Source organism: Epinephelus fuscoguttatus, linkage group LG3 (genome assembly GCF_011397635.1).
Source record: "Epinephelus fuscoguttatus linkage group LG3, E.fuscoguttatus.final_Chr_v1".
Taxonomy (NCBI): Eukaryota; Metazoa; Chordata; class Actinopteri; order Perciformes; family Serranidae; genus Epinephelus; species Epinephelus fuscoguttatus.
This window is the reverse complement of record NC_064754.1, coordinates 7,527,448-7,671,626: the sequence shown is the minus strand read 5'-3', so window position 1 is coordinate 7,671,626 and position 144,179 is coordinate 7,527,448. Positions and strand designations below refer to the sequence as shown.

Here is a 144,179-nt window from a genome sequence, read left to right as displayed (position 1 = left end):
TGGATTATTTGGTACTTTACCTTTGCAGCATTGCCGATGAAAGCAAACAAGTTTGTCCACACACTATGACATTCTTTATTTTCCCCTGAGACTTTTCCCTTTTTGGATTTGGAATCCACAACTAGCCTATCTGGGAAGACTTGAGACTACTATAGTCATTGCTAATGATGTTTTAGATGAAAAGGCTTCAGGTTGTAGACGTATGATGCACATTTTAGTAGACAAAATGTTAAAGCATTTTTTAAAATCAGTGTATAGGCTACGCATTTTTCAGTTAAAGAATGTAAGAATCACTTTATCACTTCTACAACAATAAATGAAAATTGAAATGTTAAAAGAAATAAGGATTATTCATTTCCATATCATTTTCTGTAAAAGCCACAGGGAGCCACTGGAGAGGAGCTAAAGCGCCGCATGTGGCCCTGGAGCCACAGGTTCCCCGCCCCTAGTCTACGGGGATTGATTTGCTTCTGGAGCCAGCCTCAAGTGGCCATTTAAGAAGCTGTAGTCTCTGGCACTTCCGCATTGGCTCCATTTATAAGCCCTGGAGGTTGCCACTGTGCGTTAGCTAACGTTTTATAAAGTCATGACCTCACTGGCATGCTGTTACAAGCTTGGGGTCACACAGCGATGACAAAAATAAGAGGAAAATAAGAAAATACAGACAAATTTCCAGGAAAAATCCTCCATTGTATACATTCAAGGTAACCCTCACTCAAATTATACAACAGTTAGTTCCGGCCAAGCAATTTGAAGAAATGTGATTGGCCAGGAGACATTCAAAATGTGATGATACTGGAGTACAACATCATGGTTTGTTTACTCTCTGAATGTATTACTCCGCATCAAACAGCTGATCAATGCTGACGCGTTGCCATGGCAACATTCTAACTACCACTGGTAGTGACATTAACGAGTCTGGCCTACTTCAGAGAAAACATGGATTTCTTAAAAATATCAGTTTTGAACTGAATTACGAGTAGTCATAAGATGAGGATGAGGGAGAAGGGAAGCTGAATCCGGCTGGGGCTGTGTCAACATCCGGGTTTGTGAATACGAAGTAGCATATAGACTTGCCTGCTGTGTTTGCTGTGTTGCCATGGCTACAGTGAGTGTTGAATGCAGGGGGGGGGACACACGACTGTTTTTTTTGGCGGAAGAAAATAAAATACTTAAATAATCTATTTTGTTACCTTTCTTCAACATTTTCTTACTCAGCATCGCTATTTTAACTGTTGTTGAACTGTTGTATAAAAGCAAAAGCAAAAGTACCTACGACCGAATCACAGCCGTGACGATATCACAGTACAACATCACTCCCTCTTGTGTGATATTGCTTAATTATCTAACACTAAAAGATGCTAGGTGTCATTTTGTTGATCAAATTTCAATTTCTTAGCACAACTTTCAGTTAAGTTTGACACTTTTGAAAAAAATCTGTGTATGCCAGTTTATTTGATGGGTCAATCAGCATAAATTGCCGCTCACCATGGCAACAGTTCCCATGTGTGTCCTGCTATCGCAAACAGTACTGAAATGACTTTCATTTCAATACCATGCATATTCATCTGGAAGACACAGACAGAGGCTGGGTCAGAGTGGGTGGAGGTGGAGATGAAGAAAGAAGATGACGGGATGAAGAAATAAGGGTACTGCACAGAGGAGGACTTGTGTAGGAGCAAATGCCCATGCACACGCACACACACACACACACACACACACACACGATCCCCTGCCAGGCCTGAGAGTTAAATAATTCAGCAGAACGGGGATGTTGCTGAGGGCAGTGCTATGTGGAGTGGGGACTGTCAGTCTCAAGCGCACATATACTAGAATATTCCATTCATCAGTGAACATCAGTTTAATAAATAATTTTGCAGACATTTACCATTTTGTGAAAAATCACGATATCAGACAAAACCAACAAACAAAAACCTGAGACTTGATCAACAAGTAACCAGCTGACAGCAGAGTGACAGACAGAGATATCACTTTTGCCGTACATGTCGGCTGATAAGTAACAAGGAATTGCAGCGCAGCAATGTTAAACTCTAGGGTGATTCAGAAACAGTGTCACCATGACATAATTTGTCCACCACAGAGAAGTGACAACTTGACTTTTTTCCTGTCAAACATTCCATTTAATATGTATCTGGATTTATATTCTAAAAAATTTTTTCAAAGACATATGTAACAAGATTGTTTATGTGTTAAGTCACATAGTAAAAAAGAAAATGAAGTGCCAAGTATTTGAACTTTACTTATTGCGTTATATGCATAGCAACTGCCCTCTACTGGTTGAAACCCTGCTAAAGCTCCATACTGGTGACAAGTGACGTCTTTAATGTACAAGAGGCATTTATTTTTTATTTCAAGGGTGGAAGTACTTAAGCCAGAACTCATCTACTCATAACTATGTTAAACTTGTCATTGATTTATTTAAAGGGACAGTTCACCCCAAAATCAAAATACATTGCTGTTTTGGTATAAGTTGCCAAGTGTTGGAGATGTCTGCCTTCTCTCGAATGTAATGAAACTAGACAGCATTCTGCTCAGGGTATTCAAAGCACCCAACAAATACGTTTGAAAAAAACTCAACATCTACTACTCACCTAGCACTTCTGACCTATCTAACATTACAGCTCAGCCAGAGAGGACAAAATTAATGTTAACATCTGGTGCTTCCACAAGCATGAGCTTCTCTTACTTGAGTAGATGCACGCTTCCTTCTGTGCCGTGATCCGGTTGGCAGGTGTTGTTCAGTAGAAAGAAAATAGTTCCTACATGAAACTGCTTACAACAAGATCGGTGAATTATCCTGAGAGACACTGCTGTCAACTGTATTTTTTCTAGTTCCATTATATTTAAAAGGCGGCCGATATCTCCAACACTGGCCAACTCACATCAAAACAATCTAAACTGTCCATTTAAAGAATATGGCTGGCACCATTCCATATTTTTCTCATTGTCAACAAATCCCATGAAAAGACCAAAACCAGGAATGCTCTAGTCTATCTGTTAATACTGTCTGACTTCTCTGGTCTGCGGCACTCAGTCCCAGGCCCCACTGGTTCCTGCTTAAGAAGACTTATCCTAAAAAACATTACATATGTCTTTATCGCTCTCTTTTGAAAAAATAAAAATAAAAAAGTAGATATAAATTCCAGGATCATCTGCAAACATCTTACAGCAAATCTTACTCACTCTGGAGTAAATAGTGCACTTGTTGGGGACTATTTTCACCTGTGCATTATTATTCTTTTGTAGAACAAGTGAGCATTTATGGCAGCAGAACAGCGTGTGTGGGTTTTATTAAAAAAACTTCAGAGCTTTTTTTCTTGGTAATGGAGGGACATGTAAATCAGTGCATTCATCTGTTTTTAATACTGTTTGGAACAATGGGAGCTTGATGACACAGAGGAGTAAGCTACAGCAGGCTTTAAGCACGCAGACGATACTTATTAGGATCATTCATTGTTGGTTGTGGTCTTATAATTGGATCTGTCGACGATAAGAAAAAAATCAAGAATATCACCATTCTTATCCTTTAAATGTTTCTTTCATTTGCATTTGAATGAACTTCCAGAATAATAGTTTATTTGTGTAAGTTTAATTTGCTCTCTGCTGTCTCTCTGTTCCTCTTTAGCATTTTCACTCCTTGTTTTGCTCCTGAAATCAACACGGTCAGTTTCTCATCTCTCTGCTGTCCGTTTTTTCATTTTGTATGAACAAAGAGTGAAAAACTGCACCTTTTTGTAAGAGGAAAGCATTTTGCCCTGTGAGCAAAACCAATGAGCCTGCATAACTCACTGTCTGTATGACTAGACTGAGTGCTGATGATTTGTTTGGGTGATTTGAACACTTGTTGGAGTAGCTGTTGATTTTTACTTTGACAGATGGAAAGAGAGAATGACAAGGAACACAGAGAGATCGGGAGGAGAAAATAACAGAAAATGGAAGCAGAAAATTGGAGTGACAGGAGGAGGACGGGGGGAAATAAAGAGGATGAGAGAGGAGGAAGGCTAATGAGTTTCTGGCTCTCAAGTGCAGACACAAAATTTGTGAAATCGATGATATAATTTTTTTCACAAAGTGGGTGTAAACATGTCACTGAGCTATCTACCAATACAGCAACACATACTTGACAGATGAGGGCTTATTAAGAGTCAGTGTGCGCCGCTCATATCATTCAGCATTTACTTCCAGACCATCAGCCGGACCAAGCTCAAACAAACTGGCCTTCACTGTCAAATATAGTTACACATGTATTTCTATTCAGGTGGGAACACAGGAAACACTTGAAGAGTGTGATCAAAGGGAATGGGAGACAGCAGCTCCACTACCAACACAAGAAAATGTCTACTGTGGGTCAAACCAACTTTTCTAAAGACTATAATGAATATTAACACACATCCAATTTCTTCAATCTCTAATATACAATGATACAGATCTTTTTTTCATATAGCACCACTACTGTTTAGGTTTGGTTTAGGAAAACAATCATGTCTGGCCGTTGTCACATTATGTACTTCTCATGTGACATTAAACACATAACTTAAAATAACTCAACACTGACTTCTGATTTCACACAGGACACAAAGCCCGGTCCTCTGGGTCAAAGTCCTGTGTTTGTTTGACCGATGGCGGATGGGCATACGTCACCTAAATTCCTTCTTTGCTCCTGTTATGATAACTACGGCCACAAGAGGTCGCCACCTAAACTAAGCATAAGTATGGGTCTTAATAAGCTGGTTGTACAAATGATGTGTGTGGTCGTTTTTTTAGGGGGGACAGTCTTTTTATGTTATATAATTTACACTGGGTATCAGCTGATTAAGGATTCCTTTTTCTGTTGTGTTCACACCGGGCGTGAATAAAACAATTTGTGCAAGTTAATTACATGTTAAGTCAATGTAAAGACCTGATTAGACGCAAATTCCTGGCAGGTGGTACGATGAAGGAAGTAGCGCAATTTTGTGTAATATGCTTATTTGCGAGAGTTGAAAAATCTGAACTTCAGCGACCAATTCATGTGGAAATAGCCAATCAGCATTGAGATCCTCCAGGGTGATATGACACCAAGGACATACTGGCAGAAGTTCATACTTCAATTCAACAATTTCACACGGGTTATGCACGTATGAAGCGATTCAACGCAAAATATTGTAAACTAAACTAAACTTGCATGAGTAACACGATGCAAAAATTTACATCACGTTTGGGGTGAACACAACATTACAGGGACCAGGCTGTTCTCATGCACTGTTGGTGCGTACACCTACAAAAGGTAATGCACTAGTAATTCGTATGTATACCCAACATAATCAGGAAGGCTGTGATCTTGTGACAAATGCACTAACAAAAAAGAAGGAACTAGTATAATGAGCAAAAGTCTGCATAAGTAGGCAGCTGAGGGCGGTGGATGGGTCAAACAAACACACAACTTTCCCCAGGAGACCGCTGTTCATGTTCTGTTTAAACCATGTGACTTTGAGTTATTTTAAGGGACATCGGTTTCTTTTCCTGAACCTAGTGTACACATCTTTATTCTCCTGAACCTCACATAACTTTATTTTCCTATACATAACTTTAATTTCCCATATCTAATCAACGTAACTGTACTGTCGTAAACCTACCTACATAACTTTACATTAAGTACATAACTTTACTTTAGTAAAGTTACTTTACAGAAGTAAGTAGTACTTAACTTTACTTTAGTACTCTAGTAAGGTTATGTACTTAACATACGTACTTAACCTCTGGGTTGACAGAGAGTTATTGCCTCAAGTGAGGGGGTTCAAGTATGGGGTATGGGGTGAGGGTAGAATGCAGCGTTCTGCAGTAATGCGGGTGCCGTTGTGGTGAAGAGGGAGCTGAGCTGAGCCGGAAGGCAATGCTTTTGATCTCCATCTGTGTCCCAACCCTCACCTATGGTCATGAGCTCTGGGTAGTGACTGAAAGAATGAGATCGCGGACACAAGCGGCCAAAATGAGTTTCCTCCATGGGGTGGCTGGGCTCAGCCTTAGAGACAGGGTAAGGAGCTTGGACATCTGAAGGGAGCTCGGGGTAGAGCTGCTGCTCCTTCACGTTGAAAAGGGTCAGTTGAAGTGGTTCAGGCATCTGATCAGGATGTGCTGGGCACCTCCCATTAGAGGTGTTCTGGGCACATCAACAGGTAGGAGGTCCTGGGGCAGACCCAGAACACGGTAGACTGATTACATATCTCATCTGGCCTGGAAACGCCTTGGGGTCCCCCAGGAGCAGCTGGAAAGTGTTGCTGGGGAGAGGGACGTCTGGGATGCTTTGCTTGGCCTGCTGCTCCCGAGACCTGGCATCGGATAGGCAGGTGAAAATGGCTGGATGGATGGCTGGCTGGATGGATGGATGGATGGATGGATGGATGGATGGATGTGCACATAAAGCTGTGGAAAACTGAATTTGTAAGACTCATAAGAGGTTTTTCCTCACCAATACTAAGTCACTATGTAAAAAGAAATATTTATACATACGTATTTAAGATACACTGTGAGCATTGGATGTGAAAACGCACATTTTCAGTCTAAATTTTATCAGAACAGGGCTGCAGAGGTGAAGAGCTCCCATTTTCCATCATTTTCAACTCCTACTTTCACTCTGTTTTTTAAATGTAACTGCTCAAACAATGAATAACAGCAGGAGAGCACATCACACAGAAAAAGCATGATGGTGGTCACACCATTTCACCACCTCCACCCCTATCAGATACTGAGACGAAGAGATGAAGGTCGATGAAGTGTCTGGAGAATTCTCTCAGGACACAATATTACGCAATTTTGAGGCAATGAAATCCTTCAAGTCTTAAAAAATTCTGTTTTCAGTTCCAAAGTCAAGGTTAAAATTGATCAGTTCAGCTTTAACTAAGTTGTGTGTCTTAGTTTGGGTGTAGCAGGGTGATGACAGATGAAACACGGAAAAAAAACCATAAAAAACCACAATCATATTCTTCAGTATGTAACATGAAATAAATGGGTGAAGATTTCCACTGGGTCCCACTGAAATCAAAATGTTTGTGCCTATGACGTCATTTGGCGGAAAGTACACATAAACTCAAAGCACAACAAAACAGGGACTCACTCTGTTTGTGAAATACACTGAAGAGGTGAATCAAGATAAAACACTCTATTGATTCCCCTCATTAACTCTCTGCCAATCATAAAAGAGAACATTAGATAAAAAGAAGCTGATGATAGACAGAGATAATTTACAAATCTGATATAATTAGGATGTGGATTCTACAAAATGGGGTTCAATATGAGGAAGATTAATATCAAATACGTTGTACATGTTATGAATACTAAGGAGCTTTGTGACAGTACTGACGCTGATCAGCAGGGGTCAGTAGAGCGCTGCACTCTGATTACATATGCAACCGATGAAGCTGAGAGGGAGGGATGTGAGAGAGCTAACAGACTCTCAGTCAAAACTGGGGTAGAAGGTAGACACACACACACACACACACGCCAGCCTGTCCATCAGACACATCCTTGACAGAGTAATGATGTCACACCATGGGGACACTGCTCAGCACTTGACAGCCACCAGCTGTAATCGTGTGCACCTTTGTCACACACACACACACACACACACACACACACACACAGAACAGGCCTTTGATCCTCTCTCTTACACTCTACCGCTCCCTCTCTCGCACTTAAACACACACACATTTTTCAATCACTGACTCACTCTGTCACACAGTTTGGTCACTCATGACGTGGCTTGTGATGGATGCTTTAAGTGCCCCATGTAGGCTTAGCAGCAGCCCAGGTTTTAGTCTGCAACCCTTTGCTGCATGTCCTTCCCTCTCTTGCGTCCCTACCACAATATCTATTCCTTAAAAAATCTATTCCTAACCTAGACCTAACCAACCGCTGCTCATCATGTGAAAACCAAGAGTCTACTTTTTCTTTGCAGCATAATTTATTCATCATCACTGTGGTCTTCAGTGGAAACATGCAAGCATCTATGAATCTGGGTTTATAAACCATTCAAAGGTACAAATTTCACCAGTGCATTGAGCAGTGCACACCTGACTTGACATAGCACGGCATTGTGGTCAAAAAACTATGTGTGCTCCCATCTAGCAACACCTGTCTCTTCATGAATGGTCCCTACCTATACTGGCAGACACCCATGACAATACAGTGACCCCTAGAGGACAAATTAGCAACCTACACACATTTTACACCATGGATGGCTCCTATAGTTAGAATCTTAGGAAAACTCTGTCGGTGTCTGTTCCACATTTTTCTCCTCACTGACTTGGTCAATCCATGTGAAACTTGGCACAGTGGTAGAGGGTCATGGGAGGATGCTAATGAAGCAATATTACATCAATTGGCCAAAGGGGGGTGCTATAGCAACCGATTGAAATTGCAAACTTTGAATGGGCATATCTCATGCCCCGTATATCGTAGAGACATGAAACTTTGCACAGAGATGCCTCTCCTCATGAGGAACACATTTGCTTCAAGAACCCATAACTTCCGGTTCTACAGATTTTCCGCCATTTTGAATTTTTTGAAAAACACTTAAAATCGATCTCTTCCAAGGAAGTTTGAGCGATCTGCATAAATCTCAAAAACATAATCTAGGGACCAATATCTAAAGTTCCCTCTTGGCAAAAGTTGGAAAACTTACTAAAACTGAGCTTCTATAAGGCAATGAATATTGCGGAGGGCGTGGCTCATCACATAAAGGTGTATAACATCTCAAGGGTTTCACCCATCACCACGCAACTTTGTAGGCATATGACCACACATAATCTGAGGGGACCCCTCCATTATTGACCCCATCAAACAAAATGGGGGCGCTAGAGAGCTCATTTCTTATCTAGGCCTAACCGCCATATGGATTTTTACTAAACTTGGTAGATATGTAGAACAGGACGCCTCAAGGTGACTGGAGAAATTTAACTCTAATTGGCAACTGGGTGGCGCTATAACAACAGAAAAATGCTTAAAAATGGCTAAAATGCAACCGATCGCTGTGGCTCCCCCTGTGGACCAATGTTGTTGTTTTTTTTCTAAGTTTTGGTATGACTAAGTCATGGTATGGTATGCTGTACTCAATGGGTATGGACTAGTATAACATCATCTCAGAGCCTGAGCGGGCAAAGCCTCTCTTCCTCCAGGCAGCTGCCTCCATCTCACCCTGGGTCTGGGTCTGCAGCTGCCTGTACCAGAGAGCAGTGTGAAAACCAGAAGTGCTCACTCAACGCTACATCTGGGGACCAAATTTACCCCAGACATATACTGCACACTAAATGAAAAACAGACTAACAACAAGAACAAAACAAGGCTGACAAAAACAGATTGCTTGACTTGAGGAATCTTAGTTGAATGAGGGGTCTCCAATCACTGATTCAAATCTTTCAGGCAGCAGCCCTATGGGGAATTACTTAAAGCAAAGGTTTGCCCAATTGAAGAGGGCTGCAGAGACTTTGTAAGCAAGTCAACTACTAGGCTGCTGAAAGAAATGGGAATTCAAGGCCAAGCCCAGCGTCAGGCCATCAAAGCCCTCTCTGACGCAGCTGACCATGCAAGCCAGTGGCTGTAGATCAAGAGGAAAGGCGCCACTTGGGCACCAAAATACCACAACAGCAGGGTACCGGGGAGAAAAAGCAGAGGGGGCACACCTGGGACATCCGGTTAGCCCTCTGGAGGTGTCCTGGTCCTATCATCGAAACACTAATGAAGGAAGGTACCCACCTGATGACCCCAAATGAAGCTTTTACCCTCCCTAAATCCCTACCCCACCTCCCCCAGCATGACTTTAACCCACAATTGCAAGTATGTGCAACAACAATTGACCAAAAATCCACCTTGACAGAAGTTAGCTCAGTTTTCTCCTGTTAGTGTCTTATCTCTTATCTCCTCTCTTCCCTATGATGTTTCTTACTTTTCTATCTACCCTTGTTCTTTCCTACTTTTCTATCAATCTAACATTATGGCTCCCACTTGGACCCCCAGATGGCACTACTGCTCGCACTCATAGTCTCAAGTATGTGCATCAGGGATTGTAACATCTAGTCCTAAACTGAACTGATAGAACTAAATACGTCTTTACTTTCTTCTCCTTAATGATCTCATTTAAAGCACTTCATCTTTATCAACATCATCGTCACTGTCAAATTATCTTGTCCTAGAGGTCCTTCACCTCAAAATAATTTTTAATATCCTCTGTGCTCCCATGTCTTTTATTTGTGTCATTATTCTCAGTCACTGTGTGATTTTAAAGATCAGATAAGCATCATTGCCATTATCACACTCACCCCTCTTTAGATCCTCACACTCCTGTTGCCATTACCCTCCTCTCTACAGCTAGCCATGTTTTGTATGTTGGTCTGTACAGTCCAGGTCATACCATTGCCCTTGTTTGCCAGGGGCACCAGATGGCACATCCACAGGAGTTGGCTTGCCCACGGGGCCTCCATCCCCCCATCATGCAGCACCGATACCCACCCCAAGACCCACCCTGCTCCACTACTGCTCATCTTACAAATAACAGCAAAAGAGCTGCCATCAGCCATTTCATTCCGAACATCACAGCAGAGCGATTCTCAAGTTTTTATCTCTTTGCCTTTGTTTAGACTGTTTTAATTAAAGAAGTTCTAGATGTCCAGTGCACTGTGTGAAACAGCATTGAAAAAGCCTCTCGACTGCTTATTAAAATGTGCAACATTTTAGTATGACGCTGTAAATATAATTTTTGACGCAGGCTTTCAGTCATGCAAATATTTCACACATATTGTTTTACATCTCTAATATGATTTGAGTGTTATATCCTAAGAGGTATGTTAATAAAGGCAAAGGTGCCCCAAAACACACCTCTCTTTAAACCTTAATATCTCTATATGGACAAATCACAGCAAAATAATTGCTGCCAAGACACACATTAGACTTCATAAAATTAGATGCATTTTGTGGGGGGAATAAATATTTACTTTAGATGTTTAAAAGAGGATTTGGAGATTTTTGGATTGACTTAAGTATATTCTGACACTTGCAAACATGCACCTTTAATTCCATGTTAATCTTGCAATCTATGAATTAGCATTTTTGAATTGAATTATGTCTTTTCTCATTCTTTCTATATTCAAATCTGCTTTTCTTCACCCTTTTTAAAAGATTATTTTAGGGCTTTTTGCCTTTATTACATTTCAATCAGGAGAGACAGTGGAATGAAATAAAGATGAAGCTTAATGCCGAATATCAGTGTACAGATTAACAGATGATTTGTGCTGATAAGATTTAACAAAAGTCTCTGGTGCTTAGACACTAGAGGGAGATTAATTGTGAGACATCCGAGCAGCAGCAAGATAGATCCCCATGGAGTCTAGATACTGGTGGAGGTGGAGGTGGTGGTTGAAGGCTTTGGTTGATGACTGCTGAGGCAAGTATAGACTGCATCCAAGAAGACTAGGTGGTGATGGGAAGGTACGCACAACAGCAGCATGAAAGGACTGCGGGCAGAAAAAGAACCATATTTAAAATGAGAATCAGTGAGATGATGGGCTGACAGGGAAGGTGTGTCACTGTACTATTGGTTTATTGTGGATCAGCTGTAGAACACCTGCAGACTCGATTGACAGCCTTGATCACTGACAGCCAGAGAGAGCGTGAGCATTTGTGCAAGGAGTTAAAGGCAGGGTGAGGAAGACAGTTACAGCCTAAGCATTGTACATATTGTCTTCCTGACAGAACTTTCTCTAGCCCTGTCAAGCGTCGTGGTCACTACAGTGGAAAGCTATTTAAAAATCATTTTCTTGTACATGCATGGGTTCTGATTCTATAGTTGCATATAAGTCACTATAGTGGACCCTAGTGTGTCATGCCACATACTGCCACACACTGGCCAGGTGTTGTCAGTGCAACATAAATCTCTCAAAACCAAGATGGCCGACAGAGTGCAGGAAATGTTGAGTAAATGAGTAAATGAAGTGATTCATTTTATAATATAATTTACAGTTTTTGTAACTGAAACAATATTTTGACAATATTTTTGTTGTTTGTGCAGGACATGTTTATTGAAAAAATGTTATAGTTCAACGAGGAGAAGGTGGGTGTGGGGGGCTGAGGAGGGAAGATGAAGGAGCCGAATGAGGGAGGGGGGGCAGGTACAGGAGGGAGTAGTAGAAAGAGAGAGGGGAGAAGCTGAGGAGTCAGGAGCGGGGTTCAACACCACTGCATGGCATTGAACAGTATTAGAACATGTTAAGATATGTGAACACACTCGTCTAACAGCATTAAAAATATGTTTTTAAAGTTCCACATGATATATGAACCAATTTTTGAATTGGTTCATATTTCTTCAGTTGAACGCGTGCTGTCCACCCGTGCAGACATGTAAAACTGCATTATTTTTTTCCATGCCTAAAGAGAAATGAAAACACTTAAAGGAGAAGTCCAGTATGTTGCACTTTGAGCCCTATTACTGGGTTGTTTATGATGAAATAAAGCGGCTAAGACCAAAATAGTGACGACTGCTCATTTTCGGAGAATTTGGCTTTCCCCTGCCTGGCTTAACACGGCTGCCTATGGCCATGTGTGAACCTGTCCTAAAACCACCCAAAACGTTTGTTTTCAAAGCCATGAAACTCATCGAGTGGTCAGTGGTGTTTGTTGATGTTCTGACATAAAAATCGTAGCAAACTGTGGTTTCCATGATGATTTATTTGACATTTTGTCTAATCCATTGGATTTCTGTAGGAAGCCTCATTGTCCGTTGGTAGTAATCCGCCACTGGAAATGGAAAGGGGGTTGTTTACGACGAGTGCTGTGCTAGTTACTGAAAAATAGTAACTAGTTACTGTTACTTCAATAAAAAGTAACTCAGTTACTTAAACCAGAAAGTAACGTGTTACTGAGAAAAGTAGCTCTTTAGTTACTCCTGGCTGTAGATGACTAAGTGGGGACGCTAGAGGGCGCTAGGTGCTTTTCTTTTTTGCAGTGTAGTTTTTCTAAGCCACAAAGAAGACAACGGTCCTAAGAAGGATCATGTTTTGGGAAACTCAGCCCTGCAGCCCAAAACATTTCCTAACTGTACTGGCTCGTAGCTACATTGCCTGGATGGAGTTCAACCAACAGACTGTTAGACTACAACTTGACAAAACAATTGAATGGTATAGGAAGCTTCCTCAGGATAACAATGGATATCACGTCACTGGATACAACGTTAGCTACTGGGACTAAAAATCTACAGAAGCGCTACCGCTCAATGTACAGCACTGTGGTGAGGCCAGCAGGTCGACAGTGACTTAAGAGATGGTGCGAGACGTGTTTCATTAAGATGCTCTGGTAAGAATTGTTCATATACCTCTATCTGACTAGACTATCTTTTATTGTTTATGGAACTTCAGTTTGAAGGAATACTGCACGCCGTTTTAAAACCTGGCCAAAAATAACGGAGTAACGCATTGTTTGGTAACGGTAACTGAGTTACTGAATTTAAAAACTAACACATTAGAGTATCAGTTACTGCCAAAACTAATGGTGTTACTGTAACACGTTACTAATAACGCATTACTGCCCAGCACTGTTTATGACAAGGTTGCAGTCATTGTAGTCTTTTAGCTCTGCAAAAGTGCCAGCTCGACAGTGCTGTGTGTGCTCCTGGAGGAAGAACGAGAACAACTGAAAAAGTTAATAAATACGTTTAAACAGCTGCACAATGGATTACTCGTTTGTAAACGACCTTCGCAGTACGATGCCTTTGAACACAACGCCAGCCTTTTTCTGCTTCTTCTCTGTGTCCCATTACATTGCAGTGGTTTCCTGCCGGTTGGCGACACCCATGTAAGGGTTTGAAAACAAATGTTGAGGGTGGTTTTAGGACAGGTTCACACATGGCCATAGGCAGCAGTGTTAAGCCAGGCAGGGGAAAGCCAAATTCCCCGAAAATGAGCAATCAGCACAATTTTGGTATTAACCACTCTATGTCATCATAAACAACCCAGAAAGAAAACCTTGACTGAGGCAATAATGATTCATCCATGAAAGGGTTAGAGTTTCCTTTTTATTTAAGAAAACAGTGTTTCTACTAAGAGATAAATGCAGAGGTTTTCAGGTGTAGTTTTCAGTTCAGATCAAAGATCAAAATATGTGCGAATGCTTCATCAGATTTAAAAGCTTGTTTTCTAATTATTGTATCATGATGTAATCTCTGGTTTAAATGTGACCAATTTTCAAAGTTTTATTCTGCCAAAGTTCTTGCAGAGCTGCTTTTAACATTTGTGAACTTGGCTGTCTTATTTTGTGAGAAAAGGAAAAATACAGGTATCAAGGAAAAAGTTAGGTATCAAGTAGTACCCAAACACAGGTATCATATTGGCACTGGTATCAAAAAAGGCATGACGAACACTGCCCAGCTCTTTTCATGAACGTGATGAGCAAAACAGGTCACACAGGGATTTTTTGTGGTTTTAACAGTTGAAGCATTGTTAGCAATAATGAGCTACAGTTCAACAGTAAGAGGTTTCTTGTGTAATTTAGTTTTAGTGACAGTCCGTCTGTGACAGCATCGCGCAGAGGGGATGTGCTCACTGCTGTCTTGGCTTTAAAGTACAATCCCATAATAACTGCTCAGCTCCATCAAATGATGGGCTCCATTTATGACCACTGCAGCCGCTGTGAACACGCCAGCAAACGTCACTGTCACTTGTTTCAACCCCGTCCTGTCTTTTTTAACTCCCGTCCTTAACCTCCCCTCAGATCGCTAAATTGCCAGAATTGACAAGAAATTACAGAGCAGATAAGTGCGGACTGTTAAATGTCAAGAGAGAGAAGAGGAGGGGTGAGTAGGGAAAGGATGAAGAGAGTGGGGGAGGACAGGGGATGAGAGAATAGAGAGAACTGTCGAGAAAGGTAGAAGAACGGAGGGGGAGAGTTGGAAGTTTTTGTGTGTTAGTTTGTGTGTGTGTGTGTTAGAGTGGCTGACATTTGAATTGGGACCAGATTGGTGTTTGGAGCTTAGTCCCTTCGCTTCAGGCTCCCTGTCAGCTCATTTACAGTGCTGAGAGACCAGAGAAAGAGAGGGCGAGGAAACTGAAAGAAAGAGAGTAAAAGGTTAGGAGAGATAAGAGGAGAGCATTTCTGTGGAACGAGGGAGACAGCCAGAAAGTTTAGTTTGATGCAGTTACTTTTTAAAAAACAGAAGTGAGAAAGGAGATGTAGAAATAGTACAAAGGGGCACATCTGATAAAAACAAACTGAGTTATACCTGTATTTTCCTCAGTAAAACAACAACACCAAACACAACAGATTTTGGATAAAGCTAACAGACTGCCTTTGAACTACAGTCTCACTGAGACAAAATGAAGCACTGGCCTTTTCAGTATGAAAATGAGCAAGCTGCATGGACAACGCTCCACATGTTGGCCACTGGTCCCACATGGCAAAGAGAGGTAACTGCTTGAATTCTGTGACTTCAGTGCCCAGAATCTTCTAATGTGCAGTCAGTAAACTGGCCACAGCATGCTAATGCCTGCTGCAGCTGTTCTGTGATCACTACACTAAATGCTACCCAAGTGTTTGGAGAGGCAAAAGATTTAACACTGGCCAGTCCATTTCCATTCATCGCTATTTGGAAGACAGATTAAATCTGATGTGCAGTGAGAAAATGCCAAAAAAAGACCTGACATTGTTTGGAGAACAAGGTACTGGTGTGCTCAAGGACTAAGTTGCCATATGAACCTCAAGAAAACACACAGGTGCTCTTAAAGAAAACAGTCAGCACATGGGAAGAAAAAATGAACTTCAGGCACTGATGTGTGGAGCAGGAACAAATGCACTTGAATTAAGTTAAAAAGACTCTATTCAAAGAACATGGCTGCTTACATTAAAGCTACTCTTACCTTTCTTGCATTTCACACAGCACTTGGAAAAAATTGAACATCCACAACTCCAGCCTCCCTCCAAAGTCAGACAGACATAGGCGTTGGCAAGGTCACGTTAGATACACGGAAGAGGAGAGCGAGTGTAACGTTACAACCAAGACAGTCAAACGCAACCCTGAAGTTTTAAAACTAAACCGGAGTCAGTGATGACTGATGAGTTTTAGAATAAGGTTACAGTGCTAATGTTAGATAGTAGCGCTAACGTTACTAGTAAGTGGAAACGCACAGGGAAGATAACGTTAATGTTTCAGAGGCTACGCTACAGTAGGCTAACGTTAGCCATTAGCAACTGGATGCTGTGTTGTCATATAATGTTATATGTTATATTAGAAGCAAACTAAACATAACGTTACCTGTCCTGCACAGTCAAACGCAACCCTGAAGTTTTGAAACTTATCCGGGGTCAGTGACTGATGAGTTTCATAATATAACGTAAACGCTAACATTAGATAGTACTGGTGACTGGCAACAAACAAGGAAGATAATCCAGAGGCTCGGGCAACGTTATGGCTACAGCAGGCTAATCGTTAGCAGCTGGATGTTGTGTTGTCATATATAACGTAAGAGCCTATGTTACAATAGAGGCAAACTAAAAATACCTGTCCATCAGAAACTCTGCGACCATCTCGTCCTTTTTTAGCTCAGGATGAAGCTGCATCAGACAGACCTGTGAGTAACAACAACCCCGCCCACATTTGACAGTACTGTTTGCAGTGGAAATGCTAGATGCCATGTCTGAAGGGTTACTTTTGGTTCCAGAGGTACCATACTGAAAGTGTGTGGTGGAAACGGGTCTTCTGAATCTTGTGGGGGAATGGCCAACCCCATAACTAACAATGAAAACTACTTTATAGAGAAATACATTGACTGAATGTGCTGTAAATAAATGGCTATTGTTGAAAAAAGGCAAGCATACCGTAGGTTGCGTCAAAATTGGGCTAAGTTTTACGACAATGTTTGTAATTCTAATTTTAAAAGGTAATTCAGTTTATTTTTTTTTTATCTTTTGAGGTTTTCCTAGTTTTTGCCAACAATCCTAGCTGTTACTAAATTCAGATTTTGTTATCAGCCCAGAAAAGAATTGAGAAGTTTGAACCTTGACTTTGTGGAAGGCTTATTTATAAGTAAAATCAAAGTTTCAGCCAAAAGAGAAGCTGCTGCCAATATCCTGCCATGTACGCTGATGCAGCCTGAGCACAGGGCCATCACACCAAATTCTGGCTTTACAGCAGAGCAGAAAGACAGGAAGATAACCGCAGTGAAGACGAGGCTCAGTGGCCTTGTTTTGCGCACACTGTCAGCTGTCAAGATGTCTCGGCTTATCAGGCCAAAGCCCCATGCACTCATTATAATTGGCCATTAAAGTATCATCAAAAGCACAAAAAAGCATAAGTCTCCTCGCTTGCTGATAGAGAGATAGACACTTGACGCTATACGATGCAAGTTTTTTTAGGGGAGCTCAGAGGCCTGTAGAGTCCCTGGAGCTCCTGGATGATGAGGCAGCTCTCTCTGCCATCACAGCCCAGTCAGGGGCCACTAATCTGGGCTACGCAGCCAGGGAGCAGGCCTTGGAGTAGGTCCAGTTCCTCCAAATTGGACAAAGAGAGGCATTATGTTTGCATACTAATGCAGCTACTCACATACGTGTGTGTTTTTTAACATACTGCACATGTGGCACGATGAATAATGTATGTGCCGATGTTTAGCTGTCAACTCACGTGTTCTGTATAATCTGTGTTGTTGACAGATGTTCAATGACATATGCGAGCACACACACACACACACACACACACACACACAGAAGTGCTGAGCTATTGGCTGGCAGTCAGTAAAAATGCAGTGCTGCTGAGTGCAGAGCAACCTCACCACTTGGCCCGCCAGCATTACTGCAAAGCACCATTTAACCGTGTGTGTTTGAGTGTGTGTGAGTGTCTGTGTCTGTGTGTGTTTGTGCACGTGCACATTGCGTGTGCATGTGTCCAGGTAGGCCAAGTCTGTAGGTGTTGATGAGTCTGCAGTTGGAAGGACTTTTTGAAGCTACATGTGGTGTATCTGTGTGGGCAAAAATTTGTACAAGTGTCCATTTAAGCATCACAGTGTGTTGAGTATGTCTTGTTTATCTATCTATCTATCTATCTATGAAAAACAACAATAATGATATGATTCCACATGGAAACAAGCGAGCTACGCACAACAATAAACACATAAGATATAAATACATAAAGGGACCACTGCATCAGAGAAATGATTATCTGCCTCGCTGATACATTATCACATTATCATAACCGCTAAGCAGCAACAACTGAGCTCTGAAGCAGCAAAGCACTCTCATATCAGACCTCTTGCTTTGAATGGCTGTGCAGTTTCCCCCAAGGAATCTGCCACAAATCACTGACAGAAACGAGTATCTTGTATCTTAAGGCTCAAAACTCATAAATTTGTGATGTATTCTCAGTCGATTTTTAAACCTCTATTTTCCAACCCACATGTACTCTATCTGAACCTTTTCTGCCTCACACACCCCCACATCAACAGGCCAGCACGCCAGCAATCATCCACCGAGCTCCTCCGCTGCAGCAGATGGAGGTTTTGGTGCTTTGCTCAAGAGCACCCTGACAGTTTTCAGACAGGAAGGGGAAATGTCAACGAGTCAGATTTTCTTAGGACTACCTGTGCGAATTTCAGTCAATCAATCAATCATGATTTATTTCTCACATGGCGTTATCCAAGCACAACTCCAGTGAAATGTGATCTCATCAGCTCCTGTTGTCCATGTTTCTGGATGGTTCTGGTAATAAATGGTGTCTGGTTGTGGAATGATTTAACTGTCCGCACATCCCGACCTCAACAAGATGGACCTGTGGTTGCTTCCCTGGAACAGCACCGCACTGCAGCCGCCTCTGAACAGTGTAAACTGTAGTAGGGATCCACAGCAGGAACAGGAGAGCATCTCACCTTTCCACAGTCATACCAGTCCTTATTCACCATAAAGCACATGCGTCCTCGCCTTCTCTTGCAAGACTCCAACGCTCTGTTGGCAGTGTTGGGTAAGGGTTACTTTGAAAGTAATCAAAGTACGTTACTGTGTTACGTTCTTAAAAAAGTAACCAGTTACTTTACTGCGTTACTCCCTGAGTAAAGTAACTCAATTACTTTAAAGTACTTCCAACGTTACTCCCTGAGAAAAGTAACTCAAGCACTTTTAAAGTACTTTTGAGTATTCTACATTTCCTATTGGGCAATGGACCACAGGGCGCTGAGCCTACATTATTTTGTCTCCAAAATTAAAGTTATGGACCACTTGCCCTTCACTGAGATCCAATTCTCCCATCACAGCCGTCACTTTGACCAGTAGAAACACACAACGATCTGCTGCCGTAGACAACTGTATGACAACAACACCCCAGCGTTTTTAATATTTCCTCTAGGGATGTTACCACACAGAGTAAAAGGGGGAAATGATGGTGTGAAACAGCAGAGGCACTTTGTCAACCCGCTGAGTTAACCTTACTGTCATTAGCATCAAGCTAGCAAACAATGGTACATCCTCACGGTCGGACATAAAGTAATAACATTAACAAATAGCGGCGGGGCTTTTACTCACCACAACTGCAGAGGCTCCCAGCTTCATTTGAAACAGACTATATTATAGACGCTCCGTTATTTATTAATCCCTCTGTGTGTTTATATATTTACTTTTTATCCGCTCCGTTGTCTTTATAAAGTTAACATATTGCACCGTCATTTCAAACTCAACACTTGTTTCAAATTAAAAGCCCCTTATAACCTCAGCTGAGAGAATCCCTCCATTTTCTAAATAGGCTTTTATTCTGAAACATTTGTCAGAACTTCCTGTGGAAGATACAGTAGCTTGACAGTTTACGTGTGGCGCTTCAAATGTAGCTCCTGCCATCTGCTGACGCTTTTAGGTGACTACAACAACATGTCGGCCGGCACATGAACACACACAGTGACTCAAATAATAGTGAAAGTAATAAAAATAGGACAAGAATAACCCGATGACATCACACACGCCGTGAAAGACGACCGGGGATAATTGGTGAGTACCAGCGTGTAGCGTGTACCAGGCATAATGCAAGTCCTGAGTCTGAAATATGTCTGTCAGCGAGTCCTACTCCACCTGTTTAGACTCCACTGCAGACATCGTCAGCATTTCTCCGACCACGTAGCGAGCCACAAGCTCCGTGGCTTCTTTCAGACTGATAGGTTTAACGTTATCTCCGTTATTAGAACCAAACGACAGCCGTTGCTGTTTCGGAGCTGAAGGACCAGCGTTCTAAAAGTAACGGAAGTAACTGATGTCTTGTTTGAAAATGTACTTGAGTATTTGATTATTCAAACAGCAAACTAACGCGTTAGGTTACTCATTACTGCAAACGACTTTGCTACTCAAAGTACTCTAACCCAACTGTGTCTGTCAGGTTGGCATATAGAGAAAGAATCACCTGGTTGAATGGCGCTGTCAGGGACTGAGCCAAGTTCCTGTGAATCAAAGGATATTAAAGTTTCTGATATCCTGTTGGAAACTGTTGTAGCAAAGAGGTCGTCCAGTTTACCTCAACTTGGCTAGCTTGCAGCTAGCTAGCTAGAAGTTGGCAGGAGGAGAGTTTACAGACTGGAGAATTGATTTCCACATTATGTTGAGTCACTCGCAGCCATACATGACCACCGTCTAAAGCCCACCACAAAAAGCCCAGATCAAGACTTGCAAAATAGACATAAAAGCCTAAATGTAGCTCAAATGTAGCGGTGCTAATGTCGTCTGCGCTTAGAATGTCCATTTCAAAAACCTGAAGATTTTGAAAGTTTGTTATACCATGTTACACTATAGGCTTTTAGCTGATAGGCTTTTGACTATGCATTGTAAATTCTCAACATAATGACAGGGAGGTGGAACATTTTTCGTTTTTTGTAGTTTGGGTGAAAAGACTCTTGACAGCCCAGTCACCAGAAGAAAGTTTTGGCATTGTGTGTTTCTGCAAATCATGGACACATTACATTTGTAAGTTCCATGTATATCGTATCAATATTTCTGAAGTGATGTAATATATGAGCTGACTTTGTCATCAGGAGATGGAGGGCATGGTGGATGACATGGCACCTAATCCAGCTGCAGACCACTCTCTGAGACCAAGAAAACAACGAAAACAGTTGTCATCGCTGTGTTTCCAGCGGCTTTTTAGACACCAAATTTGGGTGTGTTTTTTTAACACGGTGAGAAGAAAAGGAATACTAGGAAAAAAGATAATAACACACACATCCCAAAAATTGAGAGGGTGCTGGATCCTAAACTTCTAACATGCATCAAAAAAGGAAAATGATCTGCACACCGATAGAGCTCCCATTAATCCATTTATTGTCAAGTGACGTTTCGAGCAACGCAGGCTCTTCCTCAGACTTATAATAAGATACATTACTACAAGTCTGAGGAAGAGCCTGCGTCTGCAATGGATAAATAGCACTGGAGTGGAGAATTAAAGCCATTGACTGCTAATCGACTCTTAACATTTGTGTAACAGTGGTGGATGAAAATGCACATTAATTCGCTTTTTCTTTTGTCAGTATTCTGGAAAGTTGGTTAAAGCCTGCACTACAGTGGGATGGAAACTTGGCCCATGTCCCTTTAGTATTTTTAATATGATTTTACCAGTTCTATTATTCATTAAATTACAAAAAATCCTTAATTAATGCAATTGAGTCATCATTTTCAGATGGTCCAAAGTTACTCAGGAACCCCATGTGGTGATTATGCAGAGGACAGGAAAACTGCATCATCTCTCTTTTCATTTTTATGGGAGGACGGCTTGAAGCTGCCAGTGTGCCGTCTCTTTTGCAGCAGCAAATCCTCCCCTGTTGCAAGAAAGAGCAACTGGGCTCAGGAGGAACACACTGATAGACAGATGGACAACCAACAGACACATACACAGACACACACATAGACAAACATGTACCATCAGGGCCTGGAGAGCACCAGGGAGCTGCATGAGTCTCACATTTAATTATCTACCTAATGGTCTCACTGTAGTGTCATTAGACAGAGGGGGAGGGAGAGAGGGAGCGAGAGGGAGGAAAGAAGGGATGGAGGGACATTGGTCCTCAGAGAATGAATGGGGTCGGATTTTCAGGCTTTGTCTCTTTTATTATGGAGACTACGACGCCAACAGCTGGGCAGAGGTAAGGGAAGCAGTAAAGAGAAACCCATCTCAGTTTTCTGGTGGATTCTCTACACTGTCAGACAGAGTTGAAGCGTTTGTGTGGATATATTTATGCATTTGATGTTAGCACTCAGCGCCAGACATGAATATCTCGAGTGTTCTACAAACATGTACCTAATAAATGCTATGGGTAAATCAGGGCTGATGATTAGGGACTGAATCAGACAGTGTACCAACAGCCATGTTACATCAGAAATCAAAGTAATGGAAACTAATGATACTACTTTAAATACATAGATGTCTGCTTTAAGCATAGGCCCAAATACTAAACACCAGATTTAAAGATTTATGAAATTGCAAATATATAACCAAAACTAATAAAATACACAGTGGCTGAATTCTATAAAATTAAAATGATTCTTTAAAATAGATCCACACCAATAATAAAGATGATTAACACATGTAGTATGATGGATAAACAAAGACTTGACTGCTACTTGCAAAAAAAGCCCTACATTTACCAGCTTCTACATTAAAGTGATAAACACATTAATGCATCAGCAACTTTTTACCTCCGCTAAGGAGGTTATGTTTTCGCCGGCGTTGGTCTGTTTGTCTGTTTGTTTGTCTGTTTGTTTGTCTGTCTGCAACATAACTCCAAAGTTATGAACGGATTTTGATGAAATCTTGGTGGTGGTCGGTTGAAGCAAAGTCGATAAAATAATACAAAAGTCTATCGTCTGACAGCCTCAGTAGCAATTCCAATTTCTAAAGACGGTGAAAATAGCGCCATCTGGTGGCCGGAAAGCACATCTTGCTCTACTTGCTAAATATTGGTGTAATTCTAAAGTTGAAATTAATGTTCTGTGTTGGAAAAAAAAGTGAAAAATACAAAAAAAACATTATACTGTGTTGGTACAAAATAAAAACTAAACTAGAGCACTCTGGGAGTGCAGACCTCCGCTAAACAGCTTGGATTTCCCGCCATTTTATTATTTTATCCACTTTGCTTCAACTGAACACCACCAAAATTTTATCATCTGTTCCTTGTCCCATTATCAACCGTTCCTTCATCAACATCTGTTCAGAACTTTTCAAGTTATTCTGCAGACAAACAGACCAACGCCGGCGAAAACATGACGACCTCGGCGGAGGTAATAAATACACCAGTGTCTCCATGGTGAAGCCATATATAACCTAATAATGGTAGTGATGCAAATAACCTAATTTTGATGCAGGCTGCAAAATCTGATGCAGAGGGGGAGGGAATATCACCTACTTGGCGGAGGTCTGCAATCTCTGAGTGCTTTTCTAGTTATCAGAAATGGACTGTTCTGCATAATGAGTACATTACTTTTTGTCTTTTTCTTTAGTAAAAGATCTGAGTACTTCTTCCACCACTGCAACCCTATATCAAATTGATCCATTAGCCTGATGCTAACACATAATGGGAATTACCATTTTGCGCTACCAAAAATTAGCATCGCAATGGCGATAATGTTATCCTTACAAACAATCCATTGTTATTTCACATGCTTAACATCAAACAAAATATGTGCTCATACTTAAATTCCCAATGCTCTGGAAATTAACTAATAGCAGCTATCTTCTGTCTTTGTGTCCACTCGTTGTTGTTATTAAGGTACAAGATGCAAATGCAGTTGCTAGATAAGCTTATTGTTTTTGCCTACTTGGTACAGTAATCTCATGTGAGAATGTTGCCACCTGCTGATATGGCGAGTAACTGCAGCTCACAAAGATTTTACACAAACAAATGGGAAGGAAGTCACAAATTTACCCCACGAACTTGCAGGAAGCGATCCAAAAAATGTGTAAATATGACTTCACATGTGTTTGCTGTGGTGAAATTCTTTCCATTTGTTAAACCTTTAACATTTTTATGTGAAACTAAAGTACAGTTTAGAGTTCACAGTGGCTAAATGAGACTAGGGAACTTCATCATGCTAAGCCTCGCCAAACATGTCTTTACAGTCTTGTAAAGGCCGTAGTGTAGTTCATTCATAGCCTAACGTTAGATTTTTACTTTTGGCGATTGCATTTAGACTTCAGTGATGATAAACATGGTGTTCATTTGTGAAGAAAACAAAACGTGTAAGTATTTTTGTCCGTTATCCAAAATCCAGTGGAATAGGCTTTTTGGGGAGGGAACCAGTGCAATGCTAACTTCCACGTTGGCCAACAGAAAAACGTCATCCCTGGAGCACTTTGTTGAATGCTCCTAAAGGAAGCATATATAGAGTAAATAGGATTGGTCCGAGCACAGAACCTTGCGGAACTCCAAAACAAACTTTAGTACGTAAGAATGATTCATTATGAACGTGAACAAACTGAAAACGATCAGATAAATAAGATTTAAACCAGCTTAGTGCAGAACCTTTTAGGCCAATTAAGTGTTCAGGTCTCTGTAGCAGAATTTGACGGTCAATAGTGTCAAACGCCGCACTAAGATATAATAAAACAAATACAGAGGCGAGTCCTTTGTCTGAAGCAATCAGAAGGTCATTTGTAATTTTAGTGCTGTCTCGGTGCTATGATGCACTCTAAATCCTGACTGAAATTCCTCAAATAAATTATTATCATGGAGAAAATCACACAGCTGGTCTGTGACTACTTTCTCAAGGAGTTGTGGTGCTCAAAGTGCCAAAAAGTACATTTGGAAAAACTCAACAGCAATGTCTTACCAGAAATCATGACCTGGTTACTCAGGATAATCCACAGATCTTGTTGTGGACAGTTTCATGTAGTAACTTTTTTCTCTCTACTAAACTGCACCCACCAAATGTATCACAGCACAGAAGGAAGTGTGCATCTACTGCTAGCCTACCTAGCACTGCTGAGCTGAGCCACGGACGCCATTAATGTTTACATCACACGCTGTGACGAGCCTCTTCTCCATGAGTAGATGCACACCTCCTTCTGTGTGATTAATACAGTTGGTGGGTGTGGTAGAATGCCAATGGTTACTACATGAGACTGCTCACAACAAGGTCTGTGGATTATTTTGAGTAACCAGGTCATGATTTCAACAAAGACATTTTGAGATTTTCTCTTTTTTTGGCTCTTTGAGCACCACAAGCCAAGTGACTTACACTGGAGAGAAAGCAAACCTCTCTAATGTCTTCAACAACTCACAACAATCTAGACTGATAAATAGCACTATAGGTAAGAGGGAAAAAAATTTTTGATTGTGGGGTCAACTGTCCCTTTAATATGGTTGCGCTGACATTAAAATGAGACATTATCTTTTGGCCACAACCTCTTTTTCACAGAAGTGTTTTGGAATCTTGTTTCCTTTACTTGCACAAATGGTTGTTTTTGTGTCTTTGCTTTTATGCAATGTCTGTCATCTCCATGGTCCTCCAAAACCAAAAATCCTGTTTTACTGTCTCTCTAGATCTGGGTGTCTCAGTGTGTCTTTTTCAAAGAACTATAATTTCTTCCTCCCTCTGCATATTGATGAGGGGATTAGAGATTAGAGAGATGTAGGGCTGTGATGATGGGAAAAGAAGGAGGGAATGATGAAAAGGAGGAGATATATTACAGCTAAGGGCATGAAGGGAGGGTGTGGCCTGAGCATTTCTTCTTTCAGTCTTTAGATAATCAATAAGCATACTAAGTGATCACTCTGAAAAGGGACATTTCCATCTGATCAATTTCGGTTAATTCCAATAGGATTATTTCTTACCTAAAACTGCACTTCTAAGGTGCAAATTATTTCTAATTATTTAAGGAAGTTTAAGAACAGAGAAACTCTTATACACATACTCACTTATATTAGCTGTTTTTGGGGGGTGGATATAGAACTCAGTCTCAATTATCTCTTCTCTCTGATTCCATTTCTTCTCTCATCTCTCACTGCCTTCAATCTTCCACAGCTGAAATACAACAGACAGAGAAAAATGAAGTCTGGATGTCTACTCAAACTACTTTACATTATAATCTCACATAGCTTTTGGTGGCTTTCATATTCAAACTCCTTAGCCACTACAAGAGACATTTTAGACTGAATAGCTGTATTGCTTCTGTGTCAGGAGTAGTGCATACTGGCTGGGGCTCCACTGTGGTTTGAGTGTGATATTTGAGGGTGAAAGCTGACCTTTTAAAGCACCTGTGTGTATGTGTGTATACACTTGTAGGGGTGGCTTAATTGTCTTTGTTGGGGTCATTGATTTTCAGTCAGAAGTACATGGGTAAAAGTGTATTTTCTGAGTGATCACTTCATGTGAAGCAAATCTCATATGTACTGTGTCAAGCAAAAAGTTCTCAATGTGGTTTGAACCTTCGTTAAGTCCCGCCCCCGGACACAGACTGGCCAATCTTAACGTAGCATCAGGCCGGCTCAGACCAGGGTCCAACAACAACACAGCTGTGCTCCATTGACTCTAATGGAGTCGTTTCAGATTTCCTTCATTTTCAGGCAGGTTTTGTGGATTTGGAGCTAAATGTTGTGCCTGGGGCACGTCGTGTATTAATGATACTCGTTACCTGGAGAGGTTGGAAAAACATGTTTCTTCCCTGTTCCAGATATAGCCTACTGAATGTATACACATGCTGCTTTTTGCTTTTTAGTGATTATAACAGTGAAACAAAGACCGACCCTGCTGTACAGGAACCAGTGAAGGGAAGCAGGGAAATTTTGCTAATATTCAACTAGCTGTGTGTCATCGCAGTGTGTGCAGATGTTTATTAATTGGCTTCCACCGGAGTCACACATTCTCACTCCAACCTCATCACATTCTGAGTGAGACCGGGCGCCCCATAGATCCCTGCCCATCCAGCAGCGGAGGTCCAGGTGCTGGCAGCAGCACGGGGGCGATGCCAAACACCGTTAATCTGCACACACTGCGATGCCACACAGCTGGTTCAATATCAGCAAAGTTTCCCTTTATATTCATTGTCTTGTGTGGCGATCAGCAGTGATGTGGTGGTTCACTTTTACACTGTGATCTGTAGCCTATAGTTCAGCTTTAGCTTCTAACTATCTTTGTCTTTTTAACCTGTTGTTGCTGCTGAGTCAGTTTGACATCCTGGATATATCCTTCAAACACAGACTGTAGACCCCTCTGTCTGCTGCTCTCTGGAATCACTTTAATTTTTTCCAAAAAATGATATATCTTCAGGGAGTGCAGTTAGTTACAGTGTGGGCTTGTGCTTACTCCGACAGCTTGTTGGACCATCACAAAGGGGCGGGGCTTTACGAAAGGTCAAATATTAAATAGCTGTGGGGTGATATGTTAAATGCCAGAAAGGTCACATTATTAGGAAGCCACTTTCAATTTTTTTTTTAACTCTAGCCTGTGTGAATTGTTGAATTGTTGCCATAAACCCCTCCCAGGTGCAGTCTTTGACCCACGTCTGTGTGTGACCTCATTCAAGTTTCTCTTTCTTTTGTTATGACATGAATAGGCCCATTTGTTGAGGACACTTCACTTCCACAAGGTCACGCCAGCTGAAGCAGAACCACAAGAGAGTTAAAATGGAGGAGGAACAGGCTCATCTGCAAAGGTCCCCCTGCTGAGGGTGCTCAATGGCCCATCAGGCTCACCACATCCAACATCTGTCAACATGGCCTGTGCTGCAGCATTCCAGGTAAAAAAAAAAAAAAAAAAAGTTCTGTTTTACGGGCTGCTGTTGTTTCAGTTTTTTAATGGAGAATTCTAGCTGAGCAGTTCCTCTACACTAACAACATATTGAGTCACTTAACAACAACAGATGACTCTTGTAAAGCCTTGCATTCAGTGAGCGCTCGGTTGCGTCAAGGTGACGTTCTGAAGTGGCCTCTGTGATAAAAGCCTTGTCTAGTTGAGGTCTCTGAGTGACGGAGTCTAACAGCCTCATCATCACAGGGTGAAAGGGTGACCTAGTGGAGGACAGACTGTCTGTGGTGAGTCCTTACTTTGATGAAGACTTCTCCTCAGGGGGCCTTTCTTTATGTGTGATCAGCACTTGACTGTTCGTACTTATGCGTGCAAAGCAAAGTTGAGTGATAGCCAGTTTTCAGATCGTGTAATCATCTCTGCGTATGACTGGAATTACAATTTTATCACGGCACTGCAAAAGTAATGTAGACATGAGTGTTTTCTGTCATTGTGGCTTATGCCAAGTGTCTTTCTTTTGATTTTTTAAATATGAAACTTGATTAATATTAAGCACATTATTTTAAGCTTGCGTATATCTTGCTCCAAATTAACTGGCTGGCTGTCATCACCCCCCCCCTAAATTAAACAAACTGCCAATGTCATCCTCTTTTTATTCACCTCACTTTTGTCAGGAGCAGCTTCCAGCAGCACTACAAGAGCTAGTAAATGTCAGTGTGAAATAGAAACAGAGAGTGGAACTTGACTTATATGATACTGAGTATGATAAATGACTCTATGTACCTTGTTAAGACACCATACCTAAGATTTACTACCTGCATATGTTGACATGTAAGCCATATGTTCACATCAGCGTCTTTTACACCTGCGTCGTTTTATGTTTAAGGCAAAGGAATTGTGATTTATCGTAGGCTACATTTAAAGAAGTTGTGAGCATTTCTTCATACAAGGCTTAGCCTGAATCACTGCCCATATCTCAGATTTTAGTTTTGTGCTAAGGGTAGGCGATATATACATTATACTTATGTATCGCAGTCTGTTCCATGTGTATGTATAAAATGACTTTATCCTGAACATATAGTGTTAGTTCAGGCAGGACACGATGTCAAGCTCAGCTGACATCTCAGCTGCACCAGCTGATCTCAAACAGCCCAATCAACTGATGGAGCAGCTGATTGATGGAAGGGAGTCAGCTGATAGATCACATGATTCCTTTCTATGCCACCAATTGGCACATCTCATTCAGGGAGCCCTATTTAAACTGCTCTGGCCTCTACTGTTGCTGCTTCCTCTGCAAGCCGCTTTGCAACCTGCCTCCACCCCAGCTCCTCCTTTTCATGTTGTGTGTGACTTATCAATGTCATTTCTGTTTGTCACTGATGCTGCTCTGTTCTGTTCCTGGGGGTCTTTGCTGCTGCTCTCCCTGCCTTAGGCTTTCCATGTAGGCGCAGGGAGGTTTGCTCTCTCTGTGATAAGGCTTTCCACAGGTGCGTGGAAGAGGCTTTCTGTGTAAACCTAAGAAAGGCGGAGAGGCCCCAAAACAGAGCCATACCGCCAAATATAATACTGCAAATGAAGATAAAGTTTTCTTTGACTAAAGTGGTTCTGAATGAACTGGTATAAATTGCGACCTCATTTTTTTTTTTTTTTTTTTTAAGCCACCAACATGAGCCATCCAGACCACTTTCTATTCTGTGCTTTTGTACCTTCAGGACTCCTCCACAGCGATTATTTAATCACATTTGCAACCATGGAGCACCAGTGTGACTTGAGAATATTATTAATATATGAACTAAGAAGCTGTTAGTTTGTGTCCCACTCACAGTGAATACATCATTACATTTAACTGTGCTACGGTAACAGATTAACTTCCTGCTAACTGCTCAACGTTAACCTCAAGCTTCAAGTTCACAGCAGAAACATTAATACTTTGGTCCGAAATGAGCTGGGAACTTCAGAATAAAAACACCAGTGCTTCCGCTTTGATTTATTTCATTACAAGACTTTATTATTTTTAATTTAACAGTACTTTAATTTTATCATTACAGTATTTTACTTAACTTTATTATATAACAATACGTATAACGGTCCTTAAAACAGTACTTACTTTATTTACAATGACTGCAACAAGATATATTGAATATAAAAAGAACTGAGCCCATGCTACCTGTAAAAATAAAGGAAAATAATGAAAATGTGGATGAGATCAATGCAGCCTCACAGGTTGTTGTACAATTACCAATTTTTAAATGGCATACTTTCAAACTAACATGAAAATAATTAAGGTAACTTCTCCTAGCAAACAATACCACAGCTTCCATGTTGACTTAAAAATGACTTTGTCAGGCAGGATACCACTTTCTGCTCTCTTTATATGACTAATCAAACATCAAACCTTTTTCCTCAACTACAGAGCCTCTACATCATTATTCATGTGGAACTGAGATGTTTTTGTCACATCTTCTTTCTGCATGTTGTAACTCAGACCTTCACAGCCCCTGCTGCCGATTGCTTTGGGCTTATTCTACTGTTGCTGTCCTTGTAAGTTTGCCTGGGACAAGCATGTGTGCAGAATGCTTAGAATAAAAATCAATCATGGGTGTGTTCTACCGTGTCATGCTGCTTGCCATATTTCTACCTTCTCCTATTCCCTGTGGTCCATCAGTGGTATGTATGAGGACCTGATGTGAAGAGAGACAAGTGGGCATTGAGCGGCGACGGGAACGTGACAGTGGTGCTCAATGACCGCTCTGCCTCCTGGGTGGGATTGCTCACTAGAGTCTCGGAGGCTGCTTGACCTTCCTTGTTCTGTTTGCAGTAGCAGGGGACAAGGTGAAACCCAGTACGATTTTGATAAACCACGCTGTCACCTCCGCTATGCTTCTCTGTGTGTTTCTGTTAGCGGCTGTGTGTGAGATAAAGAGGTGGAGAGAGCCTTAATGTGCCTGGGTGTGCTGGCACTATACTGTAAGTCCCTCAAATGCAATTGTGGTCTTGTGGCTCCTTGTTTGGCAAAAATGCAACCTGGAATTGAAGTCCCAGATGAATCCTGGGTTTCTGAATATTGTCTAAATGTGAACTTAAACAATCCACTTCTCTATCATGAAAAAGACAGTGTATTGGCTGCTATAATATTGAAATAACAAAGAGCTGCTTTTATCTAACAGCGTCTAGAGTGCAAAATGTAATGTGTTGTGATTTAATCTAATCTGCCTGATACCACAAGTAAAAGGTGTCTTTTATTACCCCAAAACTGACCAAGGCCCACCATATTTATTTGAAATGGATGCTTTTTATGTGTCATGTCAGATAAAAGCATGTATATTTCACTTTTATTGTATGCAGTACTGATAAGGAGATGATTTGTGGCTCACTGTGAGTTAAAGGGAGTAGTTGAATGCAAATTTTGCAGTCCAATTCTTTTAGACTGATTTAGATTAAAGTGGTTCCACAGTGATTGGAGTGTTTTTTAACTGACCACAATTGCTGGGCTTCCTGTGATATGTCATACATGTTTATTAGATGCCTGATCATGTTGATATTGCTCAGTAAAAAGAGTGTCGGTTCGTATTCACTTTGTGTTGACACAATCTGATTAAATCCCCACATAAATTTGCAGTGAGTGGTCCATCTCCCTTCTATCAACCTCTGTTGGCAAACCGTATACTGAATAGTGATGGCCAGATTTCTGGCACAATCCCCAAATGTGTCATTTGCTTTACTGGCTGTGGAGCGTAATATGTTTCGACTGCCTGTGTTTGCTCATAACTCACTGCCATTCATTGTTGAGTGGCTTGAAATGTGAGTAGGCAGGGGAGAAGATGCAGAGTGTGTTGAAATGCCAAGGCTTCGGAGAAAATTGGTTTTGAAAGACAAAAAACTCAGCACCTGGTGGATTAACTTTTGGGTTATTGGTACGTATCATCAAACCCTTCAACTCCTCTCCGGAGATGTAAGATGGGAATTTGTGCAATGGGACAATGCAATCTCCTTTACCTTTTTAGAGTTGAAGCTTTTCAATACCAAACTAGTTACAGTGACTTAAGAAAGAGGGACTGAAGGCCTCAGAGTCAACATTCTTTGTCAAATAAAAGAGTTTAACTACAGTTATTTTCAGGGGTGGTTTTGCCATTAGACAGAGATCCATAACTGCCGGCATAAAAAGAGCCCAAAAAGAGAAGAAAAGAAATGTTGAATAGAATTTTTCTTTATCTTTTCAGCTCAATTACAGGCTATTTTTGCTGCCATTGCTGTAAGGGAAGGGAATAAATGTACCAAAAGGACCCAGGTCACAGAAAAGTATAAGAGGGAAGAAGACTTTTTAGAGTAAGCATTTTCATCAAAGTGTGCCATTGCTTGCTGCGAGCACTATTCCCACTGCCTCCAAGCTCAAAAAGATCTAGTGAAGCAAACACTTGCTTCACAGGCAACAACAACAACAGCAGTGATGATGGGGCTGCTGAGCCAACTGATGCGCAAAGCTGAGGGGAAGTAAATATAACAAATAGTTCAAATGATGATGGAGATTAAGAAGGTAGAAGAAAATGAGTATCCAAACACTAAAGGACTGTTGTGCAGGTAAGAGTTCAGCTCTGTGTTGCCATATGTGATCTCTTGTTGTTGTCGATGTCATAAATGCTCAGTTTGCCAAATCTCAAAGTCGGACCTTGTTAACATGAATATGTACCCTGATTCCAGGACAGTCAGAGTCAGGGGCGTAAATATAGACAGTGCGGGCAGTGTGGTGGCATTATGGCCCGTGAGATGGGTGGACCCTCCAACAGTGTGTCGGAGAATGTGCCCTCATGAGTAATTGCCAACTTGGAAATATGCCTGTGTTCAAAGAAGAACTTTAATTTAATTAAAACGGTGCCATTTGCTTTATATGCTCTTGAAAAAGGCAAAGCCATCTGTCATTTTTTTTTCTAAAAGATTCAATAGCATCTATAACAAAATTATACCCTTATTCTACATTCTAAATATTCTTATTTTCTTTGGTATTTTTTTTCATATCTCTCCGAGACCCTGTGTCCCCATATGAAGATGTCACATTTTGGGTTTACTTGACCCTATACTTCATTCCACAATAAATTAATCCATGTAAAAACAAGATGGCCGCCATCTCTTCCAAGTCAGTCTGCAGCTGATCCCGACACAAGTGGACAGTTTAGTTTAGTTTTTTTCTACTTATTGGGCCCTAGTGATCCCAAATAGCTATAAGAGAAATTAAAATGCAAGGAGGACATACAGATATACAGTAATGATTGCTGGGTAATATGTACGTTGATGTTATCCAAGGTCAGGTCTCTGATCATGTGACGAGATGGGGCCGTTGCGACTACCTTACACCACTTGTCAGAGTGAATAGTCTACATACACATTGCCCACCAATACTTCAACAACGAAATGGGTCTTTTTTATTTTTTTTTTATTTTTTTATTTTTTTTTCTCACAAATTTACATCTTGGCCTTTGGGAAGAGTGTTATGCTACGCTGACACTGCAAGCCAATGAGATTCAGTGCTCAAATCAGATATTAAACGGACACTGTTTAGGAATTTCTCCCATCTAGTGTTGAGATCGTATATTGCATTCAAACAGATATTGCACTCTAGCGCCTCACTATTTCAAACGCGTATTGCAACAGCATTAGTCGCTGTGTACCAAAAAGCTATGATAACATTGATGAAACCATGTCATCCAATACTTCATGGAGTATTCATTCAGGCTCCTACACAGACACATGCGACACGAGTTGACAAACCCCCTCCTCACCATGCTGGCTGTGTGTACAACGTAGGACTGTTGGGGCGAGTGTAAATCGAAACGAACCAATCACGTCTTGTCTTTTGACAACTGACAAGTGGCTCAACCTCACACACCTCATCCCTCTCCTCGCAACACTGCGTCGCTAATAGCTGTTAGCAACCAGCGCCGCTAACAGCACTAACAGCGCTAAAGGTGGCTAGCAGTGGTTAGCGGCGCTGGTAGCGGTGCTGGTTGCTAAAAGCTGTTAGCCGCTGTTAACTGTGATTCTCCTTCAGCAGCTCTCTCCACCTGGGAAAGGCTACCCCGATTTTGACCCTCGTTTTTTGAAATCACCGGTCACGTTGCCTTTTTGCCTTTTTTCAAATGCATCGGCACTTGTGACTAGCCTGCTTGCTCTGCCTGCAGGCGGAAACCGGAAACCGACAAGTGAAAACGCGAAAGGCGATTCCATATTTCTCAAGTATGTCCCTGTACGTACCTGTATTTTCAAGATGGCGCATGTACATGATGAGACACAGGTCGCAATGTATATGTAAATGAGAATTTCGGAGCTTACGGACTTACTTAGATACACTGATGGAGGTAAACACACGTGCTAGGACATACTTTTGACTGCAAAATTTGTTTGTCTCAAAGAACACCTGAAATTGTTACACATAGTGCCTTTAAAGACAGACTGTCCACACAAGGTTATTTGCAAGTGATCAGCTTGACTTTGGGTTGCTGTGGTAATGGCGTACGCTTCAGTAGCTATGTAGCTACGCTTTCCAAGGCAAAGGGGAGGCTTTTGGCTCAGGGGTAGAGTGGGTCGTCCATTAATTGGAAGATTGGCAGTTTGATCCCTGGCTCCTCCAGGCTGCATGTCGAAGTGTCCTTGGGCAAGATACTGAACTCCATATTGCTTCCGATGGCAGCTCCATTGGTGTGTGAATGCTTACTGAGTAGCAGGTGGCAACTTGTATGGTAGCCTCGGCCACCAGTGTGTCAATGGGTGAATGTGATGTAGTGTAAAAAGTGCTTTGAGTAGTCAGAAGGCTAGAAAGGCACTATACAAGTACAGTCCAAAAGCATGAGGAACTGAGGTTCATCATTTAACCTTCCACACAATGCACTGTCAAGTCGTGGTGCAGAACTCCTTTGTTGCACCAGAGAAAGCTCTACTAGATGCAGCATGGACATCACTTGGGATTTGAAGTCGTTGCAAAAGACACTTTGTAATCTGATTTGAATGGTCGGAGTGTCCGGATTGAGAATCTGTAGAAATCTATTGTAATTGTATTTCAGTTTACCTTCCACTGTGGTTTGGAATTCTGTTTTTGGGTGCAAACTGCACTGTACTGCAAGGTTATTTAAATTCAGGAGTATTTAATTTTGATCTGCCAAATCAAAACCCCAAGGAGTCTAGGATCTGATGAAGATGTATATCAATATAGTCAATTAGCATGACTGAATTGGGCAGCAGTAGAACAATACAGTAGCAGGTGTTTAGTCATATGGTAAATGGACTGATTTGAACTCAGCTTGCAGGCATGTGTCATTGCAGACACACTCCTCAGAGCTCACCTCTGACATGGAAAATCAAATAGTCTATTTGTTTCATTGTCGTTTTTCGAAATCATTTATTCAATTCTTGTTTTGCCCTGAAGACTTTATTCTCATATTAGCCCATACTAAATTAGTTTGTCAAAGACCTATTTTGTAAAAGCCAGTAGTTTATCCTGAAGTGTGCCACAGTATCACATTTTAATACTTTGTGATTTCAGCATTAATGGAACCCAGCAGTGGGAGTGCCTTTTTATACCCACTGTCTGAATCACAAAATAAAGATATATTCTGATCGAAGAAATCAGCCGCTCAGTATTTCATTCTGTAGTTCTTTATAGGTCATTTTATTACCAAACGTTTTTGATTATCAAATTATCCACTGTGGAAGCACTGTGAGGTGATGGATTAGTTGTTTGTCCATCCCATATTAATCAGCTATAACACAGCAAGCCAGCAGTGTCTGGGGGGCTGCTGGTTTTGTTTGGAGTGCCACATTTTGGTGAACCTCCTGTTGGTACAGTTTGGCACACAGCGGGCAAAGCCACATTAATATTGGTATGTTTTTACCTGACTGGGCAGCTCGTCTGATGGAAGCAAATGGGTTTTTACTTTTATAGCTGAACTTTTTCTCAGATCTTAAATTTAATAATTGCTTATATTTGTATGATTGCAAAATGGTATCAGATGTCTGTAGGCGAAGCATTTTCGATGGCTTTGGCTGTTTGTGATGCTGTTAGATGGACAGTGTGAAGGCTCAGGACCAAATAAACTGAGCAGGGTTTTGGGAGGGGAGTGGCTGAAGCTGAAATACAGAGTAAGTATTTATATGATGTCGTCTTAAAGTGCACAGAATCTTGTAATGATGCGTAGTGAGATAATTAAAAGTGTGTATTTGTCTTTGTAGGAGCCAAAAGAGGGCAACTTCAGGTTCACTGTAAGCTCACTAAACCACTAAATTTGTTTTTGAAACAGCTTGCACTCAAAACTTTTAGTTTGGTAAAACACAGTCACAAAAGTTTTGAGTTCACCAGACACAAAATGAATGTGTCACATGATCCTTGTCTGACAGGAATTTTAGGTTAGTTTAACAACTTTTTTTGTTTTAAGCATTTAATTCTGTGTCACATGAACAAAACTGGAATAATGTATTGTGGCAAATTAATTTTTTTTCAATTACTAGAAAAGGGGGAAAAGATTCTGGACTAAGAAACAGTCTTTATTTCACTTCAGCCTAACTTTATGCTAAACACTTTCTCATCCACACAGGCGGGAGGTCACCAACTGTGCAAAGTTTTTATGTCATTTTGACAATCTGGGGCATTTGAGTAAACTTTACATTAAATGTTTGTCTTGGATGGACTGGGGTAACGCTTTACACGGTGGTGCAGTGGTTAGCACTGTCGCCTCACAGCAAGAGGGTTCACGGTTCAATCCCGGGTGTGGGAGCCCTTCTGTGTGGAGTTTGCATGTTCTCCCCGTGTCACCGTGGGTTTTCTCCAGGTACTCCGGCTTCCTCCCACAGTCCAAAGACATGCAGGTTAATTGATAACTCTAAATTGTCCGTAGGTGTGAATGTGAGTGTGAATGGTTGTCTGTCTCTACATGTCAGCCCTGTGATAGTCTGGTGACCTGTCCAGGGTGTATCCAGCCTCTCACCCAATGTCAGCTGGGATAGGCTCCAGCCCCCTGCGACCCTAAGAGGATGAAGCAGTTATGGTGATGGATTCTGACAGTTTTTAGTCGGATGGAATTAAAATAAATAATTTCAACCACTAAATATCAACACAACTTTTGGATAAATATCAAGTTTAAATTATTATAATAAGTGACTTTTTTTTTTGGGTCAAAGCAAATCATATTAGTTTTACTAAACTAATAAAGTTTGTCAGAATATAAAAGACTGATAGGATAGACTCAATGATGCCAGTGTTGAAACAACTTAAAAAGATACAAGCAAATTATACCTTTAATTATTTTCAAGTTGAACCAGTGGATTCTTTTAGTGTACAGGACCTTCCTGGAGGCTGAACTAAGATCAGTCCGAGCACTCAATACAAATGTCTATCACCTCACTACTTCATCACTGAACACCTCCATCTCTGCAGGCGTTCACCTGTCCTCTTGTTCTGCCTGATGACATTGTGTGCTAATAGACACTGCCACTCATGTCGGAATGAGAGAAACTTTAATATTACAGTTCTACAAATGAGATACTTCCCCCAAGCGTGAAAAGAACTCTGTTTGGACTACTATTGCACGATGCTACGTTATGATTGGTCTCCGTCCGGGGGGCGGGACTTGGCGAATGGTCAATTAAACATAGAACACTCAGTGTTTTTAAAAATCTGAGCAGCCTGATTATTTCAAACTAATTTATTCAAGTATTCAGGAGCTCAGTGAGGGGAGCTCTGGGGGAGGTGGTGTGAATCACAATATTTGCAATAACAAAGCAGCTGAGGTTGAAAGGATTCAACTTCATTCCTTGCATCATGTCGACATGGGACAGACCCGGAACCGGTAACGATCCGCCACAGGCTACTGTGCACTCTGCCGAATGAGGATGTGGGCCAGGAACTCAGCCTGACCCGAGTATTTCTCGAAGGTTAATAAAAACATAGAAAACTGTGAACCGGTGCGACCCGAGCGCTGCGAGCCTGCCCGGTCTCTGTCCGTGGTGCTGATCTCAGTGTCTGTCTCTTCCTCTGTTTTGCTCCACTCTTTCTCTCCATCATGCACTCGCTGTGTTTCCTTTCTTTTTAAGAGTGTTTTATCTCGCTGACTTTTCCTCTCTCATCCACTCACTTTCCTTTGCGCACACTCACACACGCACTGCTCACCATTGATTTAGATTCCCACATCTCTGTCTCTCTTTCTCCCTCTCTCTCTGGCACGCACGCGCGCACACGCCTCCTGTTAAAATATTCATTCCTGACACCTCAAAGGCCCTTTTGCCTCCCACCTGTATCCTCCGGCGGAGACACGCAGCCCGTGGCTTGTGGAAATCAACGCAAAGACATATCAATAATGAGATTTATTAAATCTAAAACTAGTGATTGATTACTTTAAATCATCTTGTCGGGTTTTAAATGTATATATTAATCATGCAGGAATCCCTGGAGACCGATCCGTGACTCACAGGCTGCCAGTCCCGTTTCAGAGCTTATATTTCGGCGCTGAGATGAATCCCCCACACACACACACACACACCCCTAACCTCACCCACACCCCACCGATTGGAAATGCACCGGGGACCCGCCAAGCAACCGCAACAGGCAGGTGTAGTCTCCACTGCATTTATTTACCCAGTCCCCCTTGGTTAACCAGCTTCACAGTTTTTGATCCAGTAAGTCGCGTGTGCGCCTCAGTTGAGGAATTCCCCGAGTTTGGAGAGACGAGCCGCGCAACGGGAGCGTAGTTTAAAACCCGCTGTCGGCGGGGGCGGTGGGCGACAACCTTCAGTTTATCTGCTTTACCTGGGATTCATCAGAGGACATCATTTTGGAGAACCTTGCGGGGGTCGTGGGGGGGCATTGATTGGAAGTAGAGAGACGGAGAGGCTTGGGGCTGGGCAGGAGACACCCCTGCGTGTCTTCTTCGATTATTCCCCCTGTCAATGTTCCTGATATTCTCCGGTGCAACGACACCGACCTGCCATCTCGAGCCGCCGGTAACCTCTCCAGTCTCCGGGGCGCAGCGCGTCAGTCTACCCTGATGGGGCGATTACTCCTGTGGTCAACTTGGATGCCACCTCTGGGCCCCTTATCAACATTTGCCCCACTGTTGAGGTGAACAGACGGGAATAGAAAAGACGGGAAAGAAGGAAGGACAGGAAAGACACGTGGGTTCCCGAGGCGCACCGTCGGATCCGGCTTTGATGCGCGCAGGTGTCCAGTTCATCAGCTCATTTTCTCCCCCTCTCTCTCAGCGATCTTACAGAGTTCTGCGCAAGACTGAAAAAAAATGTTCAAGAGGAAGACGTTCAGCCGAAGTGCTTTGAACACAGGAATGCTCCTGGTCGGATATTTGCTTTGGGTTTAAGGGGAAATCGCTCGGATATCAAACCTCTCCAGCGGAGACGCAGCAGAGGCTCTGGAGTTACAGAGAGCACGGGAGAAGAATTTGGAAAGTAGATCTTATATTTACGGATTACCAGGCTTTTTTCTTCTTCTCCTGAGACATATCTCCGCGCTCTTCTTTGATGTCTGAAAAGGTAAAAGCAACATTTTTTCCACCTCACCTCTCTGTTGCTTTTCTCATGAGCATAAATACAGTCACAGCGTTGGTTTAAGGTGATGAAGTCGGTGATAAAGAATACAACCCTCGATATAAACAAGAACCAACAAGGTTTCTGCTCACACAGGCTTTAATTTATTGTTGATATGCAGTGAAGTCTCACTTTTCAAATACCAGTTTAACACCTTGTTTTCTACCAGCTATGAGGAAAATCATAATCCGTCTTTAGGTGTAAAAATTAGAAGACGACTTCACGAGAAAACCCCCCCCAAAAAAACATAGGCCTACATTACGCACTGCAAAAACAAGACAAATAATGTCCAAAGACACAAAACAACATGCAGTTTCAGTTTACCATGACATCATATAATAAAGATAATTCTTCAGGATGTATAGTGCGTGTCATGTGATTTTTTTATTTATTTATTTTTTTTTTTTTACGAGGTTTCATGCGTCTGTTGATTATTGAAGAGAGGCGCAAATTCATCAGGAAAAAAAACCACAGGTGCTTTTTCAATTACGTGACGCCCTGCAGGTCGCTGCAAACGCGCAGCACATAATGAATTTCTGTTTTCTTCATATAGCTGTGGGTCAACAGGTCCGGGAGCGTCTCTCTGTCTCTCCTCCTCTTTCTCCTCCTTTCTGCACGTGCGGACTCTTCTAGAGAAAATATGAAAACTGAAGAAAGTATTGATCTTTTTAAAAATGTATTTATTTCCTGACTTGTGCAGCACTGACATTTTTGCTTTATTCAGATCTTGGCACTCCTGTCTTTATTGATTTTTTTCCAGAGTAAAGCGACCAAACGGGCAACAGGGGACGCTCTTTCAACTGATTTCGAGTAACCGGCTGCCTTTTCTAAATCCATCAGGTTTCTTGCTGCATGTTACAGATGAGATCACTTTCCTCTAGGTATTTCCATATGGAGCCTTGACTAATGCACAGTGAATGGATATAATTGATGCACTAATGATGAACAGGCAGTCTTGTATTACTGCTTCATCTTTATTATATATCCAATTTTCTTATGGATTAAAATTAACTTAATATGATGCATTAATTTATGCAGTGATGGATGGATAGATAGATAGATAGATAGATAGACAGATAGATAGATACTGCAGTTTGCTTCCTAATAAACAAAAGACTTTGTGTTTCTTTACCGCTGGAGAATACTGGTTCAAGATCCAAGAGGAGTGAGGCAATTAAAATCCCAGAGGATGACATTTCATCTCATCATCAGGAATGATCAGGAGGGCTGTAATTGGCTCATTACTTGTTCCCCTGTGCATGCTTGGCCTATCAAACAAGGACAGAATTTGTGACAGCAACATGACATCTCCATCAGAACCTTGACAGCACATGATACCTTTTTATTTGCTTGTATTTTACCTTCCAAACTGGGGGCTTTGCTGAGACCTCATGGTCTTGCTTGATGTTCACACGTACCGTGCAGGTCAGAGGAGCGAGCTTGTGACCACAAGGCTGCTGGTGCAAACCACCAGAGGGATTTGTGACTAGTGGGAAAAGGACTAAGGTTTTTATCTTACCGCTGTTGTGGTGCGTTTAAGCAAGGCACTGAATTCCCCAACTGCCCCTGTGGTGGTGCTCAGGCTGTAACCACACTGTCCTGGGTGTCTCCCACTTGTGAATATGTTAAACCATATGTTTTCATAGGAAACTCTACTAACTCTAACTTTCTCTGGATAAAAACACATCGTATAAACATTCACATGTGGGAGTTTCCCTGTGTTAGTGCTGTTTAGCCACTGAGCATTTGATGCTTGGATGCATCAATCAACTCCACTCACCCTATTTAATTATTTAATGGGTGTTTCCCATTTGTCTTGATTCTCCCAAGAATCAAGACAAATTATGGTTGATGACAAAGAGCTGTGAGGCCCAATCAGTGCCTAAATGTTTTTTGTAGAAATGGATGTTACAACTCTTAACAGCTACAGTGTACTCAATTTGAATTTAATTTGTTGATCAATCTTGAAGGACGTCAAATACAGCTCCAGGTGCTACTGCCAGCACACTCACTGTGACTGAAATCCAGGGACCGGTTGCACAAAACACCTTAAGTAAAGATTTTCCTTAAAGTCCTAATTAAGGTTTCCTCATAATAAAATCGGTTGTGCAAAACATCCTTAAGTCTTAAAGGTCTTAAAGGAAAAGTCTTAAAGGACACCTTTTTTTGTTGGTTTCTGATGTCACAAGTCACTGCCCGAGCGCTGGATTTCGACGACTTCGGAGTGAGACCAGGCTCAAAAAGGAAGAAGAAGAAGGTCTCCTTAAAATGTGCACTTAAGTATTTACATTTTTCTCCTTGTGTTGGTCTTATACTGAAGAAATCCCCAGGCAGAACACAGAAGATCTTAGCAACCAAATTAGGGTGGAAAAAAAAACTTCTGTCACTGTCTTAACTGCAACATGACCGGTTAAATAAAAAAAAAAAAACTAACACAACCTAAGAAGAGTGTTCTGCAACCAGGAGAACCCAATGGATACGCTTCTGATTTGACTGAAATAATTTTTGTTGCATTTTTTTCCTACAATCATTTTCTGTTTTCTGGTATTTGGGGATCAGATTTCTTTTACAGTTTGTGCTTTTATGATTGTATTCCTCCAGAGGTATAATCTTCTCCTCCTCTGACCAATATGGTTTTCTCGTTTTCCCCCTTCTTTCTTTTTGAGCCCGGTCTCACTCCGAAGTCGTCGAAATCCAGCGCTCGGGTGGTGACTTGCGGCATCAGAAACCAACGAAAAAAGGTGTCGTTTAAAGTCTGCATGATACGCGACTGGTTGCTGTAATAGTTTCACGACGCCCAGTGGCGTCAGGGGGAACTGCGGCAGGACAAGGACGAAAGTTAAGGCAGCAAAAGTCAGAGTGGGGCGGGCAGAAGGGGTGGTGGATGGGTCCAGCACACATCGACTTTCACCAGAGAGAGTGGTGTTTGTGTCCTGTTGGATTTAAAGCCAAACCCTGGTCTTTTTTTTCCTAAACCTAACCATGCGCTTTTGTTGCCTAAACCCAACCATGTGTGTTGTCAAAGGGGAAAAAAAACATCAATTTGTGGTGTTGTACTGACGTAGTGTGTTTATTTTGAAAGAGACTGTATGTAAACGTTAAATTTCCTGTGAAAATGGAACTGTATTTTGAAAAAAGACAATGCATGTCTCAGAATGTCAACAACCAACGCACCCACCTTGCACGTTGTATGAGGATGTGGAGAGTCCACGACCAAACGTCAATACGTGACGAGGTCGCAGTGAGAATGTGTTGTTTTTTTCACTGTCTAAATTTAAGCCAACTTTGTGAGACGATAACAGGCATCATAAGTGTGAGTCCAGGCAAACAAACAATCTCCATGGAAACTTTACTGCTGTAATATCTCTTTCAACACAGTAAGTGAGTTAACATTTTTTCCTAACAAAGGAAACCTTTAGGGATTCTGTGCAACTGTGTTCATCCCTCAGCTGAGGAGAAATTAAGCCTTAAGTGTCATACTTAAAGGGATAGTGCACCCAAAAATGAAAATTCAGCCATTATCTACTCAGCCATATGCCGAGGGAGGCTCAGGTGAAGTTTTAGAGTCCTCACATCACTTGCGGAGATCCAAGGGGAGAGGGGGTAGCAACACAACTCCACCTAATGGAGGGTTTCGGCGCCCCAGATTCAACCGTCCAAAAACACATAATTGGAACCACAAAATATCTCCATACTGCTCGTCCATAGTAATCCAAGTGTCCTGAAACCCCGACATAAAAAGTTGTTTGGACACTTGGATCACTACGGACAAGCAGTATGGAGATATTTTGTGGTTCCAATTATGTGTTTTTGGACGGTTGAATCTGGGGCGCCGTGAGCCTCCATTAGGTGGAGTTGTATTGCTACCCCCTCTCCCCTTGGATCTCCGCAAGGGATGTGAGGACTCTTAAACTTCACCTGAGCCTCCCTCGGCATATGGGTGAGTAGATAATGGCTGAATTTTCATTTTTGGGTGCACTATCCCTTTAAGGAGTAAAAGTGTTTCGTGCAACTGGTTCCTGGCCCTCCATTTGGGGGTGGAATATATGACTTGCGGTTAAAGAGATGATGTAGGAAATGAGACCAAATGTGACATTAAAGAACAAAGATGTGTTCAAGAGCAATTCACAAGCTTTCATACTTTAGACTCGTGTGGATTTGCTCATACTACAAACACTTAATGTGCAGCAGGAATGAACGACCACAACTCTCTGGATGTGTGTTCTGGAAATCATCAACTTTTGGCTTTGAGGAAAAAAAAAAAAGTGGCTTAGCGCACTGATGTGAAGCAACACGCGTCCGACACAACTACAGCTGCATCCAGTGGCTCGTGGGGCTTGTGTGGTTTCAGTGTGGCTTAACGCTGGCTGTAGTCCCTTTAACTGGATGATCTTTGGATGACTGGATGACACGGCTGCTGAGGGAGAGATAGAGTGGGTAAAGGTCGGTGTGTGAGGGGGGGCGACACAATCTGTGAACACATAATAAAGTTGTTGCGTTGCTTGCTCTGCCTTTTGTGTCCAGTATACGCACAACTGTTTGATGGGTGTAAACCAGTGTGCAACTTACTGGGCAGTACAAACTTTCTGCACTGTTTCACTGGTTACGCAGGGAATGTTGTTGCCAGGAGACAACGGAGCACTCTGGATGTTGTTGTAGTCCTTGTTGCTATAAACATTGCCTCGCTACATTGTTAAACACATAAAAATGTGTGTTTATTATGACCGTTGTCGCTGGCTGCAGTGTCTTAAACAAGCTGACATTGAGAGAGTAAATGTGTGAGAGACAGTGGAGTGTTGTGCATGAGCAGAATGTGATGGATATGGTTGGTGGTGGTGTTGTGGAGACCAGAAAGCATTGCATTTTGACACTGGGACTGGCCATATGCTGCTAATGGAAGAGTTAAACCCATACAGAGAACACAGACAGCGGGCTATAAAATCACTCTACACATATAGAATGAGTAACAGAGAGAAAATGAGCACCAGAACAAACTGACATTCCCTCAAGGTCGGCCGCCCCCATCCTCCTCCCCATCTAAACCCCTTATCCACTGAATCTACTTGGTCAGACACCATCTCTCTGGACAAGGTGGTGGTGGTGGTCGAGGGGCTGGGAGTCCCAGGCCAATGACCACGAGCCAATCAGGGTTAGTGGCTGAGGAGGTGTGTGTGACCTCCAGTGCAGAGCTTGATATTATCTTGGAGGAAGGGGAAACAGGGTCGACTGTATGTGTTTGTGTGTACCTTTCTGGTGCTGGTGGCGTCTTTACCACAGCACACATGCTTGTTGATTAAATTTGCTGTGTGGGTTTTTCGTGTGTGTGCGTGTTCTTCAGTATTTGTACAACAATTGCTTGCTTTGTACGAAATGGACACGGATAGGCGGTGGAGTGGTGCTTTGATGAGTGGGTCCCCATTTTGTTTGTGTCTTAGGCTATTTATACTTGAATGGATATGTACTCACAAGCACGCGGATGACAAATGCAGCACAGTGGTATTGCAAAAACAACAGTGCATGGAAGCCATAAAACAGAACAAGTCACCTAATGTACCAGGATATTAAACAGGAATTTAAGCAATCAAAGAAAAGGGGAGTATTTAATGTTCCTTACTTTTACACAGTTCAAGTGATCAACACATTCTAACTCTGACTTTGTCACATATCGACGTTTGGTCATGGACTTTCCATGTCTAGATATGAAGGGTACCCTGGGTGCCTTGGTTGTTGAGGTTCTGGGATGCTGTGTCAAGTAATGCCTGTTACATGCATTGTCCTTTTTCAAAATACACCTTCATCTTCACAGGAAATTTACCGTTGAAATTAATGCACTACACAAATTGACGGCTTTTTTCCTAAAGACATGCACGTGGTTGGTTTTAGGAAAAAAGAACAGGGTTTACCTTAATAATCTTACGGGATGTGGACACCGCTCTCTTGGGTGGAAGTCGGTGTTTGTTGGACCCATCCAACACCCCTCCCGCCTCCCTACTCAGATTTTTGCCACATTTACTTTCATTCTTGTCCCGCTGTGTTTCCCCGAGACACCGCCAAGTGCCGTTAAATTATATTGGTGACCAGCCCTGTATCATGCTAACGTTAAAGGACAGCTAGTCACTGCCCAAGTGCCAGATTTCAATGACTTTACCCCCAAATTCCACCAGATGCGTGTTGGTTGCATCTGCGCTCCGGAACAGCAGCGGAGCCGATATGTTTCAGTTCTAGTCAATGTGTGCACTTCCACCAGCTGCGGCTGTGCTGCGTTCCGGCTCCGTCACGGCTGTGCCGCTCCGGAGCCTCCACAACGGATACGCAGGACTTCTATTTGAAGAATCGCTGCATCGGAGCACAACGCAGCGATTCAGCACGGAGCAGATCATGCGGGGCAGGAAGTTGTGCACAGAAACAAAAAAAACCCATCCGGTTAATTTTCAAAATAAAATGCAGTGTTCACGGCGGATCATATTTCCCTGCACTACACCTTGAAAACGTCGTAATGGGCGGAGGCAGGCCTAAAGTCAACAGGTCAGAGGTTTTCAGACGTCATTTCACCCCGTTGACACCATGGTTGAGGAGATGTTAATCATGGAGGTGCACCGAGATGTCTTCCTACTACTCCTCTGGTTTTGTGGTTCTGTTTATAGAAACTACATCTTGTTATATCACGTGTGAATTCACGAGATCTCGTGGGTCCTCTTGCTCCGCACAGCAAACACAGCCAGTGGGTGTTGACGGACGGTGGAGCACGCAGCGGACACGCATCCAGTGGAATTCTAGCGTTAGACTGAGACCTGGTTGGATTGATCGACACTTTGTGGCCCTATACTGCCAAGAAATTCAGCAATGTTGCCACAGAAGGCAGGGGAGAAGAAGACGGCTGACGATAACATGAATATAAACAAAGCAGGTGTTTTAATATCTAAAAAAAGATCATGTTTACTTATGTTTCATGAGGAAATAACTGCATTCAGGATGCCTCAAGGATATACACTGTGCGTTTTTGTTAGAAATACTGAATTGGAAGAAATCTCCTCAGGGTACCCTTTTTTAGATTTTTTTTTTTTTCCCAGTAAGTCACCATCTAAAAGACTGACTGACTATCTTCATTGAAATTCACAGCTTTTTATAGTACATGCAGGCATTTGACTCGGGGTCAATACTGTAGGAGCTTCTTGGCAACTTAAATGCTTGCATTTAGTTACTAAATGCTGACAAGTGGAAAAACACAAAACACATAATGGAGAGGAAATCTCTCCACCGTCAGCATTCAGCATCAATGTGCAGCAGTTGTTGTTTTTTTTTTCTTCCACGGACACACAATGCATTAGATAAACATGCCATTATCTCGCTGTAGCATGTTGGATAGAAATAAACTCTCAGGAGATGGAGCACTCTCTTCAGAGGAGTGTCAGTCCTCCTTGGAAGGCTGTCATACCTGTCCTGAGCAGTGTCAGAACAGATCAGATCATCCCTTACGGTCTGGAGGCATGCTTTCAGCTCACTGGGAGACTGAAGGAGATGGAAATCTACTTAGCTTTATTGGCCTGAGAACTTGCCATCAAGATTTAATGATGTTTAGAGCTGGTGATCAGGGAGGCCAAGTAAGGTGTTTAACCACATTGTGGTGGTCATGAAAGCAGTGTTGTATTTGTTTATCGCTGATTGCAGGAGGCATTGTCTTGGAATATGGCATCAGGGAACAGCGTTGACCCTTTGTCTTATATTTTATATGACCCAGAGGAGTGTTCTGACCGAATGACTCCCCCGAGATAGCTGGCTGTACCTTTACAGATAAACCACATTGTTACACATACAGCAACAGTTCACTGTGGGTTGATAACACCCTCTGGCTTTTTCTAAATGTAGACCTGTCCAGATGTATGGAAAAGGATGGGGGAGAATTATATTACTTTTCCTTTGCTGAAGGCTCCAGCTTTTGTGCTCCTGATTCCAGGTTATGTGTCACTTCGCACTGGCCTTGGATTCTGAATGACAGCCCTGCTGTGAGCGCTAGTATTGGAAATCTCTTGATGTAGAGTTTTTGACGAGACCGTGTCACAGAGGTGTTGATTTAGTTCAGCTCTTGAGTCTGTAATTTCGTGCTTTCAGCAACTTTTCTCTGAAATCTACATCTGTCCATGTCAGTGAGCTTTGACTTGCAACTCCCTTTTCCTCTCTACCAAAGGCTGTTTACTTCTGTGCCTCGTTAAATAATTTAGCAGTTTTTGTGACAGATGCACCTTCAGTTTGAGTGCCAACCGTTTGGCTTTTTTGGACCAGAGTTGCTTCAAGGGGTTTTGAAAATTCACCTGCAGAAAGATGGGGATTGTCAGACCTTATCAAAGGTTGACACATACTACTTGTTGGTATTTTATTTAATCACTTGCGTATGTAGCAAATCTTCATTCTCACAATTTAATAACTGTCAAGCTCTTAAGCTGAAATTACGCTTCTGCAAAAATGCATTTCACATCTGTGCAAGTCTGTGCAGGGAAAGGGGTGAAGGATAACCATGGAGTCGCACAGGCTTGCAGAGGAGCCAGTTTATCACTGTATATTCCATTCCTTTAGATTTTCCAATGTTGGTTTGAAAAACCAAGCGATTTGAAGACATCACCTTGGCCTCAAAGAAATAGAGTGCTGCAGGGATGATGTATTTTTCCTAGGAAAACATGGAAGTTAACATTGCCCTGGTTCCCTCCATAGAAAGCCAGTGGGATTTTTCCACTGAATTTTGGATTATTGCAGAAAATTAGCTTTGCGGCAAACAAAAGTTTATGATACTAACATGTTTTGTTTAGCAAGATAATTACAAATAACACCACTTTTATGATTTTTGAAGCACAAATGCAAAAGGTAAAGGAAAGTGAAGCGGGACTGTAAACCCAACGAGGCTGTAAAGGCAGACAAGATGAATTTTCGTGTTTGGTGTAATGACGTTTAATGTCTCTGTCAACCTTTGTTGTCTCATGTAGCCACTTGTTTGTAATTGCTGTTTTTTAAGCTATAAAAGCTGCAAAATTCACTTTCGGGGTATTGAATGATGTGTTCTATGTTGTAAATCAAAACTTTAACTTTACACAGAAACAGTGTGTTAGATTTAGGGGGATTTAGTGGCATCTAGTGGTGAGGATTAAAGATTGCAACCAGCTGAAACTTCTGCAGGTGAGCATTCCTTCAGTGTTTGCTGTTCAGGAGGTTTTTACCGGGAGCTGGATTATCTGTAAAGATCTCATCCTCACCAAAGCTAAACAGGTGACTGACACTGGTAAAAACGCCAAATCAAGCAGTTTCACATTACAGATAAATGTTTCTCCGTTGCTATTTGGCATGCCGGAGATGGGCCGCTAATCCGTCGTCTGCTTATTTGTGCAAGCCATTTTTCTCTGATGACTTAAGATCCAGACATCCAGGAGGTGTTTACCAGGAGCCAAATTATCCCCTGAGGTCTCTTCCTGTCCAAAACAAAAGGACCCGTTGATTTAAGCTGTTGAAAACACTGAATAAAGCAGTTTCTTGTAGTAAAAAAAACAAACATCTGTTTTTCAGGTGTTTTCAGATACTCTCATCACAGAAGGGCTGCTACCCACAGTGGCGGATGCAACCAATGTTAAGTTTGTTTGTTCTTGGCTACTGTAGAAACATGTTGATCTCTGTGGGAAAGGACCTGCTTCCAATCTAGATATAAGTGTCTCATTCTAAGGTACAAACACACAAAGATTCTTAATTTCATCTGATTAGCAATTCAAGCTAACATAAATATTATAATATATTTCATTTCTGGCAATATCGTCCCCTAAATTTATTCAGTTAACAAAATTGTTGTTATGTATCTGTTCTTTACAGCAGACCTTATTCTTGTTATTAAAATTTTCCATATTTTTACTGTTCATTGCTGTTTATAGTTCTTGATAGACATTGCTGCTATTTGTGTTCATGGACTTTTTTCATCATTGTATTGTAATTGCTATTATACATTTGTATTCGTCTAACTCAGGGCATTGCTGTAAAAGAGCTTAAAGCTCAGGCACTTTTCCTTGAATAAACAATGATTGATTGACAAATTCTACACACTGGACCTTTAAGCTTGTGTTAACCACAGACCTTATTTCAGACAACCAAAAACCCACTCAAAATACCCACTGACCCAGATGAGTGAACCTGAAATGCAGAAAAACCAAAAAGCAAAAGACTGCAACTAATTTGTGGGTTTTAGGACTTATTCCTTCAGCACTGTATTACAAAGGGTTTTCTCCCCTATGTTCTGATATTTGATAGACGAAACGATGAATCAATTTATGGAAAAAAAAACCTTTGATAATTAATTCAGATACACGGTTTCCTGCAGTGTTTTGTGGTTAAGACGCCCTGTCTTGTGAAATAAAGAGCCCCTCTGCTAACATCATTTTTATGAAATATAACATCAGGCTCATCAGGCTTCAGGGAAAACGAGCAGTGGTGTTACATTTCACAGCAAAGTGTATGCATTTAATAAGTGAGGTGATTGTTTAAATCATTATCTGGTAACTAAGTTGAGATGTGTCTTATTCATCTCAGCAGGTGAGTGATGGATCAATCAAACTGTCTATTTGCTTTTCAGTAATTATTTAGAGCGGCACATTGCTTCTCGCCTCTGCTAACCGATATCCTGCGGGGAACCTTGATGAAACACACGGCGTACTTGTGAAGTGGTGTTGTGTCCTTATGGATAATCCAGATTGTTTACGAAGGCCATGTGCTACTACTACACACTACAGTGGATGCACTTAGAGATGGTAGTGTGGCCCACATCACCTATATGGAAGACAGACTGCGAGGGTTTGTCCACTCGTCCACCATGCAGCACTTACAGCTCAGTGAAGGGAACCACTGTCCGCACAAATGACCCTCAATCACTGCATGGCTTGCTGGGATCAATATGTCCTCATAACTCACTGCCCCTGACCCTGACTGCAGATCACTATTGTCCTCTGGGGACGAGGCTGACACACACACAAACACATACTCACACACATAGGTGTTGTCTCTGCTATCTTGCCAACCATCCCAACAGGCTTTAAATATCCTCACAGGGAAGATTGGGGCCACCTGCGCACACACGCTCTCACACACTCACTCAGTGCAGCCCAGTGGTGCAAAGAGAATTGAGTGCCAGGGGGTTGACAGGTAGAGGAGGTGCAGTCAGGGAATACAGCTGACGAACAGAGCAAATAACAAGTAGACAAGGGACTCCTTCACTGTGAATATTATTTCTTTGTGTTTCTTTGTTTTTATTATCACCATTATGAGACATTTTATGAGTAAAACATTGTTGAAGCATGCAACATCTAGAAATTCATTGAACACATAAATCAAGAGGCCACACAACCCAGTTCCCAGAAGAAAACGTTATATGTTTGTACCAACCACTAATACTTTACATTAGTAGGTTTCATTAGTATCATATTAACATTTCTAATGTGATGTTGCAACACTACTAGTGGAGATGGTGGCACCAAAACTGGATGTTTTTAGTGACACACCATTGCATTTCTAGTGGCAATTGTTGCACCTAAACAGGGTGTTTATAGCAATACAGCACGGCAATTTCAATGGTGATTGTGGCACCAAAATGAGGTGTTTTTTTAGCGACACATTGCAGCATTTCCAGTGGTGATTTCTGCACCTAAACCTGGGTGGTTTTCAGCAACACATCATGGCATTTCTAGCAGCATTTGTGACACCCAAATTGGATGTTTTTTTAAGTGACACATCATGGCATTTGTGGCAGTCTATGTGGCACCTAATTTAGGTGTATTTTTAGTGACACATCATGGCATTTGTGGCACTAAAAGTGTGTGTTTTTGTTAGTGACACATGATGGCATTTCTAGCGGCTTTTGTGGCACCCAAATTGGATGTATTTTTAATGACACATCGTGGAATTTTGAGCGGCTTTTGTGGCACCCAAATTGGATGTATTTTAGCAACACATCATAGCATTTCTAGCAGACTTTGTGGCACCTGAATTGGGTATAATTTTAATGACACATCATGGCATTTCAAGCTGCACTTGTGGCACCTAATTTAGGTGTATTTTTAGTGACACATCATGGCATTTGTGGTGGGGATTATGGCACTAAAAGTGGGTGTTTTTAGTGACACATCATGGCATTTGTGGTGGGGATTATGGCACTAAAAGTGGGTGTTTTTAGCGACACATCATGGCATTTGTGGTGGGGATTATGGCACCTAATTTAGGTGTATTTTTAGTGACACATCATGGCACTTGTGGTGGGGATTATGGCACTAAAAGTGGGTGTTTTTAGCGACATATGGCATTTGTAGCGGCTATTGTGGCACCTAATTTAGGTGTATTTTTAGTGACACATCATGGCACTTGTGGTGGGGATTATGGCACTAAAAGTGGGTGTTTTTAGCGACATATCATGGCATTTGTAGCGGCTATTGTGGCACCTAATTTAGGTGTATTTTTAGTGACACATCATGGCATTTGTGGTGGGGATTATGGCACTAAAAGTGGGTGTTTTTGGTGACACATCATGGCATTTCTAGCAGACTATGTGGCACCTAAATTGGATGTATTTTTAGTGACACATCATGGCACTTGTGGGACTAAAAGTGGGTGTTTTTTTAGTGAAACATGATGGCATTTCTAGTGGCAACTGTGGCAATAAATGCAGGGTGTTTATACCAATACATTGTGGCATTACCGGTTGTGATTGTTGGACCAAAATTGGGTGGTTTTAAGCAACACATTGTGCCATTTCTAGTGGAAAGTGTTGCTTAAAAAGTGGATGTTTCTTAGTGAAACAGAATTTTCAGTGGTGATTAACGCAAGAACTCTGCTCATTAAAGCAGAGCAAAAGAAATACCCCAGACATACAAAGAGGTTCATGATAAATTGTCTTTTATGTACACAAAGCTATTAGGTCTAAAATTCTCCAGTCAAATGTTAGTTGAAAAGATCATCAAGTGACTTCAGGTATAGGTTAATGTGTGTGCCCACCAAAACAGGAATAAAAGCTCAGTAAGTTGGGTTAGGTTTATGGTTAAAATCATTTTTGGTCCAGTAAATGCTGTTAGCCACACACACCCGTGGCCCTAGGGACGAAAATATTGGTGGGTCATTTATCCTGTCTGTGTATTCGAGTGTGTGTGGATATGTGTGAGTGTGTGTCTTGCTATTCCTGTCCTGTCTCTGACCCAGCCTTAATAGTGTTTGTCGTGGGGTGTTTGTGCTTCTCCCTCCACCATATCTATATTTAGGCTTCTGTCTCCCTCATTTATGGAGGCTGTGCTCCACAGACACACAAATCGTTATGACGAGTTGACACCAGCAGAGCACTTCCTCAACTCCCAAACGGCTCAGAGGTGTTGGTTGGTCATTTGGAGTCAAAATGCAGAGGCAGCAGAGCGGGGGATTAACTTTTTTTTTTCTTTCCTCCATGACTGGATTTTACAGCTTCTCGACTGCTTGATAATACCCAAGTGGATGGACAAATTTGTATTAAAGGGGAACACTACCTGAATTAAGAATTCCAATATGTCATTTCCATGGCTAGGGAAAGTTCAGTCAGAATTGAACATGGGCTCTTCTCTTTCAAAGCCAGAAACTAAGTCTCAAAGTTTCAATGTTGAGATGTCTTGGGTATAAAGTCTGGAGCTGCTCCATGGACCATAAATGAAACTGAATTTGTGAACCCACAGAACGTTTGTTTTCATTTTAATGCCCAGATTAACTTAATTCTATCAAAGTTTTCTGAGTTTCTGAGAAATTTTCCCAGGATTTGGTATACATTTGCCACTCTGCTTTTTAAATGAGAGTTTAACAGCCCCTTTCCTCTACTCCGTCAACAGCTGAGCCAGCACTTCCTCCATCTCTGAAATGACTAAGTACGGACAAAACGTGGCCATTTCAATGAATTATCAATCTTACTACACATTAGAACACTTTTAATCACATTAATTGGCACAAAGTGATGGGTGAAATTACTGCGCAACATGAGATGACTAATTTGTTTCTGATTTTGATTGGTGTGTGTGTGCGTGTGCGTGCGTGTGTGTTTAGGAGAAGAATTGAGACAGAATTTGATTTAACTCTTCCACTAATGGCATTTCCCCCCAGTCATTTTTTTATACAGGCACAACAATGGCAATGATGCAAGTATGAAACAAAGCTATTTGCTTATCAGCACTTTCACTCCATTTCTCTCTCTTTTTTTCTTTTACCCAAGAGGACTTGATTGATTACTGCAGACTGTGCCAGTGTCTCGATGCAGCAGAAAAAAAATATTTTGGATATACTGGAGTATAATTTCAGAGTTGAGCTAAATTGCTTTAAAAAAAAAAAAAAAAAAAAAAAAATCAGGTTAAAACTAAACGGTAACCTCTGGGCCATAAAAATGAAGCCAACTCAGAAATGCGAAAAATGCAGTTCCTCAAATGGCCACTTGAGGCTGGCTCCAAAAGTGAGTTGATCCCCATAGACACCCATGTTAAAACGCCCAACTTCACAGAGGAAAATGTTTACAGCCTGCTACAAAAAACAATTTTGGTTCCTATAGCTAATTTCCCTGTTCATGACAACTGTACGGAGCGTGACCTTTTATATAACTCACCCATTTAAATGTTATTAAGGCTTGAAGTTATGCATACGTGAGGGCGTGGTAGCCTTGACTGACAGGTGGTTGCTGTCCATTGACAACGTGGGTATGGTAATGTCATTTCAGTATATTAACTGTTCATGAAAGTTAATTGTAATGTTTTAATCACCTAAAAAAAATCTTGTTCAGCATTTGGTTGTACTAAAAAAAAGCCTCTGAGGAGGCGGATATTCAGTTTTTGTGAAAAGTGCATTGTGCTTTGTTTTAAGGCTATTTTTGATAGCAAAAGTTAGCATAAGTATTTGTATTAATACAGTTACCATAGAGGTAAATGCACTGTGCATACCAAGCCAGCAGCTAACATTAGGGTTAGTGCTTCAAAAATCAGAGATGGAGATGGTCAAAGTGCCAAACATCAGAATGGCTATTAGTGAGTTGTGGATCAAAGTTTTTTTAAACCTTATCAACCAGGCCTGTTATGATCTGCCCAGCCTGACCCATAAAGTTATGTGTTAATCAATGACCCAAACCTGACCTGTCAAGTACAAACATAGTATGACAGTAACTGCTCACCAATTTTTTAAGTGGTCACCTCTCAAGAATAATCTTGAGCGCACAGCTGATAGGTATGTGTACCGTCTACATGAGTATAAGGAGGAGCATATTTAACAGATTCAGCGTGGTGAAAGAAAGCTTGCACATAATCTAACAGGGAAATATTTCTTCCTGACATTGTGACTGGAGAGTCTTAAATCTGTGGGACTTCAACAGATTTTCGTGATCAAAAACCAAATATGGAAACCCTGTATGCAGCAGCGCTGATGATAAAGCTGTTTGCTGTGTGTGTATGAGAGGGGAAGAGGGACAGACAAAGACAGAGAGAGACAGAGAGAAAGTGGAAGGTGGATTATTGCGTAACGTTTCTGTAAGTTATTAATAACTTACTCAGAGCGCTACTTTGTCACTTAATGACCTGCCTGCCCAATTTTTTAATAAGCCTGCTTGAATTGACACAACCACGGGTTGTGGGTCCACCTGTGCCACTAGTTGCTATGTCCATTATTTCATACAACACCAAGTGATCATACTGAATAGTGCATAACTAGTGGGGAAATAAAACATTACAGTCTTTGAAGTGCTGCTGGGAAAATCTACATCTGCCCTACTGCGCCATAGAAAGTGAAGCTTATTACTCAATGTGGGAGTAATACAGTTTTTTTTTCTCCTTTTTTTGTGGTTAATGTCATTAAATAAACCTTAGAAGAGGAAGGTGACTTGTCCTCTCTCAGGTTTCCCTTTGAAGAGTTTCCCATGCTGCTTAGTAATTGTGATTTCAGACTTTGGATAATAATGCAGCAGCAGCAGCAGCAGCAGCAGGGGCGAGCTGTGTTCCTCTGTGGGGTGGATCACACACTGCTGCATGCAGCTGTGTGTGTGTGTGTGTGTGTGTGTGTGTGTGTGTGTGTGTGTGTGTGTGTGTGTGTGTGTGTGGAGGTGAATATTATATCGTGTGCATGGCATGAGATAAAAAAGACTGCAATGCAAGAGTGATTAAAGTATGAGAAAGCCTGACATTTATGGTCCTAGCACACAGCAATAATCACACACACACAAATAATTGACTTGTTGTCTCTGAACAGCACCTTAATCAACTGGATTGATTAGACCTGCGTATTGTGTGTATGTGTGTCTGTGTGTGTGTGTGACTCGGGAGTATTCCTGTTGGCTAATTGGCAGAGAATACCAGAGCGATGAGGGATAATGGGAAACATGAGACTTTTGAGCACAGACCACAAATATATCTTCTTAATAACATCTACATCTCCTCATCTACACTTCCTACATCACCTCTACATTCTCGTTCTCTCCTTCATTATACATTTTACCATCTGCCATTTTGACAGTAAGTTTGGCAAGAGGGAACTTGGACTACATTGTCTCATATCACAGCGCTCTTGAATGTGGAGCAGAGGGGAAAAGCATCTGTTCATCAGTATGCATAAAGCTAAGGTATTTGTGCCAAACTGTAAACAAAACCTGAGCTGAGACAACCTACAATACACCCACAAATAGCAGCCAGATACAAGCATGAAAGTTTACAGATATATGCTGTTTTGATTCCTATTTGTCCCAGTGAAAGATACTGTTGGAACATCATTGTATATCTGGATTGCAGATCATTTTCTAATTTTTGTACGAGTCTTTACTTCAGAGAACAACCAAAATAAACTTTACTGCTCATTATTTCAATGTGGTGTATGGCAAAGAAGTTGCCACAGATTATCTTTGAAGTTTGGCACTTCCATCTGATGCAACACAATGAGAACACAATGCAACACGGACAATGTGAAGCACAGATATAAGATATAAAACATTGTTAGTCTCAGTGCGACTCATTATACACATGTATATATTTACTAATAATGTGCAAAGTATTATGAATTAGTCTTGAACTGAGGTGTGACAACACACATTTTCCAATTAAATGAAGGTCACAATTATAATTATTGTTGTTATTTTGATACAGATCAGCCATGACATTATAACCACTGAGAGGTGAGGTAAACAACATGATCATCATTATAATACAATGCTCTGTTGGGAAACATTGGGTCCTAGCATTAATGTGGATCCCACTTGACACACACCACCCTCACAAACACTGTTTCAAGCCATGGCACTGACACTCCCTGACAGCTGTGTCCTCCCCTAGCAGGATGATGCACCGTGCGTCACCTCACAAACTGCTCAGGCCCAAGGAACGTGACAAAAAGCTCAAGGCATTGAACTGGCCTCTAAATTTCTCCAGATCCCAGTCTGATGGAGTATCAGCGGGATGTGCCAGTACGTCACCTCGCAACCCACATGATTCAAAGGATCCTCCGCATACGCCCCGGTGCCAGGCACCACAGGACACCCCCAGGGGTCCTCCAAATTTCCCCAGATCCCAGTCTGATGGAGTATCAGCGGGATGTGCCAGTACCTCACCTCACAACCCACATGATTCAAAGAATCCTCCACCTGTGCTTTGGTGCCAGGCACCACAGGACACCCCCAGAGGTCTTGTGTCCATGCCTTGACACGTCAGACCCAAGGCCGATCCAAGAAGGCACATTCCTCCAATGCTCAATTGGATTTGGATCTGGGGAATCTGGGGGCCAAGTAGAGTCGTTGAGCTCGTTGTCACGTTCCTTGGGCCTTTCCTGAGCAGTTTTGCAGCGTGGCATGGTGTATCATCTTGCTCGGGGGCCACTGCCATGGTCGTTGCCATGAGGGGATGGACTTGGTCTGTAGTGAGATGATCAATATTAGTTATTTCATCTGTTAGTGGTTTATTGCTGGTAGGTGTTTATTCATTTACAATGAAACTTTGCTGGAAATGTGTAGTATTAAATTCTGTATGGTTCATTCTCCTAAACTGCGACTTTTTAAATGATAAAAAAAATGAACAGTTTTTGGTGAAGTGTGTGAGAACAGCTTGGATTGACATCATTACTTGTTGTAACCAAGGTTTGTTTAAGATGTTTTGGTTGGGTTTCGGGTGCTACATGTTGCCTGGGACACTAAATGTTGCCTAACTAACTGACTTTAAGTGAGATGGGAAGGTTCACAAACTTAATGTCTGCTGTTGAAAACTCACAGCAGCAAAACATGTCCTAAATTGGTGGCATCTGCTCTGCTCTGGCTGCAGTACATTTGTATGTGTATCCACAGTAGCAGGGTTTCTATACTGCATGAAAATAAATTGGAAATGTGAGAGTCAAGGACAACGTCAAATTTTGATGCACTGTATTGCTCACTGTATAGGAGATGGAACTCCAAGTCAGACCTCGATAAAATATTGTTCATCATATATCAATGTTTTGTGAGAGCAGTGAGCATTTCAAGATAAAATCTCTCTGGTTTTTATGCACATCATACATGATTGTGCCCATCATAATACAAAGTCTAAATTAAACAGACTAAGCATTCACAACTGTTGCTGTTTGGCTCAGAGGACTGAAGTATGAGGGTTTCCTTGGTGAATCAATGCTGCAGAATGTGATGGCATTATCACGTTCACTACAAAGCCGCTGAATGTCCAAACAAGGCATATGCAATACCACTGAAAAGCTGAGATTCTCCCATTATGTTACTTGTGGATAGGAGCATGTGGATAGGATAAGCAGTTCAAAAATTATTAAACATTTAAGAACAATAGCTATTTTTAGCCGTGGACAGCTGTCTCGGTCATCGAGAGTTACAGTGGGGTAGTTTTATGTTTGAACAAATGGCAAGTGTTATTTTCCGATGAGTCTCTGTCATTTACTTTTATCTTTTAGCATGAGAAAACTCTGTGAGAATAAATCTTGCTAATGCTAATGTTCTACCTGTTCAGCCACAAAGCGCTACTTCCTTCCAGCCTCTCTTCCTCTTCCTCCTCAACCCGCTCTTCACCGTCTCCTCGCTGTCTTTTACAAGGCTCTATTTTTTCCCACTCGTCTCTTCCCCTCCGCTCTCATGAACGTCCTCTCATCCTCATATTTTCTCCCTGTCCTCTCGTTCTTCCTCTTCTCTTTATTTCCTTCATATCTGTAATTAATCCGCGCTCGCCCCCGCTCTCATTTCCAACCAGCCTGCAATATTGCCGTCATTGTTTGCTGCTCCCACCACTTCTTTTTGAGAGACCACGGAGTGTGCATATGTGTGGGTATACGTGTGTGTGTGTGTGTGTGTGTGTGTGTGTGTGTGTGTGTGTGTGTGTGTGTGTGTGTGTGTGTGTGTGACAGTGGGAGTCTTATTGTTCATATCTTCTGGTGTCTCCCATTGTTTATGTTTATAGAAGCACATGATTGCATGCATGCTGGTATAAAGTGTGAGTCTGTGTGTGTGTCTGCGTGCAGGAATGTGTGTGCGTCCCTGTCATTCCACACCTGGTTGTCAGGAGCAGTTACTCAGCCAGCTGATAATTAAAGCAAAGCCGAGCGCAGGAAGATAGACAGAAGAGAGGGATGAGCAATGGGAGGAAACAAGGGAGCCATGAAGCAGAAGAGACACGCGGCCTTCTGAGACAGACAGGGAGACTGAGCGCGTGCGCATGTTTGAGTCTAAATGTCTGCGGTTTTAATTTTATTTAGTGATTTTTATTGGAACCATGTAATTTGTGTCCTTCGAAACCCTTTTTTTCTCCTTTCTCTTATTTCCCTCCCTCTCTCCCCAGTCTCTTTCTCTCCCTCTGCCTTTGCAACCAAACCAAATCCACCCACCTCTACTGGCACACTGTATCCTGTTATTTTTGCTTCTGCTTCTGAACCATCTGTAAAGCTGTTGCATCATTTCACCTGCACACTGTCGACAACCTTGCCGTCTCTAATTCGTTTTAGGAATTCCATTCATTAGAGGGAAAATAGATTCTTCTTGTCGGAGCAATTAGAGGCTATATGCACTTAAAGCAACAATTTGTTCTATTCTAGGTTGTTATAGCCATCGTTCCAATCGATGTACTGTAATAAGATTATTCGTACCAAGTTAATGGCTGAGATCTGGGAGTGTGGTGTCACTGAGCAAGGAACACGAACAGCCAGAGGATCATGCAGGTTTTAAAGAAGCCTCCATGACAGCCAAAATGATTTAGAAGCAAAAAGGCACGGTTGTTTGCTTCTTAACCAGTCTGATGGTTTGACTCATCTTTTTTTTCCTTCCTTTTTTTTAAAGATATGTTTTGGGGCATTTTGCCTTTAATGGACAGGACAGCCAAGTGTGAAAGGGGGAGAGAGGGGGGATGACATGCAGCAAAGGGCCACAGGCTGGACTCAAACCGGTCTGCTGCTGCAACAGCCTTGTACATGGGGTGCCTGCTCTATCCACTAAGCCACCGACGCCCCTCGACTCGTTTGTTTTGCTATGCCAGACATTGCTATTGCGATTTTGCCAACCCATTCTCACGACGTTTGGTCGTGGACTCTCCACGTCCAGATACGACGTGAAAGGTACCCTGGGTGCATTGGTTGTTGACATACTGGGATGCCAAATCAAGTTATGCCTGTTACATGCATTGTCTTCTTTCAAACACTTCTGTTTTCACAGGAAATTTACCATCTACATACTGTCTCTTTCAAAATAAATGCGCTACGTCAGTGAAATAATAGAAACTAGTCCATACCCACTGGTAGCTTTGTCACCCATTTTCACATAGATTGACCACGTCACTGAGTAGAAAAACGTGGGACAGACAGAATGACTGAGTGACAGAATGACACACTGACAGTTTCCATGATTATGTACAGCATACCATACCATGACTTAGTCATACCAAAAATTTAAAAAAAAAACAACAACATTGGTCCACAGGGGGAGCCACAGCGATCGGTCACACTTTAGCCATTTTTAAGCATTTTTCTGTTGTTATAGCGCCACCCAGTTGCCAATTAGAGTTAAATTTCTCCAGTCACCTTGAGGCGTCCTGTTCTACATATCTACCAAGTTTAGTAAAAATCCATATGGCGGTTAGGCCTAGATAAGAAATTAGCTCTCTAGCGCCCCCATTTTGTTTGATGGGGTCAATAATGGAGGGGTCCCCTCAGATTATGTGTGGTCATATGCCTACAAAGTTGCGTGGTGATGGGTGAAACCCTTGAGATGTTATACACCTTTATGTGATGAGCCACGCCCTCCGCAATATTCATTGCCTTATAGAAGCTCAGTTTTAGTAAGTTTTCCAACTTTTGCCAAGAGGGAACTTTAGATATTGGTCCCTAGATTATGTTCACCCAGTTTCATGCAGATCGCTCAAACTTCCTAGGAAGAGATCCATTTGAAGTGTTTTTCAAAAAATTCAAAATGGCGGAAAATCTATATAAGCAGAAGGTATAGGTTCTTGAGGCAAATGTGTTCCTCATGAGGAGAGGCATCTCTGTGCAAAGTTTCATGTCTCTATGACATACGGGGCATGAGATATGCCCATTTAAAGTTTGCAATTTCAATCAGTTGCTACAGCGCCCCCTTTGGCCAATTGATGTAATATTGCTTCATTCGCATCCTCCCATGACCCTCTACCACTGTGCCAGATTTCACATGGATTGACCAAGTCAGTGAGGAGAAAAACATGGAACAGACACACACAGAGACAGACAGAGTTTTCGTCATTATATAGTAAGATAAAGAACAGGGTTTGGCTTTATAATCTTACGGGATGTGAACACCGCTCTCCCGAGTAAAAGCCGGTGTTTGTTGGACCCACCGCTTTTTCCGCTGACGCTGCCAGACACTGTTAAACTATAACAGCAACTTGCAGCTTCAGACACTGATGAAAAGCTGTCCTTTAATGTCGCCATAATACGTTGCAAGTCGCTGCCCAAGCACTGGATTTCAGTGACTTTGAGTGAGATGGGGTTGATTTTGCAGTGTTGTCAGATCTCAGCAGTAACCTTGGAAGTATAGTTTAATCATAACCAACAGGCAAAAACTACAAAAATAAGACCCACGTCTTAATAAACTGAAATTGTCTTTAAGTAACAGTCACTGCTGTCTTTCTCCAGCAGCTGGATTTCTGTAATGTCATGCAAACAAAAATCCCTATTTTCTTTGTTACTTGGTTTGTACCAGAGCACATGTGCCAAACCAGTTGCTAGAATAACTTGGCACTGTACGTGTCCTGCAAACCACAGATATGTAACATTTGGGTGTTATTTTGATCCGGATATGTTGAAACTTCAGTTTAGGATAAAAGACCAAAACTGGTTATGGGAAGGAAAAGATTATCTTTTGACTTAGAATTCCTGCTTTTGGTGGCACATTCATGGCTTAAAATGCCGCCAATGTTTTGCTTAAAAATTACATGCTGTCTTTGGCACAACCACGGCTGGAAATGCCAGAAACAACCACTTTTGTGAACAGTGCTCTGCAGCTTGGCAGCTGCTATCACACTAACCACCATCCCCTCCACCTCCACATGACCAAGTCAGCTCATATACTACGACACTTTAAAAATGTTGATTTGATACCTATGAGATGTACAAATGTAAATTATATGTGGTTTGCAAAAATGCCAACATTTTAGAAGAAGATAAAAGCTACACATTTCTTTTTTCTTTTGAGTGTGTGTGTTCTCAAAACAAAAAGTAAAAGCATTTCCAAACTGGTCGTATCACAGTTTTGTTAGATCAGTCTGAGACAACAAGTGGCAAAACAGATTTTTTTTTTTTTTTCAGGAGAAAGTGAAGTGGATTATCGCTTTGACCTCACAGTGAATCTCCTCAGTTTCCCTGCAGTTTACTCTCCTCCTCCCTCCCTCCCTTCCTCCCTTTTCCTGTTACTGCCATCCCCCCCTCCCACTCATCACCTGCTGCACTGTTTCACTCATCCTTACATCCCCTCTCTCCTCTCTCTGTATTGACCTTTTGCCCTCTGCCTCTGTGCCTCTGCGATAACACATGTCAGTCAGCGATTATAGATCTCTCCCTTATCACTTCTTGGAGGTTAAATGGATCGAGCGCACAGGCAGAGTGATACTGTGACTCATGATTTACAGCCAAAAACAGATTCACAGAGAAATGAGAAGAGAGTTCTTTAAGGCCAAGAAATGTGACATCTGCTGTTTGAGATATGTGACATTTTAACTCCTAAAATGAATGATAAAATTCACTCTAATCAGTTCTGTTGAACTGCTGTACTCTCCACTAGTGTGTGTGTTTCTCTTTTATCATAGTAAATTAAATATCTTTGCACTTTGGACTGTAAATCAGACTAAAGCAGTATTTTGAATATGATACAGTCAGCTCTGGAAAAATTGCGAGGGGTATTTTCCTCTGAGATTTTACAGACAAAACAGGCAGTTGGTTATTTGAGTGAAGCCTCTGTGAAAATATTCATTAGTAGCAGCCATAGAAAAGGGGACTACTGTCAAATGTTCTCTCTAAAATCACAGAAACAATTCAGGATGGAGACATATTGGTTTGATGGAAGTGGTGTTATATGGTGACTATATGGTGATTGTGTGTTTTGTGATCACCTCACTTGAATTGATTTTATAATGTAAAATATATGGAATGTCCTGATAAGGGCTCATAAATGTACCATGTCTTTACCACCTGGAAAATTCAAGGTTGGGTGCTGGGTGCTGGGTGCTACTCTGGTGCCAGCTTTTAAGGGCGGTAGTGCTTGATGTAGTCTCGCCACCAGACAATCAGAGAGCTCCGCCTTCTGATAGTCTGGGGACACTCCTTTCTAAAGTGTGTTTAACACACCGGCGAAAACGGCCGGCAACAAAGCAGCACCTCTTGCATTTTTGAAAAGGACACGCCTTCTCGGAAATGTGCGCTCCTCCTTTTCTCGTCCGCAAGGAAACAAACACACAGAGAGCTTGAAAATGGATGCCGAGAGATTTAACTCTGTTTTATCAAACGTGTGCTCATCCGTGAAGAAAATATTTTTTCCAGCGGATGTCTTAGTTACAACATTATTGAGCTAACTGGAATAGTTCCATGTCGTATCCGACAACGGGAGGCTTTTAACAGATGACGTCCTGATGTTAGCTTTGCTGCTAGTGTTAGCTGTCCCTGTCAGCTGCAGCCACTGATGCTTTCTAGACATCGTGATTTCCCAAAACTGAATAAATACCACACATAGCAACACAAAACTGCTTTGCTAGCTCAATCATGTTGTAACTAAGATATCCGCTGGAAAAGATATTTTTTTTTACAGACCGTTTAATGAGTTATTACCTATTACAGACACCGCTAACGGCTAACAGGGCTAACAGCTAACGGTTAGCCCAGCTAAACGTGCACACAGAAATAGTAATGTTTGTTCAATCATTGTGTTTATAGACTTTACAAACATCGGATTAGTCCAAACGGTGATACAGTGATGTGAAAAATGTGATATATAGGCTATATATATATATATATATATATATATATATATATATATATATATATATAGCTAAAAGCTCTGCTGGTTTTCTACCCGGAAGTATTTGTAAACAACAAGGCGATTCCCTCTATAGTCCGGCCGATGAGTCATGGCCTTGTAAAAGATTATGTTTGTTTCTTTTAGTTGGCGAGAATGTGTCGCTGCAAACGTGACAAACATCCACTAACTTTGACGGCGTTTTCTGCATGCACGGCTGAGCCATTTTGTACCGCTACACGTGTTTCTAGTCGGACTATGTTTACAAGCACAAGAGTTCAGCGAGCCACTGAAGGACCGCCCTGCAGATTTACTATTGGTTCTGCAACGTAGGGAGTTTTTTCAAACTCTGAAATTGTATCCGCCCATCTAAACACAAAATCAGAGAGAAAGTCATCAGTCTTTAGTTAAGCAAAGCATCTAAAGACTGACTTGTGAGTCTATGCTTGATGTAGCTAAGCAGCCGTAACCAGCATTGTATCTTAGCCCACTTACCAGAAATCCGAAAGAGCTAATCTTCTTTCATGTGTTGTTTTTTAAATGTATCTTAAAACATTGTGTGAAATCAGTGTAGATATTGCATGTTCTCTCTGTGTCAGTGTGGGTTTTCTGTGGGTACTCCAGCTTCCTCCCACAGTCCAGAGACATGCAGGTTAACTCGTGACTCTAAATTGTCCGTAGGTGTGAATGTGAGTGTGAATGGTTGTCTGTCTCTCTGTGTCAGCCCTGTGATAGTCTGGCGACCTGTCCAGGGTGAACCCTGCCTCTTGCCCAATTTCAACTGGGTGGCCGTTACAGGACAAGCTATTACAGAAAATTGATGAATGAATTAAAATATTGTCTGTCTATTGTCTAGTCACAGATTGTAAAACTCTGGGTAGCCCTGTAGTAATTAACTTCTTCTCCATATTTACCAGATAATGATATTTTAAGAAGAAAGAAAACATATCTGCTGTCTGTTATTGGTTGTTCCTTGTCACATAACATGTGGTGTGCACTGCTGCATCCCAAAAGTTTAACTTTTCTTAGGCCGTAGCCATCCTGCCTGAAAAAAACAGGTGATTGGGACTGCTTGTGCACTGTAGCAGCGTCACTCTCACTTTTGAGCTTACCCTCTGTGCATCCACATTGAAAACAATGGATTTGAGGGCGCAACAAACGCGGCATGTTTCAGGGCTCTAAGTCCTGGAAGAAGCTGCACACATGCTGCGTTTTTTGCACCTTCAGATTCATTGTTTTCAATGTAGATGCACGGCAGGCATGCTTTAATGCTAGAGCAACGCTAGTGAGGCATGCACAAGTTCCCAAGCACCTGTTTTTTAAAGCATGACAGCTGGGTTCAACATTTGGAATGCAGAAATGCACACCACGTCATGTGTCAAGGAACAACCAATCACAGCTAATAGATATATTTCCCTTCTTCCATAAATATCAGTCTGTGATAAATATGGAGAAGAAGTTGATCATTTTAGTGCAGGGCCGCCAGAGCTTTTCATCTGTTTTCATAAGCAGCACCTGCACTCAGGGTTTCAGGTAAATAGGCTATGATATGGTGCTTGTTAAAGTTGCTTAGCAACCTCAGATGCAAGCAAACGCCGCGCTCTTGAAAGCTGGAACAGAAAGAGTAGCACCCAGTGCATGACCTTGTGTTTTCCAGGCAGTTAAAGATTGGGCATGTGAACAGCCCCTAAATCCTCTAAAGACGCTTGGAGTGGTTGTCGCCAAAGGAGGAGCTGTTATTCACAGTCCAAAAGAACATCAGAAGGGAAAATAAGGAAGAATAAAAAATTGGACTGGCTGTAGGTGGCTGATGACCTCAAATCGCTCAGCTGTGGCCAACTTTTCTTGGCCGATACACTTGTTGACTGACCACATGCGCTTAGACCCATGGTTGTTCAGCGATGAAGTAAATAAGTAGACTTCAGGGAATTTGTCGAGTCTCTTGCTGCAGTTTGAACAAATGGTTCTAGTTTTGTAGTGACGTGATTTTGAGCCTCGAAGGAGCCGAAATTTGGGAGGTGAAGAGAACAGTACAACACAACAGGGGCAGAAACAACAAACTGTGCGAAAACGTCACTTGTGTTTTGTTTGATTCGTCTTACTTGAACTCCCTAATAAGCCGGCCTGTCATCCCGTTGGAGTATAATGACAGCAATGTGCTTCAGTTAAGCAAATATCAAACTTCCTAAGAGAGAAGTCGCTTCATAAACTGCCAACAGTCACTGTGGTCCCAAGGTGCACTGGCTACCAGGCAGTTGGAGAGCAAAGACATAAGAGAGTTGGCTCGGTGTTGAGAGTGAGTGAGAAAGCCTGTGATTAGGATGAATGGTAGCACAGAGTGAAAAAAAGAGGAGGGGGACGGCAGTGAGTGGGGATGTCACACTCCAGATGGAGGAGGTTGACCCTCTTTTACCTCTTTGACTGTGATCCATCGTGCACACACACACACACACAGGCGTGTACACACACACACACACACACACACACACACACACACACACACACACACACACACACACACACACACACACACACACACACACACACACACACAACAGTGAGGGCAGATTCAAACGCTCGCTTTGAGCCTCGGTTTTACTCTCACTTAAACGTCCTCCTGTATACAGCAGACTCAAACCCTGGCTCACACATCAATTAAAACACACACACATGCTTGACTGAGGCCACCTTTGAATTCCACCGCTTGCTTCATGCCTCTGCTCTCAAACTTGACCTGGCTGACAGTCAACACAAACCCTCTGTCTGAAAAATTCTCTCCTGTACCTCTCTGTGCTCTGGTCAGTGCACCAGGTTTGTAAAGCACGGTTCTTTTTCTTTTTCCCAGAGTGCACTTATAATGGCTGGCAGATGGCCTAATAATCAATGGTTGGAAGAAGGACCATTACAAGGAAATTGGCCACGGGGAGTCTAGCAGCCAGGCCGGAGGGATGCACACACACGCACACACACACACAGACCCGGGTCTCTGTTGGTATGAGAGTTTGGCTGGCAATGGCTCATTGGATCCAGTTGTCATAATGGTTTTGTCCTGAAGGAGGAGGAGAGGTGATTTTCTCCCTCTTTCTCTCTTTTCTTTAGCCTTTTCAAAGCTGGTCAGTGCGGGGGATCGTAATTAGCGGTGCTAGTCGGCTGCTCTTTCCTGCTGTAATTGCTGCTGTTTGCAACTTGTTACCATTTTTGTCAGAATCATTTTTGTTTCTCTCATTGTTATTCGTGTTCATTAAAAACAGGTTTCTCCCGAATCTATGGAGGGAGCCAGAGGCATTATGGGTATCGGTGGAGCGTAATGAGCTTGTCAACCAGTGAGAATGAAGTTAAGCCTCAATATCTTTGTTTGGTCCTATAAAGAACAAGGACTTGATTTTTAATGTCATTGTGTTGACAACATTTTGCCCTGTTATGAGGGATTGTCTTCACCCGACTTTCATTAAAGCAGTATCTTTGCTTTGTTCATTTTATAACCAAAAGTGCATGCACAAATGGTACAATGGATTTCTTTTGAATTAAACAAAAGTCTAAATATTTCAGTGTAATTTCCCTCTGTAAACATTTCTGCACTCCATGGCAGTGATCAGTATCTTCTACTCTTTCGTCATGTTTTTTAAGCACTTAGCTGAAATATGAAATTACAAGCATAATCTCAGACATGCCCTCTGAGTGCACTGCCCATTGCGTGGCCTTACATGTACAAAGACTCACTGAGAAGGGATTTCTGAATGTAATCGTCGAGGGAAATTGAGCCCTTTGTTATGCTAATTAAAGCTTGAGAAATGATGAGATGTAGATGGCAAAATAAAAGCAGTGCACCAAGGTAGTTATCATGTTGAAATTGACAGTGTGATAGGATTTCAACATGGTGCATCTTCCCAGGGGTTGATACCTGGATTTTTGTCCTCTATAATCAAATTTTAGTGTTTGAATTAAGATTGTAAAAGATACTACTGGTGCTATTTTAACAATTGTACCGCAGATTGTGGTTTTGGATAATGATTGAAAGAGTCCATATGGACTTGAACGACAAGGGCACTTGACTTTTTTCAATGTGTAACCCAATTGCCAGAATAAATGTTGGCATTGTATGTTTCTGCCATTGGCGGCTGCTGGTCTTTCAAACAGGGGAAGCTCACTTTAAGTTTACATCATAAAATGTGTCATATTGTAGTGAGGCAGTAACTTATAAAAGCAACATTTAAAGGGCCAGCGTGTAAAATGGGTTGAAAACAGTGACATCAGTGGTCAAATTCTAGATTGCAGGGCTCACTCTCTCACCCCTCCCGTCGGGTAAATGACGGTGGCCTTGTAGGGACAAAAAGCCTTGCGCAGACATGAGTTTTTCAGGAGTAGGTCTATCTAGCGACGAGGTGAATGTTTATTTAGAAATCTAAACCATGTTACGATATTGTAATGAATCCCTCACGAGCAGGAGACCAGAGGAACGTTCGGGAAAAAGGCCCGTTTATTTGAGCACTCCAGAAACTCCGGTAACACTCCAGGGGGTAAAAGACTCCGTCCCAAACTCTGACTCTTCTGGCGTAACACACACACTCCATACACACATTCTCGTTTACGATACCTAGCGGGCACCCCCTCCCCTCTCTGCTCAATCTCCAGCCCGCACACTGACTGACAGCGTAGCCTGTAAACAGAGCTCAGCTGTTTATTTAGCCTAGCAATATCTCCGGACTATAGTAGCTGCAATGGACGACTTTGAACGTGATTTTGAAGAGTTTCTTGTAGCGGACACAGACCCAGAGCCATACCTGTTTGAGCCGGAGCATACAGATGAGGAACTTGGATGCTGAGCGGGCAAGACGAGAGGCTGAATCCTCCGCTCCCATTTTGCTGCACAGAATGGGATTTGGTGCTACCATCGTTGGGGAGATATATCATCAGGAGGAAAAGCGCCGTAGAGAGTGCATCACAAGGAGTCAAGTCTTCTTTTCCTCACAGATGACGTTCGGGTTCATTCTCTCCTGTTGCGTGGTAAGTGTGGTCCATTCGCAAACTTTATAACTAAAAAAAACTTTGAACTACTAACACTCGCTGCTGTTTCCTCCTCCTTCTTCCTTCCTTCCGCTGTCTTCGTTGGTTCATTTATACACACGAAACGCATTCTCTGGCAGGCTGGATTGTCCGCTCGGTCTGCCGTACATACATGGCGGCGCAAGATGGCGACCTCTCTAAAGCAAGGCCCTTGCTTATATATATATATATATATATATATATATATATATATATATATATATATATATATAAAAGCATAATTATAAGGCTACGAAAACCAAACGAATTTTATTTTATAGCGATTATACACTTATATAAACATATTAATGGGTAGAATATTCAGATTCAGATTCAGATTTGACAATAAACCATGGCAAATATTACACACTGGCCCTTTAATTGAAACAGTTTTTCAACCACACTCATGCCATAGAACCACAGCAAAACACACCTCAAAGATTTTCGGATGGGTTTAAACACCTGAACTGTACTGTACAAACTGTGAAAATGGGCTATATGGCTTATGGAAATTCTCCATACTCCAGACAGCACTCTGTCAGAAGACTCCACTCGCAAATATCCGCATGGGACTGAGCCCGAAATGCGAAGCGCTGTCAGTCACAAAGGGGTTCAGCCTTTTAGACAATTCCTCCAATCATCATGCAGACACCGAGCGTCCTCTCCCGCCTACCGCTCCATTAGGTCTCAGGGAAGCTGAGCCTCCCTGGAAGTGAAGATTTTGTCGAATTTATCCAATGACCGTCTCGCTCTGCTGCATGAAAAAAACCTGCTCAGCGCTGTCTCATAGGAATGCTTGCAGGCTCCGCGTCCACCGCGCTGACACGAGAATGTATGACATGGAGGTCGCGTTTGAAACCTGGTGATAAACAGCTGATGTTTGAACATCATAGTCATGATGTGAAACGCATCCTAGCGCACGTTTAATGCAATGTAAGTTCTTATTTTAATGTAAATTCAATAGTGCATATTTGACCATTTCTTCTATGAAATTTTAGGGGAAGTTCAGCCTCCCTTGTTGTCTCAGAGCAGTCGCCCCTGGTTTCTGCAAACCACTGATATGTTACATTTGTACATTATTATGGAGCTCATACGTCAAAACTTATTTTATGTTTAAAATACCTGCTTTTGGTGGCACAATCATGGCTGGAAACAATGTTTAAGTGCAAAACACTCTTTTTTGTAGCAGCATGCCCGCTGGAAATGCAGTGATGTCTCACACAGCCACATTCCGTAGTACTATGTGCCTAGAAACACAGCACTGTCTTGGTTAAAATAAAATATTGTGGCACAACCCAACTGGAAATGCAGCGATGTCTTGGTAAAATAAAAATGGTTTTGGTGGTACTATCCTTGGTGGAAACACAGCGACAGGTCACTGAAAATCACCCACATTTGGTGGCTAAAAAGCCACCGGAACCATTGATGACTTGCTATAAAACAACTGGTTTTGTTGTGGTCTGCCAAGTGTCAGGCCATCCACCATCCTCTCCACCCTTCGATGACCAAGTCTAAGTCTAAGCTCATAAACTACATCACTCCAGAAATGATGATATGATTCTTATGAAACTTACAGAGAATTTTCTGTCCAGCTCAAAGATGTCGGAATCTCTTTGCCAGTTGAATCAATTTGCACATTTGTTTGTGATATTGACAGATTAAGGCCTTTGCACACTGTGTCTGTTTTTTTTGTTTTTTTGTATGCATTTTTTTAATCCGTCATCTGAAAATGCTGATTCCGATGCAATTTTGTTCTACTCGTTGCAAAAGTTCACAATACGTGACACAATGAAAAAACACATTTCCTCCTTTGCCCCTCTCCACTTAAGTTACCCATGTGGCTGTCACCACTCCCACCCTGTCTTTCATTTGGCACCGCAGCTGCATGAAGGGGCGGAGCTGTCCTCCGTCTCTGTCTCCACATTCTGTGTGCTGTCCACATCCACCTCTCCACTATCATCATCCATCTGTATGTTACTATCTGACCTGTTGAAAGTGAACTATCTGAGTCATGAAATGATTCTGTGTGCCCTGTTGCTTCGTCTTATCGTGGACATGTCCTGCTGCCACATTTTCCTCAGAGATTCTTGGGCAAACGTTTCTAAAGGCTTCTGATGGATGCAAAAAACCCAAAAGATTGAACCTGTTCCAAATTTTAATGACTGACAAAAGTTTCACACTCAGTTTGCAACATGATTAATTGGTTGCCAGTATCTCAAAACTGTGCAAATGGAAACCTGGCAACTGTTCCTGTTGAGATCCTTTATATGCCTGATTAACCTGATATTTGCAAGTTTGCATTTTTGGACGTCCTCACCCAGTGTCCTTTCATAATTTTTAAAATCACATCAGTGTAAACGTCTGGAACAACTTACTATTGTACAATTAAAGTCTCCAAACAGCTGACAGCTGAACATATGAAGTGATGTGTGGCTAATTAGATGCACATCTATAGGTGCTTCTGCTGACGGAACCGACATGTTGCGTTACAGTGCGTCTTGTTCACGTTTTCCTGCTGTGTTTGAATTGGTGAAGCTCACAGAGACAATGATTGCAGCACATCATGGGTTTCAGCTCCACTTTATAACTGCAAACCCTGCACAATATTCTCTGGGATGAAGGTGACCAGATGTTCTTCATCCATCGCATGGCAAATCATACAACATAATTAGAAATTCCCTTCTCTTTTCAGGTGAGTAAAACATGCCCAGTGAGCCGACTGTCATACTGCTATCTTTTTTATTTTTAAATTTGTTGCTGCAGTTTTGTGTCTGAAGGTTCAGACCAATATGAATGTGTTCAAATGTGTCAGTGAAGCAGTAGAGACTTATTATATATCTTATTTATTTATTTATTTATTTATTTGTGAAGCAAAATATGGTTGTTAGGACACCCACGAGGTAATCAATGGCTCCTGCATAGTTCCACTCCCACACAGACTGTTGCATCAAGCTCTAGCAGAGGCGTTTGAATGTCAGATATGATCCAGTATCATCCCGTGCAGGGACTCGCCTGCTGATGGCTCATCAGTGACATCATATCCGTCAAAGGGTGAAATGCTTCTCTCCGTCATTGAAAAATATTTCATCTGCAGTTTGAGTGGAGTAAAATAAGATAAAATGATTCGTTTCAGTGGTTGTAGTATGAAACGTAACAGTGGAAGTAAACTTTACAAGCTTGGGTCTTGACAGCAAACACTGATTATTATTATTCACTCAAACAAGAATTAATCGGGCAAACTTTCCACTGAACTAAAAAAATAAAAAGAATGAAAAAAAGTTGGAAGTTGACTTGAGACAAGTATTGGAAATATGGTAGACAAAGCACATTTACGTACATTTTTCAGTCCCGATGTGATGTAGCAATAATCTTTTTATATTTTTATGGTGACCTACTCAAGACAAATTGACATATGTGGTACTTCGTCCTTTACAAAAACGATATGGATATAGAAATTGGTTCAGATTGTGCATTTATGTAACTGTTCTTATCCTCTTTCTGATTGTTCATCTTTATGTAACAGAGTCAAAAGTGCACTTGATTATTTATTGTAGTATAAATTTTATTAATCATTTAAAAATTTGCTTGAGTATTTGTGAATTTTAACCTTATAATTTATCTTTATTTAGTGTTATTTTTAATGTTTCCTTTGGAAATTGCTGCACATCACCTCTTCTGTACCTCCTGGGTTTCCGTAGTTCCTTCTGTCTGCCCCTCACAGTGCTGTTCTGCATTGCAGGCGTTAAGTTGCATTGTAAAATGCTGCTTTGCTACTTTAATATTTACTCTGTGAATGAAGCAGTTTATGTTGTAATCTGCAGTGCATATTGTTTACCATTTTGTTCACTTAACTTTTTACCGCCATTTGTAATACAGCGAGCCGCCTTGTGTCACATGATCAACATCGCACTGCAGTTTTTAACATCCAATTTCTGGGGTAAATTAGTGCTGTTCATGTGTGTTGGAGCAGAGGTGCAGAAATAAGTGTCCAGAAGGCAATTAATGTGCCATATTGTCTTCTGCCGGAGTGAATAAATGCCGGAAAATGATATCTTTGAGTTATCTTCTGTCCATGCCCATCCACACACATTACATTTACACACTTTTGTTACATATGCTTGGACATGGGAGTCTTAGTCTAGAATTGTTGTAGCAGGAAAGACAGTCAGCATGTGGGCAGCCTAATCTCATCTGCAGCACCTGTTGTCAACCAAATACAGATGCTCAAATGCAGCTTCCAACCAGCAGCAGCAGTTTACATACATTAAGGCCCAGGCCTTGTAAAATGACTCTTTAAGTCAGACAAAGTGGCTCTGTTATTCAGTCAGTGTTTGGTGAAGGAGCACAACAGCTGTGATAGCAAGCACACAGTTGCAATTAATTAACACAGAACCAGAATTGCATCAGGCCAAAAGGTCATTGACACAATGCCAGCAGCATCACAGATGCACTTATACAAGCCTCGTCTTAAGGCTACAGTCGCTGACTTTTATGAAAAGAACTTCATGTCATATTTGCTGAAACTGTCACTACATCCACACAGCAGCCTTGTCATCCACAGACAGCCAGTAAAAAATAAAAACATGTTCCACCTCCTCCTCGTTGCGCTTCTGATGGCATTTGCTAGAATCTACTGCGGGTGTTGGAAAACAACCAATCAGAGCCCACGAGTGAAACGCGGTTGTCAGTCATGTTGACCACTCGTGAACTGAGGTCAAACTTTCAAACTAGGCAGTGCCAATCAAATATGAATCAGGAGTCTGTTACTGCATTGATTTCTCTCCTCAAATGTTTTCAGAAACATATTTTAGTGCACTGTTCAGCTGTAAAAAGACAACGTTTTGCTTTGGCCATTTGTCCAACATTGCAGCCGGGTCAGGTGTACACGCCTAAACTGGTTTGATGTTATGCAAACCGTCTGAACTGACATTTGATACTATGACACATTCTGGCAAATTCAAGAGTAGATGACATCACATGACAATGCGATTAATGAAACATTGTTTATAAACAGATGAAAGGAGCCACTAGCATCTGACAGGATGTGTGTAATGTACTGCCAAGCTGAGGCCGGTGTCAGTAACATGAAGGAGATCAAATTGCAGTAGAGGTGGGAGGGGAAAGCGACTGCACTTTGTTTACTTGAAGGTTAATGTGTTTTTTGGGGTGATGAGAGGAGACAGGGCTGAGTTTGTCTCTCAAATAAACTAAAAGTGCACCACCACGACAACATTCTGGGTTTGAAGCTGAGGAAAGAGGTGTCTGCAAGCACCGCTTTGAGCTGAACTTTTGTCAGACGCCCTTTTTTAATTTATTCCTGTTGCTCACTTGAAACTGCTGGATGAGGAATGGCTGATTCATGAAGCTGAAATGGAGAATTATCTCCACGATAACTCCTTATTTCAATGCAAACGCCAAAATATGGTCGCAGCTGATTGGAGGGAGATCACTAGGTTGCTATAAGTTTCTGTTAAATAGTCATTCCTAATTACATGCTAGGTTACTTGCTGCCAGTTATGTTGTGTGTCATTTCCAGTAAACATCACTGCATAAAATGTGTTTTCTGTTTTAAAAACTAACATTATAAACGTAGGAAGATAGTAAGTTGGCTACTCACCCATCATTAGCTCTCTAGTCCGATCATCCGTATACAGCTGATAGCTATGTGGTTTGATTACATGACGTAACAGAAGTGAACAGTCAATGGATTCAGTTTGGGCAGAGAGCTGCAGTGCTGCATGATAGTCAGACGCTTGTTTTCTGTTGGGACACGTGTCATTATGTTTCAATAGGGAGCGGATGCTGAGTCAAGTGTGACATGGTAAAATTGTGTAAACCGGTTTGATGGTTGCTTAAAGGGAAATTTCGGTTTATTTCAACCTGTCTCCTATCGTCCTAAATTTGTTTCAAGTGACTAGTGACAAAAAAATAATAGTTACCATGTTAGCCGTTGAAGCCATACTTCAAGTGCAAAGTTAGTCCACTAAACAAGCTTTTTTTTCCACAAAGACCGCCTCATATCGTTAGGATAAATGTCAGAGAACATATAGAAAACAACATGTAAACGTGTTGTCTTACCTTACCGGTGTGCTACCATGTTTGTGTACCATCTAGCTCTGCTTTCCAAAGCGCGGCCGAAATATATCTCTCCAGCTCTAGAATCAAATCAATCAAATCTAAAATCAAATTCCTCCTCCACAAAGTTGAAGTCTGGCAAAAAGTCAGCCATTATTCTATAAATCTTTCATAAAATAAATGAATGAACTTTTCAGGCTACTGTCCGGTTCTGCCTTCCAACTGTTGCTGCTCGTTCTCGCGAGATTTCAGGAACAGTATGAGATTGCTGCTTGTTCTCGCAATATTTCGGCCGCACTTTGGAAAGCAGAGCTAAATGGTAAACAAACATGGCAGCACACCGGTAAGGTAAGACAGCACGTTTACATGTCATTTTCTATATGTTCTCTGACATTTATCCTAACGATATGAGGCGGTCTTTGTGGGAAAAAAAAGCTTGTTTAGTGGACTAACTTTGCACTTGAAGGTTGCCCGTTCACTTACGTTTTAACAGGTCTGACGCTACTGTGCGCCCGAGCTGTATCTATGCTAACGGCTAATATGCTAACTATTATTTTTATGTCACTAGTCACTTGAAACAAATTTAGGACGATAGGAGACAGGTTGAAATAAACCGAAATTTCCCTTTAACATCAAACCGGTTTTAAACACTTTCACACTGGCACAATCCAAAGCTTGGTCACAATGGACAAAGGACAGCAATGTGCACATCTTGGCGAGGGCAGATGAACGGTTTGAAAGAGGCATGAAAGAAACCATCTGCATCAAACTGGAATGACCATCGTTAAACAGAGGAGGTGGCTTACAGCACCACTTATCACCCACTTACAATGCGGCTCAGAGATCCCTCCCCAGACAGTTTAGCACTCATTCACACCTGGGCCCATCTAACCCTAATGACACATATGGTGGCTGGGTGGATCCACGACTATGAAACTCAGCGCTGACATGTGACCTCAACAATTCTGCAAGGGTTCAAACCCACACAGGGTTGAAAGCAACTCACACTAGTCCATTAGAGCTGAAGGAGCCTCTTGGATGAGAGGTGAAACATCGTCAAGAAACCGAAGCAAGTCCAGTTGCCTACGATATCGCACTTAAGATTACCATGACCTGGATGACTGAGAATCTTCGCCAACATCTTTACAGCTAAACAGAACACTAAAATATGTTTGTGTAAACATCTGAGGCAAGAAAAAGGCAAAGCAGTGACAGAATATTGATTCAAACTTGACTAGCGCTTCCTAGTGTGACAGTTTGACTGTAGTTTATAAATAGTGATTGACATGACTGACAACTGTGTTAGAAGCCCCTTTTACACTGCTAGATTTTCAGTGAATGTTGGGCCGTTTTGCCGGCAAGCTGCGAGCGTTTAGACACACAGAGCTGGATTGGTGAGTTGATCTGAGGTGCCCAATTTTCCGCCTCGTAGGGTAGACATATTGGCGGAACCTTTTTGCTTTTAAAAGAGCACACTGCCCTTCTGCCACGGGAGGGGCTGTTGATGACTTGTGGGAGGAGCTGTTGATGACGCCGCACATGCGACCCACTGGCGGTGGATAAACAGGAAACAGCTGATAGCAGGAATGAGCAGCTAGTAGCAAAAGGGAAACACAAACCTGACAGACACTGTAAAGATGAGCAACTGGGGAGACAAGGAATTGCGCGCCTTCCTTGTCCTCGCAAACGAAGAGGCCATTAACCATTGAATCGCCAAAGGACTGACCTGCCGCGGCTTCCCTCCCATGTCACTGTTCACGTCATGCTGAGCTACACGTTTTGCTCATGCCCCCCATTGCCCTGAAAAAGGGGCATTCTGTATAAACAAAAGTAGGTAGGCAGCATTTTGCTGCACTCCACGATTTTGTTTTTATACCGCCAATGCTGAAAGAAGACTGATTGGGCTTTCCTGCAAATTTGCACAATTCCTACTTAAAAAGGGCTAGATACTCCTTGACTCTGATTGGTTGTTTCAGCTGCTTTGGATTCTTGCAAATGCCATTAAAAGCACTAAAAGTAGGGAGAGGACCTTTCACAGACTACCTGTCTCGTGTCCTGCTGTGTGGATATAGTGATAGTTTCAGCAAAAAGTTACTTTATAAAAGTTACCAACTACAGCTTTAATGTTGTGTGTTTATGAATTTAACTATCATTTTCGAGATGTTCAGAAGATTGAATCCCTCCTGTGTAGAAAATTATCTGTGTTGAGCTGTGAGTGACTTGCCTCTCTCTTCTCAAATGTCTAGAAAATGAAGATATTTTGTATTTTTCAGCTAAAGCCTTTATCTCATTACAATTGTCAGTTGATTAACCTGCTGTGATCACTAACACCCACTAAGCAGAACAACAGGTAAACCCTGTCGCAGTCAATGAGCAATGATTGGTGTTCAAACATTTTGTCTCAAAACAAAAACAGAATTGAAGGCTTAGACAAATGCATCAGAGCAGAGTGCGTCCTCAGTTGTATTAGGTAATTCTTTTTATTGTCTTGTGTTTATCAAACACACCTTTTTTGTACCTTGATTGGGTTCTTCTTTGATTTCTCGCTCAGCCTTTGTAATCTCCATCTGTTCATACCCTTCACATCTACCTCCTCTCTTTTCCCTGTCATTCGCTGGCAAATTCAACAAGATTTTATTGGCAGCGCAGTCCAAAATAACTAAACGTTGCCAGGGTGGTTTTTAATATACAATGCTAAACAGCCATATAAAATCAGCAGAGAGATGATGTAGCTCAAAATTCTGGAGGAAAAAGCAAGAGCTGATTGGCTTAATTTAATATTGAAGGTATAAACAAGCACATGTATGTATTATTGTCATTTTATCTTTGTAGAACAGTTTTGCTGTTCTTTAAGAAATGTTTATCTTCATACTAGGTTGACAAAAAAGTTTTATTCTTCCAGTTTTCTCTCCAGTTATTGAGTTTAAATTACAAAGTTTGCTCTTTGCAGGATGACGGCAATGAAGTAATTAAATCAACAAGTTTATATACTGCTGGGAGCATGTGCTCAGCAAATTTCATGGTAATCTGCCTTTTATATAACAAGATGACATTGTTAATTAAAAATCCTGTGTCCAAACAAAATAAAAAAAATAAAGACATTTGGTCTGCTGAGGATTCTTGACAGTAAAGCTATGCAGCAATGTGGCATTTGATCAGTTTAACCTGCAAGTGGCACTACACGAAAGGTAACAAAAAGGTCACAAAAACCATCAGGAATCATCCTCTGGAGCTGAACCAGCACAAAGCTACTGTAAATCTAAATTGATTTTTATGGAAGTTTGGAAAAAAGGAAAAGAATGCTTAAGGGAAGCGGAACATATGTGCTACTGCAGGCGAGAAACGAGAGGGCGAGAGATATTGGAGCTATTACTCTTCAAGTTGACGGCTGTTAAGGAAGAAGGGCCTCTGAAGTGCCAGAGAAAATCAAGCTCCCATCAAGTTGAGCTGAGACAAAGAGGGACGACAGAGCCATGGATGTATACACTGCGGGTGTGCACATGTGTGCCTTGGCTGCTAAAAACAGAAGATAATTTGACAATAATGGCTCACTACTCTGACTTTATAACAATCATTAAAGCAGCTTCAATTAATTTTTCTAATGCAGTGTATCGACAAAGCATAAAAGGATCTGCTTTGCTTGGCTTTGCAGAGGTTTTTAGTGAGTTTCATTTGATTGTGTCTGTGTCTGTGTCTGGTCCACAACTTTACTGTTTTGGTTCATTCCCACCACACTAATAGTGTTGTTTTTGGCCGCAGCAGCAAAAATGCTCTAAAATCCCCCCTGTAAACCACCTGCTCAGGACCACATCACAGACAGACACTATTTGTGACTAGCTGGTGATTTTTCTCTCAGGAGTTGGTAGTGGCCAAAGCCAGAGCTAAAATACAGTGAATATTGGACTTACATTTGCCAGGTGGCCAGGAAAATAAATGATACAGTTCCTCTGTACCTGCTGGATGTACAGTATAAATAAGCCACTGTTAGCTAGCAAGTCCTTTATATTAACTTAAAAGATAATCTGTCAATGTTGTAATCAAAAAGAAAAGCGGGCTGTATTTGTGTTACATCCTCAGTAAGAGATAACGAATTCATAAAATCTTAAAAGATCAAAAATCAAAACAGCTTAATCCTGGAACTTAAATGAATTTTTCCACTATTTGACAATTTTCAATAAGGCTCCCTGGAGCATTTGTGTGCGTTAACATGTGGAATTTCATAGCTGTTTTCCAGGCAACTGTACTAAAGAAAGTTTGGTAAAGGATCATCAGTTAGTCTGACCATTTGTATGTCAATTGCACACCCCATGTTAAGTTGACTTTGCAAAGAAAACATTTTTCTTGCATGCCACTGGTGAACGCAGAATCCCAAAAATGGAATAATTCATGAAGTTATTGTGGGCCACGTTTAACAACAGCAAAACTATATTAAGACATCAGTTCCACAACTCTTACACATCTAGTGCAGTATAATCCAAGTCTTATGTTTTGCATTACCTTGCCGTCAGCCCTTTCTGACCGGAACTGAGAGGGAAAGCATTGATAAGATTCACTTAAAGTGCTCTTTGAAAGGGCTGACGGCAAGGTAATGTAATGTATTTGGGAAGTACTGAGCATACGACTGGATTTGTGAGACTCGGATGATAATACAAGAGTTGTGTGAGAGTTTTTGAATGGATGTTTTAATATACTCTTGCCTTTGAATGTGTTCCCCAGTGACTTCAATTTGCCATTCTAAGCATGCATGAAAAATGTTTTCTTCACAAGTTTAACATAATGCAAAGTGAGTAATTGATATACAAATGCTTATAAGAGGTAAGGTATTCCTTTTAAGTCCTTATTGTGGTATGTCCCATAAAAACAGGGTAAAATCTTTTGATCAGCAGTCCAGCATCGGGTCCTAGGTTGCATTTTCAGGCATATTCACCCATTGGTGAGCTTTGGTGACCAAAAACTGCTTGCCTCTGAACCGAACTGACAACTTCAAAATGTAGGACCTCACTCCTAGTGTGATTGCTGTTGAGACACAAATCTGCAAGTCAAAAAACTGGATTCTGCCCAATATCCTTAGGAAGTACATCCCATGCCAAGTTTCAGTGCCAATGCAGGGAGTAGAAAGCAGTGTCCAGGGGTTCAGTCCTGTGACACACCCTCAATTAATGTTTGGTTTTTATGCCTCTGTGCTGGACGTATTATGTGTTTGGGTTGTCCATCCATCCAAATTTGGCACAAACATCCACCTGGACTTCAGGATAAACTGATTAGATTTTGGTGGTCAATGGCCAAGGTCACTCTGACCTCATGGAACATGTTATTGGTCATAACTCAAGAATTCATGTGCTAATTATGACCAAAAATACAAATGTCTAACAGGGTAAAATTATGAAGTGATGACATCCTATATCCAATAGGTCACAGGTCAGCTTTATTGTGACATCATAATGTTCTGCAACAAAGCTTGTCTAGCCAGTATTCAACACCGTAGACATTTGTTCTGATCTTGAATTGCTGACACCAATCTGGGGTGTCCATCATGAAACTCTGGTTGTTGTATAGATCTTCTGTGCTGCTGGGTTGAAGATGTGTATAAAGCATTCATGTTTTAGAATATGTGGCTTCTTTGCAGCAACATCCATATTTGAAGCATTGTCTACCGTTATGGTGATAGGGTTGATCAGAATATGACATGAAATTACCCAAAATAAGCACATGAAATTTAAAAAAAAAAAAGAAAAAAAAACAGAAACGGTCTTAACGCAATGGCCAATTTGAATTTGCTCAGCGAGTCTCTCTGGCAATCAGTAATGATGCTCATTACCCATGCCGTTGGAGCCGAGCTGCACCAATCACATCGGTGTATCTGATATAGGCGGGTCAGAGGCGAGCTAAACAGATGACAACAGCGCTGCGACGACGAAGTCCGGAATCAGTCAGTAAACATTGCAAGATGGCTACGGATGAACACCAGTTGTTTGAAACGGATTTGGCCGCTACAATGAACGAGTTAGACTTGGCTTTTTCTCTAAAAGAGGAACAGAAGACGGCGCTCGAATCTTTCCTTTGCAAGAAGGACGCTGTTGCTGTTTTGCCGACCGGATACGGCAAGAGTCTAATCTACCAGTTAGCTCTGCTGGTAGCTAAGCTCTGGATACGTCACCACGTGTACTGTTCTGATTGGTCGTAGTGTTATCCAATTGCGTGCAGTGATATTTACAAATGCATGCTTGGTGCCGCCCCTCGAGTTGGGCCAGTTTCATTATTCATGGCCAGACCCTAAATCTTTCTAGATTTGGGTCTGGATTTCCAGGCTAATTAACCTTAAACTGTATAAAACACAGAGTATTCTTGCCTTTAGTTGAGAAAATCAAGGGTTGGAAAAAAATAAAAGCATTTTGTGGACTTGAAATATATTTTATATTTATATTTATATTTTTCTTTCTTTTTGTGTGTTTTTGTTTGTTTGTTTATGTTCCTGTGACTCCTTATGTTTTTCCGAGCAACCGCTTGTGGGTCCACTATGGTAAAGCAGTAGAAGATAAAAATGTAGACACAGCGTTCAGCTCGCTCTGGTGCACTTAAACTTGGACAGGCTTCAGAAGGGAGAAAAAGAGAGACTATAAAATGTGAAAATCACAGGGAGGCGGTTCTTGAAAGCAGAAGAAAAGAGGCAAAAACTGATAGAGGATAAACGCATCAAAATAAAAACAGGAAATACGGCGAGAGAAATGAAAGGCAGCAAAACGAAATAGAAAGCAGATCGAGGAGCCATTGTACTGCAGCTTCAGAGAGCAATAAAGCTGAACGGGAACAGAGAAAATGAAAAGCAAAGGGAGAAATAGGGAAATGCTGGAATAAGGGGAGTGATGAGGAGGGCTTTGAAAGAGAGCAGGTGAATGTGTCTCACACTTTAATGATGGCGCTGTATTTCAATTCAGCTGGAAACACACAAACGTGCATACAACATCACAGATTTTTTTTCATTTCTTTCATGTCACTCCTCTTTGTAACCCTGAGCGTGTTCCTTTGTCAATCTGTGTTTTCACCCTGAGTGTGGGTCACGCCACATTGTTTGTGTTTGTTGAATTCACATCAACACAATTGTGCTGGATTGAAAGGCAAACTGACGGCAGCACGGAGGTCCTGGCTTTGTGTTCTGCAGTGTGACAGCAATTCTGTATGACCTCTGAAAGAAATGCAAACACATGCAACAAAGTATTCAGCGTATATTCTCATTGCTCATAGACTGTATAAAAAAAATGGTGATGTCACTGAATTGGTTTGTAGACTCTTGTGTTGAAGCCTTGAGTTTAGACATGGCCATCTTGGATTTTTTTGAGCCACAAGTAACCATATTTGAGAGGACAGAGCTAATGCTAGTTGTTAGCTTGGATAGCACAGTGCATTTGCAGCTATGGCTAACTGTGATAATGCTAATTTCTCATAGCGAAAAACAGGTTTAAAACCATGATAACAAACAACCTGGTCTTACTCCGAAGTCGTTTAAATCTGACGCTTGTTCAGTGACTTCTGGCGACAGACACCAACGAAAAAAGCTGTCCTCTCACGTTGGCATGATACGTGGCCAGTGTTGGGAGGAAATGCAACGGGACAACAACGGAAGCTCTGAGTAGGATGGGTGGTAGGGGTCCAACAACCACCGACTTTCACTTGGGAGGCCAGTGTTCACTTCCTGTTAGCTTGTACAGTCAAACTCTGTTCTTTTTTTCTCCCAACCATGTGCATGTGTTGGCACATACCATGTGTTTGTTGTTGTTCTGACGTAGTACATTCATTTTGAAAAAGACTGTATGCAAACAGTATGTTTCCTGTAAAAATGGAAGTGTATTTTGAAAACAGACAATGCATGCAAGAGGCAGAACTTGACACGGCATCCGAGAACGTCAACAATGAACACACCCAGGGTACCTTGCACGTCATATCCTGACTTGGAAAGCCCATGACTAAACGTCGATATATGACAAGGTCGGAGCAAGATGTGTTAAAACAAGATGTATGCCTGTCACCCACCTGTCACTCAAAGCGGTCATGCTCTTAATTATGCATAACTTTAAGCATTAATAGCATTTAAATGGGGGAGCTCTATGAAAATTCACCCTGGCACAGTTGTCACAAAGGGGAGAATTACAGATGTGGCCAAAACATTTTTTGTAGCAAACTGTAAGCATGTTTATTTCTGCTGTAAAGACATTCTAACATAGTTGTCTTTGGAGATTGACATGTTTTGGAGGAGTCATTTGAGGAAGTTACGTCTTTGATACTTCCTCTTTGGCTTCACTTTTCAGCCCTGGAGGTTACCACTTGACAACACCTGTACAGATTACAGACCATGTTGTTTTCATAATCTCTGTGTCAGTTTTAAAAATGGAGTAAGATGAGATACACAACCAAAACTGCATTTTCAGCACACGTCTGCTCTCACCTGTTTTTAAAAATCACACCTGTTTGCCACAAGTTGCTTTTGTACCTCAACTCGTTGTATTCATCCATGTATCCAAAGCCTGCATGCCGGCCTTCTGATTAAAATGCTCCGTAAAAGAGTCCCCTAAGTGCCGTTTCAGTGTGAAGAAAGCTTCAGCTGTGATTTACAAACCGTTGCCAGATTGCAGTTTGGTGCTTGTGTGGCAAAATACGGCACACAATCTGAGCGCTAACCAGCCCGAACTGTGACTGCACATAATCATGTTATTATTAGAGCCCAGCCTTCTGCTGCGGTGATCTTGGGTACTGTGGGCCATCATGTAGCTCTAGTGAAGACCACTGGATGCTAAGCAGGGATTTGGACCAAAAACAATGCGTTAGTGAGGCCTGTTGATGATCATGATGTAAACAGTCGAAACATGGCCTTATTATTATTGTAAAGTAGTCTACATGGAATATGTGCTTGCAGGTGTTTGATGTATTTTGATGATCTCTTGCTGGATGACGTCGCTTTGCAGCAAAAGTTGTGCCAGACTGAACTTTCTTGCCGGACGACCCTGCGTTTTGTCATAACCCCGTGTTGGCACCCCAGCTGGACCGACAGATTGGCTCCATCCACATAGATGCGATGGCTGGGTATCTTCACGCAGGGCAACTGTCAGTCTGAACACAGCCTTGAACTGTTAATCGAACTGCTGTGATGAAATTCAATTTGGAGTTGATGGAAAAATGTAAGGAAACAGGAAAAGGAAATCAGAAGAAAGCATCAACAATCACTATAACATGAACGATTAAACCATTTGATTGCTTCTGACCTCTGATCCCTCTTGTAAAATACGGCAAGACACAAAGTCCTACCAACAATGTACCCCTTCTGAATTTCCACTCTGTGAGGGAGATAGACTCAGACACTGAGCATGTCTTCTATTTGTTTACATGTTGTCATACCTTAGACGTCTTTTCCAGGCGCATTGTCGCACAGCTTGAGCAGAAGCATCCCGGCTAAATGAGAATTTGTGGTGATAGATGGTGGAACGCCACATATTTCACTGGGAGCAGATGGAAGGAAACGCAACACCCTGCTTGGTGGCAAATGGATGATGCAATTGCCTCACATTTTCTGCTCCATCAGACTGAAGGAGAGCATTTGAATATGCCTGTTGGTGTTAGACGGATCACTCAGAGCCTACAACTTGCATTTGTTTGGTTTTCTGTGCAGTGATGGGGTAGAAGGCAGGGAAGAACTCTTAACAGGGCCAACACACACACACACACACACACACACACACACACACACACACACACACACACAGATAAACACACTTATACGCACAGCTAAAGGCATTTTTAAGACTCCAGACAATGAATGGAAATCAACACATCCGCAACCCAGGAAACCTGTATGAACACAAGGAAAACATGCAAACTTCACACAAGGAGATACCTTCCTGCCGCGAGGCAATAAATTTCTGTCAACACACTTGTTAAACACCTACTTGTATGAACAAAGAAAGACTGCAGTTCAGAAATAAGTACGTACAAAACGAACAGTTTTTACAGCTTTCAAGAAGGCAGCAGCAGGTTGTGTCTGAGGTTGCTAAGCAATCTTAACGAGCATTGTATAGCCAATATACCTGAAATCCTGAGAGCACAGCTGATCTTCTTCCAGACGCTATTTGTAAGTATGTGGGCCTATCGTCAGTGGGACAGATGTAAAGCTCTGGGTAGCCCTGCACTAACATAATCAACTTTTCCGTATTTATCAGACTCGGCTGTGATTGGTTTGTAACGTGACTCCTGTCTGACTGCTGAGCGTGGCCACTTCCTGTTTGTGTCCTTTCAGTTTAATTCTTACATGGTCCAGTCAAATAGGTTTTGATTTATTTTGACAAGGTGCACAATAGAGTTTCACGTTTTGTTTTGTTTTTCTTTTTTTTTTTCTGCGACTAAGTGATCAATGAAATCTTGCCGACTGATGACCTTTCTGGTCGACTAACGTTTGGTTGACTATTGGGGAGCAGCCCTAGTTGTCACAGCCACTTTTTAGAGATGAAATCCAATCCATTTTAGAGCTTAGATTCTCTGCCCGAACCCGACCCGGGTTAGGTCTTGCCGTAATTTTCCGCCACTATCCTCGGGCTCGGATGGGTCGGCCTCCTCATAATAGACCTAGGCAATAGCCCTTTTTAGATAGGAATTGTGCAAATTTGCAGGAAAGCCCAATCAGTCTTCTTTCAGCAGTATAAAAGCAAAACTGGGGAGTGCGTCAAAATGCCGCCTACCTACTTTTGTTTATACAGAATGCGCCTTTTTCGGGGCAATGGGGGGTGTGAGCAAGTAACAAAACGTGTAGCTCAGCGTGTGACGTAAACAGTGACGTGGGAGGGAAGCCGCGGCTGGTCAGTCCTTCTGCGATTCGGCCCGTTCTTCACCGTCTCCGTCAACTGACGGTTAATGGCCTCCTTGTTTGCGAGGGCAAGGAGGGCGCGCAATTCCTTGTCTCCCCAGTTGCTCATCTTTACAGTGTCAGGTTTGCATTTCCCTCTTTCTACTAGCTGCTCGCTAATTCCTGCTATCAGCTGTTTCCTGTTTATCCACCGCCAGTGGGTCGCACGTGCGGCGTCATCAACAGCTCCTCCCACAAGTCTTCAACAGCCCCTCCTGTGGCAGAAGGGTAGCGTTTTCTTTTTAAACCAAAAATGTTCCGACAATATGACTAACCTACGAGGTGGAAAATTGGGCACTTCAGATCAACTCGCCAATCCGGCTCTGTGTGTCTAAACGCTTGCAGCTTGCCGGCAAAACGGCCCAACATTTGTGGAAAATTTGGCAGTGTAAAAGGGGATTATGGAACCAACTACTTATCACACCTGGGGGGTAGTTGTCGATGGTGACAGCGTGTGTCGGCTTTGTCGAGTGTAACAAGTGCAGCACGATGCTGGTATATGACGAAGGCTCGCCATAGAAAGAAAGACGAGAGTCAGCCTTCAATGTCCATGTTCATATCCTTAAAAAAAAACAGTTAAATGGCCGGGCCGGGCTCGGACAGAACATGCACAGGCTTGGGTGGGGTCGAGCTGGATTTTTTTGGGCCTGATCTAAGCTCTAACACATCTTGAAATATGTCCCTTACCCACATATTCTGTTTCTCTCTGAAATCCGTCACATTACAGAAAGTAAAGATGCTCTAAACGCAGTTTTATTGGGATGTTAACATTATTTCTTCTACAGTCTCAACAGACAAATGAAGCTGATACAAGCAGTTTGTGTTTGGCTGTATACAATACATGCATGCATCCTTATGTGCTGTAAGTGCCTGTTGAAAACAGACAGTCTCGGTGAATTTGATCTGTTGGAGTGCATTTCTCGATCCTCCACTTTTCCGTACCTCTGTCTGTCATGCCTTCTCTCCGTTCCTCTCTCTCCCCCTCCGCTTTACCTCAGTGCTCTGCAAACTGTCAACTCCCAGGGAGTGGGTGTGTGACACACTTACATAAAACCAGCATGTTACACAATTTGAATGCTCTGTGTATGTGCTCCTACATGTGTGTTTGTGTGTTTGCATGTTGCCTACATGTGGGCTGTGGGGCTAAAAGTCCTGACAGTGCCTAATATAAAGGGATGCAGCCGATTATAGCGCTGCATGTGAGTGTGTGGGTTTGTGTTCATGCGCCGCTCTGTGTGTGTGTTTTTACAATGCATTCCAGGCTGTGAAACAAATCCTCTGCTGCCATTCAGCGTGTATTTATCTGCACTGCTCTCTTTACTCTTCGACTAAGCACTGTGTAGCCTATTTAACTGTGCATAGAGCATGAATCCTAATCCTCATATCAAACAGGGTGTTTTTTTTAATAAACACTGTTAGTACAGAGCTGCACAGATTCCCTCTGAGCTGACTAACACACTGTCGTGTGCTGTATGGGCGAGCGACAGCCGCACAACAATCACTCATCCTGCCCATTCAGGTGTAGGAGAGAGCGCGAGATGTCTTCATGATGAATATGGTGGCGGTTCAGTCTGCCATCTTCTCTTCTGTAACGATGCTCTAGTTTCCTGTCGGCCTGACTTCTTCCTGTACTAATTGACCTCCCAATCACCTGGCTTCCTTCTGCCTTACTTGTTGTTGTTTCTTTCTTGCCCCGTTCCTTTCTTTCCCTCCCTGTTTGTTCACCTGTGTGACTCCTGTCTGGCTTTCTTCACAGTTTTCTTGCTTCCTAATGAAGGCTTAAGTGCCCTGGCTGACTTTCCTTTTACTCCCACCAACTGTCCTCTCAGTCTGTCTTACCCTCTCTTCTTCCTTCCTTCCTTTCCTGTTTGGTTGTTGTGTACAGTCAGCCACATCATTACTATCCCACTCTGACTTCCTTCTGTGGTGCCTGAGTGTCAGTCTGCATTTCCTTTTTTTTCTTTGTACACTTTGAACACCTTTCTTCCTCTCCTTCCCTTCTTGCCCTTCCTGTCTTCATCCATTTCTGCTGATGTCCTCATGGTTGCCAGACTCTTTTTTTCTCAGTGCAAATTCACTGAAATACATTTTGTCATGTCCCAGTCGTGTGTTCGCACCATCATATCTTGGGCTATGCCAACACTAATATGTGTTTGTTTTAAAATGCATTGTTTACGCCTATTGCCCATCCCATTCTGGCATTTTGGAAACACTGCCAACCACATTTTACTTTGGAAACTCTGGGGTTGTGTTTAAATCTTGTTGAGTGGAAACAGACTTCAGTAAATGATGACGCAGACACCCTCGTTCATTTCTTCATTAGGTCTTATTAGTCACAATATGTTAAGCCAAAAAATAGCTAGGACACCATGTTTTGTGATTTCATCCTGTTTGTTTGGTAACATTACCCCTCTCCTGTTGCCATGGCTTCCACTGGGGATGGATAATGCTCCTGGTACCGCTCTGATATGTCGCCACATATGCTTAGCAACAACACCCAATCTGTTTTCAGCTGCCTTGACCGCCTTATTCTCAAGTGTTACTTTTATTTGCTGTCCCACCTCATCATTGGTCCAAGCAAAGAAATCCTTGGTCTTACTTTTCACCATCTCCAAAGTGTTTTCTCTGCTTCAGTAACCAACCGCACAGTAGACAGTGTTCTTCCTACATCGGCACGCTCATGCCCAGTTTACATAAAAGGTAATGTGATGTGTGTTCTCAGGTGTGTTAGTATGGGAGAGATTAAATGATGCTAAAACACTCATGTTTGGAGACAGTTTTTCTTTTAAAATGCAGTTTTAAACCAAAACCAAAATTGCCCTAGTACTCCACTACAAACTGAGATATTGTGGCATGTTAACACTTGGTCCTGTTTTCTGATCATTTCTGCAGCAGTTTGAATTTTGTTTTTTTGTTTTTTAAAAAAAGAAACAATGAAAAGGAAGACATACATTTCACCAAAGTCACTGAAGAAGAAGAAGAAGAGGATATCCTTTATTAATCCCTGAGGGGAAATTCATTTTTTTTCACTCCTGAGCAGTGCCCTGAGCAGTCGGGGGCTCAGTGCCTTGCTCAAGGGCACCTCGGCAGTGCCCAGGAGGCGAACTAGCACGTCTCCAGCTACTAGTCTTTGCCGTTACTTGGTCCATACAGTGACTTTAACCGGCAACTCTCCAGGTCCCAAGCCAAGTCCCTATGAGCTGAGCAACTGCATCCCCAGTTGTCAGCTGTTGAGCTAGCCTAGTCCGTCTTTGTGCACACATGTGCACCTATTCAGGCCCAACGCTGCTCAGCCTTGCTTCAAGTTTTTGGCAGTGGCCACTCGCTTTATCGCAACAAAGAAAAAATGTGGCCCAAAAAACATTTTCCCTACCATTTCAAAAAGACATGTCAGTAAAACTGTTGACACTTTGAACTACAAACAAGGTCAGTTAAGACGCTTTCTATTCTGAATTTTTAATCCATGGTGGTTTTATATTTGTAAAACTTTCCTCGAGACGAGAAAAGCTATTAAAAAGTCTGTGACATCACATCATCACTATGTAAAGTCTATTAGCTGAGTGGGAACTCTGGGGCAAGGCCAGCAGGAGAAACACAACTGGGACTTTATTCAGTGAGCCACACACCGCGAAAGTAAATCCAGAAGCTCTGGACATTTTGGCGTATGTGCCAGGCGAGCAATTCTCACTGGACTGAATAGGCTCCATATTGGCATCCGTTATTAAGTTATTATAATACATCGATGCACCAATCTAATTGCCTTCCCTTCCCTTCCTTCCTTCCTTCCTTCCTTCCTTCCTTCCTTCCTTCCTTCCTTCCTTCCCTCTCCTTCTTTATTCCGGTGATGTAGCATGATGACCCTGTGTGTCTGAGCATGTTGAAGGATTAGTCGCTGTAGCAAAGGTGCAGAGAAGCTCACCTACGAGACAGTTGTGTCAATACATCATTATTTGTCTGCACAAGCTGTGTGTGTGTGTGTGTGTGTGTGTGTGTGTGTGTGTGTGTGTGTATGCCTCTCTGCTCTCGTTGATTCCTCTCTTTACGATTCACCCTGGGACACCTCTTTATCTCTTTGCAGTTGTTTTAGCCTCCCCCTTGCCCTCTTCATCTTCTTCTTCCTCACTGCCTTTTTTTCTCAGCCTACTTATCTTCCCCTCCACTCTCTCTCTGTCTTTTTGTCTTTCTCTTTCTCGCCGACTCTCTCAGGACTGTGGTTGTCATCTCTTTTTTTCCCTCTGCCGGCTGGTGCTGCTTCTCTCTGCACGGTTCCTTGCACTGACACACATCTCGCACATAGAGCCCCACGAATACAGTACGCTCAGGGATCTACATGCACACGTGTACAGTATGTTCTGCTGCTGCTGTAATTCATACTCTCTCTCTCTCTCTCTCTCTCTCTCTCTCTCTCTCTCTCTCTCTCTCTATCACTCACACACACACACACACACACACACACACTCAGGACCCTCCTGTGTAATTCTAGCGATGAGTTATTTTGCCCCAGGCCCGCTGTTACTCACGAGGTATCTGTCATATCACCCCCACGCACCCTCCCCCTTCTTCCCATCCATCATCTCACACCCCCGCCCCTCTTTCTCTCTCTCACACACACACACACACACACACACACACACACACACACAAACTCTGTGATGTACACAAACATCCACCATCTCATCCTCATACCTTTCGCTCTAAAGCCTCCCCTGCTCTCAGTCTTTACGTCACCACCGCCTCTTGAGACCCCGCAGTCCCTGACCCTCCACACCTTTCACTTTGCCCTCTGACCTTCCTCATCAACCTGCTTTTCCCTTCCATTGTGTGTGTTTGTGTGCGTCCTTCTGTTTATATTCTGCCGCTGTTGATTCATTAGTCTCAGTGAAGCAACAGGAACCTGTAAGGTGTTAGCGGCGTCCCCTTTTGTTCTTGACGACTGGTTTGAAATCAAAAGCTGTTGATGTCACGGCTGTGTGTGTGTGTGTGTGTGTGTGTGTGTGTGTGTGTGTGTGTGTGCATGCGTTAGGGACTGACTCCAAGCCGTTAAGAGGCCTGATGGGGATGGTGACTCACTGATGTGATGAGCTGTCATTTGTTATAATGCAGAAAATGGCTTGCGAGGTGACTTCACACACTAAAAGGCTGGTATTTGAAAATGCAGAAGAAGAAATCAGTAATTACTTATGTTTGTGCTTTTTTTCTCGTGTATTTCAGAGATCCTTTATCTCCTCGTTTTTGGCAATGGCGGTCTGTTGGATAGATAGCATGGAATTTGGTCCATCCATTAGATCCATCCAAAATTTTAAAGTCACAATGGCGTCAAAAAAAAAAAAAAAAAATAGCTGTCTTTCTCTGGTTGAACATTCAGTGTCACAACAAACAACCAGTGTACTCAACAGTAAATATCACCATTTCTTATATCAAATCCCATTACTTTTTCCTTTGTGTATTTTCACAGTTACTACGTGTAGCATGAAAGTTTGAGCAAATGCAGATGTGTGAACTATTTTTCCAGCTTTTCACAAAACTGTGACTTCATATCTTTAATGATGCCAACCTGATATCGCTGGACATTTTCTCTTTTCATAACATTATCTAGTAGGGATGGGACATATGCTATTTTATCTCAGATCACAATAAAAAAACACTCTCACATCCATCATCAGAATAATCATGAAAATTGTGTGGAGTAGCACCCACACACACTCCTGGGCAACCAACAATTCATCACCCTCAAAACAAGCAAAAGATCTTTATCAAGTGTAGGTATATTTGTTATAGAAAGATATGATTATATTTCAAATAGCTCAGAAGCCTTTTTGAGGTTGTTTGTTTTACACTAAAAAAGATATTCAATAAAAAGATGTGTCCTATCTGTGATGCCACTAACTATATATCTATCTATATCTATATCTATATCTATCTATATATCCCACACCTTTTATCTAGAAATGTTTGGACTTACAAGAATCCAAAATGTTTGACATCTCATTGGTGGATTCTTCAGTTTTTTATCACTGAACATCTTTGTTGCGCCCTGAAACATGTTGTTTCAGTTATTTGATTTTTCTTGCTGATTTTATATCAGTGTGTCCAGGTAAAACATTTAATTTAAATGGGTGTCTTGGTTAATTCATATTTTTATTCTAACAATTGTTAAAAACATGACCTACCTGTATACTTACCTCCTGTGAAGTGAGGAAAGTGTTGTACTTTACCTTTAGAAAAGAGCACTGTCCCTTTAGATGGAGAGTTATAAGCCCTTTTTAGATAGGAATTGTGCAAATTTGCAGGAAAGTCCAATCAGTCTTTTTTCAGCATTGGCAGTATAAAAACAAAATCGGGGAGTGCGGCAAAATGCCGCCTGCCTACTTTTGTTTCTACAGAATGCGCCTTTTTCGGGGCAATGGGGGGCGTGAGCAAGTAACAAAACATGTAGCTCAGCGTGTGACGTAAACAGTGACGTGGGAGGGAAACTGTGGCTGGTCAGTCCTTCGGCGATTCTCTCGTAAGTCGGCCCGTTCTTCACCGTCCCCGTCATCTGACGGTTAATGGCCTCTTCATTTGCGAGGACAAGGAGGGTGCGCAATTCCTTGTCTCCCCAGTTGCTCATCTTTACAGTGTCTGTCAGGTTTGTGTTTCCCTCTTGCTACTAGCTGCTCGCTAATTCCTGCTATCAGCTGTTTCCTGTTTATCCACCATCAGTGGCTTGCACGTGCGGCGTCATCAACAGCTCCTCCCGTGGCGGCCCAACATTCGTGGAAAATCTGGCAGTGTAAAAGGGGCTATAGATATATGCTTGTACTGAATTGAGAGATTTTTGTTTAGTCGAAGTTGCAAAAAGAAGATGGACGTGTTTTTTTTGACGGTTCATTTTGGGGGTGCATCATCTCTTATCCTTGAACTTCGAATGTGTCATGTGCTCATGATAGGTGTTCACATTTTTTCAACCCAGAACCAAGAGTACCTTCAACCCTTTACAAATGCAATTTGTTATTAATATAACACTTCTGTTATATAAATGTGGATAAATCTTCATATTGTGAATGTTTTATTATTGTTTGTTTTATCTTTAACACACAGCGGTAAGCAACAATAAGCAGCTAAGCTCTGGTGTGTATTATGGCTAATTATGACTATTTTCAGACTAAACTTTTCAATCAGCTATGGAATACTAGATGAGATATTCAAAAAAGTTTCTTTTCTACATCGCTGGTAAAAAACAAACATTTAGACATTAAGCATTTTGTTGGTACAACTAACAGCCCGAATTATATCTAAGACTGAAATGCATTTACATAATCAATTTGAAATACTAAAGTAGCAATTTACTTTTATTTGGCCGCATTTCTGCAAATAAACATTACCATAATCAGCATACACTTTGTGAGTCCTGTTGCATAATTTTATTTCCACTGTGATTAGAGGCTAAAACTGTCTCCTTTGAGTAATGTCTCCAATTACACCAGAAAGCTACCAGAATATTAATAATGAACCACAAGCATAAAAATGCAGTTACAGTATCAGTGTACAATTCTTTAAAGGTAATTGAAAAGCAGTTTTCTGTCCGTAGCTGGGGAGTATGCTAATAAAGAGTGTCATGTAATTTACAAGCCTTATGTTCCCTAATTTATGTTCAATTTTGCAATTAGCAGATGGAATTGTATGCCAAGTATTTAATGTTGTAATGACCTAAAAACCAAGCCAAATTATAAAGATGAATAACCGTTTATCTGGAATGAATTTGCATCACATTTAAATGCTAAACAATCAATAGATTGCTAATTTCACTACAAATGCTGGCACATAAATCATTCTCATGTCCCATTTTGTTTATGTATTCATTTACTTTGCTCAGTCCATTAAAGCATCTTTTACACTGACTGAAATGACTGTTGACTTACCCGTTGAAAACTTCATAATAATCTCCTATTTGCATGCAGATTTTATTTCCGTTGTCAACATTGTTCTGTGTAGATGAGATAATAGATGCCACCCTGTAAATTCACACCACTCACACACTTGAACACAAGGCCACTGTTGGCTAAGTTCCATAAAAATGCATGGCACAAAATCACAAACCATTAAATTGTAGCTGAAGTTGAAGTATTAACTTACAAAACTTCTTTCCGAACCTGTAAAAACCTGTTGTCCTGTATCCTTGTCTTGGCCCCATCTTGGCTACATAATACTGTAGCTGTGGTTTACACTTAGTATATAGGTGGCTGGATTTTGTGCCCTGTGTACACAGCACAGTCAGCAGAAGAAAATGTTGGCACTGTTGTGGTCTGCAAACCACAGATACATTAAATTTGTAGGGTTTTATAGAGACACAGTATACCAGCTGACTTGGACAATGAGAGATGGTCCAAAGTCGTCGAAATCTGGAGTTTAGGCAATGACTTTTGGTGTTACACACTGACGAAAGAACCATCTTTTAATATCGGCACGATACGCGACTGGTTGCCGTTATAGATTGACGCTTGGTGGCATCAGGGGCAAGTGTGGTAGGACATAAATGAAAATTAAGATGATGAAAGTCCGAGTAGGGCGGGTAGGAGCGGTGTCCAACAAACACAGACTTTCACCCGGGAGAGCGATGGTCACGTCCCGTAAGATTAAAAGGCCAAACCCTGTTCTTTTTTCCTAAACCTAACCAGAGTTAGGTTTAGTGAGTGAGTTTGTTGTTGAAGGCAAAAAAACATCAATTTGCGGTATAGTGCATTTATTTTGAAAGTAACTGTATGTAAACGGTAAATTTCCTGTGAAAACAGAAGTGTATTTTGAAAGAAGACAGGTAACAGGCAGAACTTGACACGGCGTCCCAGAACGTCAACAAGCAACGCAACCAGGGTACCTCTCACATTGTATCTGGACATTGAAAGTCCATTGACCAAACGTTGCTATGTGACGAGGTTGGAGTGAGAATGTGTTGGCTGGTGGCACTAGATAGAAAGTTTAAGGAGCACCAAAGTCAGTAGGCTTCATCATCTGGGGACCATGAATGCTTGTACAAAGTTTGATCAAAAGTTTGATTTGGACCAAACATCTATGTGATGAGGTCGGAGTGAGAATGTGTTGGTGGAGGGGATGGTGGTTGGTGCCATATAGGTACCTAGACTACTATAGACCACAATTTGACACCAACAAACAACAAAACTGTAGTTAGTTTTTAGCGATCCATGGCTGTGTTTCCTGCTGGTATAGTGCCACAAAAAGCAGTTGTTGTTTTTGACGTCACTGCCTTTCCAGTGAGGTTTGTGCCACCAGAAACAGGTATTTTAAGCCAAAACATGATCTTTTCCCAACCATAACCCAATGGTTTTTGTGCCCAAACCTAAACACGTTAACCACAGCATTGTAGATTGTAGTTTAAGGGTATCATCTAAAATAATGTACAAATGTAACATATTCTTGATTTGCAGAAATGTGCAATGCCGATACTTATTCTGCCAATTGGGTTGGCGCACAGCTTAGTTTGGGGTGACATGGTTCTTGGTTCAAACTCCAGGGTGTGGGAGCCCTTCTGTGCAAGAGTTTGCATGTTTTCTCTGTGTCTGCGTGGGTTTTCTCTGGGTACTCCGGCTTCCTCCCACAGTCCAAAGACATGCAGGTGAGGTTATTTGGTGAATGATTGTCTGTCTCTGTAATAGTCAACCTGTCCAGGGTGTACCCCACCTCTCGCCCATTGTCAGCTGGGATAGGCTCCAGCCCCCCTGAAACCCCCAACAGGATAAGGGAAATGAACGAGTGAAATGAACAGGGTAGTTTGGTCTGATTGTGGCATTAGCCAGGTGGAAGGTAACATGGATACCAAATGTCACTGGGTTGGTTCAAACTCAACCACTGGTCCTGGTTGTGTTGCTGCAGTAACTACCAGTAAAATCAATTTCATTAGCAGATTTCTCCCCAGTGTTGTTATTAGTAGTATATACATGACATGATGTCAGTCACAGACATAGAAAGGATTGAAAAGTGCAAAGAATGAGAGCTGAAACAACACCCATCCGAAACCAGTCATTTATGTGCATTTTAACACTAAAAAACAGCTGCCAGCTTCTAACACTGCCTGTTCCTCCTGAATTTACAAGAGCTGTCACAACAAACCACAAACCTGAATTTAGTTCCAACCCCTACAATAACTCAGTATTACTTTTCGGCAGTGGATCAAGCAATGTAAGGGCGCAATTGAGCAATTGGTGGGCACAAATTATTTCTTCAGGGGAGCAGGTTAAGTAATTTGAGTGCACACAATATTCATTTGAAGGGACAAAATCAATAACTGATGCTATTTCTCATGTGTTTATTAGGCTTAATTTGTATGCACGTAAGTATATTCAATAAATGTTAGGCTAACTTATTGCTCAAAGCCTGAGACACATGACATTTTCAGACAACACAGACCACAGTTCACCCTTAAACAAACCCTACAAATTGGAGCCATAACACACTGCTCACCTCCCAGTTCCCCAGTCAGTGACAGTGACATATCGCTCACACTAACTAGGTTGTGTATATTTACATTCCACCTAACAGCTCTCTCGTATCTGTGGATCCTTTAATCCAAGGAAGTAAAAGCGTGATTTATGGACGCGGCTTCCTGTGTCCCTCAGCAGTGCAGACGGATAGTGTGACTACAGACAGATTGTTCTAGTGCCAGCCTACAGAGCGCTACAGCTGCTTCAGTCTATTTTTACCAGCCATAGATCCTAGCGGTCTGGTACTGTCACACTCTTACATCTAGACTAATGGAGGACACACTGAAAACCACATGATACTCCACACACACACACACAGTAAGAGGCACCCATTGACGCACAATGTACACACGGAAATGCAAGCATGCAGATAAATCCATACTGTACATCTGGATTTGCACAAGTACTCATATGCATCGGTGGCATTCACGAGTTCTTGAAGTGTGTGTGGTTGTAAAGCCGTTTTCGTTTTCTCTCCTCATTTTAATGAATGTGTCATATTCTTCAATGAAGCTGAGAAAACACTGGCTCTGAATGACACATGCAACACATTATCCGTCCCATTGTCACATTTTGTACCATCGTTGAGTTCTGAATGATCCTTCATGCTTTTTTACTCTTGTTTCAGGAGCACCAGAAGCACTGTTTCAAAAAGATGTCGAGCACTGATACACATTGCCTGGGGCAATATTCTCACATTTAAACAACTTCACAGGGTTCCGGCTTCACCCAAGTTGCCAAAAAAAGACACATTATAAATGGATTTTTTTTTTTTTTTTAATTCTCACACGTTTCGATAGGAAGAAATAACAAAGCAATTTAATTAAACCTCAACATGCCAGCCAGTGAAACCTTCAGATGTTACTTTTATAATCACTTTCACCCGCCCATTATTTTCTTTTATTTATCTGTGACCAGCATATCTTAAACTATTGGCTTCATTGGTGTAAAATTGGACATACTGCACACATTCATGCCCCCAAGAGGAAGACGCCCATTGATTATGGTGACTCTAATGACCTTTGCCCTGACTCCAGCATCAGCCTACCCTTTGAATCTCCAAATGACCTCATCTTGTGAGCCCTGGGCTGTGATCAAACAGTATTTGCTGCACGTCATACTCCAGACAGGAACAGACCTATTGATTTTTGACGACCCCCGTGAACTTCCCTCTCGAGCCGTCATCAGACCAGACCTCGCCCACCCTCATGCAGCTATTCTGTATTCCTCCCAGTATAATGTTGTCTCTGAGACTAATACATCTAAATCAAAAAGTTTAAACAACTCCAATCTCAGTGAGAAATACAGATTATAAATTTCATAAAAAGACAATGCTGTTATCAGATAACAGTAGGCTACGTTCTGCGCCTGCGTGAGAGAGAGCGGAGTGAGAGAGTGTTACATCCTGTCAGCCGAGGGGTTTCCTATCTGTGCAGCCAAGCACCGCAGCACCTCCACGGACTATTACATCCAGATGGTCCCGGTGTTTCCTCCGCAGGCTCCACTTCACTCAGCTGCCCGATAAACCCGCTGCTTCTTCCCACTTTAACCTGAATAACAAACCAGGGCTCAGTGCTCCGGTTGGATCCAAACGGAGAGCCGGGGCTAGCTGGGAGGCTAGCGGAGGCTAACTGGCTGTGCTTCCCTCCAGTCATGCTGTGGCTAACGCTCTGCTAGCCGCTCCCAGCTAGCTCCAGTTTGTTATTCAGGTTAAAGTGGGAAGAAACAGCGGGTCTTGGGCAGCTGAGTGAAGTGGAGCAGGAGGAAACACCTGTTAGCCCTGGTTTCACTTCAGGCAGATTCACTCGCTACAGGGGTGAGGAAATAAAACCTGAACAGCCAATCAGAGTGATCTCTCTCACTGACAGGCTCCGCTGCTGATTCACCATGCTCAATCAGTCGAAAGGCCGGCAACGCCAAAGTGCCAACAGTGTGGGACACACCGCAAAAACTAGTCTGACAAACGCTCGCTAACGGCCTGACTTTGGTCGACGGCCGACCGTCAGCTTGGTGTGTCAGGGCCTTAAGGTCAAAGGGCCCCACATAGTTATTTTGTCCACACTCTTGCTAGCATGCTCAATAGTCATACTAGCGGGTGTGCTGCTGTCAGCAGAATTCATGTCTCCTTCTATGGTGCAAAGTGATGGACAGTCACACAACACTTTGTCCAACTTGTGAAAAAATGGGCAAGTAATTGAGTAAGAGCACACTTTCACCAAAACAAGCACCACATTCTGCCTTGATGACATAGTCCTTGTCGGACACACATCAGTATGCATTAGTGTTCACATCGAATGTGACCCAGACCACCTTGGCAAATGGATGAAATGTTTGGATCACAAAGTGTCTTGGTGGGTGTTTAAACTTGTGCTTTACCCTGTGAACAGATCCTCCAAGATGCATGTTAACACCATATACAGGGCCCAAGTTTTATGTCCTTTTGTTCATTTTGGACAAATGCAGATTGTTAATCTGCTGCATAAAACTTCTAAAAGCCTATTTATATCTAACTATCACATTCGCCCACTGAACTTCAAAGCATCCAAGAAATACTTCTGCTTAATGGACCTTTGTTAAAAGTGCAGCTCTCTATGAAGCTTAAATAAAATTATTTTCCATCTTTAACCCCCCCCCCCCCCCCCCCCCAAAAAAAGAAAAAACAGTAGGTGCAGACATTTCAGTTACCTCTCTGTCAGCTCTGCTAAATATGTGCTAGATTTATGTTCCTATGTCTATTTTGCAAGTGTTGGTGGTGCTTTCTGTGGTTGGCTTTGGATGGAGGTGGCGTGTGGCTGCAAGTAACTTGTGAGGCTGTGGAAATCATCTTGCCAGTTTGTAAATTCTTCCCCTGCTGACTTTTGCTATCTAGCCAGGTTGAGGTTTTTAGATGTAAACGTCAGAAAACAATGAGGAAAATATGGAGAAAATGGGCACCAGCTGAACTTGAGCCACTGTACAGGCATTGGAAAATAAACTGGATGCAGCGTTGCCAGGTGTACGATAATTATCGTATTTGTACGATAATTTGGCCTTCTGTACGACGTACGATCAATAATCCCAAAAAAGGCCAAATTTACGATAATTTGACCATTTCATGAATGTGTGGTTGTAATCAGTATGCCGGAGTTTTTCTGTGAGCCCTGAAGGCATCTGTTCCCATGTGACATGTTTCCAGCCAATCGCACTTTACTTAGCGTCAGTGCCGTAGAATATCGCTGCTTAGCATGAGATACGGGTGACGTTTCTCTCTGAACAATGAGCACGATTGGCTGAATGGTCAGCTGTACCCGCCCCACGAGGTGCAAGGACCCATCAGGAAGTCGAGCGAGAATGAGATTCAAAACAGAAGAAGAAGAAGAGGAAAAACAGAAGTGAGGAAAATGGGAAAAAAAGTAAACCCAAAAAAGTAAACACTAGAGTGACTATATTTGCCTGTAGCGCATCAGTAGGATTGTTATTGTTGGATTATGGTTATGACAGATGTATGATAATTTCCCTCAAAATTCAATAGTCTCTGGTACGATAATCCTACATTTCCCACCTGGCAACGCTGACTGGATGCATCACTTTCCCACAGGATAATAGTTACTGCAATATCCTCTGATTTACTAAAACTTGGCTAAATCCTGGACAGCACCATTCAACTAGAAGCCTCTTTACCTTTAAGCTGATCTGACTGAGCAGAGGACTCTGGCAAGAGAGGGGGAGGAGGCGTATGCGTTACAGTGAATTCGGACTAGTGTGACAGTGGAAATGTGAGGTGCTGTCCTGATCCTGTTGCAGATCACTGGTATACACCATTCAGAAGCAGCCACAAACATCCCTGATCCCCACATAATGTGCCTTAATTACTTTAATGATAATGGTGCAGTTACGTGATAGCTTCTCATTCGGAATGAAATAAATCTGAATGAAATCATTCGGAATTAAAGTTTTTTCCAGGTAGTTTACATGGGAAATATTCATTCCAAATGAGGGTTTACACAGGAGATCAGTTTAACCGCCTTTATTTGGGTCCGTGCAAGGTTTGGGGCAGGGAAGGTTTCTGATTGGATAGGGGGCGGGGTGGATGTTACGTGTTTACGTTTACCGGAAGAAAACACTGTAGTCCTCGTTGCGGATAACAAGATGCTTGACGACGCCGTTCTTAGTGCCTTTTTCGGGCTTGTTTTGCTTCTATTCTTTTTTTTTTTTTTTTTTTTAAAGATTATTTTTTTTGGCCTTTAACGTATAGGACAGAGTGAAATGGGAAGAGAGAGAGAGCAGGGGGTGGCATGCAGTAAATGGTTGCAAGCTGGACTCGAACCTGCGACCACTGCATTGAGGCATTGCCTTTGTACATGGGGCGCCGGCACTATCCACTACTCTACTGAGGCCCTATTTTGCTTATATTCTTGAAGCAGCAGTACGACAACAACCTTGTTCTGCTAATGCTTCGTCTGTTGAGGAGGAGAAGAGAGGTAGAAGACCGCTCGGGACCATACGTCATCGTGCCAGAAGGGCAAACGAGCATGCACAGAAAGACCGGAATGAACTTTAAGAGGAATGAGTGTATACAAGTGCGAGAAATTCTTTCGTTCGGAATTGTCCATGTAAACGCACTCACTGTGGTTTTTCCTTTAGAACCACCATAAAGCTGGCATTTGTGGTTTTGAGTAAAGTGTATTGACGACTAGGTGGATTACCATTAAATTATATAATCCCCTGATTTTTAATCTAGTGCCATTAATTAGTGACTGTGTAGTCCCATCAACTTTGGCTGCACTTCATGTTTAGTGCTCAATAGCAAATGCTAGCATGCTAACATGCTAAACTAAGATGGTGAACATGGTAAACATTATACGTAGACACTGGCACGTTAGAATAGTCTTTGTACATTTGGCTCTTTTTCAGTGTATCATTATCACTAAACCTTTTAAGAGCACAAAAAAACATTTTTTAACTCCAATCTATTCTTTCTGTTGCAGCCATTTTGCCTCTGTTACTGTTTGCCTCCACTTGATTCTCAGTCTTTTCCCCTCTTGACCTGTTCACTTTAATTTCCCCCACTCTTATTCCCTCCATCTTTAATGGACTCAGTAAGTCAAGATGACCATTTATTTTGAACTGTTGGTGCTCTGTCATCATCAGAAGACTGAATCAGTGAAAAAAGTCAGTCTGCTCAGGGCACTGAGAGGCATCCCCGGGGGGAGCTGGTGGTGTTGGAGAGAACACAAACATAGGACTGTTTATTCGAGGTTAGAAGCTTGAATAAAAAATGTCTCAACACATATATCCAGGTACCTGTCCCAGCCAAAAAGAGGACACAGACAGGATAAAACAGTTGCTGTTGAAAAGTTGAACAAGGAGCTGAATAATTCAGCAGGCTCTCAAGCAGTCACCCCCGCCCGCCGCAGCTCTCTGTTATTGTGGAAGTCCCACTGTTTGCCCCCTAGACTAGACTCTGAGCAGGCTGGTTCTTATGTCAGCTTCCTGTGGCGTTTACCATTTCACTACTCTTGACAAGACATCTTTTTTTCTCCCCCTTCACATTGTATCCCCCCTCCTGGTTTTCTCTGTCTTCCTCTGTCTCCCAGTTTCCTGCTCTTCGTTCTTTTTATCTTTACCCCTTTCTTTATTCAGCTCACTCCTTTTCTCTTCCTCACCTCAGCTGTTAAATGCTTCAGTCTTCTGTCTTTCTCTCTGCAGGGCAGTCATATTACACCAATGTGCTGTGTTCTGTCTGCCAGACTAAATGAAGGGCACCTGCTGTAGGTGAACGAGTTTATTAATTATAGAAGCCATAAAGAAGAGAGCAGAAGAGTGGGCTGAGTCCACTGTAAAAACTAATTTGAGGCAACAGTATGTAAGTCTTTTACATAATTGTGTATTTGCTGCCCTTTGTTGGCTATTATTGCTAGTTATTCCTACATGCTGTGGATTTAACATTCAAAAAATGTTTGGTGTTGTATTTGGGACTTGTGTTGTCAAAAACATTGATTTATTGATACATATCAACTCTGAATATTTGAAATGGTTTTATTACTTATTTTCAACAGTATCAACACCGATACCAGCTGCACTTTCTTGCTATTATCATTAAAAGTACTGTTAATGATAAAGGTTTGATTGTTACAAAAGAAAGGATGATGGAAATAGCTGGTCAGCCGATCATGTGGCAGCAACTCAATGTATTTAGGTATGTAGACATGGTCAAGACGACCTGCTGAAGTTCAAACCGAGGATCAGAGTGGAGAAGAAAGGTGATTTAAGTGACTTTGTTTGGTGCCAGACGGGCTGGTCTGAGTATTTCAGAAACTGCTGATCTACTGGGATTTTCACACACAACCATCTCTAGAGTTTACAGAGGATGGTCCGAAAAAGAGAAAATATCCAGTGAGCAGCAGTTATCTGGGTGAAAATGCCTTGTTGATGCCAGAGGTCAGAGGAGAATGGCCACACCGGTTCAAGATGATAGAAAGGCAACAGGAAGTCAGATAACCACTCGTTACAACCAAGGTCTGCAGAAGACCATCTCTGAACCAACACAGTGGCAGAAGACCACACTGGGTGCCACTCCAGTCCACTAAGAACAGGAAACTGAGGCTACAATTCACACAGGCTCACCAAAACTGGACAATAGAAGATTGGAAAAACGTTGCCTGGTCTGATGAGTCTGGATTTCTGCTCCAACATTCAGATGGTAGGGTCAGAGTTTGGTGTAAACAATATGAAAGCATGGATCCATCCTGCCTTGTATCAACGGTTCAGGCTGCTGCTGGTGGTGTAATGGTGTGGGGGAGATTTTCTTAGTACCAACTGAGCATGGTTTAAACACCACAGCCTACCTGAGTATTGTTGCTGACCGTGTCCATCCCTTTATGACCACAGTGTACCCATCTTCTGATGGCTACTTCCAGCAGGATAACGCACCATGTCACAAAGCTCACATCATCTCAAACTGGTTTCCTGAACATGACGATGAGTTCACTGTACTCCAGTGGCCTCCACAGTCACCAGATCTCAGTCCAATAGAGCACCTTTGGGATGTGGTGGAACAGGAGATTCACATCATGGATGTGCAACTAACAAATTTGCAGCAACTGTGTGATGCTATCATGTTAGCATGGACCAAAATCTCTGAGGAATGTTTCCAGCACCTTTTTGAATCTATGCCAGGAAAAATAAGGCAATTTTCGAAGCCAACCAGGTACTAGCAAGGTGTACCTAATAAAGTGGTTGAGCGTATTTATCTTTTAATAAAAATTGTAACGGGTGTACCCTTAACTATCATTTTTTTTTACCTGTAATATAAAAAAAATAGTATCAAATTTTGCAGCTTTTTCAAGGTGTTATATTGAAGGTAGAGCTCCCAGTATCATGACAATACTATTTGGGACAAAAGGAGTGATGTGTTTTATGTGTCCTGCCACAGCAACAGCAGTTTGTTTGGAATCAACAGAAGGAGGACTGTGTAATATGAACAGTGACAGCATGTTTGTATAAGCGCAAAAAAAAAAAAAAGAAAAAAGTTTGGCATCTAAAACTAGGAATGTAGTAGAGATACACAACAACACTATAACTGCCCAGCAACAATGATCAAAAGAGTTGTATGCCTTACAGACAGCTTTTCTTCAGGGGCTGTTGCCCTGAGCTGTCTGCAAAGCAATCTGACAGTGATATGACTTACCTGAAGAAAATTGCTAAACACACTGACTTCATATAATGGGCAGTGTATTTACTTATATTGCTTGACAGTGCAAGCTAATGATAGCTTGGTGATGTGAGGTGCAATATGGGGTTTGGATTTGTAGGTGTGTGTGTGTCTGTGTGTGTGCATGCACAATCCAATTATATGCAGCCCAGTGTTGACTAGCAGTTTTATAGAGGCTCAGTGTCACAAAGATGCACTGGGCTCAGTCAGATTTATGTTGGTAAAGGTTAGGACACAAATAGGAAGCAGAGGAGGTTAATTACAGAGAACGGGTGGGTGGGTGGTGGAGAGTTCGGAGGTTATTAAACAGTGGATGGAGAAGGACTGCCAGTTTGTAGATAGGATATTGTGGCACATAATGTAAATTAAATGGTTATTTAGATTAGAGTTTTGGAAATCCCTCTGTGTCTGCAGCCAGTGTTCATTCAGGAGTGAGCTGGACTGAATTTTTCTTTTATCATTAACTAAATGCATTCTACAAGTTTATACAGTATCCCTGATGTGGTCAGTAATGAATCCTGAATTCTGTTGGACTTTCAAACCACTACATTGATTTCATTGTTTTTATTGGACTTAACAGCACTGCTATTCGGATAGATTCCCCGTCTGTCTCTATTTTGGTTTCAACTGTGAGTTTGCTACCAGATGCTGTGCTAAATGTGTTTATTTGGATAGAAATCCTTCTCAATGTTAAGCTTGGGTTTTAAAGAGAACAACTTGTACGTTACTGTGACATTGAAAACACTCTTGTGTGTTTGGAAGGCACTTAAAATTCTTCTTCCAACGAAGGCCGAATGTGCCTTTCATAAGTTGCTTTGGACAAAAGTATCTTTCAAATTAAAGTAGTGTTATTCTAAACCACGTTTACAATTCACTACATTTAACACCGAATGGTATTTTTCAAAATCTGGATTTCTACCTCCAGTGCTGCACTATCGCTGAAGACACACTGGAGGTATTTTTTAACACAAGTATTATACAGTAGTACAGTACAGTAGTACTATACAGATAGATAAAGTAGGTATGTAGGTAAGTAGATAGATGGATAGATAGATTAACGGGGTGGAAAATTGGGCACCTCGGATTAACTAAATGCTTGCAGCTTTCCGGCAAAACGCCCCAACATTCACAGAAAATCTGGCAGTGTAAAAGGGGCTTATGTGGCAAACCCCAGGCCAGTCAATGGTGAGGTGTACTGATGTTTTCAAAAGTCTGTCATGATGTCCAATCGTCCCTCTGAAACACCTTTTCTTCAGAAAACACCGTAAGAGCTACAAAGCACACAAAGAGATCAAATTCGCTCTTACCCATGTGCAAACATAACCATAGTCCATAAATACATACATAAGTATATATTGCAATATCAACCTTTAAACACAGTTGAAACAAGAAAGCCAGTATCAGTGAGTGCGTTTACATTGATAGTTTAATTCCCTTTTCATTCGGAATGTTCATTCCTATTAAAAATGATCTTGTAAACACCTAATTCGGAATGAAAATGGCCAATGCGATTGAAAATTCATTCCGATGTAAGGGGCTGGAATATTCCATTTCCATTTCTAATTCCGAATGAAAGAATTTCTTGCACTTGTATGCACTCCTCTTTAAGTTCATTCCGGTCTTTCTGCACATGCTCGTTTCCTTGCCCTTCTGGCGCGTGCATAGCAATGGGCTGAGATAGAGCAGTCAGACTCGTTGCATTTACCGGTTTCCATTCGCCACGGCACGCTCTTGTATCTCCCTTCTTCGCCCTTCTACCTCTCTTCTCCTCCTCAACAGACGAAGCATTAGCAGAACAAGGTTGTTGTCGTACTGCTGCTTCAAGAATAGAAGCAAAACAAGCCCGAAAAAGGCACTAAGAACGGCGTCGTCAAGCATCTTGTTATCCGGAGCGAGGGCTACAGTGTTTTCTTCCGGTAAACGTAAACACGTAACATCTGCCCCGCCCCCTATCCAATCAGAAACCTTCCCTGCTCAAAACCTTGCGCGGACCCGCATAAAGGCGATTAAACTGATCTCTGTGTAAACCCTCATTTGGAATGAATATTTCCCAGGTAAACTACCTGGAAAAACTTTAATTCCGAATGATTTTATTCAGATTTATTTCATTCTTAATGAGAGGCCATCATGTAACCGTACCCATTGTGATGTTACCAATATTCAATTAAGCCCACCGCTATTTTTAGTATGACTGCAATGGTGATGCATTTAAATTTAAACACTCGCTTACTGTTGAGCCAATTAAAACACATATTACCACACAAAACAAGAGCAAATTTGCACATCTTCCCTCCTTTGTTCTCAAACTATTCTGCTTCAAAATGTTGTTTCCGCCTGGAGGAGGCATTAAAATAAAAGTCCCATATAATCAAAAGAAAAGGGGACCACCAAAATAAAAGCTGACAGGAAGTAATTTAAACCTTAGCTTCAACCTTATTTACAGACCTTAATTTACCTTTTGAAGTAATTTACACTGTATGTACTGTGGACCGGTCATGTCATAGTCAGTCCCTGATTAATAAGGTCAGTATAAGTGACGACATCAATGTGGTGTATTGGGTGAGTGCATCCACAATAGTCAAAGGTTGGTTTTATACACATCTACAGTTGGCAACTACAACCCATTGTGAATGGAGTTGTTGAGTACAGCATTAGCTCCTGCAAAGATCAATCCAGATATCAATACTGTGTGTGTATAAGCAATCCTTACTGTGATGATTCAGTGGAATAGACCTCAACGTGTTTGTATGTGTTTGCCGGGTTTTAATTGAGGACTTGTAGGAAAGTGTGTGTGCAGTGCTTGTTGCTCTATATATATGATGCAGGGGGTAAAGGGCAATAAGAAGAGTTACAGCGAGATAGCATGTGTTTCCTGTGCAGCATGCTGTGGCAAATTGGATTCCTGTTTGTGTGTGTGTGTGTGTGTGTGTGTGTGTGTGTGTGGTCCACAGGTCTACTCTCAGGGTAGAAATGTGCATATCTACTGAAGAGAGTACATGTGTGAGGGAAAGAGTAAAGGAGAAACAACAATACGCAGTAAGGAAGTCTGCCAAAGAAACAGACCGAATGTAAAAAAAGAAAGGAGAGCAGGAAATGTAAAGACTGTTCCTCTGGGTGTATGATGCATGAAGAATGAGTAAGACAGTTTGGAAAGACATATCATTGATTTTTGTTTTGCTATCTGCTTTATCAACAAGAAACCACTTCACATCAGCTGCACAACAGCTGTATGGATGTGAAGTACAGCAGCACCAGAGCAGCATTGTCAAGTGAACAATAAATGTGTAGTGTGTAGTAATGAGGCGCACAAGTGTCTGCAAACTGTGCATGTCTGTCTGTCTTGCAGGCTACTCTGTATGTTAAAATATTAGAAATGAAAAAACAAAAATGGGAAGAAAGACAGAAGCATTTCTCTTGCTTACTTTTTGGCAGATTGAAGTTTAAGATATACATTTGTTGGGGGCATGGGGCAAACATGACCATAACATTTGAAGCTATCCTTTGCAAAATTGTCAGACCCCAAGATTCAATCTCATTTGGCATTTTTTTGTCTTTTTTTATGGCCTAGCTATATTTGCATTTTTGCGGCGCAATGTCTCTTGGACCTTTTTACAAAACCCCGACCTCATTTGAGCACTGTGAGGGTACACGTCCATAAACATCCTGAACACCAACACATTCTCGCTCCGACCTCATCACATATCGACTTTTGGTCATTTTTTTGTGGTGTCTGATGCTGGAAGTCACTGACCTAGTGGCAGATTTTGACGAGTGAGACTTGGTTCCGAACACAGAGAAGAAGAAGAAAAGAAGACAATGCAGGCAGAGGGCAGAGTCTCTGCAGAACAATACCCTGCTACACACTCATATAAGTGAGAGTGATTACCTCTAAATGAGTCTATACATTGTTTTTAAGGAAAATCCTGCATGGCATATCTTTAAGCATGTTTTAGCTTCCAGCAGCATGTATTTTAGGAAAAAACAAATTATATGCTTTGACAGAGAATCTTCAATATGAACATTTTTGCATTGCAATAAACAGCTTGCAGATATGTTTAAAAGTATTTTTTTATGAGAACTATGTTGTTTTAAGGGTCTGACTAATCAGTTTTGCCAGTGCATTAATTGTAGGAGGGACATTTGCACTCTTACCCAGTCGGATCTTTGTCAAACACTTGACATGAGAGTTCTGACTGGGGATTAAAAAGATTGTCTGTTTATAGAAATTTGTGGTTTAGAGATCAGTGTGCAGACGTTAATCTTTTCAAAGATGCTGTTTTCCTTGCCTGGCACTTATACGTGATGTGTTTATAGTTACACAACTCCCGCTCTGCATTCATGGTAATTCAATCAGGAGAGACAAAAGAATGAAGTAAAGATAATATTTAATACTGAATTTGAGTGCACAGATTAACAGATGAATTGTGCTGATTAAGATTTAACAGAGGTCTTTGGCACCAGAGGGAGATATTTTGTGATCAAGGGGCATCTGAGCGACAGCAGGATAAATTCCTCCATGGAGTCCAGACACTGGTCATGGTGGTGGTGGCTGATGACTCTGTGGCTGCTGACTGCTGAGGCGTATGAGGCTGACGCATCCGCAAAGACTAGGTGGTGATGGGGGGCGCCCACGACTGCAGCAAGAAAGAAATGCGGCAGAGAAAGAACCCTATTTAAAATAAGGAGCAGTAAGATGATAGGCTGACAGAGAAGTCATGTCACTGTGCTATTGGTTGATTGTGAGTCAGCTAATGACTTAGAATGACACCTGGAGATAGTGATGGAGTGTGTGGCAGGGTGAAAAAGAAAACTTACAGCCTGAGCGTGATAAGTATTGTCTTCCTGACTGAACTTTTGCTAGAGCTCCATTAGTGGTAATAAGTAGGATGGTGATAGATGATGACATAGGTGCACTGATATGCAGATGGGTTGGCTACCGAGGAGGAAGTGTGTGTACTCTCCTTTGTATTCCAGTGGCTTTTTGGTCATCCTTCCTTCAAATGGTTTGAACTGAGTACATAAAATCTCAAACTGCCTCAAAATAAAAGGTTGAAATGGAACCTCCTGCATGTGCTCGTAAGTCCTAACTGACACACTACTGAGTTGATTAAGTCCTTGAACCAGACTTTCCTAAATTCATAAATATTCTTCTTAACCGTAACATAGTTTTCAGATATTTGTTTCAAAAAGTTTTCTACCTGACTGTGTTTTTCCAATCTGAAACACTTGCATTTAAGTGTTTCAGATTGGAAAAACATAATTGCATGGAGAAATCTTTGGCTGAGATAACTAGCTACATAGCTCGAATGATTCATATTTCAAGGTGAAACCTGCTCACACTGCTTGGTCGCATGAGCCATCTGCTTTATAACAACATCTTTATGATATCCTGCATTTTCAGCAGACTTCAGTTTAGCTTTATGTAGCAACAAAAAAGAAAAAATCTCTCTCATGCTTCCTGAGCAGAAATTAAACACACAAATGAAACTGTCTTGTGCTCTCTCTTTAATTTCTCACCCTCTCATCTGTGCCTCTCTCTGGTCATCCTTCTCTTCATACAGTGGCAATGAATAACATCAGCTCCACAAATTAATTCCCCCTTAACCCTTGTTGGCCTTCTTCATTGTCTCTGCCAGGTTTATGGGATAACTCTCCTATCAATTAAAGGCTAATTCTGTTAGCTGTCATGTATGAAGCACCAGGGTATTTCCTCAGCTTATGAAAATGCCACCTCATTTAAAGGAGGTGTCATCTCTAATACTAACTGCACATTGTGGCGCGCTGAAGGTGAAGACGGCATGTGAGAAATAGCAAATATTAAAAAAGATTAAGGCTGTGCAGTCACAAAAGCCAAATGAATTTAACCAGTCAACCTTTGTTCTTTGTCAATAGTAATAATAGTAATATGCTGCTGTAAAATTAACAGTGTGAGTAAAATTGGAGGTAATTCACTGGAAGTGTTTTATGTCACTCTGCAGTCACAACAAATTTGCCATGCAATATTTCAAATTAATAGTTTACTGATGTTTTACATAAATATTGATACGGTCATGTGTTGTATGTCATGGTAGAAACTTGATCATACATTTTAGTCAGAATTGTAAGTGCTATATCGTAGGCAACTGGACTTGCTTGTGTTTCTTTAAGGTCACAATGTGAGTCGACTTTAACGACTCTGAAACTAAGGCCCAATCCCAATCCCCCCCTTGTCCACTACCCCTCGGCCCTCAAAATGAAGCAACGAGGGGTAGAGGTAGAAATCTTTCCCTAGGAATTGGGACGCCACTCACTACGTTACCGCGTCGGTTACGTTCACACATACGTAACTGTTTTAAACAGGAAGCTGCGAGCCATCTACATTTCCAACCGGCATCTACAATGGAGTCTCATTCATCCTACCGATCGCGTTTGCCGCATTCATCATGCTTCGATTGATGAACAACAGACGACAGAGGACTTCTGCCAACTAGCTAGCTAACCAGCTAACATTACTAGGCAGCATAGTTTTACTAGCTGGCATGTTATGTAATGTGAAAAGTCCGACAATTTTGCAGAACAGGACAGATGACAGACGCCAGATAGTGCGAGCTAGCTAGCTAGCTAACAAGCAACCTGACGACAGTAAGGTTAGCTGTGTATGAACTTTTTTCCCTGTCTCTCACTCGGTGGTAGCCATGGCGATGTCTGCCCCTCGCTGGCAAGTCAGCATCTGAAATCACTCGCTCTGAAGGGCTAGTTTCATACCCACTACCCCTCCTTATGCCCCCTACCCCTACACGCAAAAAGGACTTGGGACACCAGTACCCCTCGTGGTAAAGCGCAAATGTAGGGGTAGGGCCAAGGGGTAGAGCTAAGGGGGGGTATTGGGACGGGCCCTAAGAGCTCACATGTGACCCCTACGACTCTGCAAGGGTTCCCACCCACACAGGGTTTAAAGCTTGCAACTTCATACCAGTCATTTAGAACTGAAGAAGCTTCTTGGATGAGAGGCAAAACATCTTCAAGAAACTCAAGCAAGTCCAGTTGCCTACGATATAGCACTTACGATCACCATGACCTGAATGACTGAGAATCTTCACCGACGTTTTGGTCAGAAATAAAAATGGTTTCTTGTTTTTCTAAAAGACAAAAAAAATGACTCGTAAGTCCCGATATATCAGTGTCATAACTTTTCTTTTTCTTTTTCTTTTTCCAACGAAGCAAACGCAACTGTAGTTAGCAGCCCCTTCACAACAACCAGCGTCTATAAAATCACAGAATTTTTTTGGCATGAAACCGCTTTATTCAGTGTTTTTACCGGTTTAAATCACCAGCCTCATTTGCTTTGATAAAGAAGGGACCTCTGTGGATAATTTTGGCTCCTGGTAAGAACCTCCCGAGCATATAAAAGGTGAGCACGTATCAGCAGGTGTTGGGCTAGCGGCCTGTCTGCAACGTGCTGAACAGGGCAAGAGAAACACTGATTTGTAAAGCAAAACTGTTTTAATTATGTTGTTTTTTGTTTTGGAGAGGAAGAGACTCTGTGGGTAATTTGGCTCCAAGTAAAATCCTCCTGAACAATAAATAATGACAAAATTCTAACCAGGTGAAGTTTCAGCTGGTTGCAATCAGCCATGCTCACCGCCAGATCCCACTAATTCCTCCCACATTTTGCACTATGCTCCTTTAATGGACGAATACATAGAAGAAAATAATCAGGAAAGCCAGCCACACAGCCCGGTGTCCCCAAAAGTCCCAGGCTATATATAAAGCCAGCACATTCTCACTCCGACCTCATCACATGTCGACGTTTGGTCATGGATTTGCCACGTCCAGATATGATATACCTTGGGTGTGTTGGTTGTTAATGTTCTGGGATGCTGTGTCAAGTTCTGCCTGTTACATGGGTAAAAAAGAACAAGGTCTGGCTTTATAACCTTACGGGACACGAAAACTGTTGAAGGTCCGTGATTGTTTGACCCACTTTTGTTCTTGTCCCACTATGTTTCCCCCTGATGCCCCTGGGCAACGTTGAACTTTAACGGCAACCGGCCGCGTATTATGCCGACGTTTAAGGATGGCTTTTGTCGTTGGTGTCTGATGGCACAAGCCACTGTCCATGCGGTGAATTTCAACGACTTCGGGGTGAGACCGGGTTGTTAAAGCATGCAACTACCCCAGACCTACAGACCTTAAAAGGACCCTGCAGCCAAAATGGGCAACTTGTTCATTTTAGTGGACCCAAATGATATCTGCATTTTTAATACAACTTCTAACATTAATCCAAGACAGACATCTTCAAAATTTAACTGGATTTTTTGTGCTTGTGATGTGAGCTAATGTGTCATCAAATTTCTGTGGGTGCAGATTCAGTGTAGGCCTGGTTATTACTACATGATTCATTTGCAAAGTTGAATTGTAATGCAAGTTGCAATTCTACAGTACAATAGCATTATAGAGGAGCATGTCATTTTGTGGCCCTGTGTCAAAATGTAGTTGTAAAGACCAACATTTTACTCATATATTCCCAAGTTGTGTTTAATAAAAGCACCATATGTGCAGAAAACTGTTGACCAGGATATTTAAGTACTGGTTGGCTGCTGGGTCTCTGGACTGTTTGGTAAACCTGCCATGTGTACAATACTGTGTGCATTGTACTTAATTGGATCTTGGTGGCAAATGAGAACAAACTAGTCATTCAAACAGAAACAATATTCGGATATGGACGGATAATGCACTCAAGTCTGGCTCTAGTTTTTGACAGTAGGGTAAAGTGTAAAGTCATTTTCATTTTAAACAAAACACATGATGGTTTGGTCCTCCTCCCATTGCATGAACAACCACCTTTTTGAAGTTTTGCAGTGGGGCCCCATGAGCTATTATGACCTGTTCTTGGAGGGACCACAGGGGCCTGAAAGAGAATTTTGCCTCAGGGCCACATATCAGTTAATCTGCTCATAGAAGGATAACGGTCTTGCAAGTTTTAGAATGTTCAAAAATTTGGCCACACACATAAACCACGTTACTTGATACAGTCCTGCCAACTGCATCTACACCTACAGAGTTGGCCTACCTGCACACACGCTTGCACACAGCAGCACATGCACCCTAGTTCTCAGCAATCCAACCAAAACACTTTGAAGAATCACTGAAGCCCTAACTGGTAGTATTTACTCCCTGAAAAGCACAAGCCCAGAGGCCACTGCACAGTCCTCTAATCTGAGTAGGAAATGTTGCTGAGGCAGACAGCACAGAAGTGTTTATGTAGCAATGATTTGTTCCCAGCACAGCCACTGTAGCCAAACAACTACTTAGTCCTCAGCAGCGTCTCTTCTGTTTGAATCAGTGGAAAGATGGAGGGATGAGCTGATTGCAGTTCATGGAAAGGAGCCAGCTGGCTTGTGCGGAATCTAGGATAGAGACGTACTGTTAGCTGACAAGAGATATGACCTGCAACAGATATATTCAGCCACAACCACTAATTCTGCCACAAATGGTGCGAGTGAGCGTACCAACTGTGGATGAAAGAAGTGCGTCAAGTTGTTGTTGAGTAAATCGTAAGCATCTGATTTGTCTGTCAATGTAAGCTTTGTAGTTCTAAGTCAATAGAAGTTTCTTGGTGTATAAAAAGCATTCAAAATCCCTACTGTCAGCAGCCATGTTGAAAAGCTTCGAAGGGGCTGTCCTAGTTGCTCCGGTGGAATCCCTCAGTTTAAAAACCACAGAGGATTTGGTGAAAACTGATCTTTTTAATGAGTCATTTAGTCTTTTGTGTTTTTTAAAGGACACTGCGTCTAAAATTATACAGTCCTCCAAATCACTATTGTCTTTCCCTATTAGCCGTTATCTTTCCTCTGGATTAAAGTTGTGCTTGTAATTGCACCGTAAAATTGTTCTCTGTTGCCAAAAAGACCTTTCCATTTGTCCTTGAGAGAATTCCAGTAGGTTTCTTGTAAGCACCTAATTTGGAGCCCCACCAAATGAAATGAGGAGGAGGTCAGTTTTCTAATGGAAACATGTTACTCTTTTCGCCCCTTTGAGCTGCATCGGTTGATTGGTTGGTTGGTGGAGCGACAAATAATTCTCTACTTGTTGGTGGCCACAGTTTTTGCCCGAGGAGGCTGAAATTTGGAATAGATGTCAAGCGTGTGTGTGTGTGTGTGTGTGTGTGTGTGTGTGTGTGTGTGTGTGTGCTCATGCCAATTGGCTAAAAGAGGGTGTGTCAGTGGGGGGATGCATCCTTGTAAGTGGTAGCAGCTATTGGGAATTTGCACTTGTTTAATCATGACTAGCACAGTGGTTGACCTGTCATTTCAACAATACCATGGGGAATCCTCTAGTCTCATTTGAGGTACACGTTCAGCCTTCACTCCTCTGAAGGCAGCACTTCTGTCGGCCTCATCCTTTAGTGGTGTTGACCTGCAAGATGAGATTGTCACGGTGGTTTTGGGGAGGATACTTGTGACTAAACCTGTCCTGAATACCAACTCTGGGGCTTCAAAGCTTCAGGTAAGTTCTGCGAATATTTGGAGCTTCATTATTCATTAACTTTGCTATTATTGTAATTATGAGTCTAATGAGAGACTGAGACAAAAATCAGACTTCAACAATTTTCCTTTTCATTGAAGTGAAAATGGCTACAAAATTGGCAATAGTCACATTGAATCAATTATAGTTATACCCCATAAAAACAAATTTGCTTATATGTAGGCCTGTAAACAACTGAATAGATAAATAGACAGTAGCTTATGCCACTGTTGAAAAGTGTTTTACTCAGTCTTATTTTATGGCCATTGAGTATTTTGGGGGGTAATGCCTGTATAAACCTCTTGTACTCCACCCCCATTGTGTAGCGAAAATGCCTAAAATGACAAACCCAAATTAAAATGACTGTAGCTTCTGAACCGCTCTGACTACATGCATGCATGGGGTGTTGCCTGAAAGAAAACTCTCTGAAGTTTCTTGTGAAAGTGTCAGAAACACTCTAGGTGATACAGAGACAGAGTAATGGGCCTCTGAAGTCATTAAAAAGTTGAAGATTTTGTCTAAAATAAAATAAAAAATGTTTTTCAGGATGAATAACTGTCTGTGGCTTCATCTGAGCAGGTAAATGACACTATGGGGCTGTAGGCACACTATCAATGAACATTTGTTTCAAATTTGAAGAAGACTGCTCAAAGTATGACCATTCTACAGTGTATTTTCCATGAAAAGATCCAGGTGGAGCTCCAAAAGACAAGTTGGTCACTTGGCTTCAAAACAGTACTATCAGCGATCAAACGACACTCAGCCAGCTTCTGACATTGTACCTTATTGAAATCAGGTGTGATTGTGATAGCTGTTTTTGACACAGAAACACCATAAAATATCACCAAATAAAGCCATATGAAACGTGAAAGTTATGATCCCACTTTCTAGACGGTATATCTCAGCCAAAAATAGTAGTAGGAGTGAAACTCTTAACTTTTATAAAAGAGCTAGGTCCCTGCTAATGGCTCCACATAAGATCGCGAGTAATCCTTTAACTTTTCCCGTCGAAAAACGGCATGACATGACTTGTCACCACTCATCGTGATTTTGGAATTTGTGTGTTTAGTAGGGTTGGGTCGGTATGAGAAAAAAAAAGAACCGGTCCGGTTTTTGTAAAAAACCGCATCAAGTCGGTAATACTGGATTTTCGCCACTTGGGGGAGCAGTTGACTCATTTAAAATAAAAAACGACCTTAGGACAACAGAGTGACGGTAACAAGTTGTTTCTTTTATTCCTTACAAATAAATTTTGCAGCTTACTCAATCAGTGCAAACAAGGGTTATCTCCTTCATCTGGCTCAAAGCCAAAGTGTTGCCATAGTGGCGCATTCTTTGATTTCTTTGAGACTAAATTGTCCGCCATTATCGACTCCCCGTCACTATAAAACAAACTCCAGGCTACAGTAGAGGCGCATGTGCACTCGCACCTCCTAGCTCCTAGTCCCCGCCCCACCCTCCTCTCTCTCCTGCTTGCTGTGTGCTTAGCGAAGAGGCAGACACAGATGCTCCCAGACTCGGGCTTACTATAAGCGGAGCGGACTACGTGTAAAAATGTCTGTGAAAAATCCCTGCGATATGAAAAATACATGCCGAACAGTCTTTTGTGTGACACTGGTGCGCGGAGCGAAGTCCGTGCGGTCATGCTTTGCGCGCACAGGGCTTGCGGACGTCCACTTTTACCGGGCGGACCTCTGCGGCGTCCGCTCCGCATACGTTCTGCCGTCAGTATGCGGTCCAGTCAGTCTCAAAAAATAAAACCCGGTCCAAGACAGAGTACCGGACTGAATTGGTATTACCGAGAACCGACCCAACCCTAGTGATTAGGCTGCTCTGGTGTGAAATACATAATAAATAAAAGAAAAACTATGTTATTTCCTGAATCCGGCAATACCAAACATCACTTGGTTTGATGATGTAGTGCGCCTGGGAGATACCAGTTAACAGAGGAGGGGAGGAAGCGAGGACGTTGGTGTCCTGGCGGAGTTAGAATGGTTAAAAAAAAAAAAAAAAAAAGCAAAAAAGAAGCATTTCAATACTGATTTGGACGTTGATTACCATTGCAATGGTAGAAGCTTCAAAGCATTCAGGACAGCCCGTCTTGTGACTTGTGGATTGTCCAACTGTGGTTTAGCAGGCAACACCCTTAACTGGCCTTGCTTTTAAAAAAGCTTGGCTCAGTTGTAAACTTAGGACAGGCAGCCATTCATGCTCAAAAATTGATTGTACATACTCACAAAGATAAAACACAGCGCAGCCAAAAAGTAGAACTGAAGACTCACCAACTATACACCTGAAACCAAAACCATTATGTGCTCAACCGTCCTCTATTCTCTCATTGCATCATTCCCTTCTTTCAGCTCGAGCCAAATATCGATCCAGCCTCCAGCAACATCATAACTTCAAATAACTCAATTTTAAGCATCCCATTAACGTTTTATGTTGTGTTTTACAGGGACTCATGACCTATCAGGTGTGGCAAAGTGAAACAGACTTCACTCACAGCTTTAATGGTTCTCTTGGACAGTTTCTTACATAGATCGATGGATAGATAGACTTCTTCTGTTTGTCTTTGTTTTTATGTCTTTTCCAATTAAGATTGAAATAATTAAATATTTTGAATATGAGCTGAGCAATCACATGGCCCCTCTCTGTCTGAAAACAATGCATTAGCAAGCAATCTCATTGACACTCATTGGTTAGTCAAAATAGACGCTAATTAGGTTGAAAATTGCCTGGAAAAGTGAGTATTAATGCACACTGGCACTTAGCTTTTTAGATTTCAAATGGGACTTGAGTCTACATTTTGTAAACAACTAATGATTTCCTTTGGGCATAACGAATGTTCTTGACTACACCAGCCGCGCTGTTTGTATAGTGCTGTCATTTATGTGGTTTCGGATAATTAATGGTTACACATTCAAGTCTTAACAGTAATGGTAAATCAGCTGTCAGGAACCGAACAAATCACTATTCACACAGCTGGGGGAGCAAATCAAGTTCAACAAACAACAAAGTTTAAATAATCTCATGTGACTTTTTTAAGGCTCTTTGCCAGCTTCTAGTTACTCTTAAATACAGAGGAGATAAGACGGTTGCAGTCAGAACACCAGGTAATTCATGTTTATTCTATTTTTGTATAGTGCATGTGGGAGTGTTAGTGCCTTGCTCCAAAGGGAATTGGACCCCTAACTGTCAGTGCTCCTCCCTCGCTCCACTCCTTCTTCAGTGGCTTAAAAATCAATTTCTGAACTGAGCAAGTGTGCATGTTTGGTGCGAGCGGGGATAAGTGCTCATTGTCAGTGTTTGTTTCTCCATGGGAAAGTCAATGAGCAAACGGTTTGTGTTGTTCGCTGAGGGAAATGTCAATGGGGGATAGCGGGAGCAGCACTGGGCTCTACTGGGCCGGCTAAAGCCTTTCATCTGAGTTAGCCAACGTCATTAAGAGGCTGCCATGTTTGCTTTTTGGTGGCTGCAGTAGGATCTGTGCACTTGTCTGAGGCTGTGTGGGTATGAGGTAAAATCTTAATGAGTGTGTACGTGTTAGTGCTCATCTGTCTACCCATGTATGTGTTGCTGTGTTCCTGAGTTTGGTCTTGATGAGTCCGTGTATTGTAATATTTCTATCCGTGTGCATGTATGTGTGTGTGTGTGTGTGTGTGTGTGTGTGTTTGAGTGTGTGTGAGAATGTGTCAAAGTGAGCCACGGGCCATTAAGCCTTCAGCACGGTCTGGAGCTCGCTAATGAGGATCTGTGTCACATCAAAACACATCAACACCAGACCTAGTTAGCTAGTGGTTAGCTTTCAACGCTGTGCCTGTGTAGCTATGTCAGTTTGTGGTTATGTGGGTTATCTCTGGCAGTTTCTTTGCATTTTCTCTTATGATGCATCACATCATTGCCTGGCCAAGTTAGGGTGACCCAAACGGGGACCCTTAAGTTTAAATCACACTCATGCACGCGTACATGTGTATGCTTTTCATGCACCATTGGCATGTTCATCAGAACAGGGGGGAAATTATTTCAACGCTTAGCACACTTGCTGAGCACATCTTTCAACACCACAGACAGCCTCTCAACTGACGACTTCCAGCCACTGCTTATCTTAATATGATCTATTATATTGACATATCTACCATGCATGACCATTATGCTCTTGAGGTATCTGCAGAAAGCAGCCTTTCCGAAGAAGTCATATCCACACAGGCCTGATATACACACATGCACATACAGGACCTATACATGCATTAAATCGAGAGATGTCAGAGCGAGGAGGCTGCTTTGACCAGGTGCCCCAAGCAGTTGGGGGTTCAGTGCCTTGCTCGAGGGCACCTCAGGCAAACTGGCACCTCTCCAGTCACAAGTCCACACTCCATACTTGGCTTATACGAGTTGAACTGTAGACCCTCCAGTTCCCAAGTCAAGTCCCTATAGACAAAGCTACTGCCACCCCTGGTTGCCAGATACTCTACAAAGGAAGTAGTGAGCCTGCTGGAGCTTTTTATAAAAGACTGACTTTCTCTTTGGCACGGCAGCTAACTGTTAGTGTACTGGTGGGTTCGGTCAGATAGAGCAACAAGTGTCCAAGGCTAGCAGCAGCAGCAGCAGCATCGACAACAACACGTTGACTGATTGAGACAAATACAGGCTAACAAAGGCTTTTTCACTCTAAGTCTGTATTTTAAGTTTGTGTTTTTTTAATCTGTCAAGTGACAAAATGTTTTTACGCCTAGGAACCTTGCACACTGAGTCAGATGCATTTTATTGTTTTATTCATTACAGAAAGTTGCAATACAAGAACAAATCCTTCAACTTCTCTCCCTGGTTGTCCCCACTCTCTGTGTCTTGTATTTGGCACAGTGGTTACCTGAGGGGGATGAGCTGTTCTTCCTCTCTGTCTCCACATTGTCAGTCTCTCTCTGTGTATGTGTGCAGTCTTCATTGTTAGATCCTCCTCTTCCTCCTCATCGTCTTTATCCACCCGAATCTTATCTGACCTGCTGATAGTTTGCTGTCTGAGTTTTAAAAAGATACTGTGCACCCCTCTTGTTATCCCTCTTGTTGTGGATGTATGTGTCCCACAGGTTCAGCCACGTTTTCTTCACCGCTTCTTGGTCAAAAAATACTGTAGTCTTTGATGGATGCAAAAATAAGAAATAAATAAAAAATACAGAGAATCAAACTTGTTCCGAAAACTTAAATGACAGACAAAAGTTGCAGACTCAATGTGCAGATGTGATTGACACGAGGCGAGGCCGTAATTGCATTTTTTTTCAACGTGTTACAATTTCGGACGAAAGAAAGTATTCAATATTGAATTCAGACGTGTGGTTCTTGTTTTTTTTTTTATTGGTATGGGTAATAATGTGTGTGATAAATGAAAATGGAGCACTGAAAAGCAGAATCTTGTTATTATTACGCTTGGTGAATTTTAAAAGCCAGGATGTTTTAGTGTTTTGCAGATATTTGTCAGGAATCGGGACACCCAGCTTAAAACTGGGACAATCATGAACCCACGAGGAGATCTGTTCGTCCTAGGCCCAGTTAGCTAGGTGTTAGCCTCAGCTATTAGCTACAGCAAAGTGTGCGTATGCATACATGCATGTATTTGTGTGTAATGTGTTGAATGCCTGAGCCCAGTCCTCACTTTCATCTTCTGCCCTTTTCCCATCAGCTCTTTGTTGTGTATATGTCTCATCTCCTCAGCCCCACTGACTCACTGCGGCGCTGTGAGGTGTTTAGTGGTTCGCATTAGCTTTTAGGACCAAATAGAGATGCTATAGTGCCAGGTAAATGTAAGGCTTCCTGCTGGGCTAATTGAGGTTACAACCGCCCAAGAGAAGGTCAGTTTCCAGCAGCAGTGCATGTAGCAAATGTCTTTTGTATTGATGATCCACAAAAATGGGGCAAGAAATAAGTTTAATGTATAATAACCCACAGCACATGAAATGTTTTGTATGCCAGCTGATATCATGCAAGGGTGATTCAGATGTTATCCGCACATTTCATACAACATTTACTGCTCAGAACAACCTGATCACTGACTTTCTACATCCACATACAACGTGCAAGGTACCCCGGGTGCGTTGGCTGTTGACTTTCTGGGATGCATTGTCAAGTTCTGCCTGTTACATGCATTGTCTTCCCTGTATCTTTACCTTTACCGTTTACATACAGTCACTTTCAAAATAAACACACTACGTTGGTACAACTCAGAGAATTGACATTTTCTTTCCTAACACACGGGGTTAGGTTTAGGAAAAAGGATCAGGGTTTGGCTTTATGATCAGGATGTGAGCATTGCTTTCCTGGGTAAAAGCCGATGTTTGTTGGACCCATTTACCACCTTTCCCATCTGTCCCACTCAGACTTTTGTCGCCTTAACTTTCCGTTGTGTCCTGCTGCATTTCCCCGATGCCACTCAGTACGTTTACACGCACAGTTTAATCGAGCTATGCTCAAAATTCGATTTTAGCGTCTAATCGGACTTCTGTCCTTGTCCCAGTGTACATGCAACTGAGAAAATCTAATTACTGACGGGAACGTGTCCTCCTCCTCAACACTAGGTGGCGATATGCGTCATTTCAGCGGGTTAATACGGCCCCCTTTCCGGTTGAGCTATTGCGTCACTTAATAATAAACAACTGGAGTCAGGCAGCAGACCGGCATTTTCGAACAAAAGCAAGATGGATAATCGCACAGCTTTGTTCATCGCGTACATAATGTACGTGTCACTGATTGTGCAGATAAGGTGTACGCTATTCCTCGTGGTCATGGTGATTTCGAGAGGCAGACAAGAACGCCGTATGCTGTTGGAGGGCTACAACAATAGCATGTCTTGTCTGTTCAGGGGTCATCCGCAAGCGCGGGGGGTGTGGAGCATGCACACATGCATTGTCTAGTTTAACTCTGATTAAGGCGTATACATGCCGGAGAAAATCGAATTCCAATCGCATTATCTAGGTGTCTTAATTGGAGTTGGAGAACTCCGGTATTAGTTGGAGTAATGCGTTTACATGCACTTCAGTTGTCCAGTTATAGTCAGATTAAGGCAATAATTCGGTTTTTTCAAGTGTCATGTAAACGTACTGACTGAGTGCCGTTAAACTTAACTGGCTGCATATCATGTGGACGTGAAAGGACGGCTGTGTTCGTTCATGTCTGACGCCATAAGTCATTGTGCAAGAACTGGATTTCTACGACTTCGGAGTGAGACTGGGTGAATCTAGCTTACAGGACGTCTTTATGTGTTTAAACATAAATGTACAGTTACTCTTACACTGCTTTAAGGAACCCAGACGTCAAAATACGCTACAGAAGTCACTGCTCTGGGTAACTTTTTTCATGCTTCAGATTGGCCAACATCTTCTCCGTCTTCTTTGCGTGCTTTAGCATCACGGTTATATCACCACTCGTTTGTCATGCTCTTGACTGCGCTTCAGTTGTGTTTTGCGTTTTTATTTGGATGGGCATTTTTTTCTCGTCATTCATGTGTGGATGAAGGAATTTTCTTGAGAATGAGGGAGGCAAAAACCCATTTTCAAAAATGCCTATATTTGTGTGGACCAGACCTTATACTGCAGAACTTTAAAAATAGTTGTACTTGTAACATTTATTGTTCTACAGGCCAAGAAATACATCAGTGCATGTGAATAAAAATGCAAATGATAATCTCAAACACAGACATGCTGTCCTTGAGACAGAACATACAAACACAAACATACATACATTGAATCCGAGACATTTGCCAGCCCTGCTTTACCCTTCATGTGTATTTATTGTTGTGAAATATTCATGGAATATAAGCACACTAAGGAAATTACCTAAATCCTTCAGAGCATTGCCAGTAAGCTGTGACTGTGTGTGGGCAGTATACAGTACATACTGTACCTCATATGCATTAGCCTGATTGGTGCTCAAAATACAGTAAATCACAACGATGTAAAGGAAAGCTCAGTGTGTCTCTCTAGTTTTTGAAAGAAATAATTCACTGTACAGACTTCACTCTCTCTCTCTCTCTGTCTATGTGTGTGATGTACGAGCCGGCTGCTGACATGTGATCAGTAAAGGTCAATCCGTGCTTGACACATGCCGTTAATCTCACACACAAAGGCCACTCAGAGCTTACAAGACCATCTGTGATATGGCTGCGATGTTTTATTGCCTGTTAGCTGAGTACCAACCCAACACATTCAAGTCGGAAAATTAGCTTTGTTGTCTGCAGAAAACAGCAGCCGGCAAATCAGTGGTTTAAGAAAAAATACTCATACACCTTAACATGCTTTGAAGAAGAGAAAAAAATACATTTGCTAGTCAGTTTTCCCTTTCCTGCTCAGTTATTACAATTTTTAATAGATTTACAATCACTGAACCAACCCTCGAAACATAAAGTGTGTTTGCTTTTTACTTGAAAACAATTATTTTGTCTCACCTTTGCAATAAAGTGTAATTGGCTGCTCACGTTGTTTTTTCTCAGTGAAATTACGGCCATTACTCATCAGTGTGACTCAGTAACGTGGATCATTAGTTCAGTCTTAACAAGGTGGCAGACGTGCACGTAGACCGTGATGTTCTTCTAAATTAATTATTAGTGTTTCAGGTCACTGGAAGTGGCAGTAATGTTGATGTGGGTGTTTTCTTCCGCCATGTAATTTAATAATGAAATATTTTCGCATAGCCTTTGACTTTTGGGAATCTGTTGACATTTGTTTTGAGTAAACCAGGCGCACACTGAGGAGATGTGCTTTTGCTGTGATAATCAAAGGGACATCTTTCCTCCTGTTCCTCTAAACAAACCAGAGTACCATTTAACCTTTTAGACTTCGTTCGACTTTCTTTTAATGTTTCCAAGGCTGAAATCATTATCATTATATTAAAGCCTGTGTTCCCCTGACAGATTAATGGGAGCCATGCCCCTTCGTGCATTACAGCTTTAGTAAACCTCACCTCAGGGTTAAGGATTGGGCTGATCATTAACGTTTGACTGACCATTAAGCTTCTTGTGCTGTGAGTTCACTGCTGCTCAAGAGTATTCCTTTTTGATCTCATACATGGCAGTTAAATTAATTCAAGCACCTGTGGGACCACAGCACAGAGATGTATGACAATATTGAATAGAATTAAATGCCACTTAAATTTTTGTTTTTCTCCCTCACTCTGAGTTACTTACCAATGGATTTTTGAACTTAAACTTCTTTATTTCCCTTTCTGTTTTTATTCCAATATAACTCCTTTGACTCGAATGTTGATTGAGGAAGACTGGAAGATGCTTAAAATGATTTTGTAATTGCATTGTATCGCCGTCTTGCTGAATATAACCAGTTTATCTTTTATTCTCCCTAACAATCTTTGTTGCTATGCATTGAAACACCAAGGCTTGGTGGCTTTTGATTGATCAGAGGAGATACAAACCAGCAATCTGCAAGGGCATATCACATGTACAGAATACACCCAGCACAAAGCAGTGCACAGCACAGTGCAGTGCAACTAGTGACCAACACAGCTGTCACTTTCATGGCCAGACCCCATGTTGTGTATGTAATGTACTTGCGTCCATCTTTGGATATTGCGCTTGGTGATATTGTGATTTAGATACTATTTCGATTAAATGTGCAGTTCTACCACTGAGCAATAACAACCTAGTCTAAGCAAGTGGCACAGTGTTTTCCTGCTATTTACAGGATGCCTTCTGCTCTGTGGAGGAATACACAGTAACTGCATTTATCTGCCATCTGGTTTATTTATTTTTCTTATTTAACCTTTATTTATTCAAGAAGTCCCATTGCGATTTAAAATCTCTTTTACAAGAGAGACCTTTCTGAGGTAGCAGCCAATCAAAACACATTTAAAATGCAACAAATACAACATATAATACAAAAATCCACAATAAAACAACAACTATTCAAACACAGTGGCCTCTCAAGAAAAACAAGCACGTGTCTCTGTTACCACATTCTTTATGATGCCCTTAGTTTCACTGATGGATATAAGTGTTTCTAATTTTTGATCTTTTAGATGTTTGTTCCATGTCCATGGTGCAGAGTAGGAGAATGGAGTTTTTCCCAGATCTGTTAAAACCCGGGGTACATTAAAAAGCAACCACTTGGAGCAGCGTAGCTGGTGACTACCAGAGCTGGCACACAGAAGGGAGCAGAGATCGGCTGGAAGTTTGCCCAATATTACTTTACTAGTCCATACCCATTGGTAGCTTTGTCACCTTCTACCTATGCCAATCCTCAATGCCTATGTGCAGTTTCACATAGATTGACCACGTCAGTGAGTAGAAAAACGTGGGACAGACAGAATGACTGACTGACAGAATGACACACTGACAGTTTCCATGATTATGTGCAGCATACCATACCATGACTTAGTCATACCAAAAATTAGAAAAGAAAAAAAACATTGGTCCACAGGGGGAGCCACAGCGATCGGTCGCATTTTAGCCATTTTTAAGCATTTTTCTGTTGTTATAGCGCCACCCAGTTGCCAATTAGAGTTAAATTTCTCCAGTCACCTTGACGCGTCCTGTTCTACATATATGCATTCATATTTATTGCCTTATAGAAGCTCAGCTTTAGTTAGTTTTCCAACTTTTGCCAAGAGGGAACTTTAGATATTGGTCCCTAAATTATGTTCACCGAGTTTCATGCAGATCGGTCAAACTTCCTAGGAAGAGATCCATTTGAAGTGTTTTTCAAAAAATTAAAAAGGGCGGAAAATCTATATAACCGGAAGTTATGGGTTCTTGAGGCAAATGTGTTCCTCATGAGGAGAGGCATCTCTGTGCAAAGTTTCATGTCTCTACGACATACGGGGCATGAGATATGCCCATTCAAAGTTTGACATTTTAATCAGTTGCTATAGCGCCCACCTTTGGCCAAATGACCCTCTACCACTGTGCCAGATTTCACATGGATTGACCAAGTCAGTGAGGAGAAAAACGTGGAACAGACACACACAGACAGAGTTTTTGTCATTATATAGTAAGATAGATAAAAGGATACCAGTGCTGAGTGGTCAATGACAGCCAGCCCACAAATCATTAAGAATGCAGCAATGAGTAAGTGGCTTTGCATTTGTAATAAAACGTAGAGATGCATGGCTACGTAAAATGGGTTGGTTGCATGCATATGCAATTACAGCATCCTTTTATCGTCAAGCAAATGCGTTCCCATCAACCCCCTCTGTCAGATTTATAGAGTTTTAGTTTTGCTGCTTAAATGTCCCACGATATTTGCTGGAGTGATATTGCTGCTCCTACTGCGTTAGTCTCAGCGGCTCACTTTCTTAATTTGCCGAATCAGGCTTGTAAATAGCAGGGTGTCAGGTGCAGGCACACCTGGCTTTCAGAGGTACTGGAGATGACTTACTGGTTGAATTTATGTTACTACGACTATTTTACACCCATATTACGCATTGTTTAATAAGCAAAATTGGAGTTTTACACGCCCTAAATGCAGTTGTGCCCTGCACTTTAGACCCTGTGTTATAGATTGTTTAAATAGTTCCTACTGTGTCACAGTTTGTGCACCAGCCAGCATGCAGGGAATTGGCAGACATATGCAGAAGGTAATACAGGACAGCAAACAGCTACACTAAGCAGTATGTTGATGGTGCAGAGACAAGAAATACTCAGAGCAATCACACTTGGTAAAGTCCCTTTGCAGCCAAAAAGTAGTAACTACCCAACGAAGGTACAGAAGTTTGAAACTTCTGGACACATTCACAATACAAAGTACTTTACTCGCTCTGGTTGTAAAAGGAGAATTCACAACAGCTGCAAACACAGCAGTGAAGCCAAAGCAATGTGTTGCTGCAGACAGTAAACAGCAGCTAGCCTGTCCCACTGGCCCTAATGAACAGTAATGTGTCACCAACTCCTGCACTTTGCATTTTTAATGGGAAAAGGACTTTTTAATAGGAACGGGCTGCCCCAGATGCACTTTCATTGTAGTTGTTTCCTGCCATTCTACTGTCTAGATCACTTTGACATCTTATATTATCCTGCACAGCCACTGGATTTGTAGCCTCTGGACATAATGCCAATAACAACTTACAGACAGGCATCCTCTGTTTGGCTACATACTGCACCATTTGTTTTGTTAGGAGAAGTTTTAGGACAGTGCGCCCAGGGCCCTATTCCCAAAACAAAGAAAACAAAACACAATACGACACCATCTTCTGTCCACAACCTGACATCAGCAGATAATTAGTCTTAGAGCAGGGCTGTGACACTGAGCATCATAGTGTTGAATGGCTCCTTGAGTAAAACATTCATTGCTGCAATTTAAAGGTCCAGTGTGAAGGATTTAGGGGAATATATAGGCAGAAATGGAAACTAATCTTGATACGGAGCAGGTCCACATTTATGTAAATTGCCATATGGACCACAATGTTTCTACAGTAGCCTAAAGAGGACAGACCAAACACTGGCTTCAGATAGAGCCATTTGCATTTTCACCTCAGCCACCATAGTTAAGACTGATTTATAGTAAGATATGCAGCACTTTTGAAGAGTAGTCTCCAGGGTAACCAGATACACCCAGCATTTTTTTATGCTACAAATCTGTTTCTGTTACATCAAGTGTAATCTGCACAATGGCTATTTAAAATAACACAAATATCCCGTGTATATGCACTTGTTAATTATTAACCATATCCATTAATTGATCCACCACTCTGTCTGTGAAGCACTGATTCACCTCACTCGCTACAGTGGGCTGGGAAATGAAATCAATGAATCAATAGAACACTATGAATTTTTTTTTCCCCGTGGCGCTGACATAAAAACTACTGTGGTCCTGTAAATGTCTGCTGTCAGTCAGCCTGGTGAAGGCAGTTTGGCTGGCCTCTGTCATCTCACAGACGACTGATTCTGTGGACAAAGATGCTGAATGCAGGTCAGAGTCGGTGTAGATATCCATGGCTACGATAGTAACACTACCAGTCCAACTGTGCGTCAAAATATTTCCCAGGTGTGCGTCATGAAAGGAAATCATCTCTATTGACTTACACCCACCAAAGTGTCAAGAGCCCAACCCATAAATCAGTCCTTAGAAGTCTATCAGCAATGAGCAGGGTCAAAAAAAAAACCATTGATTCGTACATGAAACTGCTTTATTCAGTGTTTTTCTGGTTTAAATCACCTGGGCTGTTGTTTTCGACCTCTGGATAATTTGGCTCCCAGTGAAAACCTCCTGAATGTCTGCATCTTGAGGTGTCAGGAAAGAAAAGGTTAGCACATATTATAGCAGATGGTGGGCAAGCCGCCTGTCTTTGACATGCCAGCTTCGGAGAGGAACTGATTTGTAACCTGAAACTGCTTCATTCAGTGTTTTTACCTGTTTAAATCACTGGGTCCATTTGTGTTGGAGAGGAGGACCCTTCTGTTGATAATGCAGCTCCCTGTGAAAACCTCCCTAACCGTGAACACTTTAGGAATTCTAACCAGGAGACATTTTCGCTGGTTGCAATCTGCAATCCTTACCACTAGATGCCACAAAATCCGCCTAAATCTTACACTCTTTGATGCTTTTCATTTTCACATCATAGCAATACTAATACCAGCTTGTGACTACTAGTGACAGCCCTATGCACACTGCTGCAAAGCATCACCAAAGTGGAGAGGGATCCAACTGAAAACCTCAGTAGGATTGCGGGCCAATGGGGAAATCGTAGAATCCCCAGATATGAGGTTCCTCACCTCATTATTGTAATTCATGATTTGGTGGGCATAATTTTCAATTTTTTTTTTAAATATAACATGCACCAATAACTGAAAAGTTCTGCTAGAAAATATGCATGGGATCAAAAACTCTTGACTGTGAAAAGAAACATCAATCACTCCCAATGGCATTAAAGGAATACTTCGGCATTCTAGGAAAGGAACGCATTTTCTTTCTTGCTGACAGTCAGATGAGAAGGTCTCTACGTCTTTCAGATCTGCTTCATATTGTATTTCATGTACAGACATAGGAATGGCATTAATCTTCTCATCCAACCCTCAGCAAGAAAGCAAAGAAGCATATTTTCTCAAAATGTCAGACCATCCCTGTATTTAAGTGATTGGCAGTAATACAACAAGCACAACAGGACCATCATTTTTAGGGGTTTGTTGATCATCAGTTAACTGGTTTTAATTGTCAGCCACATACTGCACAGTTACATAAAACAGTTTTGGTTTTGTATGTATTTATTTGTTTTAATTTCCACTCCACGCATGGCTTGCTTTTAATGTCCTAGTTGTGTTCATCTTTTCCTTTCCTTGCAGGGATGCTATTACTCTGCCACTGTAACAATCTAATTTCCCCACAGGCTTCGATAAACTTTTATGTTATCTCGTCGATGGCTCGATGATTACTCTGCCAGATGCTTGCATTAAGAATTCCTTTTTTGGTCCCTGCTCAGGAACAGAGGCTCAGTGCTTTCATGTTCAGAGAGATGGACAGTGGAGACATGTGGCTTTAGCCTCTGTTTCAGTTATGGAATACATTACAGCTTTCTGACATAAAAGACATTATGTGACACTGTACAAGATCATGGATATAATCATCGAGGAGATTTGATATAACACTGCTCACAAAAATTAAGGGAGCACTTAAATTACATATCAAATCTTGATGAACAAATTATTCAAGTTGAAAATCTTTACTGATGAACACTGTATAGTTTGTTGAGAACAAAATGATATGACAACGGTCAATGGAAACCAAAATCATCAGCCCACTGAGGGTTGGATTCAAAATCACACCGAAAATCAAAGTGAAGTCACAGGCTGATCCAACTGCACAGTAGTGTTTATGGCCCTGTGTGCCCTTATGCACCCCTGACAGTGTCTGGGCATGCTCCTGATGAGTCAGCAAATGGGGGATGTTTGGGGATCAGGCCATCAGTGAGCTCCTGGACAGTCTGTGGTGGTACTTTGTGAATGCCAGTCAAGCTCCACGGTGCTTGGCTGTGAGCTCAGGTCGCCATGAGGATGTTGGGCCCTCATGCCACCATCATGGAGTCTGTTTCTGACAGGTTGCTCAGAAACATGCACACCAATAGAATGGAGTCTGTTTCTGACAGTTTGGTCAGAAACATGCACACCAGTAGAATGAGAATCAGAAATACTTTAATGATCCCTGACGGAAAATTATGACTATCTGCTGGAGGTCATTTTGTAGGGCTCTGGCAGTGCTCCTCACACTCCTCAGATACTGGTCCTGCTGCTGGGCAGACACCCTTCTACGGACAGGTCTAGTTGTCCTCATGTAACAGCCAGTCTCCTGGTATCTCCACCATGCTCGTGAGACTGCTGGGAGATGCAGCAACCCTTCTTCCGACAGCAGGTATGGATGTGCCATCCTGGAGGAGCTAGACTGTGCAACCCGATTGCACTGCAGGTACCACCTTATGCTTCCAGTAGTAACAAGGACATGAGCAGAACACAAACTAGGGTAGAATCCGCCAGGAAGGTTAAGGGGAGAGCAACTCTCTGTGGACACCACATGTAAAACCTTTCCCTTTTCGGGGGTTGTCTTGCTTTGCCTTTCTTCTGCCTTGTTGTCACTTTCGTTTGCACCAAAGAGGTGAAACTGACTCACAATCACTTGTGCTTCCTAAATGGACAGATTGATATCCCTGAAGTTTAACTGACTTGCTGTTATACTGTGATCATTAAGTGTTCCCTTAATATTTTTCGAACAGCGAACATATATCTCACCAAGAGGCAGCATGAGATACGAGCAACTTGTGATCCTTACTGTAAACATTGCTCTTCTTTTTGTGATATTGTGTATACTTTAGCTTTTGGGTATGTTTTTCATACTTGCACATTCATTCACATTTTGCACTCTTTTCCTACTTTGTTGTGCAGCTGCTGCACAACAGTTTCCCCCGGGATAAAAAAAAAGTTCCTTCTTATCTCATATTTTCATGGTAAGGACATGGTATTCCTCTTGACAAGATGTTTCCCTTGTACCTCTGCTCTAATTAGCTGGCTTTCTTCCCTCTGCTATGAAGATGTAACTGTAAGCTTTGCAGGAGTCGATGCTGCACTTCCTTGGTGACTTACAAAGTGATTCCATATTGCCCGTGTAATAAGGGAACATAAAGTAAGAATCTTTTGAATTAGTCACATTCATGTCCTGTGTAGTCATAATAATACCCTGAGAGCCAGCTTGCATAATACGTATGAACACAGTCTACTTTAAGGACCTCTAGAAATACTTGTCCATGACTGAAGTGGATTTGAGCTTTCAGTAGCTTTTATTGAGAATTGTGAGCTGGGCTCACTCATTGGAAATCCATGGGCAGGTGCCACTCAGTCATATCAGGACCCCTGCTCCTTCTATTCTCTTTCCAGCTACACAGTATTGATTCCTCTCAACACTAAGCCTCTGACTAAATCACTGAACTCTCCTTTCCAACACTCTTTCCTTACTCCTATATTTCTCTCTCCAACTTTTAGCAGTTTGTTGCCTTCTCTTTTTCGTGCTCCCTCTCTACAGTCTCTAGTTTCTCTCTGTGATCAGACTTGGAAGTGAAATGCGAATCAATGCATGTCATCTGGTTGCCTTGTTTGTCTTTACGTCAAGTGCAGTAACTCAAATGAAAGAGGGGTTATAATCCATTGTCATTAAATCAGTCAGGTAATGCTTTTCCGGACTGATTTGTGAAAGGGGAGAGCTTTTAATCATTGATTCATTCATTTCCGTAACCGCTTATCATCTTGAGGGTCACAGAGCTGACACACAGAGACAGACAACCATTCACACTCACATTCACACCTACGGACAATTTAGAGTTACCAATTAACCTGCATGTCTTTGGACTGTGGGAGGAAGCTGGAGTACCCAGAGAAAACCCACGCTGACACGGGGAGAACATGCAAGCTCTGCACAGAAGGGCTCCCTCCTGGAATCAAACTATGGAACCCTCTTGCTGTGAGGTGACAGTGCTAACCACTAGACCACCATGCTGCCATCTTTTAATCAGTACATCATAAAAATCTTAAAGCTAAAACACACCGCGGTTGGATGGTGTGAGTCAAAACAGCCATCCCTGTTTATTTCAATCTACAGCCCCTACTAGACTCGAGTCAGGCTCCCGAACTTCACACCACTGTCCTATCACCAGCCTCCCCGCCCCTGAAAATACATGTATTTTTTCCCCACTCACTCCATGCTTGTACATCCCGCCTCCTGTAGCAGCTCCTCTTATCTGCTGGCAGCTCGTCTTCTCTCCTCATCTCTTGCTGTCGCTGTCTCTCGTGTGTGTCGAAGAATGGCTGAGGAGAGACTAGTTGCTGAGGTTAAGAAATAACCCACAGGTCATTATTAAGACAGTGGCAAAAACATTATTGCCTGGAGAGCCACAGCTCTGGAGACTGGCTCTTCAGGTGACAAATGAAGTTTAATTTATGGATTTCCACATATGATTTTAGGCTAATCACAAGTTGGAGGAAGTACAGATCATTTAGTAAAAGTGGTGCTAACTGTCTTCTGTTGACATGCTGCAGCATAACATTCCTGTAGGTGCTAGGGGCAGCGCTTGACGTGTGTCATATGATGTGGCACTGTGGCCACAGTGTATTTTTATCTTTAGCACATCCACATTAAGCTGTTTGAATTTGTAAACACATCTTTCTCTCTACATTTCAGCCCTCTGTCCAGACTAATACGGCATTTCTATCTTCCAAAAACTTTGCAAAGCAGTTTCCAGAAAAATCTTAAGACGCTGGCTCAGTGTTTCATTGTGTGTGAGAAAAACGGGGCTTTGCAAAACAATGATGTAAGCCAGCCCAGTGAGGGTTGGGTCGCTGCATGATAATAAAGAAGGACTTACTGTCACCTCGAACTTCCTCTGTGATCACTCATTCAAATTGTCGTACACAATACACAGCTGAGCTGTTATCAATGACTCTAATTATGTGATGATTTTATCACGGTATCGCAGCAACTTGGAAATGACTACTGGTTAACAGATAGTATTTATCTGACGCCATTACATAACCATTTCATATTTGTTGTTTTGTCTGATAACAGAATATGTAAATGAGAATAAATATATTGTGAATGCGGCCACATTACAACACAGTAGAGGTGATGACAGAACAGGAGGGGATAGAATGGAGGTGTAATGGGCTGTCACTCAGCAGAGTAACCAGCTGTGTCTGTAGCTGCTCAGTCACAGCTGACTGTACCTCCTACTGTACCAGCACTCACCATGACGCTGATCTTTTCATTACTTTAACCGTGGCCAAACCCTCTGGCCAACCTGGCTTGGAGTTTTCTCGCGGGGTAATTAAGCTCAAGCCTGTGTTTACTGTTTTGTGATTTTTTTTTTTTGTTGTTGTTGTAAATTTTAATTTGTTTCTCTCTCTGTCTTTTCTGTTTCTCTCATCCCAGACCGTTGCGTTGCCATGACGAGTGAGGAGGAGGAGGGCCCCAGCGTTGCAACATCAACAGCAACGCCACCGTCAGCGGCAGCAATCTCAAGGGTAACAACAGCCATAGCCAGGCGCGATAGCGATGATGCCGTCACTTCCTCCTCCCCCCGCAGGCCCTCCCCGCACCACCTCCCATGTCCCAAGAAAAAGGAGGAGAAAGAGGAAGAAATAGAGGAGGAAGGGATTATTCAGGAAGAGAGGATTGAGGAGGAGGAGAAGGTGCTGGAGTGTCAAGAGGATGATGAGGACGACGATGATGATGACAGCAGTGATACCAGTGTGTTAGTGGTGCCCTACCCTGAGCTGGCACCTGTGGTCTTCTTCTGCCTCAAACAGACAACCTGTCCTCGTAGCTGGTGTATACGCATGGTCTCCAGCCCATATCCTTTTTATAGTGTGAATGATGAGTCCGGGTTTGTGGATTATTTCCAAAAGTGCTGTCTTTTAATGTCTTATTCATCATCATTTAATCATTCAGCATTCTCCCATTTCAGGGCTATAAAGAAAGCAATATCAGTTCTCTCAATAGATTAAATTTCTATGAGCATGTGATGGATTCCGCTTTGAATTGGCACAAACCCTGGCTGCTGGATGTTTCACCTCACTTGACAAGTTCACAACAGCCTCAGGGGAGGCCGGATTCAAGTCCAAATAGTTACAAGTATAAGTGACATCAGGGCCAGATTTACAGATACTTTTGTGCCGATTTATCCACCACAGATCTGACACATTCTGCTCTAGACACGATTTTATCAAACAGGGGCATCAGGCGTGAGTCAAAGTTGGCATTTTTAACAAGGAGCAGCTCTCTCTTTGCTGCATATTCATTTAAAGGTGAAAAATTCTCCACCTCTGAAAAACAGGAGTCAACCAAGATCGGCAAGTTTAGAAAACAGGTGACCTCATATAGTAGCAATCCCACCAACCAGGGGTGTAGTGTTTGCTGTTTAAGTACCGCAGCACACCTATTATGAACGTGCATGTGTCTTTACTAGGTAACACTTAACGAGTACCATAGTTGGTGGATATTTTTTTGGTACAGCGTGGTAGTTCAGTTCAAGTGCAAAGAAAGAGAAAAGTTGAATGATTTCTTGAATGTTGCTCAATGCATGAGTTGATGTCCTGAATCATTCGACACACCTTTGAGGTCCAGTGTGTAGGATTTAGGGGGACATGTTGGCAGAAATGGAATATAATATAATTTGTATATTTTCAGAAGTGTAGGTGACAGGTAGGTAAGTGTAGGTGTAATCACCTGATAATAAGAATAGTTCTGTTTTTGTTACCTTATAATGAGCCTTTTCATGTATACCTATGGCGCGGGTCCTAGTTTATGGAGGCTGCCATGTTTCTAGCCCAGAATTGAGAAACCAAACACCGGCTCTTGATAGGGCCTTTTCTGTTTTCACATTTTTGTCTTTTGGCCACTGTAGTTAGAAGCCCATCTGCTATGAGTGGTGTCAGAAAAACAGATTTTTTTCAACCATTACTGCTTTATTCAGTGTTTAAAATCACCTCCTAAATCTTACACATTGAACCTTTAAATCTCAATTTGACAACTTTGACTATTCCATTTGTTGTTATTGTGTCTCTACATACTGCTTATGTGATACATGGATCTTTACATGCTCAGAAAAATGTATATGACTTTTGACCAGATTATGCAAAGTGTGAATACTGCCTGTGGATATTCTCATTTATCCAGGTCACAGTTATCTATCGTCGTTATCGTCGTTATGCTTCTGTTCTATCCTTCCTTCCTAGAGAGTATTTTGACTTTTTGTTTTATTGCCTGGTTTTCTTCACTTTCAGTTGTCAATAAGAACAAACAGATTGTCAACATGTCTAGCAAGATTGCGGGTCAGAAGCAGCGCAGCATGACAGAGCTTTGTGAGTCCCGGGTAGCGGGAAAGGGACGGGCGATCCTCGCTGACGTCTTACATCCTCTGCATGGCGAGTATGAATTATTACCATCAGGACAGAGGTACAGAGTGCCACCTCTTAAGACTTCCCGTGCCCAGAGGTCCTTTATACCTTTTAGCATAACTCTGTTAAATAGAATGGGTGAACCTGGGTGAAGCTATGTGGGCACTGTGGTTGTGTCGTCTGTTGTATCGTTTGATGGATGTTTAAATTGCCTTTATTGTAACGTCCAATGTTATGAATTGTCTGAGGGTTTTGTCTGCAGTGTCAAGTGTTTGTGTTGTGGTGTCTTCATTGTAATGTTTTCTGTTTTTTTCTGATGGCCACAGACACAAGAAAAATTTGCAAAAGGACAATAAACAATATCTATCTCAAGGCAATTGAATCGGACGCAACTGGACTTAGTTTTGTCTAGACAAAACTAAGTAATAAAAAACTTAGTTTTGTCTAGACAAAACTAAGTTTTGTTGCGTTCAGTCCAGTTGCCTTGAGAGAAGTGTGAATACTGTATTTCCTCACTTGGAGGAAAAAAGTAGTGGAGCTTTGTTCCGATGTGTTCTGGCAAGCACGTATGAACTTCAGTTGCAGAATGCATCTAGAGATGTGTCCATGGCACGGTCTTAGTCATTGAAGACCACAGTGTGAATGTGCGTTGCACCATTTGCCGAGAAATTTGGCACCACATGTTTTATTACAAACTGAAAACCCCCAAATTTACTCACAAGTAGCATTATAGTATACTTCAAAACAAATTTAGCTACTTTTAGGCAAGTAATTACATTTATTCCCCAATATTAAACACATAACATTGACATGATGAAGCAAGGTCCCTTTGTGAACCTTCACTTTAGTGTACTTGAAGTAAAAGAGTTTGGAGGCGTTTTTTGTGACCAGAATTGTTGCTTTGATCCGGGAGAATTTGTCGAGTTCCCCTGTAAGAACCTGAATCCACTGTTAAGACTCAGATCAGGAGATATCTGACGTCAGCTGAGTGTATCATTCAGTCCTGCGGGCGTAAAGGTTTGTATTATAGGCTTAGAGGTTCCTGTTAAAACGGTTTGCTCTACACTATGTTACGAAATCCTTGTCATCTTGAATCTGCCAGTTTGGTGTAGTTTTGTGTAATCTATCACACCATTGTATACACACATACGTAAAAAAAATTATAGTTATCTGCCTATGTAAGAAATGAGGGGAGTGTTGGATTACAGCACGAGCAGCACACCGCGTTCGCTGCTCCCAGCTTATCAAGTTTCTTAAGAGCAACACTTAGACTGAGGTCATTTGTGACTCACACACTTACACTCCAACTCCCCGATAGAGTTTATCTGTAAGTAGTTACACTGCTGAGTGGAAAGAATAAGAATGAGTGCATAGAGAAAACAGAGGTATGACTACTGGTTGGCATTCACTGAAGCTGAGATAGAGAAAGAAGAAAAAGGATAAGGGAAACAGCAGTGACAGAGGCAGTGAGAAGGAGACAAATAAAAAGATAAAGGGGAACAGGAGTGGGAAAGGTATGCTGATAGAAAGACATGGAGGTGGGTAGAAGAAACAAGGGGAAGAGACAAAATGAGGTTGCCAATAGTGTTTAAGAGAGGTATAACGGTGGAAGAAGGGTTATAGTGTGTATATTTACAGCTGCATATTTGTTTGCATCTATGTGAGTATGTGTAGAGAACAGCCATGGTTTGTGTTTTTGTCCTATCGATAAGAAAGAGCGTTTTCTCCCCAGACCAGCTGACATAAGTGATTCCTCATAGGGGGAAAGACGGAGATTGAAATAAATGTTCTGTTTGTAGACATTCTGCACTTCTTCCATTAAGCAGCCATCTCATCAGCTTCTTGTTGGGCCTGACATGAATTTATAACCAACTGCAGAGAAAGGGGTAGAAAAAAAATAGAGTTGAGAAGGAAAGAGTTGCTTAATAGGCAAGCCATCCATTCAGATCTAAGTGAAATGTCTTCCCAAGGAAAATCTCTTAAGTCAGTGAAAAAAAAACACTTGGCTTTGTCTGCTATTTGATCCTTTGTCTTCAATTCTGTCTCTCTCCCTCGTGCAAAACTGTCTCAGTCTTTTACGCATTCAACATTTCTGTTTTTTATTATTGTGGCGAGTGTAACCTTGCTGTGCTGCTAATGGGGCTTGCCTTTGCCTATAGACTATTAGTCTGAGATCCAAGATCCATGACCTCAGCCTTGATGAAAGGCAAGATCTACCTATTGAAGTGTTGAGAGAAAAGACAGCCCAGATTGTAATTCCAACCTGAGGCCTTTTTGGGGCTGATTGTATCTGAGTTAGATGAAATTCTTTGAACCAACTTTTAAATTGATGCAACCAAGAAAGCACTGGAACTTGCACATCAAATGACCATAGCTTTATTGCTCCAAATGTCTGACAATACAAAATTAAGGTTGATTATTTGATTTCATCCCAACAGAAGAAATAAAGGCATGTGGTCTATTTTCCAATTGTATGAGGAAATTATTTTGTCCATAGAAGACAACACCCTTGCAGTGGGCCGATCATATGGAGTGCCACTGTATAGCCAAAGCTTCATGCAAGTAATTACATTTACCATGAATTGTAATGTTTGTGGGCTGCACAGTGGTGTGGTGGTTAGTAGGCTTGTGTCGGTTTGAAAATTTTCCAACCGGTTTGATTTAAAGCCAGATATTTAACCGAACCGATATATCGAATTATATACCTAATTTTACCACTGGGGGTCGCATTTGAGCTATTTTTCCCAATAAAAGCCCATTATAGGTGTAATGCGCTTCCAATCCACTAGGTGGTGGTAATGCTGTATTAACTGCCAATACAGACAAGGTTACACAGGAAGAAGAAGACGCAGAAGGACACCAAGGAACCTTCCTCTGACTCCACTCTCTCAGTGGAGACACAGCGGTTGAGAGGGCTGAGCGAGAGGACGTTCCTGCGGTAGTTCCAGCTCCCCAAATAGTACCAGGAACTTCTTCAGTGGAAACGGGTTACTAGAGCAACAAACTGAATGACTGCTGACTCCCTCGCACTTTTCCCCACCCCCAGTGAAATTTGATCTCTCGCAGCAGCAGCAGACAGCTGAGTGGAGCGGAGCGGAGCTGTGGAGTCCCTCTGAAGCCTCTGAGACAAACTAAACAAAACACTTATAGGCTCCTCCACTTCATTTATAAACAAACATAAACCTTATTAAGTTGTCATAATGCATGTTACCATGCAAGATAAGTTGAATATAGTCCCTTGACACGCCGCCGATGTGAAAAGCTTTTTTTTTTTTTTTTTTTTTTTCTCCGCCGGTTTATCCGGTTGACGTAAATTAAACTGGGTGGAGCTCTTAAACTGGGCCCAACCGGTTAAACCGGAAATCAGCACAAGCCTAATGGTTAGCACTATCGCCTCACAGCAAGAGGGTTCCTGGTTCGATCCCAACAGGGAGCCCTTCTGTGCAGAGTTTGCATGTGTCAGGTTGGGGTTTTCTCCAGGTACTCCGGCTTCCTCCCATAGTCCAAAGACATGCTAAATTGGCTGTAGGTGTGAATGTGAGTGTAAATGGTTGTCTGTGTCTATGTGTCAGCCCTGTGATAGTCTGGCGACCTGTCCAGGGTGTACCCCGCCTCTCACCCAATGTCCGCTGGGATAGCAACCCCCAAGAGGATAAACAATTACGAAAATGGATGGATGTAATGTTTGCTAACTATGTCACATCACTTCTCACAATGCTATCGGAAGGCTGAACTGTTGGAGTAATGTTACTCAGGTGTGAGTGCTTTGTGGTTTGACTTGTAGCTACAGACAGCCAGTCTAAGACAGTCTGTGAGGTGTCTGTCAGTAAGGCAGTTCCTGTACTTGCATTTGATTATTTTCATCTGTGAAAACACCGTCTCATGGAGGTAAGTTGATCCAAAGTAGGCACATACAGAGAGGAGAGAAAACGTCTCACTGCCGACAAGTCCGCAGAAGTCACTGTCCCTTGATTAGCCTTTCAGCTTTATGTCATTTTGCTAATCAACCATCTTCATATCAACTCCACTTGGCAAAGCAAATATCTTACTGGACTTTTGGCTGCTACCTGTTCTTTATCAATGGGAAGGAATGGGTTTGGAAATGGATGCAGCAGTATCTCTCATGACGTCTAACGCACCAAAACGTTGAAAGAACTCTCTTGCCACTTTGTACTACTCAGGGTGAAGAAGAACATCCTTGTCTTTGATGGCCTGCGACATTTTCTCCAGGTGGGAGTCTGTCAGCCTACTGATATTTAGTCCAAACACATTCACATTCACTGCACTTATCATGTGGGGCAGGTGTCGGCCTTTTGCCTGGAGCTCCTTGTTGAGTGCGTTCGGTCTTGGAGGTAGATCTGTCAGAAACCTCAGGTCCAGTAGCCACACATCATCTGACAGTTCCCCGTGCTTCCACAGCTCCTTGTGCTCTTTGTTTCATGTTGTCAGACAGTTTTTATCTCAGGTAGCAAGTCAACACATCTCTGCAGCACTCAACCACCGGACACCCGTATGGAGAGGTAGTTCTGCATGAGCAGCATCAAGCTCGAATAATAGAATCAATTGGTGCTGAGGCGCCTTTGCTTGAATCGATTTCAGTTTGACCACAATTTTCATTACATGAAAAAAGTCCACAATCTTCCCAGCCAAAAGCGGCTGATGAATCACACAGCGTTAATTCAAGAAGTTTGGAAAACCAGGGTCATTACGGCACAGTGCTGTAAAACCTGCAAGCACACCGCACATTGCTTGGACCTCAACTGTGATAACTGCCACCAGTTGATGAATGGGGATGTCATTTTCACACGTTTTTAAAACTCATTGTAAATATCTTCACTGCTCATTTTTTATTTAAGCGCAAAACGGTGAGGATGTCCTCCTTTTTTCCAGAGTCCTGAAAAGTCATACCACAAGCTGAGCTGTGTTCATTACATCCAGGGATTCATCAAACTGTTGTGAAAAATATTTACCGCGCGACAAGTCCTCTAACACTTGTCGATCTGCGTCCCCTGACAGTGACTCTACCCTCCTTCTCATTGTTGCCCGAGCAAAACACCACGGAGTGTGCTTTTGATGTCGTCTCTGTTTTTGAAGTTGCTGAAAACAGTCTCTGCGGTAATAGCCAATGCTTCCTTGAATAAATCACCATCTGTAAGAGGCTTCTTGTGTTTGGTAAACAGGTGAATTATATCAGACGATGCTTCAGCAGCAGCCACATTTTGAGCAGCAGGTTTTGAAGAAAGCAATTGCTGGGTTCACCTCGTCAACTTTCCTTAAACAGATTGCGGTCTTCTGGGGATCGCTGTCTTTGAATATCTAGTGGCTGGTGTTGTGGTGCCACTGCAGATTTCCTCTTTTAGAAAGTACTTGTGTTTAATGGTGCACCATACATATACACTTGTCTTTTACCAAGGTTAAAATAGAAAATTCTTTTCCCATGCAGAAATGGTACTTTTTTACCTTCTTTCGTGGAGCCTCTGCCATACTAGCTATCGACCTTGCAGGCTGTCACCACTGAGTGCCATTTTTTTGACATTTGCCACAGTTAACGTACTGGTACTGGGGTGGCTGTAACTCAGGAAGCAGGGTGGTCCATAAGGATCATTTACAGTGTGATTGGAAGGTTGGTGGTTTGATCCCTGGCCCATGCAGTTTCCATGTCGAAGTGTCCTTGGACAAGATACTGAAGCAATTGGTGCTGAACTGGTGTGTGAGTGTGTCTGAATGCTTATCTGATGAGCAGGTGGCCGTGGGACCTTGTACGGTAGCCTTGACCAGCAGTGTATGAATGTGTGTGAGAATGGCTGAATGGTGATTGTGTTGTAAAGCTTTAAATAGTGGCTGAGACTAGAAAAGTCTCTCCAGTCTTATTGGTCACTTAATGCAACACCTGCTATGCTGAAAAAAAAAATACAACAGCTGGATTGAGACAGAGAGCGAGGCATATGCTAAACTGAACATCAATCAGACATAATGTATTTTTGTATTTATTTTTCTATCATTTTGGGGAGGTACAGGAATAGATCTACCAGTGGATCTCAACTGATAGGTTAGCGACCAACACTTTAGGAGGTCTTCAGGGGTGTAAATGTTCTCATACAAAGTGAGAACAACCTCAAAATCTGTCGTTGACACAGCTGCTGGTTTACACTTCATCAGCACTCACCATTCAATCAAATCACTGCAGCTGAATGGGAGGAAGTATTAGTGAATGTAGGGGTGTGTGTACTGTGCGTGTGTACGAGTGTGTGTGTCCTTGTTACTTCCCTCAAATGAAAAGGCTTGTATTGACCGGGTCCACTTTCTCACATTGTGAGTTCAGATTGAGTGGCGCTGTGGATTGATCCACGAGTGAAATCCTCTTTGTGTGTATAAATACACTCTGTCCACTATACCGGAACTTGTCTGCATGTTTGTGTGGATGTGCCTCATTTTACTCTGAAGGGCTGCTGGCGAAATTTGGTGGAAGATGGTGTACAGTTATGAATGAATTAGAAACAAAGAATAAATCCTTAACTTAAATCTACCTTGCTTATATGCAAATAATGAGCAAATGGATTACGGATGAATGAAAAAAGGACAGACATTTGATGTCAATTGATAAAGTACAGATATTCCTCTGTTTGGTTGAAAGGATCTAGCGAGAGAACACACTCTGTTTGTGTCACGTTGAAGATGATGTCACGGCAGTTTCACATGGCATCGCTGTGATAATAAGATAAGAATCCCACCTACATGAAGGGGGTAATTTTTGCTGTGGAAAACAAAACTGAGAAAAGTACCTGGTACCAAAGGTGAGTCAAGGGGAGCCAGCCATACCATGCGGTGTAAATTATACATTTGAATACAAATGGAAAATGCTCCTTGCAGGATGTCTTGCATTCAGACATTCTTCTGTTTTTATGTGTTAGAGTTCCGCATCCCTCTTCAGTCTCTAACCACTAACAGTCAGACAGATGAGGTCGACAACGGTCAATGCAGCTGAAGTGATGTGCCTGGAAATTGAAAATGTAACTTTACAGTTGAGTGAACCATAGCAGACCTGGTAGAAAATCTGAGGGCACTCTAACAAAATCAGGGCGTGTAATTTAAGAGAAAGAGTGTTATCATAAGAAAGATAAATGTGCACAGTCAGAAAAGATAGGGTTCAAGTTGAAGTGCTAAGTGAAAGACTTTGGTTTGGGAAGATTTATAAGACAGAAGCAGACTCAGAGTTTTGAGGAAAGAGGAATTGTTAGCCAGTTTTTAGTGCTTAAGGAGTTCTGAGTGCTGGCTCAGCTCCCCCTCTCTCTCCCTCTCCCTCTGTCTCTATCACTTTTCTTCACCCGTCTTTCCTAGACAGTAAATCATTTGTAGTTTTCATTGTGTTAAATCATTTTGCAAAGCCAGAGAGAGGCCGTCAGTGAGGCAGAGTGGGATAGTTGGCAATAAATATTAAAAAAAGAACGCCTCTGGCTATCCGCAGTGATAGACAGATCAGACTTTTGTCGCTCTGTACTTATTCAAATCGCTGTCTGACATAATTTTTCCGTTTACCTCCTGGCTTTCATTTGTGCATTACTTTTTTGTTGCTTACTGTGGCGGGTGGTCGGCTTTCTTGTTACTCATCTGCTCATTTTAATATATCTGCCGGGGTCTTTTTATCTGTCTGTCATCCACACTGATGCACACCCAAAATGTCCATTTCATGGTTGTTTTGCTCTGTCCTTGTGAGAAAAGAAAGACAGAGTGATGTGCCAGGTATTGTTTTTGAGAAACAAGAGAACTGTTGGACAAAAGGTGGATATTGCTGACTGTTTATATCAGTGAGGGTAGACTAAATATTAGAAACAATATCTCAGTATAATCCAATGTGACAGTTTAAATGACCATATAATTAAATCAACACCTCTTTAGAACAGAGCACATTCAACAAAAACTGAACATGATAACCTTTATTAAAATGGGGTTTATTGCAGGACCGTTTGCGCACAGTGTACCTAATAAACCAACAACTTCAATAATATTGATATTTTATAATTGATTCAAAAACATTTCTGTCTCAAGTCAATAGTTATATTTGAAGTTTAATCAATCTAAATTGTGTCCATGTACACTAAATGTACTCGGATATGTCTTTTTGCTAGATACATTGCCTTGCAAATTGAGCTGTGCTACGTGTGAAGTGTATATACTTGAGAATTTCTTATCAATACCATTAATATAAGTCTGCTATACTCAGGCATTTTGTATAAACTGTTGTTTTTATCTAAGTGTACTTCTCATTTTATTAAGTCACGCAGTTGCGCAGCTCATAAAATTAGCATCACAATTTAGCTGTAACAACAAAACTCTGAATAGCTTAACCCAGGAACATGTCTGGGTGGGCACATAGAACTCATTATCACAGGAATAATTTTAAAGTAATGTTATCTGGTGCCCTACAAAAACACTGTGAATAGCTTAACCCAGGAACATGTCTGGGTGGGTGCATAGCACTCATTATCATCGGAATAATGTTACAGTAATGTTATTCAGTGCCCTACAAAAACATTGTTGTTTATGCTCAACAGAGCAATATTTTGGATATTTTTAACACTGTAATGAACCCCAATGACTTTTTTTCTTTGCAAAAGGGTTGTTAGTCCTGCTGATCCCACTGGCAATCAACAACCTGGTCTGCAGCTTATGCAATGTTCAACTTTTTTTTTTTTTCAGATATTAAAACTTAATGAGTAATACATACCAACAATTGTTTGTCAGTCTTTATGAAGTTTTACATAAACACTACCAATCAGCCTATTCTCAATCCGATCCGTCACGTATTGATGTTTGGTCATGGACTTTCCAAGTCCAGATAAGATGTGCAAGGTACCCTGGGTGCATTGGTTGTTGACATTCTGGGACACCGTGTCAAGTTCTGCCTGTTACATGCATTGTCTTCTTTCAAAATACACTTTTTACATTTACATACAGTCTCTTTAAAAATAAACACACTACGTCAGTACAACAAGCTTATTGACTTTTTATTTTTTCCTTCAACAAAAACACGTGGTTAAGTTTAGGAAAAAACAACAGGGTTTAGCTTTAGAATCTTGTGGGACGCGAACACTGCTCTCTTGGGTAAAAGTAGGCGTCCGTTGGGCCCATCCACTAGCCCCCCCCCATCAGCCCCACTCGGACATTTGCCGTCTTAACTTACTTCCTTGTCCCACGCTGTTTCCCCCTGATGCCACAGAGCTCGTGTATCATGCTACTGTTATAGGATGCCTTTTTTGTTGGTCTTCACATCTTAAGTTACTGCCCAAGCACATGATTTCGACGACTTTGGAGTGAGACAGGGTTTTTACCAACCCAATCGG

At 41.9% G+C, this 144,179-nt stretch overlaps 1 protein-coding gene across 1 annotated transcript; it reads left to right on the top strand.

The window, feature by feature from the left end:
- The first annotated feature begins 38,703 nt into the window (after positions 1-38,703).
- Positions 38,704-141,823, top strand: LOC125883334 (uncharacterized). Its single transcript, XM_049567529.1, has 4 exons — positions 38,704-39,252; positions 132,872-133,306; positions 134,725-134,865; positions 141,750-141,823. Exons 2-4 carry the CDS (start codon positions 132,886-132,888, stop codon positions 141,821-141,823), a joined length of 636 nt encoding a protein of 211 aa, XP_049423486.1. The 5' UTR covers positions 38,704-39,252; positions 132,872-132,885.
- The last annotated feature ends 2,356 nt before the right edge of the window (positions 141,824-144,179 follow it).

Excerpts from the sequence above, each read along its gene's own strand:
- LOC125883334 (XM_049567529.1), top strand. The coding sequence starts at position 132,886 with ATGACGAGTGAGGAGGAGGAGGGCCCCAGCGTTGCAACATCAACAGCA. Across the intron at positions 133,307-134,724 it reads CAGCCCATATCCTTTTTATA|TTGTCAATAAGAACAAACAG; the intron begins GTGTGAATGATG and ends CTTCACTTTCAG. Across the intron at positions 134,866-141,749 it reads CGTCTTACATCCTCTGCATG|AGTTCCGCATCCCTCTTCAG; the intron begins GCGAGTATGAAT and ends TTTATGTGTTAG.